Below are 121,896 nucleotides of genomic sequence, written 5' to 3' on the forward strand. Positions count from 1 at the left end.
GCACCCCGAGAAAGCACCCTCCTCTCGTTCTGATGGTCTGTGACAGCACCCCCTTCCACAAGCCGCGTCTGCTTCAGTTCAGAGGTGCGTGAGCCTTGCTGTGAAGAGCACGCTTGACTTTGCGAGTGCCCCGGTCTCCGTGGGGGCCGCTCAGCTGCCCTGCCCTGGAGTGAAGCCAGCCACAGGCGCCAGCTCAATGAATCAGCGTGGATGTGAGCCAGTGCCATTGAATTTGCTGAGACCAACAGGGGCAGGGATTGGGCCTCTGGCTAGAGTTGGATGACAGGTACTTCGGAAGAATGTATTAAAAAAAATTTAATAATAAGGAAAACCTTCCCTAGGGAACTGACTGTGCTGTGTAGCAAAAAGAGGGGAAGGGAGTTCAGGCCCCTGCACCTGGCTCCAGCTCTCAGCCACAGCACACGTGGGCGATCCCCGATGTGCCAGGGCCTCCTTGCTCATCAGAAACCACCTGGACAGCTTAGGCAGCCCTGCGCGTTCGGAGCACAGCTCTCATCTGCTCACGCCCTCTGGGTCTTTCATCCTCACTGCGTATATATCTGAGGTACAGTATGATAATCCAGTCCACGCATAAAACACACAATGATCAATCGGGGTAGGAAGCACTTCCGTCTCCATACACAGATTAAATGTTGGGACTAACGTGACAACTGTGTGCGCTCCTGGGGTTCAAGGTCAGGTTTGAACACATGCAGGCCGTGTGTGCCGATCCAGTCAGGGTAGTTATCATCCAGCTCCTTGCCGCTACTGCCGTGGAGCCTTGGAGCTCCTCTCTGTCTATTCATAAAACACATAACAGGGGATTCTGAATCGGAGTCGCCCCACTGTGGTGGGGGCCCAGGACGACTCCTTCTGTGTTTTGGTGTCTGTCATCCACCCCCTCCATCTCCCTCACCCCGACTCGAGCCACCACGATTCTGCATTCAGGTCAGCATTTTGGTCCTCTGACTTAAGGTCTCATTTCAACAATTTGATCTATTAAGTATAATCTGTAAATTGTGAGGCAGAAGTGATTTTGTGCCCAGATAAACTATTAAATGTATGAAATAAAAGCGCTGTTGTAATCACAGTGTGCGGAACAGTTCTGCTTACACAAATGCATTTTGCAACGATGGTACGACTACCTGTGGGGCTGGCATCACGGCACCGTGGGTTAGGATGCCTGTGACACTGCCATCCCATATGGGCTCTGGTTTGTGTCCCACTTCCTCCGCGTCGATCAGTTCCCTGCTAATGCACCTGGGAAAGCAGCAGAAGGTGGCCCATGATGCTTGGGCCCCTGTGTCCACATGGGAGACCCGGAGGAAGCTCCCGGCTGTGGCCTGGCCCATCCCTGGTTGCGGCCAGCAGGGAAGTAAACAAGTGGGTGGAAGATCTCCCTCTCTCCCTCTCTCTCCCTCTCTCCCTCCTTCCCTCCCTCCAACTCTGCCTTTCAAACAACAAATACATCTTTAAAATTAAAAAAGACTGTACTTCTGCAAGTCAATGTTTATTAAAGTGAAACTTGCCTTGCCTCAGTGTGGGTGCCCATTCTCTCCAAAACTGAAGAGAATTCCCTTCTATTCTAACTAATGCTAACCTCAGCTCTCCAAAATACACTAAGGTGCCTAAAATCATCCAAAAAACTTCTGAATCATGTTCCCACAGTTCTCTGAATCCTAAATACTGATTAACCACCATGGACCGACCATCCAGGAATTAGGTGCAAGACATAGGTTAAGACTACAAATGCTGTCTCAAAATTAATCTGCTTTAAAGAGGGGAGGGGGGCTTGCAGGGCCTGCATTGTAGTGCAGCAGGTTAAGCAGAGCTGGCATCCCATGTGGGCACCAGGCAAGTCTGGTCCAGCTCCCTGCTAATGTGCCTGGGAGAACAGCTGGAGATGGCCCAAGTGTTTGGGTCCCTGTACCCATGTGGGAGACCCAGATGAAGCTCCTGGCTCCTGGCTTCTGCCAGCTGCAGCCATCTGGGGAGTGAATCAGTGGAAAGAAGATCTCTCTGTGTCTCTCCCTCTCTCTCTCTCTCTCTGTAACTCTGCTTTTCAAATAAATAAATAAATTTTTAAAGAAAAAAGACTTCACACACACACACCCCAATACACACGCACGCACACGGGTTTCCTAGGACCAGAGACTCACCCCACAGTACTGCTCTTCATTGAAGATCTGGGGAGGCAAGGGGATCCCATTCTGCGGTTTCTTCTCCCCGGGAACATTCTCTCGCATCCACTTCCTGTTGTCCTCATCTCCAGCTATATCCAGTTCCTTAAAGTCGATCTTATTCGCTTCCAAGAAGCCCACCACCTCCTGCTGCTTCTTCCTGATCTGCTCCAGAGGAGAGAAAGCAGTCACAGACTGTTTTCGCAAAGTGTCCTCCCATGTACGTGCGCCCAGCCCTTTCTCCAGGGCTTGCATACAACACCGATAGTTTTGTTAGGCATTCAGACAAGGAAAACATAAATCACACCTCTTTGTTATCAGTGATCAACAGAACAACCACTTAAATTCTGGCATTTACTATCAATGCTTAATGCATGGTAAAATCAACTGAGTCACTGTGACACAGCAGGTTGAGCTGCCAGCATCCCATAACAGAGTCTCCGTATTCTATTTCCAATCCAGCTTCCTGCTAATGTGTCTGGGAAAGCAGTGGAAGATGGCCCACATGCTTGTGCCTCTGCTACCCATGCTACCCAGATGGAATTCCTGGCTCCTGGCTTCAACATAGCCCAGACTTGGCTGTTGCATTCATTTGGGGAGTGAACCAGCAATGGAAGATTCTCTCTCTCTCTCTCTTTTTTTTTTTTTTTTTTTTTTTTTTTTTGACAGGCAGAGTTAGTGAAAGAGAGAGACAGAGAGAAAGGTCTTCCTTCTGTTGGTTCACCCCCGCAAATGGCCACTATGTCCGGCACTGCGCTGATCCGAAGCCAGGAGCCAGGAGCCAGGTGCTTCCTCCTGGTCTCCCATGGGGTGCAGGGCCCAAGCACTTGGGCCATCCTCCACTGCCTTCCCGGGCCACAGCAGAGAGCTGGACTGGAAGAGGAGCAACCAGGACAGAACCGGTGCCCCGACCAGGACTAGAACCCGGTGTGCCGGTGCCGCAGGTGGAGGATTAGCCTAGTGAGCCGCAGCGCTGGCCGGAAGATTCTCTTTCTCTCTCTCTCTCTCTCTCTCTCTCTCTCTATGGGGGGCCACTGTTGTGGCATAACAGGTAAAGTGGCCGCCTGCAACACTGGCATCCCATATGGGTGTTGGTTCCAGCCTTGCTTCTCCACTTCCCACCCAGCTCCCTGCTAATATGCCTGGGAAAGCAGTGGAAGATGGCCCAAGTGCTTGGGTCCCTACACCCAAGTGGGAGACTGGAAAAAGCTCCTGGCTCCTGGCTTCGGCCTAGTCCAGCCCTGGCCATTGTGACCATTCGAGAGGTGAACAGGCAGATGGAAGATATCTCCCTCTCCCTCTCCCTCTCCCTCTCCCTCTCCCTCTACTTCTCCCTCTCCCTCTCCCTCTACTTCTCCCTCTCCCTCTCCCTGTAACTCTCCCTCTCCCTCTCCCTGTAACTCTGCCTCTCACTGTAACTCTGCCTTTCAAATAAAAACATCTTTTTCAAAAGTAATTAATTTTAATAAGTAAATTTTAATAAACTAAAACAGGATAGAAGAGTTCTGATTAAGAAGAAAAACAATAATTTACCTTGAACTTAAAATACCAAGTATACCCATACTAAAAACACATTTCATTCAAAGTTATGAAAATCGGAGTGTGAGTCCCCAGCTCACGCCTGACGACTCTCCGTGCCAACTGCTGTTCCTCCTTCCCCAGAATCAATTGCAATCACGTCCTCTGTTTGTTCAAGGAAGCCACTCTCGGAACTGTGAGATGCCACCTCTTAGAAACACCGGTGGTCAAGTCACAGCACATCGCGGACCCGCCTTCAAGAATCCCCAGGGAGAAACTCCCCAAAGGTGGAATCAATAAGACAATCAATGAGCAGTTGTTTACAGGCTCTCCCAGCTGACCAGACACTGAGCCAAGAACTTGATGTGAACAGGCTCTCAAACTGCTTAACTGGGTGAGAAAAAAATGAAAAGCAGTCCTTTGTGCGACACAGATCTAGAACGTGGCAGGGGTGATAAAGAAGCAAACACATGGCTACTTTCATGAGTAAGACAGAAATTTTAAATGTTTTTACTCTGACACCAAACTATTGACATTTGAATGGTTTAAAGTCCTTTGAAGCCGGCGCCGTGGCTCAATAGGCTAATCCTCCACCTTGCGGCGCCGGCACACCGGGTTCTAGTCCCGGTCGGGGCGCCGGATTCTGTCCCGGTTGCCCCTCTTCCAGGCCAGCTCTCTGCTGTGGCCAGGGAGTGCAGTGGAGGATGGCCCAGGTGCTTGGGCCCTGCACCCCATGGGAGACCAGGAAAAGCACCTGGATCCTGGCTCCTGCCATCGGATCAGCGCGGTGCGCCGGCTGCAGCGGCGGCCATTGGAGGGTGAACCAACGGCAAAGGAAGACCTTTCTCTCTCTGTCTCTCTCTCTCACTGTCCACTCTGCCTGTCAAAAATAAAAAAAAAAAAATTAAAGTCCTTTGAATAGAATATGGTCCAATAACAAGTCCTTGGAGATGATTTCCAGGGTGCAGGGCCCTGGTCACTTTCCTGTGGCCAGCTGGTAGTACATGAACTGGACTTGGGGCCCACAGTCAATGCTGTACAGGGACATGACAGTCCCAAAGCTCATGTCTAGATTCTATACTTTTTTTAAAGATTTATTTATTTTTATTTTTATTTATTTGAAAGGCAGAGAGAGTTAGAGAGAGGGGGAGAGACAGAGAAAAAAGAGAGATCTTCCATCCTCTGATTCACTCCCCAAATAATCAACACAGCCAGGGCTGAGCCAGGTCAAAGTCAGGAGCCTGGAACGCCATCCGGATCTCCCATGTGGGCACAGGGCCCCAAACACTTGGACCATCTTCCACTGCTTTCCCAGGTGCGTTAGCAGGGAGCTGGACCGGAAGTGGAACAGCTGGGACTTGAACCAGCACCCATATGGGATGCCAGCAACACAGGCAACATAGCACATTGTGTGGCGTGTGTTACCCTCATGCCTAGATTTAAACCCTCCTCTGATCAGATCCAACACACATTGGCCCCCACCCCACAAACAGCCACTGCCTCAGGGGCTATCGCCTCTCAGACCCCACAGCCGAGCAACCTTACTTTCCCCCGTCACACTGTCCCAGCTTCAGTAAAAGTCTTTCCTGCTTTTAAATAGCTGCCTCCTCACCTTCTTAGAACCCTAACAGAAGGACCCTCCCTGGTGACCCTCGGGGCCCCATGAACAAGAACCGTGCTTCCCCAGCGAGGCGCCCTCCTCTGTGGCTTGGCTGCAAGCGCTCCAGGCCCACCGCTCCTTTGCCCAGAGACTGGGCTCCAAATTCCACAGCTTCGCAGCTGGCTTTCTAAGCACCGGGAAATCTCATCAACCCTGATGACAGGACGCTGCACCAATCATTATTTCTAATGAATCGGGGTCTCTACACCCTCTTTCCAGCCTGCCCACGATTATGTGCGACATTTTAGCAATTCCTGATTCCCTAGGACATTTTCAGAGATCATCTTGCTGCTCCCAAGAGTCAACGCGTCCTCTTTGAAAGCAGGTTTGCTTTTGATGAGAAGTTCCCAAGGTAACCCCCTTTATTCTGACCAAATCCCCATGTTTCCCTCCTCTAAAACCCTTCTCAAAGCCACTGTCAGGAGCTCAGATCGGCCCAGGAGGAGCTGGCCCCAGTCCAGGCCACTTCCCCAACTTTGCTTCCATTTCCATTACCCACACCTCAGGGCTTGGGGTGCAATGGCGAAGGATTACATCTTATTTCACAACTTCTGAAGAGAGGAAAATTCTCTCCAAAAGTCCTGAGTGCATTCTTCCATCAGAAGGGACCATCAGTCCTGGTGCCTCATGACAGCAAAAGCACCGGGACAGGGAAGGGGCTGTGGGATGCAGGGACGCTGTGTCACTGCCACTTCCCAGCCCCCACCCCAACACACACCCCGAAGAAAGGGAGAAGAAGAAAAAGGAAGGGTGGGAAGAGGCGGCAGGGAGCCCATGATCCTAACGCTCTGGAGTTGACTCAGGCTCTGCCTCCCGCAGCGTGGGACCTGGGTGGGACCCTGATCAAGGAGCCCCTGCCCCTCACATGCTACAGTTCTTCTCCACGTGGCACGTGGCCTGCTGAGCTGACCCGAGGGGACACAGCCTCAGCTCTCCCTCTGCAACCTCAAGGCTGGGCTACGCAGTACCCGCTCCCCCCTCTCTCTTCCCTGTGCCCCTTCTCCAGCCTTCCGAGTGCCCTGGGACCAGGCCAGCTCCAAGGCTGCACTGCCTGTGCTGGGTGGCGGCTCTGCAGGACCTGGGGGTGGCTGGGTCAGTATCTCTGGAGCCTCGGGGACTTCAGCAGAGCTCCGTTTTCCTATCCTGTCACGTTTGCTCATCAGCAATCACCAAGTGCCGTTCTCTGACCTCTGGTCACCCGGCCAGTGTGAGTGACTCCAACGTGTCGGTGTGATGTGACAGCGGTGCCTCTTGGTGCCACTCGCTTGTCATCTCCCATTCATTGTCTCGTACAGTTGGGAGCCTTTCCAACTGAGGTCACTGTACTGCAGGAGAAAGCACACTGGATTGGAGTCACAAACAACCTGTTTCCATCCTAGCCCAGAAGCAAGGCTCTGCTCTTCAGTTTCCCGATCTGCAACACGGACGTAGCAAAGCCCCTCTTGAGGGGTGACAACTCAGTAAGACTATACATGGAGAAGCTTTCGTACTCTGGGCCCAGAGCTGCACGGTCAGGCCCCCAGCACACTGTTATCCTGGCTGCTCCACTTCCAATCCAGCTCCCTGCTAATGAACTTAGGAAAGCAGAGGACAATGGCCCAAGGTGCTTGGGCCCTGCCACCCATGCGGGACACCCAGATGGAACTCTGGACTAGCCCCAGCCACTGTGGCCATCGGAAATGAAACAATGGATGGAAGCTCTCTGCCGCTCTTTCAAATAAAGATTTTTTTTACGAACAGAAATTCTTCCATGGATGTGGTTTTGAATAGTTCTTATGATACCTAGTGGTTGTGGGCCCAGATCTATTAAATATTAGCTGGTAATTACAACAACTAATTCTAATCAATGTCAGTTAACACTAATAACTATAAAAATTACACTAGTGATACTAACTAGCAGTGGCCAGTAGTTGTAAGATTAACTAAGAATTCTAATACTTTCTGAGGGCTGGGTGAGCACCTGATGTGTGCTGGACACTGCAGCCTGGATGTCATAATTCCTCATGACAACGCCATGAGGCGGGTACTATTCTTATCCTCATTTTACAGACAAGGAAATTGAGGCTTAGCAAGGTGAAATACCTTTCCCAAGGTCGTGCAGCTACAGTGGCCCTGGAACATGCACTTCGGCAACCAGAATTCACGTCGCCTTTCCAGGACCCTGGAATGAAGGGCATCCTTCCAGGTCCTCCGAGGCTCCCAGACTTTGAAAGTGTGGGCCATCCCATAAATGCAAGCAATCTGCACATGTGTTCACTGCCAGAGCCACAAGACACGGAGCCGACAGAGGAGGGGCAGGTGAGGGGTAACGGTTTCGGCAATGAGCATGAACAACAGATTTAGAGTTCATCAATGCCATTTTCCTTTAATTTTTTTAATCTAGATAACTCACAGATGTATTCGCTACAGGTCATCTGAAAGATTTTGCAGTGGTCAAGAGTCATGGAAGATTTTTCAGAGGTGTTTTTTTGTTTTGTTTTGTTTTGTTTTGTTTTGTTTTGTTTTGTTTTTGACAGGCAGAGTGGACAGTGAGAGAGAGACAGAGAGAAAGGTCTTCCTTTTTGCCGTTGGTTCACCCTCCAATGGCCGCCGTGGCCAGCGCACCGTGCTGATCCGAAGCCAGGAGCCAGGTGCTTCGCCTGGTCTCTCATGGGGTGCAGGGCCCAAGGACCTGGGCCATTCTCCACTGCACTCCCGGGCCACAGCAGAGAGCTGGCCTGGAAGAGGGGCAACCGGGACAGAATCCGGCACCCCGACCGGGACTAGAACCTGGTGTGCCGGCGCCGCAAGGTGGAGGATTAGCCTAGTGAGCCACGGCGCCAGCCTAGATTTTTCAGAGTTTTGCATCTGGGATTTTTGCTCGTCTTTTTCTGTTAACCTGTTCCCGGGATCACAAAGACAATCGTGGGTGGCGAGTGCTCCGGGGGGGGGGGGGGACCCTAGAGCTCTTTTCCCTGCTCTCCCTCCCCGCCTCTGAGAACCACGTGAACTTTCAGGCTGGAGAGGCGGCTCTCAGCAGCCAGGGGTACTCCAGCCAGCATCTTGCCTTGGGAGCCCACTTAAAGGCAACGGCGATTCTCAGGAACTCGACATAAAAGGAAACAGCCCCCTTGCCCGTCTCTGGCTCTCAGGATTAGTACAAGTGTTAGCAGGCTTGCTAACTTCTGCCAAATGCTGGCAGAAATGTCAGTCCCAGGTGGACACCACAGGAGCAAAGCTAAAGCCAAAGTCCAAGTCACTTCCTAGGAGGAAGGGCCCTCCGATCTCCCCTGTGACCCAGCACAGGTCTGTGCTGAACAAAAGGCGGCCCAGCATCACAAGGCGGGTGGTCTCAGACCAGACCACCCAGTGTGAGGGAGGTTGGCTTTAAATTCCTATTTTGGGGCTGCCTGAATTCCCAGAGTGCTTAAAAATGTGCTCTGATGGCTGTGACATCATCTTCCTCAAATAATAGAATTACACACGTTAACTTCATACTTTCTGTACAGTCATATCGCATATACAAGTAATTACACCCAGGAATCATCTTAGCAAACGGGTTCATCACGCGTTCTAAACCGCCTTCAGAGTCATTTATTCGCAATTTTAAATTAGTCTAAGTCTTGTAAAATGAATGGCAGAAACCCTCTCCCGAAAAAAAAAAAAAAAAATTCTGTGATTCCATCACATGCAACAACAACAAATCACAAGTTAAAAACTCCAGCGTCAACAAACACGCCTCCTGCCCCCAGCCCCCCTGCACGCCAGCTGTCCGGGTCACACGCTTCACACGCTCTCCCAGCACCACGAAAACAAAGCGAGGGGTGCCCACGCTCACTGCAGGGTGCAGCTGACTGATGGGCGAAAGAGAAACTAAGGCCGAAGCTGCACTGCGCTGCGCCCGCTCCTTCTGCTCCCAGCCCTGGGTCACCCAGAAAGTAGACCAGGAGGGAAGCCCCACGGACACCACCAGACACCTACCGCTATGGACCCAGAAGATGTGGCCACAAACACTTTGATAACCATGTCGATAGCCGGGCGGGAGGCCTGCCCCCAACACACCCCTGTGAGGAAAACGCGTCGCCAGACAAATCCTGACGGGGACAGGCACAGGCCAGTGCCAGGTGCGGGCTGGCGGCTGCCCAGGGCTGCACTGAGGGCCCACCCCTCCCTCCACGACTTAAGAGGCGCTGCCTCCCCGAGGAGCCCAGAGTACCTCAGGCTTCCCCCTCCATTGGCCCCGGGAATATTTTGGGATCTGTCAGGAAAATATTTGATTGGTTGATAAAAGCAGCCTCTGGACCCTTTTCCTTATCACTCCACATGCCCAACAACACTCCCTAAAAGGCCAGGCTGCGCGGCGCGCCAATCAGAGGCCGGGAGCAAAGGGAAACAGGACCAGAAAGGCAGTGGGGGAGGAGCCCCTGGGGGCTGGACGAGCCCAGAGGACAGCCCCTCCGCTGGCCAGGAGTTGGCTGCAGCCACCGTGCTTCAGGCAAGCAAACCAGAAGGGTCGCAACAACCTCCGAAGCCTGTCAGTAACAAGCAGATTCCTTGTTTCAAAATCTACCGGCAATTTTTTTTTTAATTCCGTAAGCACTCATACAATACAAGTCGCCTTAGCAGTGGCCTGTGTCCAGTTTTCACCCTCTGCCACCTGTTGCTGTTAAAGCCCAGAAACTGATACCCCAGTCGAGGCGGGGACCAGCCACCGGCTTGTCAGCCCGGATGACAGCGGCGAGCAATGGCCCCGACTGCATGAAGGACGAAGGACGGCGATGGGAGACAGAATCAGTGAGGTGTTTGTACCGGGCTCTTCCCTGTCTTGTTTATGTAGATCATCAGAACTGTGCTAAAGTGAGAGGAAGATCAATCTGCTGAAGAAGCCCAAATGCCAGCTGCCCAAACTCCTGGGAAGTTTCAGACTCAAGATCCAGGGCATCAGCCACAGTGTGGGTTACACCAAACCCTGGGAGCCGCGCAGTCTTCTTCAGTAACTGAGTGTCCCGGCCACTCATCATGAAGGCAGTGGCACTGCTATCCCGGAGTAGGGAGGAGTACTGACATTTAACGTTCAGCTTCAAGATGCAAAGTTAACTTCCCCAAACTTGGGTCCTTGGTGAAGATGGTTAATGGTTCTCTAAATTTAAGTCACTAGAATTGCAAATTTTATTTTAAACCCCAAAGATTATACATTATTTTTTACTTTCATTTTCTCATGTATTTTCAAACCTTCTATTTTTTCATATGGAAATTGTGTATCTTCCACCTTAAAGAAAGCCTGTCACGGCCGGTGCCGCGGCTCACTAGGCTAATCCTCCACCTTGCGGCGCCGGCACACTGGGTTCTAGTCCCGGTCAGGGCGCCGGATTCTGTCCCGGTTGCCCCTCTTCCAGGCCAGCTCTCTGCTGTGGCCCGGGAGTGCAGTGGAGGATGGCCCAAGTGCTTGGGCCCTGCACCCCTCGGGAGACCAGGAGAAGCACCTGGCTCCTGGCTTCGGATCAGTGCGGTGCGCCGACCGCAGTGGCCATTGGAGGGTGAACCAACGGCAAAGGAAGACCTTTCTCTCTGTCTCTGACTGTCCACTCTGCCTGTAAAAAAAAAAAAAAAAGCCTGTCACATGAGCATGCCTTTTATTCTGCAAATCTCCAGAAAGCAATAAGTTAGGCAATTTCTCAATGATGTTGCAAGTCAGCAACACAACCACAGCTGGATCCTCGTGAGCTCTCCCTGGTCGTACAGGTAGGAGCTGCCTCCAGCGCCGACACCTGCAAAGCCAGGGAGAAACACGTTGCCCTCCTGCTGAGACGCCAGCTGTGCTTCTTGGCCATTACCCACTCGCCAGTCTGCTTGGGAGCTTTGCGCAAACCACCCCAAACCTGGGCTCCAACATGACCCCCGCTCACCCCCGTTCACCTGAAGGTGAACAGGAAGTCACACCCATCACTTGACCCCTTCTCTGTTCCCTCCACACCACATCACACCACTCCACCTCCTGGGCACTGCCCACAAACTGCTAGTGCTTCCTTTTATGTCACTATGAAGTCTTCGTAAGAGTTTACTCTGTTGGAAACAGTTTTGAAAATGTTCACATGTGGAAGGTGGACTCTTGCTGGAAGAGCCTTTTATTACAATAAAAGGGTTGTTACACTGAACCTTCAGGTCACTGCGACGGCAAACCTTCCAAATGAGCCTTAGAGTAACGTCTAGGGAGTCTCTGACATATAAAACCCACTTCAGGCAGGAGCAGCAGAACCCAGTGAAGAAGCAGGCAGTCACTGAACAGCTGTTTGATGTGTTTAAGTCAAACAGCGGCACTTGTTCGCTTGGCCTCCCTTTGATTACAAAAGTAAGAGGTCCTGGCTTCACACTTTGCCAAGATTCTCAGATGATCTCCCCATAAATGATAGATACTAGCTGTTACAGTTTGGTTTACGTAACTTCGTGGGTAACCTACAAAGACAGGCAAGAGGACATGTTTGTTATGTGGAATGCCCCAAGTAATCACCATATGACTACACTGGGTTTCATGAGGGCACTAAATAGGGAGGGAGGGAGGTATAAATGAAGCTGGAAGAACTTTTTCATAATTTCTGTGTAGCGCTGCATGGTAACTTCACCTGGCCACTGTGGCTATTTGTGGGGTAAACCAGCGGATAGACCAATTCTCTCTCTCTCTCTCTAAGACTTACATATTTATTTGAAAGAATTACAGAGAGAGAAGCTGAGACAGGGGAAAGACCTCTTTTTGCTCCTGACCACACTTGGAGGTACTGCTCAGACTCCTCCCTCTCCCCTTATCCTCTCCTTCCCCTTCCCCTCCCCCTCTCAGGCAACCCTTGGGCCCACTCATGGTGAGTATTTCTCCTTGTGGGGCAGCCCACACTTGCATGTGAATGTACGTTCACTCTCACTTTGAAATAAATCTTGTTCTCGCTCACTTATACGCTGTATCATGCCTTCACCTTGAATTCTTATGCCTGTTGGGGGCAAGGAAGGGGAGTGACGGTTCCGGTACACAGGCCCAGATCAGTTCCACCCCACATGTAAAGCTGACTTCCCGTCCTTACACAGCAGGGGCACATTCTCACTGGAAAACCACCCTTGGTCCACCACATCCTGGACGCTGCGGCAGAGCTTTCTCTGTTCTTTCACCTCCTTTCCCCATCCCTATTATACATAAAGTAACTGATGTGTGTGCACAAGGGTATTGTGGGTTTTTTTTTCTAACTAAATGACAAATGGTATATTTTCACTAACATCAAATGGAGAAGGAATGGGTAAAAACACTGGTTCTGTGAAAATATCCCCTTCCTCCATGAGAGGCATGCTCATTCAACCCTCCATATACAAGTTAGTTATTTTACTCTGTTTTAACAACAACCAAAACACACACACACACACACACACACACACACAAATCCTTGCAGACTTTGTTTGATTGGAAAATTTGTTTTTTCATTTATTATTGTAAAAACATGAGCAATTTTTTGCACGTAACTGTTACATGTACAGCAATCTGTAAATTCTCAAAAAAAAAAGAATCCTAGAGAAATTTCCCTTCAGGTTAAGAGTCTTGTTGTTGAAATAAATTTCTTGTTTAAAAAAAAAAAAGAATTTTTCCCTTTGCCATCTTTCCTCTTCCCTTCCCCACTCCAGCACCACCTCCCTCCTACTGTGAAGGTTGAACTGTGTTGTGCAAGTGGGTGCAAGACCCACCCTGGACACACGAGGTGCCACGCCAGGCCCCACAGGATGGTTTTCGAACTTCTTAACACAAAATGTGAGATGGCATTTCTTACGGAGAGGAATCCTTGGCCGATAAACTGGACTGCTCTCTCCAGGGGAAAGCACAAAAAGGGGTGACGGGGGACCCTCCGAAGAAAAGCACCCGCCGTGCAAAGCCAGAGGCCATCACCGACGTGTCAGGCTGATATGACGGCCAGCACAGATCAGAAACCTGGAACTGGAGAGGCTCTGCAAGAACAAGCCATCAGGGCTGCCAGGGAGGGGAAACGGCTGGCAAGCGCCCAGGAAGGCAACAGTGGCTGCCGCCGAGGCTCCTAAGCGCAAGGCCTTAAAGCCTGTTTCTGCTGAGTCGGTGGGAAATATGAATGGGCACATCAGAGTTCAAAATTAAGATCTGACGATTTAGAAAAAGAATAAGGGGGCCGGCACCGCAGCTCAATAGGCTAATCCTCCACCTAGCGGCACCGGCACACCGGGTTCTAGTCCCGGTCAGGGTGCCGGATTCTGTCCCGGTTGCCCCCCTTCCAGGCCAGCTCTCTGCTGTAGCCAGGGAGTGCAGTGGAGGATGGCCCAAGTGCTTGGGCCCTGCACCCGCATGGGAGACCAGGAGAAGTACCTGGCTCCTGCCATCGGAGCAGCGCGGTGTGCCGGCTGCAGCGCGCTGGCCGCGGCGGCCATTGGAGGGTGAACCAACAGCAAAAGGAAGACCTTTCTCTCTGTCTCTCTCTCTCACTGTCCACTCTGCCTGTAAAAAAAAAAAAAAAAGAATAAGGGAGCCAGCACGAGGCTCAGTGGGTTAAGCTGCCACCAGCAATGCCTGCATCCCATGGGGGCGCCAGTTCATGTCCTGGCTGCTCCACTTCCAATCCAGCTCCCTATTAATCCACCAGAGAAGAGCAGTGGGAGATAACCCAAGTGTTTGGGCCGGGCCTAGCCTTGGCTGTTGCAGCCATCTGGGGAGTGAACCAACGGATGGAAGAATCAGCACTCCAGTATGGGATTCTGGCATGTCAAGCAGTGGCTTAACCCACTGTACCACCATGCCAGGCCCTCTCCCAAGAAATTTAAACTGGTGATCATATTTTGCTCTAAGTCACTCTCATTTTGCTAACAATCAATTGTTATATCAGTTCACATATTGAAGCAGGATCTCTTCCTATCATTTTAATTCTGTTAAATCTTTGGCTATAACATCCCCCAAAACAGCTGGGGCATTTTTAAATCCTCATGGTAGCAGAGTCCAGCAATATTGCTGATTCATATGAGATTCTGGGTAGGTCCATTCAAAGGCAAATTGTTCTGGAGATCCTGGGCTCAGAGGCATAAAATACAAGGTATCCTTTACATTTTTTTTAAAGATTTATTTATTTTATTTGAAAGTCAGAGTTACAAAGAGGGAAAGGCAGAGGCATAGGCAGAGAGAGAGAGCTTCCATCCGCTGCCTCACTCCCCAGATGGCCTTGATAACCAGGGCTGGGCCAGGCAGAATCCAGGAGCCAGGAGTTTCATCTGGGTCTCCCATGTGGGTGCAGAGGCCCAAGGACAGGTGCAGAGGCAACATTCCCGACTCCTGTTAATACTGAGGCCAGGCCTCATTCCAAAGGAAAATCGCCCGCTCTGGCTTCCTGGGCCCACAGCCAAACACACTCTGATTCTGTAGAAAAGGCAGCCTACAGCGCCAGCAGGGACTGAGGCAGCGTTCCCTAGGCCTCCGGTGACCAGGGAAACGGGAGCGCATCAGGTCCGGGAATATCGTGCCTCCAACCTCAGGTGGGTTTTCTCCTCTGCCAGGCTTCTGTCACTCAGAAACACCCTAAGAGGGCCAGAGGGATCAATGACTCTGATCTGCAGAGTCCAAGCCTTCATCTGCTATGCCTGCATCCCATACTGGAGTGTGGGTTTGAGTCCTGGTTGTTCCACTTCTGTGACAGTGTCCTGCTAATGCGACTGGGGACGCAGCCGATGATGGTCCAAGTACTTGCGTCCCTGCCACCCACATGGAAGACCTGGTAAGAGTTTTAGGCTCTTTTTTCAGTCATTTGGTGAAGGAACCAGTGGATGTAAGATCTCTCTCTCTCTCTCTCTCTTTCTCTCTCTTTTTCCTCTCTGTAACTCTGCCTTTCAAATAAATAAATCTTTAAAAAATTTTTTTTCTTTTAAAATCTGTTGTTTTGGCAAGTTCACCAAAGAATTGAACTTTGCTTAGTTAATTAATCAACAGCAATTAACAGAAGCTAATAAAGAACAATAACAGCAGCACACTAGGCAGGGCAGACACACACATAAACATGCACATTCGAGTGTTCACATTTAACCCATTTGACCAGAAGTGCACTTCTCCAGGCATGACTCTCCCGCCAAGAATCAAGGCCTTTGTTATCCAGTCCCTCAGCACGTGGAGACGAATGTCCCCCCTGAACAGGATTCTCTTCCCTCAGGGATCAAGCCAGGCTCCCTTGCATGACTCAAAGCAGAGGGACATTTAGAAGGGCGGCTGTGTATAATGGAGGATCATTACAGAGACGTCCTTGTGCCCAGAAGTTTTCAGATGCAAAAGAACTTATGCCAAGGGTTCCGGAAGACCCATGGCTCCCTGTGAGTCACGTCCCTGAGAGAAAACTCCTTAGAGAGCTGTAGGCCTCCGCTCCTGTGGTCAGTCTCCTGCTGCCAGGAAGCAGAGGCCCAGGAGAGCTGCCCAACAGGCAGCCCTATCTCGGGTGCCAAATTGTTGTGGGACTAGCACAATGAGCCCGTCACCTGATGCCTTCTGTAGCCAAACTTGGAGACACCAGCTTTCTGCAGGAGAGAGTCTGTTATTTGCATGGCAAGCAAAGGAGGTAAGAGCTCTCACTCCTAATTACCTTGGCCTGGACCCCAAAGAGAGGCTTTCATGGATACAGAGGCAGAAGCCAGGGACATTCGAGATGAGGGCCTGCACTTTAGGTGACGTCCTTGGTACTTCCTTGTCTTAGCTGTACAGACCCCGGTAGGGTCCAACCTTATGAGTGTTATGAAAAGCTCAGCCCCTGTCCCCAGTACCAAATACAAACAATGAGGAAAAGATTTTGGGGCGAAGGAAAGCAAACGTTTAATCTGCAGACTACTGGTACAGAGGAAATACGGCCGCAACCAGAGACAAACTAAGGAAAGTGGACCCCCGACACTAACCCAGAAAAGTGGCTGCTGCCAACTATCTGGTGAAGCAGCGGTGCATGGTTACCTTGTCTAGGGAGGGAAGATGTCCTAAACTCTGCTTCTGTAACTCCCGTCAGAAATCTGTCCCATAAATTTGCCCAGGTACCACTTTTATAAACATACTGGATCCACTGACCATTGGAAGTGTGGTCCTAAGTCACATAGGCTGCAATGTAAGCCCACCAACACTGTAACGGCTAAGGTATGGTGCTGGTGGACCTATAAATATTGTAAGAAACTCAGGATTGATGCTCAGTTCTCAGGGACTGATTCCCACGGAGCTCACTGGCGTTAATAAACTGCTCTGGATCCTCCACTGTCTCCGGTGCCTGTTTGAATGAAAGGAGTTTTCCCACCCCAGGTTTTTGTAACACCAGGTCTCAAAGACTACCACTCTGCTGGATGAGGGTTCTGGGGGGCATATTAAGGGGCTACAAGGAAGGGAGTGCAGGCACAGCAAAATCACAAAAGAGCAGCAGGCCTATGGTATCAGGCACCAAGGCTTGGTGTCATGGTGGCCCTTGAGGGGCACAGGCAAAGAGATTGGATCTACCCTTGCCAGGTCCTCCCGCTCAGCAAAAGAAGATGAGATAAGAAACAAGGCGATGTGTGCCTGAGGACATGGGCACGCTGGAAGCCAGCAGTCCAGCCCTGAAGCATCAGCTTCCCAGCTTTGCATGTAAGTAATAAAATTGTCTGCTTGTGTTATTGGATAGCTGATTACATGATCATCATAGGATGTACACTTAATAACATATCCTATGTCAGGCAGATAATTACACGAGTGGCTGGGGAAAGGCCAAAGATCTTCCCCCAGGGGCCAGCGCCGCGGCTCACTTGGTTAATCCTCCACCTGCGTTGTGCGCATCCCATATGGGCGCCAGGTTCTAGTCCCAGTTGCTCCTCTTCCAGGCCAGCTCTCTGCTGTGGCCCAGGAGGGCAGTGGAGGATGGCCCAGGTGCTTGGGCTCCTGCACCCACATGGGAGACCAGGAGAAGCACCTGGGTCCTTGTCGCTCCCCCTCTTCGTGGAGGAACGACACAGGACCCTGCGCTGTTCTTTCGTCTGCTCGGCCCTCCCCGGGTTTGCTGCTGGTTCTTCCCGGGTTGGCTACTATCCCTTCCACCTCCGTGGAAGGGCAGTTCCCCCTGCCACATTCCCCACTTCCGCAGGGGAGCGGCACACCGCCGGCCGGCTCTCTCGGGGACTGCACAGGTGTTCGCCCTAGATGTTCCCCTTAGATGTTCCCGGTGCATGCCGTCTCTCTCCTCCTTTATAGTCCTCCTCCGCCAATCCTAACTCGGCTGCCCACACGCCGAGTACGCTGCTCTCCAATCAGGAGCAAGTCCTACAGTTTATTGGTTGAACTGGAGGCAGCTGTGTAAAAGCTGTTTTCTTCTCTCCCAGCGCCATATTGTGGGAGAGCAGATGCATAGAATAAGTCTTAATTCCAGTAACTTAGTCCAGTCCGAACTGCTCCCCACAGGTCCTGGCTTCGGATCAGCGCAGAGCCGGCCATAGTGGCCATTTGGAGGGTGAACTAACGGAAGGAAGACCTTTCTCTCTGTCTCTCTCTCTCTCTCACTATCTATGTCTCTACCTGTCAAATAAAAAACAAACAAAAGCTTCCTCCAAGAGTGAAACCAAGGATCCTGCTCTTGGCCAGGACCCACCCAAGGCCTCCCACTTTGCAATTTAACTTGTGGTTAAAATGTTCTGATAAAATGGGAGCTCAGTCACACCCAAAAAGTCTAATTTATAGCCACATGTGCAGAGAGAACAAAAGTATGCAGCTCCCAGATGTCAATCACAGGTGCCAATCATGAGCACCACAGCCATATCACCAGTGAACACCTGAAGCTTTAGGGATAAAATCCCTGAACCATGAAGAAAGTGTGCCACCCCTCCTGCCAATGGGCCCCTTCCTCTCTTGGAATGTACTTTAATAAACGTTGTTTTATTAACCCTACTTCCAACTCCCTATCAACGAAAAAGAATAGAGGTAAGCCATCAGCCAGAGGTGACACTTCACTGGCAGCCTTGGTGATTTATGTATGCTCTGTCCAGAGTAATGATTTCCTTCTTTAAAGAATTTTTCTCTGAAAACAAAACAAAACAAAACAAAAAACAAACAAACAAACAAAAAAACTTGTGGATCGACCCTAACATGGCTGAAGGATTTCACAGAGGAAGGAAAGGGGGAGGGGAGGTGCCCAAGGGGAGAAAAACAAGTTGCAGGTGGTAACAAGGCTGAGGCATTTGTTTTCCCGTTAGCAGGGGAAGCAAAAGCAGGCCTTGGGGGAGAAGCTGGGCCTTCTCCTTCTGTGGGTTGCTGTTACCTGAACACCAGAAGGGAAATGTTCTCTTAACAACAAACTCACTCTCAATACTGCCCTGGAAGCACCACCTGCCACCAGACTGGCAGGTCTAGGGTGACTTGTCTAAAATCTGGCTACCTGGAGATGCTGTCAGCCTACCACCACCACCAAACACCAGCACCACCCAGCACCCACCTTATACAGATAACTCACCACCTTCTAGAAAAGTATCAGATACCCTCAGTTTTAGGATACTCAGTCAGCAGATGGAGAAAGGGATGGGGAGGGAAGGCTTTGTTCTAACCCATCCCTACCAGAAGTAGATTAAACAGTCTGCCTTAAAAGAAAGTGCCTGTTCCTCTTCCATAAAAACTGAATGCAGAAACTATAAAGGGAAATGTGATAAACCTAACTATACAGAAATACCAAAATGCATTGTAAACAACAATCTGGAGGAAACATTCCCAGCATAAGAGGGTACTTCAAACAGCTGGTGGAAAATGGAATTAAAAGATAAGTTTATGGGTGCAAGAAAAAATTTGAAATCCATGCATACAGGGGGTCTTCCAAAAGTCCATGGAAAACACGTATCATGAAGAAACTACACATAGATCTCAAAATCACAAAATAAGGAGGAGCGGTTGTAGAGAAATAACACTGCAACCAGAGACAAAGGAAGGAAAGCGGGCCCCCGACACTAACCCAGAAAAGTGGCTGCTCCCAGTTACCTGGGGAAGCGGCTGTGCGCAGTCATCTCACCTAGGGAGGGAAGATGTCCTCCTAAGCTCTGCTTCTGTAACTCTGTCCTATAAATCCGCCCCAGGTAGACCCACCGACCATCGGAAGTATGGTCCTAAGTCATGCAGGCTGCAACTTAAACCCACCAATTAAGGTTTGATGCTGACGAACCTATAAACATTGTAATAACCCCAGGGTGTCAGCTATGTCTCAGGAAATGCCTCCCACTGGGCCCACTGGTGTTCATAGACTGCTCTGGCTCCTCCACTGTCTCTGGCATCTGTTCAAACAAGGCAGATTTCCCACTCCGGGGTTCTGTAACATGACCACTAAAGTTGTGAAATCAATCTCAATCATTCTTATAATCAAGTGAATACAGCTAAAGATGCCAATTTTTGACAATAAAACGTGCACAAAAAAGTTAAAGGAAGAAGAAAATCCCCAGCGTGGGAAAGGATTCGAAACATTTGCCCAAAGTCAATTCCCATCCCAATTCAGAAAGCCTCAAGGTGGACACACGCTTCAATCCTGCAACTGCACGTGTTGGCATTTGTTCTGCGGAAACAGGGTGACGTCAAAGATCAGCCTACAAGGATTCCAACATGGCATAGATACAATGGCGGGGAAAACCAAGGAAGTGGAGAAATGGAACCGACACCCTGTGTTTGTCAACTTCCATTTTAAATCTTTGGAGGTCAGCATTGTAGCATGACAGATCAAGCCACCGCCCGCAACACCAGCATCCTGAATGGACCCCTGGACTCCCACGGGAGACCCGGATGAAGCTCCTGCCTCCTGGCTTCAGCCTGGTCCGGCCCTGGCCATTGCGGCCATTTGGGAAGTGAACTAACGGATGGAAGACCTCTCCAAAACTCTTCCTTTTAAAAATTGTCAAATGAATAGGAATTACAGATTACTACAGCTTCAATGGTTTTAGAATTTACATGAGTGAAGTTGAACATCTTTTTATTTGATCATTGTTAAGATTTATTTATTTGAAACTCAGAGTTACACGAGAGAGAAGGGGAGGGCTCTTCCTTCTGCTGGCTCACTCCCCAAGTGGCCACAATGGTCAGAGCTGCGTCGATGGGAGCCAGGAGCTTCACCCGGGCCTCGCACGTGGGTGCAGGGCCCAGGGACTCGGCCATCTTCTACTGCCTTCCCAGGTGCTTTAGCGGGGAGCTGGATCAGACATGGCGCAGCCGGGACTCGAACCAGTGCCCATATGGGATGCCGGCCCATTTTGTTTATCTAGGTAGCCCTTGCCTGTGGAGTTTAGACTTCCTATTTGCTGAGTGCTTTATTTAGTAGAGCCATTAAGCCGTTGCCTATCATGTAAACTCAACACGTTCCCTGGCCCGTGCTCGCGGTCCACCCGCTTCCCACGCACCGTGCCGGCGTCTACACCCGCCTGTCGGCCCTGGCTCCTGAGCGCCCACAGGCGCGGTCACCACAGCCTCACGGGACCGCCCGCACGACGCACGCGCGGCCCCGCGCTCGCGCCCCGCACGACGCACGCGCGCCGCCACGCCCTGCCCGCGAGTGCGCATGCGCCGCATCCCAGGAGGCCCCGCGCGCGCGTTTCCGGGGTGACGCTCGGGATCCCCGAGGCTGCGGGGCTGGCGCTGCTGCGGGAGACGCGCGGAGCAGGTAACCGCCGCCGCCCGCAGCCCCTTGGCCGGCGCAGCCCGGCGCTGGGTCCTGCTCAGTTCCGTCCGCGGTCGCCGGGCCCCCAGCGCCGGCCCCTGCCCGGCGTGGGCCTCGCCAGCCGGCCGCGCCGGGGTCGATGACGTGGGCCCCGGAGCGGATTCCAGAATGGTCTCTCCCAGCCCCTGCGAAAGGGGTTACGTGGATTTTACCTTCCCAGGTGCATGTTTTTAGCACACGCGTGGAGAACGGCAGCTCTTAGGTGGAGTAGGCAAGCTTGTGTTAAGCTCCAAGTCGAACGGTGCCGCCGGTGTCCGTGCCAACCGCCTTGAAACCGCGCGGAACAGAAGAATCCAGAACCTTCCCCCGGCTGGGGGAGAGAGGGGGGCAGTAGTGCAGGAAGTCGAGCCCTGCTCCCCCGCTTTCTCCTTTTTAGAGAAGCACCAGAGGGGGCAGTTGAAATGGGCACAGATGGCCAGGCCTGCGCCGAGGTCCTTGGTCCCCCCACCTTTGTTTGCAGTCTGAGCCCGCATCCCTCCGAGAGGCGGACTTGTCAGGGATCCCAGACTCCCCGTCTCCTTCTGCACCCCACTGCGGCCTGGCGTCCACCCTCATCTCTGGAACAAAACGCCGGTGATCGGACGTCCGCGGGCCGCGCTCGCTTGGGCTCTCGGCAGCACTGGGCGCTGCTGTCCCCATCTCTCTTGCACACCGGCTTGCTTTGGCTTCTGCCAGCAGCAGCACCGCCGCCCTCGCCTGCTTTCCAAGTGCTCTCCCGAGTCGCCTTCCTCTTCAGGCCTCCCTGATGGGGGCACTTCCAGGGCTGGGTGTCTGTTCTCGGTCGGCTGTCCCCTGGGCCCCTCTATTCTGACACGAGGCACAAAGCCGCGTGTGCCCACAGCTCCCAGTGCCGGGTGTCTGCCCCTGACTCCCAGTTCTCCCACCTGGTCTCCTCTCCTGACCCCGCGTCCAGCTAGCGAGCGAGCGGCGTCACTCCTGACGTCACTCAGATACCTCCAAATCAGCGTGCACGAGGCAAGCCATGCCCACCACCCAGCCCCAGCTGGGACATCTCTCACCTAAGGTTAGGATTTCTCCTTGACCGTCTCCCTCACCCCAGCATGCAGTGGATCACCAAGCCCTGGTGCTGTCTCCTGGGCACCTGGCGCATCTCCATGGTCCCTGGTCCCTGTCCCTGTCCCTGGTCCCTGGTCCAAGCCGCTGCCCTCGCTCAGCCTCCAGCACAGCTGCACTGGCTTCCCTGCTTCACCCTCGGCCTTCCTCCTCTGCAGCCGGAACAACCCCGCCAGAAGGCAGAGCGAACTCTGCCCGGCTTCCCCAGCCCTGTCTCTTGCTTCCTGCCAGCTTCCCATTGCCCTTGGGTTAACGATGGAAATAAGTATGCTCCAAGTCCACCCCCACATACCTCCCTACACCCATCTGGGACCTGGCCTCTGTCACTGGGCCTCCCCTGCCCACCAGGCCGCGGCACTCTTCTCTCTGCCTGCAGTGTTCTCCCTCTTCTCATCTGTCTAGTCAGTTCCCTCTGACCCTTTCCATCTCAGCTCATCCTTTTATTAAGAAAGGATGAAAATTCTAGTTAAAAAAAAGATGAGATAAACACTGGATATTAACAAGAAATGTGGCACAGGGGAGCTAAATGTTGGCAGTCCTGAAGTGACCTGGGGCCTTCCCGGGACTGGCACAGCCGCACGTGGCCTTAGCCACCACTTGGTGGAAGCAGAGACACACAGCTGCTTAGCCTGAAGGCGCATCTGTCCAGGGTCAGTCAAATAAATTCAAGCTTTTCATCAAAAATAAATACCCACATAAAAATTATTAAATGGTCAAAACCTACATAGCTAGTCTATGGCCATCCTAATTTTGAACATGACATATTTTCTTATTCTCAAATCTTGAAGTTTCTGGCATACAGAGGAATATTTCAGTTATGAATTTTGATGGCTCAACCAAGGCTTAGAAATCATTGCAAATCAACTAATTTCTTACTTTAATCAATTAAGACCAAACAGCTTATTGGATTGGCAGAGCTGGGAATATAACTCTCATATCTTATCTCACAGTCCTTTTCCTTCCTTGGCGTACTGCTACTCTTTTTTTTTTTTTTTTTTTAAGATTATTTATTTGAAAGAGTTACAGAGAGGCAGAGGAAAAAAGAGAGGTTTTCCATCCTCTGGTTCACTCCCCCAAATAGCTGCAATGGCTGGAACTTGGCCAATCTGAAGCCAGGAGCCAGGAGCTTCTTCTGAGTCTCCCACACAAGTACAGGGGCCCAAGGACTTAGACCATCTTCCACTGCTTTGCCAGGCCATAACAGAGCTGGCTTGGAAGTGGAGCAGCCGGGACTCAAACCCGTGCCCATGTGGGATGCTGGCACTACAGGCAATGGCTTTACCTGCTGTGCCACAGCGCTGACCCCCTGCTACTCTTAATATTTTTCCTCCATCAATATTTAGACTATCCAAACTTCTGAAGCAAAAAATTGGGACACACAGTCTTAAAGGTAGATAAAATGTTTGAAATGGTATTCTTGACAGCTCTAGGAGTTGCTCGTCTTACCTGTAGAAAACCTTGTTACTAAGCAAGGGCAGATCATTTCTATTCATTTAACATTCTGTTTAACCTTGGGTCAAAGAGTTTGTGTTAATGAGCTCAGGCCTTTCATTCTATAGGAAGACACTGAGCTTAGGTCTGGCTGATGTTTCCTCCTGACAGACTTCGGCTGAGCTGCTGGCAAGGTCACAACAATGACACTGCCTTTCTCAGTGCCCAGGGCCACGCGTGAGGGCCACCTGTCCCACCCCCAGCTAACGTGAACTTTGATCACCTGTTCAAGTCGCCTGTTTTCCTGTGTATTTGGTTTGTATTTTGGGAAGTGATGTTCTGATACCACTGCAAATCAATCTCCTTATCAACTCACGTTCACTGACCTTTAGCATCCAGTGGCAACTCTCACCTGTTTGAACCACCTCGATGTAGTTTTTAAACAGGAATTAGCTATTTCTGCCACTCCTGTACATTTATTTTCAGTAGTTGTTTCTATCATAAGAAAGTGCTTTCTCTTCCTTTGTCTTTTATTGATTCATTTATATTAGTATGGGCTCATGGATTCCTGTTTTATTCAGTGGGTTGTAATTCTAAATCCTCATTTATTTGCGAGCTCAAGATATCTTAGATTTGACCAGTGAGTGCTTCCTCAAGCCGACTCCTTGACAGCACCAGGCTTATCTTGTGCTTTGCTCCCTCTATCTGATACACCTCTCATTTCTTTGTTGTGTCTAATGGCATTGACTGGTACCTCCAGGACCATGTTAACAGCTGTGATAATAGGCATCCTTTTCTTAGTCCTTATAGCAGTGTAAATTAATGTTTCACCATTAAGCATAAGGCAAGTGTTTAGTGTAAGATATGTTTTTATAAATAATACTGGGAAAGCATTCATTAAGAGCATTAAGAACACTTGGAGTTGGGTTGACAAGAGTGAGAAGTGGTATGGAGACAAAGCAGTGGATTTGGAGACAGGAATTAACAAAGCACAGAAGCGCCCTGAAAACTGATCAGTATTTATTGAACACTCCTAGGCACTGGAGATTCTGCAGTCGACGATGCAGTCAGAAGTACATACAATTTATTAATTAAATGTGTATTGTTAGATGATGAAATGTGCTAAAGACAAAAAGTAGGGAAGGGAATAGTTGCGTTATCAGCCTTTTGTCATAATCAGATAGTTGAGATATCTAGTTTTGTGACGGAAGATGTTTATTTAACTCATAGTTTTGGAGGTTCAAGTGCAAGATCAGTAGCTCCACTGGTTTGGCTGTGGTGAGAGCAGCAGATGGCAATCACAGAGCACATGGCGGGGAGGCCTCATGTGGTGAGCCAAAAGCAGAGAGAAAGGGTAGGCCCAACTCAGGGTCTCCTAACAAGCCTCTTGTGAAACTCCAGAGATTACATAAGAACTGCCTTCCAAGGGCAGGCCCCCAGGAACCTAAAGCCCCCCTTGTAAAGGTTCTACCACCTCCCAGCAATGGCGCCCTGGGAAACGCGCCTTTAACGTGGGCCTTGAGGGCCACTCACGTTCAGACCGTAGCAGGAATGTAGAGAAAGTTTAAGAAAAAGAGGGAAATTTTGCATGTCATGTTCTTGATTTATCCACAGAATAATTTGGATTGGGAAAGACAGTTGCTACCATTTGAGCTAGATTGTCCTTATGAATTTATTATAACTTCACTAAAGAATGTACACCTTTAAGAATCAGGATTTTTCTGGTTGTAATAATAGCCAAGAATCTGATGATTCATAAGACTGATTGTTCAGCCAAAGGAATACATTTCAGCATTTAATACTAAGTCGGTTGATGTCAGTGCTTCTAAAAATAAGATCCAGTGCCCACCAGTAAGTACCTACCAAAGTCTTCTGTTACTTTTGTCTACAAGCAAGAAACACAAAATCCAAAAACTCCTAATTATTTGTGTTCAACTTTGCACTGGAAAGAAAGAGGAGGCAGGTGAGTCCAGGGTTTTTTGTTCTGCCTAAAAAAGTGTGAAAGGCACTGCTGTGTATGACTCTTCACAGTTTGCTTCAGCATAATTACAACCAAGAACTCCCTAATCAAGAGAGAAAAAGCCTTAATGTGTGACGTATAGAGCAATCTATGACAAAAATGAATGTATAAAAATTAATATTGCTTCAAAACATTCTTATATGTATGAATATGTTTCTTTGTGAGACTGTAACATTTTCCTTTTGTGATATCGTTTTAGGTTTTTTGAGATATTTTCTTTACCAAGCCATGTCCAAAAGTACTACTCTGAAAACCTCATAAATACTTCAGTGTGAAGAACCCTCCGCTTAGAACAAACATTTTGTCTTCAGACATCTTAGGGAAGTTTGGTAAAGAACAGCAGGTACGCAGTTATTCGTGTTCAAACAGTTTAGCGCATGTTTATCTTTTGTCTGCCTGTGGCAAAAGCAAGATGGAAGACAACTGAACGTAGTATTCGAAATGATTCATATGCGCGCTTGATCTTCAACATTCTTACTCCTGATTCTGTAATAACATTAACACAATTTAAAGGTTTCTTGTTCTTACGAGCAGCCATCCCCCTCACCATGGTGCGTTCCGACACAGCATAACATGAACCTGGTTCCATGTTCCCCCTAGAACAGTGTTTGTGATTGTGGGCCGCGTTTCTGGGTCATAACAGCAAAGAAACAGCCATAAAATCTTTGGTGATAGGGACACAAAATTATGCTTCAAGTGAGGTAAGATAGGCTTTCTATTGTAAACCCTGGTTGTTCAAAATGTAGACGCTGCCAGAGGAGCCTGATCTGTACACTGCCAGAGCCAGCGGGCTTATAGCGCTTCAATTACATGCCCAACACCTCGATCAAGAACCTGCGAGAGGCAGACGTGGACATCTTCACTACTCCAGTGCCTGGGAGACAGAGTGGACACTGATTAATTAATCAAGCACATTGGGCGGTTGGCCTAAGAACTGGATTTTTTAGTAATGCACCACATAGTCAGAAATCCATATTTGTGGAACCCGCATGCTTTTTTATTGATAATAGTGAAGCATGGCCCGTTAACACAGGATTACTCTAAAAGTTTCATCAGCTTGATAGTGCAATTACAGGCCTGACACTCATCGCCAATCAGTGTTTAACAGGTAAGTGACAAAACTGGTATTTAACAAGATAAATGCTGCAGAGAGCCACTTGATGTATGCATTCAGGACCCCTCTCATGGCTGGCTGCAGTGGTAGCCAAGAATTATACTTGGTTTTACTTTGGTTTACATTGCTGATAATGCCTCTCAAACTCAGGTTCATGAAAAAGAATGGAGGGGCGGGCATTTGGCACAGCAGTTGGGACACCACTTGGGACCCACATCCTATGCTGCAGTACCTGGCTTCTCTGCTTCCCATCCAGATTCCTAGTAATCCTCACCCAGTTAATGACTCAAGTACTTGGAACCCTGCCATCCACATGTGGGATCTGGATTGAGTTCTGGGATCCTGACTTTGGCCTGGCCTAGCCCTGGGTGTTCGGGCACTTGGGAGTGGACCAACAGATGGAAGATCTCTCTCAGAAGTGAGAATCTTCTAGTTACCTAGTCTTTGAAGTGACACCTGAATCGCACTGCAGTGCAGGGGATTAGACAAGCACTGGAGAACTAGGAAGTGGGGAGCCCTCAGAGCCCTCTTAGAAGCCTCCTCTTAAAGGACTATATTTGCCTCAGAAAGATGAGGCCAGTGTCACTTCCATTGTAATTGTCTTCACCGCCACTGGGGCTCAGTGCTCCGGGGAGGGAGGAGTGATGGGAGGAACCGCTTGGTTCCCCCAGCTGAGTGACTGTCTACAGGTAGCTGATCCTCACCACCCACCAATCAGGAGGATGCTACTTAGGCCTCCTGTTAGAGAATCCAATAGGAAGCCACTGGAGTGAAGAGACTAATGCTCTTGGTCTGTATCTGTGGAAACTGAAACCTAAGTCAGATGCATTTCTTACAAGTTTAGCCAATGAATAACCAACAACTAATCTCTAGTTACATACCTAGGAATTTTTGCCAGAATTGTTAAACTACAGCAACTGCAAAACTAACCAACCAGTTATTTCTTGGCTTCCTCAGTTCCCTTACAAAATCCCTTTCTTGAAACCCCTCTGGCAGAACCCCAAACCTCAAAGCATAGTTGGGTATTAGTGTCACCTGATCCATGAACTGATGTTTGTGCAAACTAATTTTTAATATGCCTTACTTTAATTGTTAAAAATCTCTTGATAACCAGCTAGGAGATGAATTTTAGTCTTCAAGGCAGTGCCTGACCACCCTTTCCTAAACTCAGATCTGAGTGGTTCTTAGGGGAAGATTCAGAAGTAGAACTGATTGGGGATGGTTAAGCATTATTTGTCTACTCTAGTATGTGGTCCCTGCTCATACTGTTCAATGGGATGTCTGCTCCTCAGCCTGGGTAGAGAAAGGGTGTTCCAAGTAGACGTTCCTTGGACTTTTTTTTTTTAACATTTATTTTTATTTATTTGAAAGAGTTACAGAGAGGTAGAGACAGAGGGAGAGAGGTCTTCCATCTGCTGGTTCACTTTCCAGATGGCCACAAGGGACGAAGCTGCGTCAATCCAAAGCCAGAAGCCAGGAGCTTCCTCTGGGTCTCCCACACGGGTGCAAGGGCCCAAGGACTTGGGCCATCTTCTACTGCTTTCCCAGGCCATAGCAGAGAGCTGGATCAGAAGAGGAGCAGCCGGGACTACAACCGGTGCCCACATGGGATGCCAGCACTTCAGGCCAGGGCGTTAACCACTGCGCCACAGTGCTGGCCCCTCCCTAGGACTTTAGTAGATGCCCCAAATGACTTCCCTCATTCTCTCTCACTCTCTCTGTCCCTCCCTCCTCCTTTCTAACTCCTCTTCCTCTCCATTCCCTTTTCCTTTCCCTCTCGCTCTCCCCTCTTTCTTGTCTCCTCTCTTCTCACTGGCCCCAGGACTCACTTCCCTGGGTAGCTGATGGATAGAGGGGAACTTCCTCAAATGATAAAGGGCATCTGTGGCAAAGCTATAGCTGGCATCATACTTAGCAGCAACAGACTGGATTCTTTCTTCTCAAGATCCAGACAAGGAGGGATGTTGGCTCCCACTACCACTTCTGTCATTGTGCTGGAGATTCTGGCCCCAACAATCAGACAAGAAAAGGAGTAAGAGGCTCTGAATCAGGAAGAAAAGAAAAGTTAAACTCTTTATCCACAGGAGACATGATAATCTGATAGACTCTACAGAAAAATCTAGAACTAATGAGTTTAGCAGAGTTGCAGGAAAGGTCATCATTGCAATATTAGTTGTATTTGTATCTTGGAAGCAAACAATTAGAAATAGTAATTAAAAGACATTACCATTAAAAAATATGACATGAGGCAGGCATTTTAGCCTAGCAGTTAAAATGCCTGTGTCCCATCTGAATACCTAGGTTTGATTGTTGGGGTCTTAGCAGTTCTTGGCTGCTAATGTGGACCTGGGAGGCAGTGGGAATGGCTCAAGTAATTGAGTTTTGTCACCCACATGGAAGACGTGGGTTAGTTCCTGGCTCCTGGCTTTAGCCGCCAGCTGTTGGGGGCATTTGTAGAATGAACCAGCAGATGGAAACACACACACACACACACTCTCTCTCTCTTTCTCTCTCTCTCAGTGTACATGTACGTGTGCCTGTCTGTGTCTCTGCCTCTCAAATTAAAACAAAACAAAACAAAAAAAATGTTTAATAACATTCTTAGGAAAAAAATCTTAGAAAAGTTGTAGAACACTTATATACTGAAAACCAAGGAACACATTAGAGAGCACAGAAATAAACCCACACGTGGAATCTGAGTTTTTACAGCGGTATATAGGCGATTCAGTGAAAAAAGTAGTCTTCTCAACTAATAATGCTGGAAGAATTGGATATCCATATACCAAAAAAAGATACTGTAATCCATAAAATTAACTGGAAATGTATAGTAGATTTCAAGTAGAATTTAAAACTTCTAGTGGAAAACAAGGAGAAGATCTTTGTGACTTCAGGTTATGCAAAACTTATTTTTAAAGCAACTTTTTGACTACTATTAGTTTTTCAATTCTTTTTTTGTTTGTTTGTTTTAAAGGCAGATTAACACACAGAGGTTTTCCATCTTCTGGTTCATTTTCCAAATACTTGTAACAGCCAGAAATGGACCAGGCCAAAGCCAGGAGCCCAGAACTCAATCCAGATCTCTGACGTGGGTGGAAGGGGGGACGCAAGCACTAGAGCCATCATCTACTGCCTCCCAGGTGCACTTTAGCAGGAAGTCAGCTTGGAAGCAGAGGAGCCCAGACTTGAACCAGGCACTCGTACATGGCACATGGGCACCCCAAGTTGCTTCTTAACCACTGTGCCAAACACCTATTCTGGAAAAATTTCTTATATATAACCAATAGGATGATCCTTTTTTTTTTGACAGGCAGAGTGGACAGTGAGAGAGAAACTGAGAAAGGTCTTCCTTTTACCATTGGTTCACCCTCCAGTGGCCACTGCAGCCAGTGCACTGCGCTGATCTGAAGCCAGGAGCCAGGTACTTCTCCTGGTCTCCCATGCGGGTGCAGGGCCCAAGCACTTGGGCCATCCTCCACTGCACTCCCTGGCCACAGCAGAGAGCTGGCCTGGAAGAGGGGCAACCAGGACAGAACCGGCACCCCGACCAGGACTAGAACCCAGTGTGCCGGCGCCACAGGCAGAGGATTAGCCTATTGAGCTTCGGCACTGGCCAGGATCATCCTTAAAAGAACAAATTAATGGGGCCGACACTGTGGTGTAGTAGGCTAAGCCTCTACCTGCAGCGCCAGCATCCCCTATGGGCACCAGGTCATGCCCTGGCAGCTCCACTTCTGATCCAGCTCTCTGCTATGGCCTAGGAAAGCAATGGAAGATGGCCCAAGTGGTCAGTAACCTGCACCCGCGTGGGACACCCAGAAGAAGCTCTTGGCTCCTGGCTTCAGATCAGCCCAGCTCCATTGTGGCCATTTGGGGAGTGAACTAGCAGATGGAAGACCTTTCTGTCTCTCCCTCTGTCTGTAACTCTGCTCCTCAATTAAATAAATAAAATCTTTTTAAAAAATTTGATAATTGGGCTTCACCAAAATTAAAAATGCCTGTTCTTCAAAAGAATTTTAGAGAATGAAGATACAGGCTGCAGATGGGGAGAAAATATTTGCAAAACATTTATCTGATAAAGAACTTATAATCAGAATATATGAAGAATACTGAAAACCCAACAGTAAGAAAACAAAGCAACGAGCAGGAATTGTGATACAGTAGTAAAGCCACCACTTGGATGCCCACGTCCCATCTTGGAGTGCCTAGGTTCAGGTCCTCGCTGCTCCTGACTTCAGCTCCCTGCCAGTGAGCACCCTAGGAGGCAGCAGGTGACAGCTCAAGTGCTTTGACACCATGGGGTTCCACACTTCTGGCCCCGCCTTGTCTGTTGCAGGCATTTGGAGAGTGAACCAGTAAGTGGAAAATACCTCTCTCTCCTTCCTTCCCTCTTTTTCTGTCTTCTTCTGTTGCCTATCAAATGACTAAAACTGAAAAAAGAAAACATGCAGTCTTACTTATTTTAAGATTTTTTTATTTGGGGCAGGCACTGTGGCATAGAGTGTTAAGCCTCCACTTGTGATGTCGGCATCCCACATAGGTGCCGGTTCAAGTCCCAGCTGCTCCACTTCCAATCCAGCTCCCTGCTGATGAGCCTGTGAAAGCAGCAGAAGGTGGCCCAGTGCTTGGGTCCCTGCACCCACTTGGGAGCTGCAGGAGAGGCTCCTGGTTCCTGGCTTCTGCCTGGCCCAGCCCCAGCTGTTGCAGCCATTTGGGGAGAGAACCAGCAGACAGAAGATCTGTCTTTCTTGCTCCTTCTTTCTCTGTATCTCTGCCTTTCAAGTAAAATCAGAGCAACAGAGAGAGAGAGAGAAACGGAATCTTCCATCTGCCGGTTCACTCCCAGATGGCCACAGTGCCAAAGCAGGTCTTCCACCCGGGTAGCAGGAGCCCAAGGACTTGGACCATCATCCACTGCCTTCCCAGGTGCATCACAGAGCTGGATTGCAGACAGCAGAATGAAACTGGCATTCTGATATGGGATGACAGCAGCTTAACCCGCTGCACCACAACAGCTGAACCTAATTTTCAGAAAATAGGCCGGGGCCGGGGTTGTGGCATCGCTGGTGAAGCCACCACCTGTGGCCCCAGCAGTTTGTGTCCTGGCTGCTCCACTTCTGATCCAGCTCCCTGCTGATGTGCCTGGGAAGGCAGTAGAGGACGGCCCAGGTGCTTACACCTCTGCACCCACATGGGAAACCTGAAGGAAGCTCCTGGCTCCTGGCTCCAGACAGGCCCTGCTCCGGCCATTGCAGCCATTTGGGGAATGAGCCAGAGGGTGGGAAATTCTGTTTCTCTCTCTCAATCTATTCTCTCTATTCTCTCTCTCTCTCTCTCTCTCTCTCTGTCTCTCTGTAACACTGCCTTTCAAATAAATCTTTTTTAAAAAAAGAATTCTGTCTCTCCCTCTCTCACTGTGTAAAATATTACTACTATTACTAATAAAATAGGCCAAAGTCTTTAACAGAAATTTCACCAGGGGCTGTTCTTGTGACACAGAAGGTTAAGCCGCCACACAATGGTGCCACCCCTAGAGGAGCACTGTTGCCTATCCTAGCTGCTCTGTTTCCAATCCAGCTTCCTGCCAATGTTCCTAGGAAGGCAGCAGAAGATGGCCAAGTACTTGGGGCCCTACTATCCATGTGGGAGACCAGGATGGAGTTCCACCCTCCTGGCATTGTGGCCATTTGGGGAGTGAACCAGTGGTTTGAAGATCTCTGTGTCCCTCCCTATCACTCTGCCTTTCAAATAAATAAATCTTTAAAAAAAAATTTTTCCAGGCCGGCGCCGTGGCTCACTAGGCTAATCCTCTGCCTTGCAGCGCTGGCACACCAGGTTCTAGTCCCAGTCGGGGTGCCAGATTCTGTCCTGGTTGCCCCTCTTCCAGGCCAGCTCTCTGCTATGGCCCGGGAGGGCAGTGGAGGATGGCCGAGGTCCTTGGGCCCTGCACCCCACGGGAGACCAGGAGAAGTACCTGGCTCCTGCCATCAGATCAGCGCGGTACGCCAGCCGCAGCGGCCATTGGAAGGTGAACCAATGGCAAAGGAAGACCTTTCTCTCTCTCTCTCTCTCTCATTGTCCACTCTGCTTGTCAAAAAAAAAAAAATTATGGCTTTTGCATACAGATGCTACTAAGCAATATTTTTAAATGAATGATCCACTGATACACATCATAACATGTGTGAATCTCAAAATAATTACACTGAGTTCAAGAAGCTAAACCAAATAAAAGTACATATAGTATAATTTACATAAAACTCTGGAAAATGCACACAAACCTTTAGTGACAAAAAAAGCATTGGTCACCTGGGAAGAGAGAGGTGCAGGAAGGCAGGATTCAGAGAGGCTGGGGAAGCTCTGAGGGGCACAGGTGTTTGCTCTCTTCCTGTGATGCTATCACACGTATGTGCATATATCTAACTTTAAATATGTGTAGCTTATTAAATCGCATTTATACTTCAATAAAAGGAGTTCTAAAAAACAGAATGGCATCCAAAAGCCTTAGGAATTAGTTTTCTTGTGAAATATATACCTTCAGTAAGCCAAATAAATTTACACATTGGCTATACTAAAAATGACCATTTAAATTTTGGTGAATTACCTACTAAATTCATGTAAGTGTTGATATGATTGTTGCTGGACTGCTTTTTATGAAACCAGTTGGTCCTAGTTTTTGTTAGGACCGTTTGTCAAAGACTATGCTATTTTTATTAAGAACAATTGTCTTTCTATTTGTTAAGACAAAAGCACCTAAAGTTTACCTAAAACTGATTTTTAGTGACATAGTAATTTCTGGCAACTCACTGATCCAGCCTTCCTAGTTGTAAATACATTATTTCCAAATGATATAGTCTCTATGCCAAATAAACTTCTAAATTTAGTAAACAACTAAACAACTTCTAAGTTTAGTAGGTTCACAAAAATTCAGTGTCTTAAGCTAGGGATCGCAATGCTAGTTAGGATTTCTAGGTATTTGTGTTTCTTTAGTGATAGGGTAGATGAATGAAAGCAGCACATGACCTCAAGTTGCTTGTAGGTTTTTTCCTGTGACAGATGAGGTTATTGTGATCAATAACAGAATAACTGCCTCTTACCATATGTTTTAGAAATAGATAAAAGCAAACTGACAGATATCTACTAGCAAATCGATGGCACGCATGAAAACAAACATGCTTACAGTAAGATCACATTTTGCTAGATCCTGAGAAGACGCTCTGTAGCATTCGGTAATATGAATTACTGAGCAGGCTTTCCTGTTGTGCACAGTTTTTCTAATAAGGCACACACTTATTGGAACATTTTTTTAAAGATTTATTTATTTATTTATTTATTTGACAGATAGACTTACAGACAGTGAGAGAGAAAGACAGAGAGAAAGGTGTTCCTTCCGTTGGTTCACTCCCCAAATGGCCACTACGGCCGGTGCGCTGCGCCCATCCGAAGCCAAGAGCCAGGTGCTTCCTCCTGGTCTCCCATGCGGGTGCAGGGCCAAAGCACTTGGGCCTTCCTGGGCCACAGCAGAGAGCTGGACTGGAAGAGGAGTAACCAGGACTAGAACCCGGCGCCCATATGGGAAGCTGGCACCACAGGCGGAGGATTAACCTAGTGCGCCATGGCGCCAGCCCCGGAACATTTTAAATTTTATGTGATTTCAGAATTTTAAAGGAACACAGTTACTAACTCCAACTTTTTTTTTATATTTATTTATTTATTTTAAAGTCAGAGTTACACAGAGAGAGGAGAGGCAGAGAGAGAGAGAGAGAGAGGTCTTCCATCTGATGGTTTACTCCCCAATTGGCCACAACAGCTGGAACTGCGCCGATCAGGAGCCAGGAGCTTCTTCCGGGTCTCCACACGGGTGCAGGGTCCCAAGGACTTAGGCCATTTTCTAGTGCTTTCCCAGGCCATAGCAGAGAGCTGGATTGGAAGTGGAGTAGCCGGGTCTCGAACCAGCGCCCATATGTGATGCCGGCGCTTTAGGCCAGGGTGTTAACCTGCTGCACCACAGCGCTGGCCCCAACTCCAGCTTTAAAAATCTGCAAGTGACAGGTTGTGGTGCAGCAGGTTAGGCTCCTTTATCAAAGTGTCTGGGGTCCCTCCTGCCTCTGCTTCCAGTCCACCTTCCTGCTAATGCACACCCTGCAATGGCTCAAGTGCTTGGGTTCCTGTCACCAGTGTGGGAGACCTGGATGGAGTGCCTGGCTCCTGGCTTCTGCCTGAGCCAGCTATGGCTATTAAGAGCACTTGGGGAATTAACCAGCAGATGGAAGACTGCTCGCTCACTCGCTCTTTCTCTCCCACCCACCTCTTTCTAGGTGGCTCTGCCTTTCAAATAAATAAATTTTTTTTTAATTCTGTAATTTACAGAGACCCACAGGAAATGGTACTTAAGGGGACAGTTCAGCCATCATAGAGGCTTATGGCTCTTGCAAATCCACAGAGCAGGGAGCAATAATACCTTCAAATCCACCACCTTCCTTACAGCTTACGCCATGAGGCCTTCCATTAGGGTGCATTTTCATCTGATTTGGGAGTGAGGTGATTTAGAGAGTCTTGTTTATTAAGTCTTATGTGTCTCTAATGGCTTTCCACTTGAATTGTTTGCTTTTTTCCCCATTTCATAAATTTTTATTAAACTCTGAGACGAGGATGGCTAGCTCTCTAACAAACATGAGCAACTAAAGCTCATTTTAGAAAGGAAAAAAAAAGCTCATGTTAGCTTTTTGTGAGCATATGAATTCAGAGGGAATCCTTTAGAAAAAAACGGAATCATAGGTGGAGGCAGTCACTTTCTGAGCACTCAGCATTCTAACCTGGGAAGCGGAGAGCACCGCTCTGCCATAGCTTTCTGGTCCTCATATCCCCCTTGTTTCTGTGGTGTCACGTACCGAGGGTAGACAGTAACCTGAAAGATTAAGGGATAAGTAGAGCCTAGGATAGAAATAAAACATTGAAAAGCCAAATAGCAAGGAATTCTCTTAGGCTTAATCCAGGTTTTAACAATATTTTAATGTTACCATCATTAGTGGGTTGGGTCAAGTTATCTTTATTTTGGGTCAAGCAGTGTGGTGTAGTGAAAAGAACTTTAAAGGCAAACTGGCCAAGAAACTCATTTCTCCCACTCACTGGCTGTGTGACCTTAGACAACTTACTTAACCTTTCTGAGCCTTAGATCACTCATCTGTAGAACAGTTAATAACACCTGTTTCACAGGAAGGTTGTCATGCCTAAGCAAGCTAATGAAAGTGGAGCTGCTGCTTTGCTTGGCGAACAGATGATGATGGTGAGGGTCGTGGTCATCCATGGCAGCAGTGTGCTAGGCCTGAAGTTACACAGGGACAAGACATTGTCTCTGCATCTGGAGTTTTCAGTCTGTCAGGATTATTCAGACAGTTGTCCCTGATAAAGCAGTTGATGGGGAAACCATGAATCTTGGTTGCATCTCTCACATGAAGACACCAGCAGTGCCCATGACATTCCTTATGTTTGTCCCAGAAATGCTTTTCTTTTTTTATTTATTTATTTTTTGACAGGCAGAGTGGACAGTGAGAGAGAGAAAGGTCTTCCTTTTTTTTTTTTTTTTTCCATTGGTTCACCCTTCAATGGCCGTAAGGCTGGCACGCTGCAGCCGGCGCACCTTGCTGATCCAATGGCAGGAGCCAGGTGCTTCTCCTGGTCTCCCGTGGGGTACAGGGCCCAAGCACTTGGGCCATCCTCCACTGTACTCCCTGGCCACAGCAGAGAGCTGGCCTGGAAGAGGGGCAACCGGGACAGAATACAGCACCCGGACCAGGACTAGAACGTGGTGTGCCGGCGCCGCAAGGCGGAGGATTAGCCTAGTGAGCCTTGGCGCTGGCCCCCAGAAATACTTTTCCAAGAGGGCATACTAGTATTGGTTGAGGCCCCACCATGTGACAGGTATTTTCACAAACACTACCTCATTTCCACTTTTAATTACCCTACAGAATCAATGCTGCTACTCACATTTTACAGATGGCCAAGAGCAGTTAAGTGACACACAGATCTAGATGCAAACCCAAGCCTGCCAACATTCAAACTGCCTGTCACCTTCTACTCCTTTGCACTCTTCCACTATTATAGCTGTTGGCTAATTTGTGGATGCAATGTGAAAAGAAAAAGCTCTCAAATTGAGCCTCTATCTAAAAATGGTGGTGTAGGCCTTCTCCAAGGAGTGTTCTAAGGTGGGAAACAGGAAATGAAGAGGAAATTTTTATAGGGCTTGAGGAGGAGAGATCACTGAAATCTAGCTTGTGTCAGCAGCAGCTGGCCAACAACCAAATTCCTGCACATTATCGACCATTGTTTGGGCAGTTTGTATTTATAATAATGGATGAAGAAGGAGTCGGGCGCTGAATTCATGGGCAAGAGTGGTGGGCACAAGGACCAGCAAAGCTCTGAAGACTGTCATGGGCCTGTCAGTCTCTTGCATCAACATCTGGGATGCTTCTTAGTCCAGATGCAAAGGTTCACAAATAAGGATCCTTGTCTCTGCTACATTGTAGATTGTGTCTGGAAAGAGAAATCCTGATTAAGACTGTGTGCTGTGTGATTATGCTAACAGAGGTCATCATACTCTCCCTTCTGCTAAAAAGAGATCTACCACATCCAACTTGGGTGTTACCCTAGTAAGTTGCCCCAGCCTGGAGCCATGACCAGAGCTCCCTGGCCACACCAAACACAGATCTCTGGGTATTCACTGAAAGAGCAGACACCGCACTAAGCCACAGAGGTCTCGTTCAAAGAGAAAGGCCATCAGAGGAAAAAGTGAATAAATATTATCACAAATGCTTAAAAATAAACACAAAAATTCAAGAAGCAAGAACAAGGAAGACAACACGACTCCATCAGAGGAACACAAAAACACTTCAATATTAGAATGTGAAGATGAGGAGATTGACGAAATGCCTGAAACAGAATTCAAAAGGTTCATCATAGGATTATTCAGAAGGAATAAGAAGCAAATTCATGAATTAAAGAAATCCATACATGAATTAAAAATTCTAGTCCCGGTTGGGGCGCTGGATTCTGTCCCGGTTGCCCCTCTTCCAGGCCAGCTCTCTGCTGTGGCCAGGGAGTGCAGTGGAGGATGGCCCAAGTGCTTGGGCCCTGCACCCCATGGGAGACCAGGATAAGTACCTGGCTCCTGCCATTGGATCAGCAAGGTGCGCCGGCCGCCACGTGCTGGCCACGGTGGCCATTGGAGGGTGAACCAATGGCAAAAGGAAGACCTTTCTCAGTCTCTCTCTCACTGTCCACTCTGCCTGTCAAAAAAAAAGTTTTTTTATTTTGTTATTTTTTAAGTAATTTATTAATACATTAGATTCTCAGGGTCACAGCAAATGCATGATAATGACTCCAACACAGTTCTCATGATTTCTCATGTTAATGTGGTAATACAAAGAGGGCAGATTCAAATTATTTAAATGAAGAATTCAATATGTCAGATAAAAAACACAGTGGAAAATCTGAACAACAGACTTGGTGAGGCAAAAGAAAGAATACCCAGACTAAAAAGAGATACTATCAAACAACACAACATACAGGTCACAGGACTTCCTGAAGGTATGGAAAGAGAGAATGGATTAGAAGGCCTATCCAGTGAAATAATTATAGAAAATGTCCCCAATTTGGAGAAAGCACATGAAGCACACAGAACTCCTTATAGATATAACCAGAAAACAACTTCAACACAACACATTATAGTCAAACTTTCAGTAGTAAAGCATAAAGAAAAGATTCTAAAATGTGCATAAGAGAAATGCTGGATTACTTTCAGAGGATCACCAATTAGACTCACGGCAGACTTATCAGAAACACTACAGGCTAGGAAAGAATGGAGAGACATAGTCCAAGTCTTAAGGGAAAAAAAACTGTTAGAATACTGTACCCTGCAAAGCTCTCCTTTGTGAACAAAGGTGAAATAAAGACATTCCATAAGAAAAAAATTGAAAAAATTTGTCACCACTTGTCTAGCCTTACAAAAGATTCTTAAGGATTTGCTACACACAGAAGCACAAACATTGTCATCATTATGAAAGAATGTGAAGACAGAAAAACTTCCAGTGAAAGTACAAAGGAAATCCAAAGCAAACAATAGAAATATTTATGGGAAAATGGCATGGACAAGTCATTACTTATCAACCTTGAATGTAAATGGCCTAAACTCTAATTAAAAGATAAAGGTTGAGGCCGGCGCTGTTTCATAGTGGGTAAAGCTGCCACCTGCAGTGCCAGCATCCCATATGGGCGCCAGTTCAAGTCCTGGATGCTCCACTTCTGATCCAGCTCTCTGCTATGGCCTGGGAAAGCAGTGGAAGATGGCCCAAGTCCTTCAGCCCCTGCACCCACATGGGAGAAGAGGAAGCGCCAGGCTCCTGATGTGAGATCAGCGCTGCTCCGGCCAAGAACCAGCAGATGGAAAACCTTTCTTTCTCTCTCTCTGCCTCTTCTCTCTTTTTTTTAAAGATTTATTTTATTTATTTGAAAGACGGAGTTACAGAGGGAGGTAGAGACAGAGAGAGGCCTTCCATCCGCTGGTTCACTCCCTAGATGGCCACAACGGCAGAGCTGATTTGTAGTCAGGAGCCAGGAGCTTCTTCTGAGTCTCCCACTTAGGTGCAGGGGCCCAAGGACCTGGGCCATCTTCCACTGCTTTCCCATGCGATAGCAGAGAGCTGGATCAGAAGAGGAGCAGCCGGGATAGAACCAGTGCCCATATGGATTGCAGGCACTTGAGGCCGGGGCTTTAACCCACTGCACCACAGTGCTGGCCCCTCTCTGCCTCTCCTCTCTGTGAGTAACTCTGACTTTCAAATAAATAAATCCTTAAAAAAGTTTTTTAGGCCGGTGCCGCGGCTCATTAGGCTAATCCTCCGCCTTGTGGCGCCGGCACACCGGGTTCTAGTCCCGGTTGGGGCGCTGGATTCTGTCCCGGTTGCCCCTCTTCCAGGCCAGCTCTCTGCTGTGGCCAGGGAGTGCAGTGGAGGATGGCCCAAGTGCTTGGGCCCTGCACCCCATGGGAGACCAGGATAAGTACCTGGCTCCTGCCATTGGATCAGCAAGGTGCGCCGGCCGCCACGTGCTGGCCACGGTGGCCATTGGAGGGTGAACCAATGGCAAAAGGAAGACCTTTCTCAGTCTCTCTCTCACTGTCCACTCTGCCTGTCAAAAAAAAAAAGTTTTTTTATTTTGTTATTTTTTAAGTAATTTATTAATACATTAGATTCTCAGGGTCACAGCAAATGCATGATAATGACTCCAACACAGTTCTCATGATTTCTCATGTTAATGTGGTAATACAAAGAGGGCAGATTCAATGTATTTCATAGGTAGAATTCTAAGAAAATAGTGATATTAAATCATCTTTAAAAATCTATCTTATAGGACTATACAAATAAAGGATATAAATTACAAGATTTTTCATATAGTACTTGTCATATAGTCTTGCTCACAAATAGTGGCAAAATTCTGTCATTATCTATATTGTATAAAAACTGGAAATTTTGCATTGTGTATATCTTTTATTTACAGCATGTGTTTCACATCCTGGGCTTGTAGAATTCTTTAATCAGTGTACACCATACTGTGAAGCAAAGAATATAAGTTCTTGCTGACAAATACTCGTTTGAATACTACTCTGTTATTATTTTCTTACACTCCTTAACTACATTACTTATGAAGATGTTTCCATCAAAAAAAAGCACTTCCTTTAATGATAGTAAATGCATTTTGTTGGGCAATGGCCATCTTGTCAAATAAATATGTAAAAATAAACAAAATACTTATTCTTAATGCTTCCTTAAATAAGGTAATGGTGACTGTTAGTAAACTATATCAGTAATAACTTCATTGAATATTCAACAAGTGTTATGTATCACTCCTTTTACAGTTGAAGCAGTTATCACCTGTCATATTCTAAATATTAATTATAGTAACAAATTATAAAACAACTGGATTCACTAAAAACAAAAGTGTTACTATAAGTTCTAGTCTAAGAGACTGCTATAAAGCTATTATGTTTTAATAGATGAGATCCTCAGCCGGCGCCGCGGCTCACTAGGCTAATCCTCCGCCTAGCGGCGCCGGCACAATGGTTCTAGTCCCAGTCGGGGCGCCGGATTCTGTCCCGGTTGCCCCTCTTCCAGTCCAGCTCTCTGCTGTGGCCAGGGAGTGCAGTGGAGGATGGCCCAAGTACTTGGGCCCTGCACCCCAGGGGAGACCAGGAGAAGCACCTGGCTCCTGCCATCAGATCAGTGTGGTGCGCCGGCCGCAGCGCGCTGGCCGCGGCAGCCATTGGAGGGTGAACCAACGCAAAAAGGAGGACCTTTCTCTCTGTCTCTCTCTCACTGTCCACTCTGCCTGTCAAAAAAAAAAAAAAGGCTGTGCATAAATAATCAATAAAGTGATATGTGTAGCTATGAAAAATGGTAATTTTCCTGTTCTAGAAGCTTTGACAATGCCCTTAAGTAAACAGAGTAGCATTTTGAAAAGTAGATGTGTGAAAACAAGACTATCTTGAAAATGTTCATTCTTCCTCTAGCTTTTCTTCCTTGTACCATTTGAGATTTTGTCTTTTGATAATTTTGATCACACATTCTTCTATTGTACTTCCTTCTGCATTTGACACAAGACAACCCTAACTGGAAAAGACACTGAAGGTACTAAATTTGGAGTTTTTGAGCATGGACTATTTGCATGTGAAAAAGAAAAACACCCATAAAAAGCAAAATTTATGAAATTTTCATAGTGATATTTTAATTATATAATGAGCCATTTTTATACTTATGAAAAGTTTTAAGGCTAGACCAATGGTAAAGATCGATCACTTCCTTTGTGATTATCAAAATTTTGCTGTACTTGCGTCATGTATCTTTTGTGGATTTTTAACTATGTTTTTTAACAAATTCCAGACATGGTTTCACTTTGCACCTACATACTTCAACATTATCTTAGTCATTTTGAAAGTTTTAGACCAGGAATCGGTAAATTACCTTCATGCCATGCCATAACTTTTTATTTGTGGTAATAAAACCAAAAGGAATCTGTGCCCAGGCTTGAACTGCTTCTAAAAGATGTGTTCCTTGAAGTTGGTGGCCACCTTTGTCCACTAATGGATCTGAAAGTTGACATCCTGAGTGTAAACCTCCTCATAGTGTACCCACAACATAACTGTCAACTTCTCCATTTATCTGTCATGAATAAAGTTTATTAGAAGGATGACCCTAATATTGGATGTGAGCTTTAAAAGCCAATTTGCAAGCATTAGAGTTCATTAACAAATGGACAAATTATTCACCATGCATCCTGCGACAACCAGTGGTAACACCCTTGTGGGTGGAGCACTTCAGTTGAGAGCTATAGCTACAAGAGACAACTTGTACTGTCTGGTGACAGCAAGTGGGAAAGTGAAGCAGTGAGCTCCAGGATCAGTGTACTCCAGAAAAAAGAGATCAGAAAGGCATTCTTGGAAATCAGATCAGTGAGGATCAGGAGTTTTTTATCTTTTTAAAATGAGGCTGGGAATTTTCTAAGATGAAAAATCAATAATTTGCATTATTCTTCCTCAGTGTATGATGTTCAAAATCATGTGACTGTTTCTTAAAAATATGCAATGTCCCTCGACCTATGAAATCAAAATATCTAGCATTGTGACCTGATATTCAGCTCCCAACTGATTTCCAGTGGTAGGCAGCCAATTAGTAGTTCCCGTATTTCTCTCTGTAGTGTAAAGTTAGGTTGGCTGCTTTGGAATTGAGGGAAACTTCATAAAGTACAAATTCTTAAACCTCATCTTCAGAAATTCTGAATACTAAAGTCTGGATGAGGTTGAACAATTTCCCAAGTAATCTGATGTCCAGCCAGGTCTGGAAATCCTAAAATTAAATGAGCAATCTCTAAGGGCTTTTTCTAATAGTCAATGATTCTTTGCACTGCAACTGAAAAAGTAGTTTTGCTTTCACCGTGATGTTGTCCTTGATTTGAACTCATTATAGCAGATCTGAAACTACACAGTGATTGCATCTTCCATAAAAGCAAAAGTTAGTAATTGATTACAAGAAAAATCATTTAAATATACCAAGAAATCTAACTGGTATTAAAGAGACTTGGTAGAAAAAAATTATCAAATTATATATTTATTTGAGAAGCAGAATTACAGAGAGAGGGAGAGACAGAGAAGTCTTCCATCTGCTGGTTCACTCCCTAAATGGCTGCAATGGGGCAGCTGGACTGATCTGAAGCCAGGAGCCAGGAGCTTCTTAAGGTCTCCCATGTGGGTGCAGTGGCCCAAGGACCTGGGCCATCTCACATGCTTTCCTAGGCCTTTAGCAGGGAGCTGGATCAGAAGTGGAGCAGCTGGGACTCAAATTAGCACAATATGGGATGCTAGCACTATAAGTGGAGGCTTAACCTACTACACCATAGCACCGGCCCTACAATACCAGATTTCAAGACATACTACAGGGCAGTTATAATCAAACCAGCCTGGTACTGGCAAAATAAGACATATAGACCAGAATAGAAACTCCAGAATCAATCCACACATATGCAACCAACTTTTATCTGTGTCTTTGACAAAGGAGCTAAAATCAGTCCTGGGAGCAAGGACAGTGTCTTCAACAAATGGTGCTGGAAAACTGGATCTCTACATGCAGAAATATGAAACAAGACCCATAGATCTCACCTTACACAAAAAATCCACCCAAAATGGATCAAGGACCTAAATCTATAACCTGATAACCATCAAATTACTAGAGAACACTGGGGAAACTCTACAAGACATTGGCATAGACAGACTTCTTGGAAAAGACCCCAGAAGCACAGGCAATCAAAGCCAAAATTGACGAACAGGATGACATCAAATTGAGATGCTTCTGTACTGCAAAAGAAACACTCAGCAAAATGAAGAGGCAACCGACAGAATGAGAGAAATTATTTGCAAACTACACAACTGATAAAGGATTAATAACCAGAATATGTAAAGAGATCAAGAAACAGTGACAACAAAACAGCCCAGTTAAGAAATGGGCAAGGGACTTAAACAGGTATTTTTCAAAAGAGGAAATCCGAACAGCCAACAGACACATGAAAAAAATGCTCAGGATCACTAGCCCTCCGAGAAATGCAAATCAAAACCATAATGAGGTTTAGCCCTTGTTAGAATGTCTTTCATACAGAAATCAACGAACAACAAACGCTGGTGAGGATGTGGGGAAAAGGGTCCTCTAATCCGCTGTTGGTGGGAATGTAAACTGGGGCAGCCATTGTGGAAGATACCTCAGGAATCTGAAAATAGATCTACTGTATGACCCATCAATCTCACTCCTGGGAATTTACCCAAACAAAATAAAATCAGCATATGAAAGAGTTGACTATGCCATGTTTATTGCAGCTTAATTCACAATAGCTAAGATATAGAATCAACCCAGATGTCCATCAACTGATGACTGGCTAAAGAAAGTATGGTATATATACACTATGGAGCACTACTCAGCGATTAAAAAAAATGAAATCCTGTCTTATGCAACAAAATGGACACAACTGAAAATCATTATACCTAGTGGAAAAAGCCAGTCCCAAAAAGACGGATACCATTTGTTTTCCCTGATCTGTGGTAAGCAATAGAGTACCTGAAATGTAATGTATTGGAGTAAAATTAACATTTTGAGATTTGATGATTGTTTAAGCCCTTGTCTCTACTGTTGAAAAACAGTGTTTTTTTCTTCATACTATTTGTTAAACTCTTTACGTAGTGTAGGGTGAATCTTATGAGTATAAAGTAAACTGAAAATAGATCTTTGTAAAAATTAGAGTGGGAATAGGAGAGAGAGGAGGAAGAAGGATGGGAATGTGGGCAGGAGGGAGAGTAGGGTGTGAAGTATCATTCTGTTCCTAAAACTTCATATATGAAATACATGGAATTTATGTAAATGAAATAAAATGTTTTTAAATTGTGTGCTGTCCTCACCCTTGTGTTGTTTGCAGTTGTGGAGCTTAGTAAGAAAGCATTGTCCCTGGATCTGGAAGGTCACTTAAGCTGCCACCTGAGCCTGTTCCCTCCATGTGGCGAGGAGCAGGTGACATGAAAGCAGTTTGAACAAAGTAAAAGCACTGGTTAAATAATGAGCACAGGCTAATATTACTCATAAGATAATTTGGGCTAAGATTTCTTGTCACGGAGAGATTACAGACTGCCCAGTGTACTTCAGAGAAGACTAGCACATCACACAGCACAGCAAAAAGCAGAAACTGTGCAAAGAAACCTCTCAGGAGAGAGAACATTAGATCCCTGTGGAGAAGGATGTGCTGCTAGCTCGTTTCTCTTTTTGCTTTCTTGATAAAGCAGGGACCTTGAGACTTTAAGACCCTGAGCATAGTTTGTTTTTGTTTTTGTTTTTTTGACAGGCAGAGTGGACAGAGAGACAGAGAGAAAGGTCTTCCTTTTCCGGTGGTTCACCCCCCAGTGGCTGGCGCGCCACGCTGATCCGAAGCCAGGAACCAGGTGCCTCTCCTGGTCTCCCATGCGGGTGCAGGGCCCAAGGACTTGGGCCTTCCTCCACTGCACTCCCGGGCCACAGCAGAGAGCTGGACTGGAAGAGGAGCAACCACGACAGAATCTGGCACCCCGACTGGGACTAGAACCCAGGGTGCTGGCGCCGCAGGCAGAGGATTAGCCTATTGAGCCGCAGCGCCAGCCATAGGGTTTGTTTTGACCTGATGCTGAGGTAGGCTGCTGTGAAAGAGATTCTAGTGATGTTATGCCTTTGTGCAGTAGCTTTATAAAGAAGTGAGGAAGGGGCCGGCACCGCGGCTCACTAGGCTAATCCTCCGCCTTGCGGCGCCGGCACACCGGGTTCTAGTCCCGGTTGGGGTGCCGGATTCTGTCCCGGTTGCCCCTCTTCCAGGCCAGCTCTCTGCTGTGGCCAGGGAGTGCAGTGGAGGATGGCCCAAGTGCTTGGGCCCTGCACCCCATGGGAGACCAGGATAAGCACCTGGCTCCTGCCATCGGATCAGCATGGTGCGCCGGCTGCAGCGCGCCGGCCACTGCGGCCATTGGAGGATGAACCAATGGCAAAAGGAAGACCTTTCTCTCTGTTTCTCTCTCTCACTGTCCACTCTGCCTGTCAAAAATAAAAAAAAATTAAAAAAAAAAAAAGTGAAGAAGGGCCAGCACTGGGGCTTAGCAGGTAAAGCCACCCTCTGCAGTGCTGGCATCCCATATGGTCGCCGGTTCTAGTCCTGGCTGCTCCACTTCCAATCCAGCTCTCTGCTATGGCCTGGGAAAGCAGTAGAAGATGGCCCAAGTCCTTGGGCCCCTGCATCCACGTGGGAGACCTGGAAGAAGCTCCTGGCTCCTGGGTTCGGATTGGTCCAGTTCTGGCCATTGCAGTCATTTGGGGAGTGAACCAGGGGATGGAAGACCTCTCTCTCTGTCTCTCCCTTTCTCTGCCTGTAACTCACCACCCATATGGGATGCCAGTGCCACAGGCAGAGGCTTAACCTATTATGCCACAGCACTGGCCCCAGAATCCAGCATTTCTAAATTCCACAGCTGTCTGGAACTACCTTGGAGCTAGACACATGGTGTGGAACGTTTGGGTTCTGGGGCAGAGTGCGTGCTGTCAGCCTGCATCAGAGGGTGGTCCCAGCTCCCGATGAGAAGCTTCAGCTGGAACCGCAGAGCTCGTGGGGCACAGGTGGGAGTGTGGGTGTGAAGCCAACGGGAAAGTCCCGTCATCCAGCCTGCTGGCACACGGGTTACCTGGTTCAGTCAGTAGTTCAATATGCTGCCTATGCCCAATACCGGGAAATAATCGAAAATAAATAAAATTAAAAACGTGATTTTTTCCCACTGACTGTTAAGATTCTGGGACTAAAAAGCTGAGGAGTCACCTTAGCTCCGTGGACCCCTGAAGCAGCCTCTGAGAGCTGCTCTGGGGGCTCAAACATTCCTGATGTACAAGTGAAAACTGGGCTTAAGTTACTCTAAGTTGCACTTAATTTTTTTTAAATTTGTTTATGTGAAAGAGTTGCACAGAGAGGAGACAGAGAGAGAGATCTTTCATCCGCTGGTTCACTGGCCAAATGGCCGCTACAGCTCGTGCTGGGCCAAGCCGAAGCCAGGATCCTGGAGCTTCCTCTGGGTCTCCTCTATGGGTGCAGGGGTCCAAGGACTTGGGCCATCCTCCACAGCTTTTCTCAGGCCATTTCTATTCAGCTTGATCAGAAGGGGAGCAGCCGGGAGTCAAACTGGCGCCCACATGGGATGCCAGCATCGCAGGTGGCGGCTGAACCCACTACACCACAGCCCCGGCCTCTCAGTTGCACTTAATTTAATCAAACCTACCCTAAGTGAAAAAAAAAAAAAACGGCTCCATGTGGGTCTTGAATTACTTTTTGAGTCAAGGACTTTGTTTACAAGGACTTCCTACTGTGCAATGTCACATGCCCGTGATTAGGAAGTAGGATCACACCATCAGATTTTTCATTTTTAGGTTGTAAACACACATTTCTGTGAAGTCTAACTATTATTATTCAATTCCCAAATAAAGTTTTGATTTTTCAGATTGAATAAGTATATAATAATTAGACAAAAACTTCAATTTGATTCTTCCAAACTGATTATTTATAGAAGTTCGTTTTCAGTGTAGCTGAAAATATGGTCAGTTCCTCTAAGGAAATGTAAATTTTTCATTTGGTGGATTTTCTTCAAATCTCCAATCCCTGGAAGATTTCCCCACGAAGACTGGTTTTTCTGAATCGCTTCTTTTGTCACCAGAGTATATAATCATGGAAGTCAGATTCATACTAAAATAGTTGAAAGTAGGGCTGGTGCTGTGGCAGGTGAAGCCACTGCCTACAGTACCAGCATCCCATATGGGCGCCAGTTCAAGTCCCAGCTGTTCCACTTCCGATGCAGCTCTCTGCTGTGTCCTGGGAAAGCAGTAGAAGATGGCCCAAGTCCTTGGGCCCCTACATCCACGTGAGAGACCCAGAAGAAGCTCCTGGCTCCTGGCTTTAGCCTGGCCCGGCTCCAGCCATTGCAGCCATTTGGGGAGTGAACCAGCAGATGGAAAACCTCTCTCTCTCTGCCTCTGCCTCTAACTTTTCTGTAACTCTGCCTTTCAAGTAAATATAGATCTTTAAAAAAAAAAAAAAAAAACAGCAACCACACTAAAAAAAAATAGTTGAAAGCATAGAAAGGAAGTTCCCTGAATTAAAACTTAAGAACCTTATAATCAGTGGATCAAATTACATCACCGGGACCCACTATCACTTTTAATGTTAGAACAGATATTAGCTCTAGGGAGCCAGTTTTGATACTCAGCTTTCTACTGACTCTGAAGTGTGTGATCTAATCTTTAGCAGGTGTGCCTCTCCACATGTACCTCTGCATTTCACACAGCGGCCACGCTACCCAAGTGCTCTCATTGTCTCCAGTGCTAATCGGGGCCAAAGAACCCAGCAAATAGCCAGCCTTTAAAAATGAGATTGTGGGGCCAGTGCTGTGGCGTAGCCAGTAAAGCCACCGCCTCCAGTGCAGGCATCCCACATGGGTGCCAGTTTGAGTCTTGGCTGCTCCACTTCTGATCCAGCTCTCTGCTATGGCCTGGGAAAGCAGTGGAAGATGGCCCAAGTCCTTGGGCCCCTGCACCCACATGGGAGACCTGGAAGAAGCTCCTGGCTCCTGGCTTCGGATCGGCACAGCTCCAGCCATTGCATCCAATTGAGGAGTGAACCAGCAGATGGAAGACCTCTCTCTCTCTTTCTTTCTCTCTCTGTGTAACTCTGATTTTCAAATAAATAAATAAATCTTTAAAAATAAAAATGAGATTGTGAGACAGCACTGTGCATTGTGATGTACCAGGTTAAGGCGCCTCCTGAGATGCTGCCATTCCACATGGGCACTGGTTCTTCTCCCAGCTGCTCCTCTTCCGATCCAGCTTCCTGCTGATGTGACTGGGAAAGCAGATGAAAATGGCCCAAGTGCTTTGAGCCCCTGCCACCCACTTGGGAGACCTGGAAGAAGCTCCTGGCTCCTGGTTTCTGCCTGTCCCAGCCTTGGCTGTTGCAGCATCTGGGGGGTGAACCAGTGGATGGAAGATATCTCTCTCTCCCTCTCCCTCCCTCTCTCTCTCTCTCTCACCTCTGCCTCTACTTCTCTGTAACTCTTTCAAATAAAAAAATCTTTTTTAAAAAGATTTATTTATTTATTTGAAAGTCAGAGTTACACAGAGAGAAGGAGAGGCAGAGAGAGAGAGGTCTTCCATCTGCTGGGTCACTCCCCAGTTGGCTGCAACAGCTGGAGCTGTGCTGATCCAAAGCCAGGAGCCAGGAGCTTCTTCTGGGTCTCCCAAGCGGATGCAGGGGCCCAAAGACTTGGGCCATCTTCTACTGCTTTCCCAGGCCGTAGCAGAGAGCTGGGTCAGAAGAGGAGCAGTCGGGACTAGAAGCAACACCTATATGGGATGCTGGCACTGCAGATGGCGGCTTTACCCACAACACCACAGCACCAGCCCCAAAATAAATATTTTTTTTTAACTTGTGACTTATTCCCCCTGCACCCATGTGGGAGACCTGGAAGAAGCTACTGACTCCTGGCTTCAGATAGGCCCAGCTCCAGCCGTTGTGGCCATTTGGGGAGTCAACCAGTGGATGGAAAATCTTTCTCGGTCTCTCTATAACTCTACTTCTCAAATAAATAAATAAAATATTTTTTAAAAAGTTGTAACTAATTTCCCCTGTACCCATGTAGATGACCTGGAAGAAGCTTCTGGCTTCTGCCTGGCCCAGCTCTAGCTGTTGTGGTCATTTGGGGAGTGAACCAGCAGGTGGAAGATCTCTCTCTAACTCTGCCTTTCAAATAAATAATTTTTTTTTAAAAATGAGATTGTAATTCACTAATAGATTGTTGTTGTTATCTCATATGGACTTGATCTTAAATTACCTGTGAATATTATGTCACCAAAGTTGGTCTCTGATGTCTTATGTTTTATGCAGAAATAATATAAAAACAAATTCTTCTAGAAAATATTTCAAAATAATGTGTTTTTCTCACACTCCTAGTTAGCCATTTATAGCTAAAGAGAATACAGTAAAGCAGGGGTTATTTTAACGTCAATAGTGATACCTTCAAAACATCCCTTCTTTATCAGGATGTCTGCTGTGTCTCTGGCTGACCCCACAAAGCCAGCTGTCGATGACCACTTCCGCGGCGTGGTGCTGGAGCCCAGCGGGGCCCCTGCGGAGCGCGCGGGCAGCCCTGGCGCCGCGTCGGACCGGAGCGTGGACTACAGCAGGTCGCAGTGCTCCTGCGGCAGCCTGGGCTCCCACTGCGACTACTCCGAGGACTTCCTCTCCGAGTGCTCCGAGGCAGCCAAGAAGAGAAACCATTTAGAGCAGCCTGCGGCCAAAGGAAAGAAGGAGGAGAAGAAGAAGTGCAACGCCTGCAAAAGCTCCCAGCCTCGAGGTAAGCAGCAGGCTTTCCCGTCGAGCCGGCGCGGCCATTCAACGCACTAGTGACGGAGGCGACCGGTTCTGTCTCACTGTCTTTTTCATAACGTGAATGTGCATTCCAGCCAGCTTTGAGAGGAGGAAGTAGGAAGCAGAAATTAAGAACAATTACGAAATAACAGAGATGCTTAAACGGGCTGCCTACCCCTCCTCCCACAGCTGGCTGTGCCGGAGCCTGCTGGTGAGGTTCATTCCGTTTGCAGGTGACAGGTGGCCTTGTTACAGAGCACAGCAGTACCTGGATTTCACTGGCTTCTTGCCTTTCATCGCCACTGAAGAACCCAGGTTTGAACCGGCAATGAAAAGTAAATGCGTGGCTCAGCACCCCAAGAGGATGTCCCCCAAGTGCGGTGAGGCATACTGGCAAAGACGGGCTTTTGAAACAGAGGTGTTCAAGAGGCTGTCAATAATGTCATTTCCCTGTGGGTGCTAACACTGCCCGACTCCATCAACTCCCGTCTGTGCAGACTGGAATGTGCCTTGCGCTACCATCCATCTCCCTGCTGTGCAGACCGTAGTCCCTTCCTCCTACGTGAGGCCATCTTGATCTGACAGCACTTCTGGTGTAGAAACAGCTGTGCTGTTCTCCACGCTGACCATCACAGCATCCCGGGTCAACTGTTGGAAGTGCTTGCGAGCCTACTGTTTGTGGTCCACCCCTGCCACGGTCACAGTTGCGAGCCTACTGTTTGTGGTCCACGCCTGCCACAGTCACAGTTGCGAGCCTACTGTTTGTGGTCCACGTCTGCCACGGTCACAGTCACTCGCATATGTCTCCCCCAGCCCGGGATAACCAGGTGTGTCTGGGGCCCTTTGTGCCACTTCTGGAAAATCTAGAATCTTCAGTTACCCTTTCTTCTAGCGGTAGACTCATGTGAGGCCAGTGTCTGTGAACCTCCTCAAGCTCTATGCATTTTTTGTGTCCACTGAAATTAGGGATTTTGTAGCGGGAAGGAGCCATAGATTTCACCTGGGCCTCCTCCACCCACTGGTGAGGCCCAGGGCAGAGAAGATGAAAAGCCCAGTTCCTTCTCTAACACTGAGACTCCACCAATAAAGAAAGTCTACTCATGGCATTAGGAGGAGGTTATCTCGATGGAACATCATCATGGTTAGGTCCTACAGTTTCCACCATTCCTTACCCACATATGAAATTTATGAGGCTCTGGAAACCAACCGTTGGCTCCAAAACTGATTTGGCAACAAAAACCTGATTTGATCTGTTAGGAGGCTGGACTATATTTTGCCTAGTGTGAATAGTCATATTTTAATTATAAAATATTGTTTGACTAAAGGGTGCTGCCCCAGATCTTACTAGGAGAACTACATGAATCACTACAGATGCATTGACCTAAAAAAAAATAAAACCCAAAAAACTGAACAATTCTGGTCCCAGGAGTTTATGACCTGGGATCATGACTCTATATAGTACACTCTACATTGATCTAAGCTTCTATGGGACGATGGGAGAGGGCAGTTAGCATCTATAAAGGTATTCCTACAAGGAACAAGCTGCTTTTGAGTTCCAAATGTCTTATAATTTTGCTTTTTAAAAGTGATTCCTTATTTATTCTTCAAATATCTACTGAGTCCTTTATGTAACATACCTATTCATAAATTAGGATCAACCTAAATTGATTCACTCACCTCACGGGAGACTATAATTCTGAATTCCATTATCCAGAAGAGTGAAAAATTTCATCTTCAAAGTCCTTTTGTGTATCAATACTCTGAAATTATTTTAAATAATTTTTATGCACCTTTAATTAAAATTTTATATCTATGAGGACCTTTCCCAGTGTATGATAAACTTGAAACAATAATTGTAACTTTAAGCTTTGTCACAGGATGATGAAATATTTTTCCTTGTTTTGTTTTCTTGTTTCTTTTGTTTTCATACAGCTCATGTTTTGCAAGTGTTTGCTGAGGTGATTTAAGCAGCAAGTAATTTGCTCCACCCTAGGGTAATACAATTCTGACCCAAAGCAAAGAGGCTGAATGGTTAGCCAGTGCAGCTCCTTCACAGTGAATGTTCAGTCTCCCGTCAGTGTATCTCTGACGCCCAGGGGCTGGTAACATTGGATTAGGGCTACCTGTGGAGATCCAGCATTCACGAAGGAATAGGAACATCAGAGACTATTTTCAATTCCTATCTTCAAAGCAGATTTTGTGGCAGGAAGCAGTTGCATAGAGCAAGATGGTAAGGATGAAGTGAGGACTTCCGTTGGGTAGGACCTTTGCTCTCATCCAACACTGGAGACGTACTTAAGTCATTGTAAACAGCAAGCATAGTTCTACAGTTTGCTTTTCAAAAATTGTTTCCTTTTGTAGAAAATGTACTTTTAGAATTCTTTCAGTTATGTAGCCTGTTAATTAGAAAATTGTTTCCTTGATATATTTTGTCAATATAATACCAGAATGTGTAGAAATCATTCAAAATCTTGGTATGCAAAAAAAGTTAATCAAATGCTTGGACAACTTTTGTGCTGTAGTCCTTGGTCAGGTATAAGTGGAAAACCTAAGACAGTGTTGAAGAAACACCTCTGTCAGACAAACCTTGGATGCTACTGAGAACAAACAAGGCAACACCCCTCCTTTGAACCCCTACTTTCCCCTAGGTCCTGACGGAAGCAGGTCCATCTCTTTGAAGGTGAAATCGCTGTAGACCCAGCAGAGAAAGAGAAGAGCCTGGTAGAGGGCCACATAAATAAGAATGTGGCTCAGGACTTGCAGAATCAGAGTGAAGGTGTGGGGACCACAGGACAGAGTGGGACCATGAGACAGAAGCAGACAGTGACCAGGAGTGGGAACTGGGGTGAAGCCAGCAGGGGAGAAGGAAACAGCATAGGGCAGAGAGGTGAGGGGAGAACAGGCCTTCCCAAAGGACGGCTGGGGTGGGATGAACCCCCGGAAGGGCCTGGGAGGGAACAGGGCCCGAGCAGGGTGAGTTCACTGGTTGCATGGTTAAATGCAGGCCCACTCTCAGGGATATGGGGTCAAGGACACGATTTAGTCTTAGTAATATGATGTGCGCCTTTTGACTAACCACGGACTTAGCCGTATATGTTTTTGGTGAATTGATTTCAACTGAGAGTGTTTTATCTCAGTAGTATAAAAATTAGGTATCTTAACAGAGGTTTAATTAGTCAGCTGAATCTTATTGTGTGAAATGGAAATCAAATAGTATATCATTCAATTATAAATTATAGCATTCTTAGCACGCATAGGTTAGGATAATGAGATATTCAAGTCATTAAGGATTAAACTCAATTTCAGTTTTCTGTAACTTTTCTAGTTGCACACGTATGTATGATGTATATAGTATGAATCTGTTGTAAGCCACTCAAATGCAAGTGCTATGTTTACCTTTCTGAAGCAAATAACCCGGGCTCATCCTTTCCCACCAACGCCCACGTAAGTAGACAGGAAATCCCATCGCAGGCCTGCCTGGGGAGTAGAATGCGCCCCGGAGGGGTAGTCCACACAGACAAGAACACTTGGGGAAGACCCACTGCTCCTACATCTTCATCACTTATGTGCACCTTGTCGAAACAAGGGGAGAGTGACAGAGAAAAGGGAGAGAAAGAGAGAGAGATCTCCCATCTGCTGGTTCACTCCCCAAATGGATGCAGCGGCCAGGGTTGGTACAGACCAAAGCCAAGAGCCCAGGGCTCCAACTGGGTCTACCACGGTGGTGGCAGGGGTCCAAGTGCTTAGGCCGCCCTCCGCTGCTTTCCAGGCTCATTAGAGGGAGCTGAGCCAGCCAGGACTCAAACGGGGCTCTGGTACGGAATGCCAGCGTTGCTGGCAGCAGCTTCGCTTGCTGCACCCCGTGCCTGACTGAGAGCATCCGCGCTTTCTGTGCATATCTTGAGTCCTGGGACCTTGGCCGGAGTCCCCCCAGCCGTGGCGTTCAGTCCTGAGGGACCCTTTCATGATGCTCCTGCGTGGCATGGAGTGGAACACAAACCCCCACTGCCCATGGAACCTGCCACCTCTCAACCTTCCAGTCCCAGGGAGAGCCCCTCACCTCCAGGGTCAGACCGCCCAAGAGCTGGAAAACAGTACACATTGGGGTTCAAGTTCAGTTACGCTGGCCGTGGTGTGGAACACAGCCCCATTCAGCCCTTTACAAACCAGCCTGACCACCCTGCTCCAGGGAGGGTTTCCCTAGCCAGTGGTCAGAGCGTCCAGCGTCTGACCGCACCACAGCTGACACCTGCTCACCAGCCTCCGGTAGGTGGCCTGGGAGCAGCCTACTGAGCTTCCCATGTGTTCCTGCTCCGGAAAATCTATTCTCAGATACTCAGATGTTCAAGCATAGGTCCTGCTAAATTGTTCCCAGTGGGAAAACGAGTATCTTTGAAGGGCATAGTTGCCAAGATACTCCACCGGTCATTGTTGGGAATACCGATGCTGTGACTGCTATAAATTCTGCATGGCCTATCACAGTCATGATTCAAATATTCCTCCTCAAAGCATGCTTCTTTTTAATGGGCTCGTCGTTTCCATCACAAGTAGAACTGCCTTTCCCACTACTTAGACAAAATATATGTGTCCACATTTGAGCCAAAAGCTCAAGGCCAGGACTCCAGTAACACTGGCCTCTAACACCCTCCTCGCTCCAGAATGAGGACCAGAGTTCTTCATTCTTTAGAATCCAGTTCCAGTGTCTTTTTCTCAGAATAGAGATGTACTGCTACGTGCATATGCACACACATACGCATGCATATACATAGCTCAAATGCACACGCCTACAGGGCAGTAGCATGGGCACACAGACAGCGGGTTCTGCCTCACCAAGACTAGCCACCGGCGCCCACTGACAGTTAACTTCCCAAAGCATCAGTTTGCCCACCTTGAAAACAGGGTAACGGTACAGTATTATTACACAGACACTGATTATACCCCGATTCAATTATAAAAGCCCAGTGATTTTTTTTAGATAATCTTTGATTAAAATGGACCCTTGAGCACATGCCAAGTACTGCACTGTGTGGCCAGCCAAGGAGGAGGAAGCAGGTGCCTGCACTGGATTTGTTGAGGTGGAATATCCGCGTCGATTCCAGTTATGTTCTGAGCAGTTTAATGGCTTTTTCAGTGTCATTCTGAATATGTGACATCTCACATTCGCTCTCACATTACGCTCAGATTACCTCATGACATATTGCCGAGAGGATTAGGTCACATCATCTATATATAGCATTTAGTTCAATGCCTGACACACGCCAAGCACTTAGCAAATGTTAGCTAGTGCAGTATTGTGAGTTTTACCATAGCTTTTATATAGAAGTCTTGATACAGCTTTTAGAGTCAAAGAAAGCTTGGCTTTCAGTGCCTTCAGTGTACCTCATAGCTGTGCAACCTTGGGTAAATGACTAAAATGCTTCAGCTATAAAGTAGAATAAAAATTGTATTAAATTAACTATCCATATATAAAGTACAAAGCCTCAATCATAGGTGTTCATGAAATGCTAGTTCTTTCTTGTTCTGGTTACGCTTATGTTTGTATATATGTGTGCAGGATGGGGCGAGGGCTACGCATATGGGCGTATTTTTGCATTTGTGATATATTGGTAATAAACTGGATTATCTGCTTACACAGGCCAGAAGGAAATCTCAATTGAAAAAAAGCACACCTGGAATGCTTCATTTTTAAATTCTCAAATCAATATGATTACCCAGAGAAGGGATGCTATGGTTCATCGCATATTCTCAGCAAGGATTCATAAGTTCAAGGAACTAAAAAATGAATTAGCTGATGTACATCGTAAATTGGAAGCCATCGTCATAGAGAACCAATTTTTGAAACAACTGCAGCTTAGGCACTTGAAGGCTCTAGGAAAGTATGAGAATTCACAGATCAACCTGCCTCAAATCATGCTTAAACACCAGAATGAAGTGAGGACCTTACGGCGGCTGCTTAGGAAATCCCAGGAAAAGGAGAGAGCCGTGTCTAGGAAGCTGCGAGAGACGCACAGCGAGCTACTGAAGGTGAAGGACGCCCTGCAGGCGCTGCAGAGGCTCAACGAAGACAGAAACCTGGCCGAGAGGGAAGAACTCACGCAGAGGCTGTCGGTTCTCACAGCGAAAATGGAGGCCAATGACAAAAAAATACAGGTCTGTATGTCAGAGGCCAGCCAAGACATTGTAAGATCCCAGAGTGAACACAGGGAGGGTGCACCTTGTGCACAGGCGCCCCTCCACAGCGGAGCGCTGCACACGGCCCGGAGTGGCATGCCACACGGAGCGCTCCTGCTGGCGCCCAGGCGGGGCGGGCAGGGAGAGGCCGGAGGCAAACCCCAGGTTCAGAGCTGCAAATGTTCATTCTGTTCAACCGTTCACCCTAGTGAGCTCGTCTCTCTGCAAATGAGGGGGCTATGTTAAGGAAGTTTGTGCAGGCCCGCAAACTTGCATTGTGTTGTGTGAAACCTTAGAATCCAGCCCTCTGCTCTAAACTGCTTCTTTGAAGGCCATTTCCCTAAACACCTGACCAGTGTCGCCGTCAGTCTGTCTCCTGTCCGGTAGTCTCCTTCAGCAATCTGGCCAGTCACTGCCACAGGCACTTTTAGTTATTTAAGAAATGGGAATTTTGCCAGATAACAATCCTGAAAACAAGGAAGGAAAAGGAATTAAAACAACTAAGAGGTAAATGACAACAGTACGTGGTTGTCCAAAGCCAGGGGATTATACCAGGGATGGTTGCAGGGAAGGCCCTCATCTTGCTGAGAATTCTCCTGCCTGTTGTACGTTGCAGATAGTTTTGGTCTCTGTGGACATAAACATAAACGGGATTCACTTACTGTTTAATTCTTTAATATTTTATGGTAACAGGCAAATATTTCCTATGATCTTGAAATAATATCAAGTTCATGTTATCCACATCTCAATTATTTCTTCTATAAGATGGATACGTAAGAGCCAGAAAATAACAAGCAATGCGATTTGGTCTTTTAATTCATATTAGATCCATCTAGGCGAACGTCTCTATGTAAAACTACATATGTTTTACCTTATCTACATATTTTACATATAAATATTTAGGTAGTTCATGTTTCGGGACCTACAGACAAAACCAAAGTTAACTAATGAACTAGTCAGTGATTCCTGGCCATCAGAGTAGTGGTAGCATGGGAGATTTCTGTTTGGTCATAGTGCTTTTGGTGGAGAGATGTTTTCAGGCCAAAACATGTAGTTTGTTTTAGCTCTAGTATTTTGTGAAGTGGTATTTTTAGTGATTATTTCATCCTTTTAGTGTTTGCCTTCCCCTTTGCCTTACTGGGGAATTATCAATATTAAAGGGAAGGCCCTATTTTATATTAAAAAAAAATTAAGTCCTTCAGGCGAAGCCTTCTGTCAAAATCCAGACCGCAGGGTTCTCAGCCGAGAGAGCAGTTGAGTGTGTGTGTCCAGGGCCGCAGAGTGCAATGGGTGTGGCCGTGGCCGTGGGAGTCCCTGTTGTATCTTTCAGTCCCTGTCGCCTGGGGAATCAGGGTCCCTGATGGCCTGCACAGATGCAGAGCCTTTGGTGGAGGGAGACTTGGGCGGCTTTTAGAGTATCCTATGCAAGGACAGCAAATCAGTTCCATGGGGCAGAACTCATTAGGATCTGTCTTAAAGTATGATGTCGCTTGTATTGATTGATTTTCAGGATCTATTCAAAATTTTTTAGCAAATTCCACAGTACATTAAAAAAATCATGCTTGAAACATGTGGTGTTGAGCAAGGATCTGGGTTCTTTGACTTTTGTAGGGGGCTGTCCTTAGTTCTAACAAATGTCCCCGTTACAAGCCATTCACTAAAACCATATTGAAAATATACACAACTTAATTCGTAATTACTTTGTGTTATAGTTCTTGTTAACACCAAATTGTTACCAAGTAGTTGAACGATATATGCCATTTTCAGAGCTTGGAGAAACAGCTGAGGTTGAACAACAGAGCCTTTAGTCGGCAGTTAGCCACTGAAAACCGGAAGACCTTAACGGCCCAGACAGCCACCAAGAGTCTGGAGATGGAAGTAAAGCGCCTTCAACAAAAGCTCAAGGTATCAGACTGGAGGGAAAGCTGTGAAAGTCTGCATCCCGAAAGATCAGAACTACTTATGCCTACTACATCTTTAAATTACTAACTTAGGGGCCTGCACTGTGGTGCAGCTGGCAAAGGCACTACCTCCAACGCCAGCCTCCCATTTGAGTGCCAGTTTGTGTCCCAGCTGCTCCACTCTGGAGCCAGCTCCCTGCCAAGGGCCTGGGAACAGCAGCAGAGGTGGTGACCCAAGTGTTTGGGCCCCTGCACCAAGTGGAGACCGGGATAGAGTCCCAGGCTCCTAGTTTCTGCCCGGCCCGGCCCTGGCCATTCCTGCTGTTGGAGGAGTGTACCAACAGATGGAGACCTTTCTCTTCTCTCACCCTCTCCCCTTGCAACTCTGACTTTCAAATAAATAAATAACTTTAAGAAATTATTTAACTTGATGAATATGTTTTTCAAATTGGGTTTCTTCCCAACAATCATATGAACAGACAGAGGATGTGCAATTATTAGAATGAGTTAACAGCCTGTGTGTATTTACTATAATTGGAAAAGTAGTGTTTCTGTTATCATTTGTATTTCATAACATTAAGTAATATTACTGCATTTTGTTAGCATTTAACCCATTAAGTCTCAAGTGTTTAATTCTGTGAATATTTCAGTGATATAATATTTATTTCAAAGTCACCATAAATGGTAGATTCATTGCTCAATTAAGACTTTGTAGATGTCCTAGATACAGGATGATGAGACATAAGGGATTCATATAATTCAAAATAAGCTGTGGTTTTTTTTTAAGACTTATTCTATTTATTTGAAAGACAGAGTTACAGAGAGAGGTAGAAACAGAGAGCGGTGTTCTATTCGATGGTTCACTCCCAGTTGGTTGCGCCAATCTGGAGCTGTGCCGATCCTAAGCCAGGAGCCAGGAGCTTCTTCCAGGTCTCCCACGTGGGTACAGGGGCCCAAGAACTTGAGCTATCTTCTACTGCTTTCCCAGGCCATAGCAGAGAGCTGGATCGGAAGTGGAGCAGCTGGGACTAGAACTGGCGCCCACATGGTTTGCCGGCACTGCAGGTCAGGGCTTTAACCCGCCGCACCACAGTGCCGGCCCCTCAGAATAAGGTCTTAAATTTCAAAATTAACTTCTTATAACATACATAATATTTAAGGTAAAATATAATGGCGCATAAATGTTTTAAAGATGTATTCATTTGGAAAGGTAGAGTGACGGAGGAAGACAGAGAGATTTTCCATCTGCTGGTTAACTCCCTAAATGGCCACAGCAGCCAGATCTGGGCCAGGCTGAAGCCAGGAGCCTGGAGCTCCATCCTGTTCTCCCACATGGGTGGCAGAGGCCCAGGTCCTTGGGCAGCTGCTGTGTTCTCAGATGCATTAGCAAGCAGCTGGATTGGAAGTGGAGCAGCTGAGGCCTGCATCAGCATTCCAGTGTGGAATGGCGCTGACACAGCGGGACAACCCACTGCATCCCAGTGGCAGCCCCTGGCCCATAAATTTATTTTAAAGTTTCACTTGCAAATATGTCTGCAAAACTGTCTTTTATAGTGTGTGCACTGCTTTAAAAATAAGAATTTTGTTAATAGTTATCTTTTTAGACTGCTTTTTGCCATCAAGATTTCTAAAATTTCCGACAGTTTGGAGAAACTAGATAAGACCTATTTTAAAGATTTACTTATTTATTTGAAAATCAGAGTTACACTGAGAGAAGGAAAGACAGACAAAGACAGAGACAGGTGTTCCATCCTTCTGGTTCACTCCCCAAATGGCCATAAACACCAGGGCTGGGCCAGGCCAAAGCCAGGAGCTTCTTCCAGGTCTCCCGTGTGGGTGCAAAGGCCCAGGGACTCAGGCCATCTTCCACTGCTTTCCCAGGCACATTAGCAGGGAGCTGGATCTGAAGTAGAGCAGCAGGGACTTGAACTGGTGCCCATATGGGATGCTGGCACTGCAGACAGAGGTTTAACCCGCTGTGCCACAGTGCCAGCCCCTATTCGTATTTGTTTGAAAGGTGGAGTTAGAGAGAGAGACAAAAGAGAGAGAGATCTTCCATCTGCTGCTGCACCCTCCAGATGGCTGCAACATAAAAGATAAAATTTTCCAGGTAATCAAATGTGCCCCTCTAGCAATTTGGTGCAGCAGTTACGTCTGCATCTCCTACCAGAGCTCCTAGGTTCAAGTCCCAGCTCAGCTCTCCATTCCATCTCTTGTTAGCAAGCACCCTGGGGGCAGCAGGCGACAGCTCGGGCAGTTTACTCGAGTCCCTGCCACCCATATGCGCGATCCAGATTGAGTTCCTGACTCCTGGCTTCTGCTGAGTCCAGCCCTGGTTGCTGCTGGCATTTGGGGAGTGGACCAGCAAGTGGGAGATCTGTCTCTTTCAAATAAATGAAAATTACTTTCTAAAAAAACTAAAAGACAATATGCCCCTCTAATATCAAAATCTTTGTCTTAACCCACATAGATGACAAATAATTCTTCAATGCTTTGTACAATAACCTTCTTCTTAAACATTCCATCCAGATTATATGAGGCTGCTTTTAAAAGTTCATGGATAAAAGGAATTAGAAGTTATATTTATTCTGGAGCAAAAAATCTGAAATTCATCCATATGTGGGGCCTTTAGAAGGTTAACAAATATGCATATTATGAAAAAAACTGATTTCCAAAATTTTAGGCCCCAAATAAATTTATCTTTTAATTCCATTATCCATGCACTTTTTAAAGTGCTGTCATACTTGATCCACTTTTGCTGGTGATGAGTTGTCAGCAAGATTCTTGTTCAGGCTACACATTACCACAATGAGAAGGAAAGGGAGACACGTGGCTTCATCCCCACTTCGGGAACCTGAACTCTGGAGAAGAGGAAGGAACGTCCTGTGGAGCCCGAGTCTGTGCCTCTGTAACAGGCCAACGTCATGCCTGCACGGCGCTCAGAGCCTGCACTGTACAATCAGATCTGCAGAAACCCGCTCTCCTCTCCATCTTCCCTACCCGAACCTCTTCCTGCGAGCCCAGGTGGGGCTGCAGTTGCACAGAGAATGGGCGATGTCTTAGTCTAGGTTTTCTGCACCCTCCACTCATCTAAATGCAGCCCCAGCAGCAGTGTCCATGGTGATGGGAATGTCTGTCTGCACTGTCCAATACTGGGGCCACTGGTCACACGCAGGTATCGGGCACTTCATATGCAAGCAGTGGGACCGAGGATGGATTTGAACTGTTGCATCCGCATTCAACTTGCAACGTGGAGCTGGTGGCGACTGCAGTGGCCAGTGCAAAGGAACAGTGAACGTCAGGCCAGGCCCAGGGACAGGAAGGGCGCAGTGAAAGCAGCGTGCTTGCAAGGCTCTTCGCAAGTATTGTCCTCAAGTCAGCCCTGCGGTGCAATGGGCCAAGCCACTGCTCACGACACCAGCATCCCAGATCAGAGCCGAGCCCCAGCTACTTTGCTTGTGCCTGGAAAGACAGTGGAAGATGGCCCAAGTGCTCGGGCCCCTGTCACCACACTGGAGACCAGGATGAGGTTCCTGGCTTCTGGCTTCAGCCTGGCCCAGACTTAGCCTTTGTGGCCATCTGTGGAGTGAACCAGCAGGTAGAAGATCTTTCTATCATTCTGCCTTTCAAATAGCTGCATGAATGAATGAATGAAATCTTTCTAAAAACAGAAATGCTGTCATCACAATAATGTGCCACTGTTAAAAAGGCAGGATTTTCTGATGTCAAGAGTGGTATGCAGTGATACAACCTATTCCTGTTTTTCTAGAATCTAGATTTTATTCACAGGATACTGAGTGCACTTAAACTGTTTTTTTTTTTTTTTTTTTTTTTTTAAGAAATCAATGTCCATGAAAGCAAACATTCATAGAAAAGTTGGTATTGTGTTTCTTTTTAGGAGAAGGATCGTGAGCTTGAAATTAGAAACATCTATACTAATCGAATTCTTAAAAATCTGCTTGATAAAGATGAGTATCCAAAAGGTAGGTTTTAATTACTTTTGCTCAAATTCTGTTTTTAAGTATCTAGTCAGATCTCCCTAATTAGCCAAAACAATGGATCGCTTTTAAAAATCACTTCATTAGAGCCGGCGCCACGGCTCACTAGGCTAATCCTCCACCGTGCAGCACCGGCACACCAGGTTCTAGTCCCGGTCGGGGCGCTGGATTCTGTCCCGGTTGCCCCCCCTCCAGGCCAGCTCTCTGCTGTGGCCAGGGAGTGCAGTGGAGGATGGCCCAGGTGCTTGGGCCCTGCACCCCATGGGAGACCAGGAGAAGCACCTGGCTCCTGCCATTGGATCAGCACGGTGCGCCGGCCGCGGCGGCCATTGGAGGGTGAACCAACGGCAAAAGGAAGACCTTTCTCTCTGTCTCTCTCTCTCACTGTCCACTCTGCCTGGCAAAAAAAAAAAAATCACTTCATTAGGTGCTAAAATATATTTTGCAATTCTACAAGATAAAATAATTAAACTGTGATATGACAGAAATATCCAGAAAAGCATGGAAATGCCTTATTTCCCCATTTTCGCATATTCCCTTATGTCCTTCTCCTGATGGAACAAAGCATAATGTTTCTGCTTGGAACAAAATGCCTGACAAAAATTGAACTTTCCTTTTTCTTTAACCTTCCCAACCCTGCAAAAATTGAGCTAAGTATAAATATTAGCCGATGTGTAGCTTTTGAAAATGAACTTCATGGCGGTATACTTTATCTCAATAAAACGCACCCACTTTCAGTGTGCAGTTCAGTGGGTTTTGACGAGTGTTATGCCCATAAAACCATCACCTCAATCAAGATAGCGCACACTTCCGCCTCCTGTGGGGAGCAACCCGGACTAGACTAAGTTACTGGAATTAAGACTTACTCTATGCATCTGCTCTCCCACAATATGGCGCTGGGAGAGAAGAAAACAGCTTCTGCACAGCTGCCTCCAGTTCAGCCAATAAACTGTAGGACTTGCTCCTGATTGGAGGAGAGCAGCATACTCGGCGTGTGGGCAGCCGAGTTAGGATTGGCAGAGGAGGACTATAAAGGAGGAGAGAGACGGCATGCACCGGGAACATCTAAGGGGAACATCTAAGGGGAACACCTGTGCAGCCCCCGAGAGAGCCGGCCGGCGGTGTGCCGCTCCCCTGCGGAAGTGGGGAATGTGGCCAGGGGGAACCGCCCTTCCACGGAGGTGGAAGGGACGGTAGCCAACCCGGGAAGAACCAGCAGCAAACCTGGGGAGGGCCGAGCAGACAAAAGAACAGCGCAGGGTCCTGTGTCGTTCCTCCACGAAGAGGGGGAGCGACATAATGGTGCCATGACTCGGATAGGAAACCTAGGACGGATATGAAACTTAGGAGGGAAGAAACGGGAAGAAGTGGAAAATATCGGAGAGAGAGACTAGCAAACAGCCTAGGGAAAAGCTGGACGAAAGAGGTGCCGGAAGAAGCTATTGAAAGCCTAGGCATAGATTCAGATACGGACTACAGGGGGAAGCTGGGAGAAATCGCTAAGGTCGAAAGTGAAAGTGAAAGCTAGAACAAACTCGGATGCGGACTGTGGGGAGAGGCCAGGAGAAATGAGGGAGGAGTATTGTTGGAGGAAAGCTTGGGGAAACATACTGGGTAGAGAAAAATGTTAGGGAAATTGAAGCCACGGGGGGCAGGCCAAGGCGGAGACGAAAGCCATTTTGGGATTCTCAAGTTAGCCCGGGAATAGGGGGCGAAAAGTTGAAACCAGAAGCAGAAACGTAAGCCGGATTGGGATCCGTCTGATTAGCCCGGGGAGCAAAGGACGGGAAGCCAGATCGTGGGGCGGAGACGTGAGCTGGGTTGAATTCGCCAGGCTAGCCCGGGGAACTTGGATTGAATGCTAATGGCGGAGACGCAAGCTACGCTGTGTGACTCGCGGAGGCTGCCGCGCGCAGACAGAGCGTGCGGGGCTCAAGTAGATAGGGAACGCGGGGCTAGTGCGTAACCGCGGAGTGTGCGCGCAAAGCCGAGCCGCGCAGATGAGAGAGGCGCGGGCTGAAGCGGCTCAGAGCCGGCGAAGCGCCGAGAAGCAGCCTCGGGGCGGGCGCCGGCAGGGCGAGGCGCCGGGAAGCCGCGGGGATAAGAGAAACAGAAGTTTAGAAGTAAAATGAGAGAAATAGGAATGCTGGAAGATAGAAGTAAAATGGAAGAAATAGGAATGCCCGGAGATAGAGAAATAGAAAGGCCTCCCCTCAACATGGCAATAAGAAAGCTTGGATTCGGTCTGCCTGATTAGGGAGGCGGTGAGCACCTGCGGGCGGCTAGCAGCTTATGCGCTGCAGGTCACCGAAGATAGGCACGAACCAACACTAATAAGTCTCCCCCACAATATGGCAATGAGAAAGCTTGGATTTGGTCTGCCTGATTAAGGCGGTAAGCACCAGCAGGCGGCTCAACCAGAGTATGAGCCGCAGGTCACCGAACACAGGCACGCATCAGCGCCTAAAAACCTCCTCACAACATGGCAAAGAGAGGACCCGGATTCGGTTTGCCTGATTGATAGGACTTGTAAGAACCTGTGGCAACTCTAGCAAGTAGAGCAGAGTGTGTGCCGCGGGACACCGAAGACAGGCGCGTATCAACGCCAAAAAATAAAAAGAAAGGGGGATCTGTGGGGAGCAACCCGGACTAGACTAAGTTACTGGAATTAAGACTTACTCTATGCATCTGCTCTCCCACAATATGGCGCTGGGAGAGAAGAAAACAGCTTCTGCACAGCTGCCTCCAGTTCAGCCAATAAACTGTAGGACTTGCTCCTGATTGGAGGAGAGCAGCATACTCGGCGTGTGGGCAGCCGAGTTAGGATTGGCAGAGGAGGACTATAAAGGAGGAGAGAGACGGCATGCACCGGGAACATCTAAGGGGAACATCTAAGGGGAACACCTGTGCAGCCCCCGAGAGAGCCGGCCGGCGGTGTGCCGCTCCCCTGCGGAAGTGGGGAATGTGGCCAGGGGGAACCGCCCTTCCACGGAGGTGGAAGGGACGGTAGCCAACCCGGGAAGAACCAGCAGCAAACCCGGGGAGGGCCAAGCAGACAAAAGAACAGCGCAGGGTCCTGTGTCGTTCCTCCACGAAGAGGGGGAGCGACAGCCTCCCCAGGGCTCTCATGCCCCATCCCAGCCCCCGGCCGAGGCAACCCCTGATTTCCCTTGTCACGTTCACTTCGTGTGCCCACTGCGAAACTCCCTTCCGGCAGATTCACACCACGTCTACTCTTCTGTGTCTGGCTTCTTTGCCGTAGTGTTTTCAGATTCGCCCGTGTTGATGCTGATGTCATGAGTTTGGATCTTTCTATTGCAAAACGGTGTTTTTCCCTTCAAGACAGTGTGTCCTTGTTTCCCCCCAAGATCTCCTGGAATTGGATCCTGCTCAGCCGAGGCCCAATAGGAACACTCACCTCCATTTTGGTCAGAGAAGTAACTGCATGTTTACTTCCAAAGGCAGCAACCTCCAGTGTCCTTGCCTTCCATTGCTTCCGGCTTATAATGCCGGGTAGCAGCCACCAGAACAAAAGTGAGCCAGCCAAGGGAGGGTTAAGTGACAGAATATTTAAGGAATGTGAAGTCTAGATTCCATGGTCAGGCAGCTGAGCGTGGACAACCTGGCCTCGCACAGGTGCACGTCTAGTTTTGAATCCCATCTGCGAGCGACAGCCTGTCCTCCGACAGCACTCTTACCTCCCCCCATCTGTTCTGAATACGAACGCTGTGATCCCAGGAATAACCCTTTGGCTCAAAAGAAGACAACTCTGTTTGGCGTAGACCCAACCTAGCTTCTAGACTTCTCTTTCTCCCCGAAATAGAGCCCTCACTCTCCTGCGCATTTCTCTCACTGAATAAAATCCTTAAAACTTAAAAAAAAAAAAAAAAAAAAAGACAAAGCAGGAGCAATGGCAGGTCTGAAAAGAAAACTGGCAAATGTTGTACACATACTGAATATTTATGAAATACCTAGGATGCTGTTTTATTACTACATTGCATACTTTAGTGTTGTTACTCTACATTGCTTTCAACTGTAAAACATGTCTCTTACATACAATCCACCTGTTCTGTAGTTTCTTCAACAAAATCAGTACAAGCAGACAAAAAAAGTTTGCCATCTACTAGTGTGAGACACCAGGAAACCCAAAAATCAGCAGATGTCCCATCCCTAACAACCAAGGTATGGCTACTCGGGCAGTGTTTAATTAAATGTCTTAACAAAAATAAGTTAGGCTACGTCACCTATTCTGTATAAAAAGTATTTGTGTCCGTTAGAACAAAATACAGTTTAAAAGTATCTAGACCAGAGCGGGCAGTTGGCCTAGCGGTAAGGCATTCACTTCCCCCATCAGACTAACTGGGCTCCCTTCCAAGTGCCAGCGCTGGACTCCGGCTCCCTGCCAGTGCAGACGGGGGAGGCAGCAGCGGCAGCTTAAGTAGCTGGGTCCTGTTCCTTGCTCCCAGTTTCAACCTGGCCCAGCCCCAACCATTGCATCCATTTTGGGAGTGAACTAGCAGATGGGAGGGAGCACACTTGTGTGTGTCCTCCCCCCCACCCCCTCCTCTTTCTCCCTCCCCCTTCCCCCCCTTGTTCCTTCCCTCCCTCCCTTGTTTCCTCCCTCCCCCTCTCCCCCCTCCTCTTGTTCCCTCCCTCCCTCCTTCCCTCTTCCTCCCTCCCTCTCTCCCTCTCTCTTCCCCTGTTCCCTCCCTCTCTCCCCCTCCTCTCTCTTCCTGCCTCCCCCCTCCCTCTCAAACAATTTTAAAAATTATCTAGACCCTAAAAATGTTTTTGCTGCTTTTCTAAATTATAGGATAAAAAGACAACAAGAAACATTGGCCATAAAGAAAAAACAACTGTAATAAATTATGAAATTTCACACAGTATCAGTAAACTCCTAAACCAAGAAGATTCTAAGAGAAAATACGAAGGTAATATTAAGTCTGCTTTTCTCTTTTGATTAAGTTGTGTCAGTATGTATGAATGTAAAAGCACACATAAAACACAGATATTCTAAAACAATAACGGGGGCGCGATGTCCCCGGTGTGTCGCTTAGGAGACAGCACATCAGCGCTCGTTAGAACACCCGCAGTCCCTTCCGCCGGCTGCTCGCCCTGCCCTGCGCGCAGGAGCCGCGGCCATCTAGAGCTTCATGGCCTCATTCCCTGGTTTGCCCACCGCGCCCTGTGCTCCCGGAGCTGCACTGGTCTGCCTGAGCTGCCACCACAAACCACCAGCAGACACTGATCTCTCAGCCCTGGGCGCCAGGGAGGCCAGGCCCAGGCCTCGCCACTTGGCTTCCGCTGAGCTCTGTTCTGGCTTGCAGCTGGCCACCTTCCCTCTGTCTTCAAGGCCTTCCGGGCGCATGTGGTGGGAAGAGCACCACCACTCTGCTATTCCTTTTTTTAGAAAGCATTTATTTAATAAATCTACATTTCACAGGTACTGATTTAGGACTACAGTGGTTCCTCCTCCCCACATCTGCCCTCCCACCCCACCCCCGTCCGTCCCACCTCCGCTCCCTCCCCCATCCCATTCTTCATTAAGATGTGCGGTGACTGTTCCTCGCCGGAGAATTAGCCAGGCTGCCCGCAGCTTGCCTTGACCGGGGAGGGGAAGTGCGCCACCCGCCACTCAGCCCTCCCCAAACCCGGGGACTGTCAGGCGCGGTGTGGAGCCCAGTGGAAGCAGGTCTCACTGTACTGTAAAAGGGGGGTGTATATACAGCCGAGGTACAGAGCGGATGAGCGGATGAGCGGATGCGGGCAAGGGGTGGGGTGTTGTGATCCACAAGGGTCCTAGCCACTCCTGTTGTACCACCTTGATGATCCCTAGGCAGACGTGCCCTGGGGCTGGGGTGTTTGCCACCAGGGATTTGAAACTTAAAGACGGGTTTTCAAATTCCAGGCAAGTTTCAAATTCAGGAAGTTCCCTCTGGGCCTCTCCGGATTCAGCCTCCCCCACAAAGATTCATTTTTAATTATCTTTATATACAGAAGATCAAGTCTATATCGAGTGAAGATTTCAGCAGTTTGCACGCACACGCACACACAAAGCATAAAGCACCGTCTGAAGACGAGTTCTGCCGTTCATTCTCCTAGGGCACCTTCCAGAGGGTCCCCAGTAGGACCTCACGTAACCTGAACCACTTCCTTAAAGCCCCATCTCAGGTACAGGTCAGGTACGGTACCGGTCAGGACCTCAGCATTTGCAATCGGGGAGGAGAGGACACCAGCTCTGAAGTCCCTCACAGTGGATTCAGACCTGAACAGCTGACCAGCAAGTTCAAACCCGCTGAGCAAAGACCAGCATCCCTGTGAATGCAGACCTCAGGAAGTGCGCTAAGGGCGACTCCAGCGCCAGCTTCCTTGAGTGTGCCAGGGCCCAGGGGCGAAGTCCTGAATTGTCCTGGGACTCAGAGAAGCCATCAGACCCACAACCTGGCAGAGCTCCGCTGAGCGGATCCAGGAGCCGTGGGGGCTGGGGGAGTGGGCGCGACAGAGCGTGCCTCGGGCTCTCGGCTCTCGGCAGCAGGTCCGAGCAGTGTCTCTGCAGGGGAGTGTCCTCCGCCGGCCCAGGCCGCAGGTCTGATGGGGACTTCAATGCCCAGTCAGCCCACGGCCAAGCAGGCCAAGGTTGGCTCACTGGGCACCAGGCAGCCAGAGGTCAAAGGAGCACGGCTCTCGGTCTGTCTCGGTCCAGCGCGCTGCCTCCCTGGGAGCTCCATCGTTTCCTGCGGGGTCCCACAGCGCCCCCTTCTGTTTGCTGAACTATTTCCTCCTCGGCAAATTCCATCAGTCTAGCAGCCATGCCCTCTGCCAGCCTCCTGGGAATGGTGCTCGTAAGCCCTCCACCCGGGAATGCCACCTGACTGCCGCTTTCCTGGACAGAAGATTCGAGGAGGGAGACGATTTTCTTCCAGGCACCTGACGACACCACCCAGTTGTTTTCTCGTTCAGTACCGCTGCGGGAGAGCTGGGCGAGGCCCCGAGGCCCGCAGCGCTCAGGGGCCGCGCATCCCCGGCGCTCCCTCGGCGGGGAAGCCCTAGACAGACTCCGCCGGACACAGCGCCGCAGGACTCACCTGAAGCCGCCCCGAGCCGACGGACGGACGGACAGACGCCCACCACCAGCTGCAGGCTCTCTGCTCACTTCAACTTTCCCACTTAGTTTTTAATTCATTCTGACAGTTCACGTTGTTCCAGAAAGCTTATTCTTTCATTTAACAAAAGCAGCATTTGAGCGGCAGGCACTGTTCTGGACGGTGAACAAATCCATGCTGAGGGCTTGCACTCTGGCGTGAGCACGCATTCCGGCATTTCACACTCAGCCACCCTATTCTGCGTGGTGCCCCAGAATCCCACAGGCTGCACCTGCAGCCCTTCAACCATTATTCTGCTCTGACAGATACTTAGGACATTTGCTGTCCCTAAACCATGCAGCAGTTAGCATCCCTCTGTCTCTGTAGGTTTTTTTCCTTGAAATGAAGTTGTTGGGTCTACGAGTATGTTCACTTAAAATGTTGATAGAACTGCCAGACTGCCGGCCGTCCAAAAAAGCTGTCTCGACTCACACCCCTACCAAGGGGAATCAGGACTTGCCACGCTCTGGGGGACTGTGTGGTGAAGCCGGGGAAGCTCCTGCCCAGGATACGCACATCCTACGTCAGAACCCCTGCTTCAAACCCTGGCATCCCGGTCCAGTCCAGCTGCCTGCTGACACTGCCCGGGAAGCAGCAGATGACCTATACACATGGTTCCTGCCACCCCCAGGGAACACTGGACCAGGTTCCTGCTCTTGTGGGCAGCGGGGGAGTAAACCAGCACATGGGCGCTCTGTCACTCTGCCTTTCAAATAAATCAGTCTTTTTTTATAATTCTAATTTCCCCACATACTCACCAACTCTGGAAATTATTTGCAAATCGGATGGGTGACATGTGTTTTCACTGTTTTCACTGACCCCACATCCAGTCAATGCGGCTGAACACCTATCAATAACCTCATTGGCCTGGCTTCAGAATTCCTGTCTACTTGGGGTGTTCTAGGACAGCGTAGCTTTCAGGCTGGCTTGTATTCTAGTGTGGAATGCATTCTCTTCTCAGTCATTTTAATGTGCTTTTCATAAGGTACGAATAAGTGCGCCTGACATGCCATCTTGGTCAGAAATCCATTCACTTTAAAGACACAGAACTGTTTTTCTATCGTAGATCTACCAAAGAAAGAGGGACATTTGGAACTACAAGCAGCTCTGGAGAATTCTGGAAGACAGAAAAAGGAGGATCAAGAAAAGGAGATCATTTTAATGAAAGACAAGCAAGAACTATCACCCCAAAGAATTCAGCTAATTCATCCCGAAACAGAAGGCAGCCCAGGAGACGCCGCAGTAAAGGAAAACTGTAAACGCAGCGTGCAGGTGCACGACGTGGACGAGGTGCCCGGGGGACACGCGGCCCCCAACGCCAAGGTGCCCTTGAGACACAGAAAGCGTTACTCATTCACCGAAGCGACTGAAAACCTGCATCATGGCCTTCCCACCACGGGCGGGGTGGCCAACTTGGGCGGCATGAGGCGCCACCTCGGCGCGAGCCGATGGCGCAGCCACACGGAGGAGATGAGGCTGGAGCACCCTGGGGGGGGGTATGAGCCCTCCTTCGGCAAGGCTTCCAGAACAAAGGCCAGAGACGCGGCTTTCAGGGACAAGAAAAGCAGTCTCATGGAAGAACTCTTTGGATCGGGCTACATCTTTAAAAGTGACCAGGCGGGCGCTGTTGTCCCGAGCGCAGCTGAGGAGACCCCGAAGAGCAAGAAGATGCCCCAGCCCCCTCCCAGCCAGGCCTCCGCCAACAATGCCTTTGGAGATTCTAGAGTAACGGTGGCGACTTCTGTGACGACTTCTGTGACGTCATCTTCACCTGCAGAGGAGAAAAGAAAGATAATCATTTAAATAGAATCACTATGCTAATACACCCGGTTTGATACACTACTCACGTGCCTCTACGCTTGTGATTTTCAGTGGGAGACGGGGTTGTGTGTGGATGTGCTAGCACTTAAACTGACTTCGGAGAATCAAGGTCTTATTGCTAATCTAGTTCTCAAACCCACTGTAGGTTCCTCACTGGTATTTTACTTTATTGTTTTGGAGAAAGCTGTGGGGCCATCGCCGGGCTCACCCTCAACTTCCGAAGCACCGGTTCCTGCTGATGGACATCAGGGCAGGCCCTGGTCTGCACCTGCCCCTCTCCGGCCTCCTACTTCCAGCGGGCGGTTTTCTCCTCGAGGCCGCTCACTGCTGGGCTGCTGGCAACCACGGCCCGGCTGGCGGCAAAGCCTCGGGTGATGGTTTTCTCTCCAGATGCAGATCCTGACCTCACCCGCTCTCTCACATCTCACTCTGCTGAGCCTCGGCCAGGGCAGAGAATCCAGCGGTCGCATTTCAAATACGAATGTACATCTTTTTTTTTCCTGCAAGTAAGACTGCTTTATTAGTTGGCACTAGTACTCCGTGGATTCCATGGCCAGTACTCAGGTCAGCCCAGACATACACGTCCCGGGACAGGCTTCTGGCCTCTCAGTTAGGACGCCAGTCAGTATGCCCAGCTCCGACACAGAGCACCCGGGTTCAATTCCAAGCTGCAGGTCCTGATTCCAGCCGTGGCTGTGCGGGCGACACACATGGGAGGTCTGGACTGAGTGCCCGGCCCTGGTGGGCATCAGGGGAACGAACTAGCAGATGGGAGTCGGTGTGCTCTCATTCTCAGTTTTAACATTTCTATCAGCAGCAGTTTGCTGTGCCTTGAAAACATTCCCTTGGAAAGATCAGTCACTACCTGAAGCCAAGTGCAGCGACTTCCAAGCTTGGTTTTAGGAACATCATTCCTGGGTATCCTCTAACTTAGCTAAACCTGCTTCTATTGGTGACACCTTCCTCACGTACACCCAAGATTTGGTATTTTTTAAACTGGGATTTATTGCATACTTGTTCCTCGACTGTTTTTCTGTTAATCTTGTTGTGAAAAAAAATAAAAGCATATCAGTGTAGTTAATGTTCACTCGGACTAGCTGCTCAGTCCTAATTAGAGTATTTACTCCATTCGGGATATTTGACATCAGGACCTCAGAAAGGCCGCTGTACTCCCAAACCATCCCCTTTGAGTTTACCTTCATTGAGTTATCAAGGGCAACTTCTTTACAACCCAGACTCTCAGACAATTCGTCAGAAATGCATGCAGGTTGTATGTAATATTAACACACTTTTTAAAATTAAAAGAGCAAAAGTCATGATGCAAAAAGCATTGTATGTAAAACTATGCATAGGATAAGTACTACAGTTGGCTTAAGCGTTGATCTCACAGAGTCAAGGTGGAAAAAGACAAAGGAAGGAAGTCCTAAGGGAAAAGACACAAAAGTTCAGTGACCGAAACCGTGTTTTCTCATCAGATATTCTAACACAGAACAAAAACTTGATCCCAGTCTACCGAAAATCAAGAAGAAGTGAGTAAATCTGTACAATAACGTGCTAAAGCTGACTCAAGAACAAATGTAAAACCCGAGTATGGGGCCAGCACTGTAGCTTAGCGGGCACCCAGATGAGTGCTAGTGAGTCCCAGCTGCTCCACTTCCAATCCAGCTCCCTGCTAATGCACCCAGGAAAACACTGAAAAATGGCCCGAGAGCTTGGGCCCCTGCCACTCATGTGGGAGACACATCCAGCCCCTGGCTTTGGTGTGGTTCAGTCCTGGCTACTGCAGCCATTTGGGGAATGAACCAGCAGGTGGAAGATCTCTCTGTCTCTCCCTCTCTCTATAACTCTGCCTTTCAAATAAATAAATCTTTAAAAATAAAAATCCTCAGCAAACCTAAGATTTGTAAGGAAACTGAAATCAGACATTCAAATTCTTACAACAAAAATAAGAGATAAACCAAGCTCACTTTTACCAGCAAGATCATCAGACATTCAAAGAATAAAAATTCATATTTTGGTCTTTTAGAATTTAAATTCCTTTTTAAAAAATTCTTTTTTAAAAACATTTTCACTGGGCCGGCACCGCGGCTCACTAGGCTAATCCTCCGCCTAGCGGCGCCGGCACACCGGGTTCTAGTCCCGGTCGGGGCGCCGGATTCTGTCCCGGTTGCCCCTCTTCCAGGCCAGCTCTCTGCTGTGGCCTGGGAGTGCAGTGGAGGATGGCCCAAGTGCTTGGGCCCTGCACCCCATGGGAGACCAGGAGAAGCTCCTGGCTCCTGCCATCGGATCAGCGCGGTGCGCTGGCCGCAGCGGCCATTGGAGGATGAACCAATGGCAAAAAGGAAGACCTTTCTCTCTGTCTCTCTCTCTCACTGTCCACTCTGCCTGTAAAAAAAAAAAAAAAAAAAAAAAAAAAAAATTTCACTGGCCGGCGCCGCGGGTCACTAGGCTAATCCTCTGCCAACGGCACTGGCACACCAGGTTCTAGTCCTGGTTGGGGCACCGGTTCTGTCCCAGTTGCTCCTCTCCAAGTCCAGCTCTCTGCTGTGGCCAGGGAGTGCAATGGAGGATGGCCCAAGTGCTTGGGCCCTGCACCCCATGGGAGACCAGGAGGAAGCTCCTGGCTCCTGCCTTCAGATCAGTGCAGCACCAGCCATAGCACCCATTTGGGGGTGAACCAACAGAAGGAAGACCTTTCTGTCTGTCTAACTATGCCTGTCAAAAAAAATTTTTTACTTTTTATTTTTAAAAGAATTTACCATAAAGTTGTGCATATTTACAAGGTACCATGTAATGTTTCATTACAAGTGTATGCTGTATAGTGTCTAATCATAATTCATATTTCAGCCAGCCTGGTCCAGTATGGGAAGGAACACTCTCCAACTTCCTTTTATGAGGCTTGCATAACTTCGATCCCCAAACCAGAGGAGAAAAAAGGCGATTGTGTCCACTACCACTTTTATTCAACATTGTACTGAAGGCTTAGAGCAACTAGGCAAAAATGGAAACAGAAGTCACCCAGAATGGTACAAACTAAAACTATATTAACATGACATAATCTTACATTTAAAAAAATCCTAGGAAATCCACCAAAAAACTACTAGAACCAAAAAACGAGCTCATCAAGGCTGCAAAATATAAAATCGCTATGCAAAATCAACTATTTCTATATACTTACTGAAATGAAGCTTTTAAAAACCCACTTAAAACAGCAATAAAATATGTTCAAATAAACAACAAAAGAAATATAAAATTTATACTCTGAAAACTACTTGACACTGTTGAAATAAATTACAGAAGATCTTACCAGAAAGACATCCCATGTTTATGGATTGGAAGATTCAATATTAAGATGGCAGCACTGCACCAGTCAGCCTACAGAGTCATCACGGTCCTCACCAGAATGCCACCTAAATCCTTTGTAGACATGGACAAGCTAGTTCTAAAATTACGTGGACACGCGAGGGACTAGGACGAGGCATGTGCTGCTCCCACAACGGAGAAGGAAGACTGGGGCTGCATGAGAAAGCTCCTGGAGAATGTACAGGTTCACGAGGCAGCTCGTGTCCAGGAATCCCGACAGGCGGTGACCCGGCACCCAACACTAGAGCTGGGCTCTAGGGAGGCCAAGAGGGGACCTTCAGCACCTTCGCAAACCACAGGGAGCTGGGGCTGGAACTCTGGTTCAATGTTCCTTTGCTGCCCCTTAGGAGCTAGCCCTGGGGCATTATGCTGCTTTCTCAGCCTTATCAGAAAGCGTGTGATGGTACTTACTTTATGGCTGGAGAGGTGGGGTCGGCATCCTTGGGGAGAAAAAGTAAAGGGGGGGGGGGCTCAAGACAGCGTGAGGATGTCCTGCTGCCACGCAGACAAAACGACCTCTGAACAGAACAGTTCCCAATTTCAGAACCTCCCCAAGAGCGATGCTGTGGTCCTGGCACAGGACACACATATAGGTCAATGAAACAGAATTAAGAAATTTTAGAAAAATCTAGAAATAAACTGGTGTGTCTATGGTCGATTCATTTTTGGTAAATTTCCAACACCTTTCAATAAGGAACCATTTTTAACAGATAGTGCTTGGGTAACTAGATTTCCACATACAAAAGAATAATGTTGAAGCAGTACTTAGCAAGTGGTTAGGTTGCCCAAGTCTGGGGCCGGCGCTGTGGCATCGCCAGTAAAGTCACCACCTGCAGTACCACCATCCCATATGGGCGCTGGTTCACTGGGGAGTGAACCAGCAGATGGAAGATCTGTCTCTCTCTTTATAACTCTATCAAGTAAGGAAATCTTTTTTAAAAAAAAATACCTACTTATTTTACATGTATGAGTGATCACCTGTGCCTCAGATTAAATCTGGTCTATGCATCTGATTAAAACACCCTGATTAAATGGGTATATAAAAAAAACTTTAACCCTTACCTCATTCTATATACAAAAATCAATGCAAAATAGATCAAAGATCTATGTGTAAGAGTTAACAATAGGCCGGCGACGCGGCTCACTAGGCTAATCGTCCGCCTGCGGCGCTGGCACTCCAGGTTCTAGTCCTGGTCAGGGCGCCGGATTCTGTCCTGGTTGCCCCTCTTCCAGGCCAGCTCTCTGCTGTGGCCCGGGAGTGCAGTGGAGGATGGCCCAAGTGCTTGGGCCCTGCACCCACATGGGAGACCAGAAGCACCTGGCTCCTGGCTTCAGATCAGCACGATGCGCCAGCCGCAGCACACCGACCGCGGCAGCCATTGGAGGGTAAACCAACGGCAAAGGAAGACCTTTCTCTCTCTGTCTGTCCACTCTGTCAAAAAAAAAAAAAAAAAAAAAGAGTTAACAAAGAGTTAACAATATAAAACTCTTAGAAGAAAGGTAATGGGGCCAGCGCTGTTGCACAGTAGGCGAAGCCAATGCCTGCAGTGCCAGCATCCCATATGGGCAGCCAGTTCGAGTCCCAGCTGTTCTACTTCCAATCCGGCTCTCTGCTATGGGCTGGGAAAGCAGAGGATTATGGCCCAACTCCATGGGCCACTGCACCCACGCAGGAGACCCAGAGGAAGCTCCTGGCTTCGAATCAGCACAGCTTCAGATTGGTGCAGCTCCGGCCACTGTGGCCAGTTGGGGAGGGACCCATGGATGGCAGACTTCTGCCTCTCCTTCTCTCTCTGTGTAACTCTGGCTTTACCCGCTACACCACAGCACCAGCTACCACCACCCCTTTTTTTAAAAAAGATGAACTCTTTTTTTTTTTTTCTGCCTCCCATATCTGAGTGCCAGGGTTTTTTTTTTTTTAAGTTTTTTTTTTTTTTTTTTTTAATTTGACAGGTAGAGTGTCGCTCCCCCTCTTCGCGGAGGAACGACACAGGACCCTGCGCTGTTCTTTTGTCTGCTCGGCCCTCCCCGGGTTTGCTGCTGGTTCTTCCCGGGTTGGCTACCGTCCCTCCACCTCCGTGGAAGGGCGGTTCCCCCTGCCACTTTCCCCACTTCCGCGGGGGAGCGGCACACCGCCGGCCGGCTCTCTCGGGGGCTGCACAGGTGTTCCTTCAGCTAGATGTTCCTGGTGCATGTTGTCTCTCTCCTCCTTTATAGTCCTCTTCCGCCAATCCCAACTCGGCTGCCCACACGCCGAGCACACTGCTCTCCTCCAATCAGGAGCAGCTCCTGCAGCTTGTCAAGTTGGTGAGAGGCAGCTGCGTAGAAGCTGTTTACTCCTCTCCCAGCGCCATATTGTGGGAGAGCAGATGCATAGAATAAGTCTTAATTCCAGTAACTTAGTCTAGTCCGGGTTGCTCCCCACAGTAGAGTTATAGACAGTGAGAGAGAGAGAGAGAGAGAGAGAGAGAGAGAGAGAGAGAGAGAGAAAGGTCTTCCTTCCATTGGTGCTGCACCGATCCAAAGCCAGGAGCCAGGTGCTTCCTCTTGGTCTCCCATGCGGGTGCAGGGCCCAAGCACCTGGGCCATCCTCCACTGCCTTCCCAGGCCACAGCAGAGAGCTGGACTGGAAGAAGAGCAATTGGGACTAGAACCCAGTGCCCATATAGGATGCCGGCACCGCAGGCGGAGGATTAACCAAATGAGCCATGCACTGGCCCCAAAAGATGAACTCTTATAACTGAAAAACAACCCAATCTAAAACTGGGGAAATAGGCCGGCGCCGCAGCTCACTAGGCTAATCCTCTGCCTGCGGTGCCGGCACCCCGGGTTCTAGTCCCGGTTGGGGCTCCGGATTCTGTCCCGGTTGCTCCTCTTCCAGGCCAGCTCTTTGCTGTGGCCGGGGAAGGCAGTGGAGGATGGCCCAAGTGCTTGGACCCTGCACCCCATGGGAGACCAGGAGAAGCACCTGGCTCCTGGCTTCAGATCAGCGTGGTGCACTGGCCGCGGCGGCCATTGGAGGGTGAACCAACAGCAAAGGAAGACCTTCTCTCTGTCTCTCTGTCCACTCTGCCTGTCAAAAAATTAAAAAATAAAATAAATAAAAATGGGGAAATAATCAAAACAGTATTTCTCAAGCACATAAACAAATGGCCAGGAAGCACTTAAAAATCTTCAAAATCATCAGTCGCCAGGGAAGTCCAAATCAAAACCACAGTTAGGTACTGCTTCACACTCGTGTGGACAACCACAACCAGAAAGTCAGGTAACGGAAGTGTTCTCGACAATGGGAGGAGTCAGAACCCTCAGACACTACAAGTGGAAACGTGAAGTGTGAGCCACTCTGGGAACAAAGTGTGAAGCAGCACAGGGGGCTAGGCCTCCACCTGCAGTGCCAGCATCCCATGTGGGCGCTGGGCCCAGTCCGGCTGCCCCACTTCTGATCCAGCTCTCTGCTGTGGTCTGGGATGGTGGTGGAGGATGGCCCAAGTTCTTGGGTCCCTGCACCCATGTGGGAGACCTGAAAGAAGCTCTTGGCTCGGATGGGCCCAGCTCCAGCTGTTGTAGCCATTTGGGGCATGACAGCGGATGGAAGACATCTCTCTCTACCTCTCAAATAAATAAATAAAATCTTTTTTTTAAAGTTAAGCATAGATTCACCCCTTGACTGAGCAATTACACTTCTAGGTCCAAGAGAAGGAAAAACACTTCACACAAACCCTTCACAGGAATACTCACAGGAGCCTGGTCCATGACGGCCAAATGTCCACCAGCTGATGAAAGACAGACAAGAGGGGCCGGCACTGCAGTGCAGCGGGATAACACCCTGGCCTGAAGCACCAGCATCCCATATGGGCACCGGTTCGAGACCCGGCTGCTCCACTTCCAATCCAGCTCTCTGCTGTGGCCTGGGAAAGCAGTGGAAGATGGCCCAAGTCCTTGGGCCCCTGTGTCCACGTGGGAGACCCGGAAGAAGCTCCTGGCTCCTGGCTTCGGGTTGGCAGGCTCCAGCCATTGTGGCCAAATGGGGAGTGAACCATCAGATGGAAGACCTCTCTCTGAGTCTCTCTGAGTCTCCTTCTCTGAGTAACTCTGACTTTCAAATAAATAAACAAGAAGAGTGTATTTATTGGGCCATAAACAGAATGGAGTACTGACACGTGCTATAAAAATGGATGCACCTTGAAAACATTATGGCAGTGGAAGAATCCAGCCACCTTACAGCAGTCCATCTAAATGAAAAGTCCAGAAGAGGCAAATCTACAGACAAAAGCAGCCGGTGGGGAGTGGGAAGACGGCAGAGCTGGAGGCTCCTGTAAGCTCTTTCCCGACCCTGGCAGTGATTACACTGAGTTCTGAAACTCTGTAGACCAGGCTTCTGACGTCCCGGGGAAGACCTGGGAGCTGCTGTCAGTAACTGTCGCTCCCCGTCTTCGTGGAGGAACGACACAGGACCCTGCGCTGTTCTTTCATCTGCTCGGCCCTCCCCGGGTTTGCTGCTGGTTCTTCCTGGGTTGGCTACCATCCCTTCCACCTCCGTGGAAGGGCGGTTCCCCCTGCCACCTTCCCCACTTCCGCGGGGGAGCGGCACACCGCTGGCCGGCTCTCTCGGGGGCTGCACAGGTGTTCCTTCAGATAGATGTTCCTGGTGCATGTTGTCTCTCTCCTCCTTTATAGTCCTCTTCCACCAATCCCAACTCGGCTGCCCACACGCCGAGTACGCTGCTCTCCTCCAATCAGGAGCAGGATCAGCTCCTGGAGGTCATCACTCAAGTTGGCAAGAGGCAGCTGCGTAGAAGCTGTTTTCTCCTCTCCCAGCGCCATATTGTGGGAGAGCAGATGCATAGAATAAGTCTTAATTCCAGTAACTTAGTCCAGTCCAGTTGCCCCCCACAAGTAACCCCACTTCTTCACAGCTGCCCACCTCCCACACCCAGCCCCGTGGTGGGCAGCTATGCCTGTGCTCCTAGAGCACACAGCTTTCAGGAGCCAAGGTGGGCAAAAGGAGCCCATCCTGCTACCGGGGACCCGTGCCCTGACCGCGGACCGCTGCGTCCGAGCACAGAGGTCGGGCAGAGGCAGCTGGCTGTAGCTACTGCGCTCACGTGTTGTAAGCTGCAGTGACTTACAGGGCATCTGAAAAGCCGGTACCCCTTTTCCTCCCCCCCTCAACTGTTTCATGATCTTCCTTTGCGAGCCAAAGGCTGAGCATCCGAAGCACTTCCAGGGACACACACGCGTGTAGCAGCCAAGAGGCCACTCGGGACATCCACGACCCACTGTGCCGCGCCTCCAGCGCCCCAGCTCTGCTGCCGACTCCAGCCTCCTGCTGCTAATGCACACCCGGGGCAGCAGGTGACTGCTCAAGCACTGTCCCCTGCCGCCTCCATGGGAGACCCACGGCTTTGGCCTGGCTCGGCCCCAGCTGTTGCAGACATTTGGAGAGTAAACCAGAAATAGAAGATCAAGGTGCCTGTTTGCCTTTCAAATACTTTTTTTTTTGTAAATTGTAATCACAGCGGGGCAGGTGTGTAGTCCACAGTTAAGACACCACTTAAAACGCCCGTGTTCCCTCCAAGCACCTGAGCCTGACACCCAGCTCTGGCGCCTGACCCCAGACCCTGGGGAGGGAGCAGCAGGGACAGTTCAAGTGCTTGGGTTCCTGCCACCTACACGGGAGACGTGGATTGAGTTTCTGACCCTGCGTTAGCCCTAGTGTTGTGGGTATTTGGGGAGTGAACAAACAGGTGGATTCACATGCCCTCTGTTTCTGTCGCAAGATTTTTTTTTTTTTTTTTTAAGAAAAGTTACTACAAAAACAGGGAAAATCAGAAAGTGTCTGTGCATGCCGGGGAAAGGTGCAGGCTCAGTAAAGAAGTCAGAGGACCTTTGTACACTTGAGGCTGATCCCTAGCACAGAGACATCCTGTAACAACAACCAACACTAAACAAAAAGCAGTCCAAAAAAAAAAAAAAATCCAGCCAACTGGAGAATGCAGAGATTCTGATTTCCAAAAACCACTGCAATGATAGTTTCAGTTATCTAATTTTCAACAAGACATTAAAAAAGAAAAGGAAAACCAGGAAAGATGGGCTACGTGGCCCACACAAAGGGGAAAAATTCCAAATGGGATGCCAGCATCACAGGCGGCAGCTTTAGCCGCTGCACCAAATGCCTCCCCCTCGTGAACACGGATGCAAAAGTCCTCCATAAAATGTGAACCAAATTTAGCAACACATTAACAAGATTATACACCATGACCAGTGTCACTTATTTCTGGAATGCAAGGATGGCTGAACAGGAGTATAAAAATTGATCACGCTGGGTTAAGCCACCGCCTGTGGCATCGGCATTCCACAAGGGCGCCAATTCAAGTCCCAGCTGCTCTACTTCTGATCCAGCTCCCTGCTGATGTGCCTGGGAAAGCAGCAGCAGATGGCCCAAGTGTCCCTGCACTCATGTGGGAGACCCAAAGGAAGCTCCTGGCTCTTGGCTCTTGGCTTTGGCCTGGCCCAGCTCCAGCTGTTGTGGTCATCTGGTGAGTGAACCAGCAGATGGAAGATTTCTCTCTCTCTCCTTCTATTTCCCCCTTTCAAATAAAAAATCTTTTTAAAAAAGCATTAGAAACAAAACCATGCAAGAACAGACACCCTTAAGTCAATAAAAAATTAGCTGACAAATCACTATAACTAAGGAGTGGGGAACCTTTTATCTGCCATGGGCCATTTGGATATTCATAACATCATTCAAGGGCCACACAAACTTATCAACTTAAAAAGTAGCCTGCTATAGATTCACTGAATTCTGAGTCCAGCCTGTGGTTGCCTGGGCAGGGCCAGACCAAATGATTTCACAGGACTTAGAAGGCCCACGGACTGGATGCTACCTACCCACTGTGAGATGTTCCGACAAACAGCAGAAGGAAAAAGAAATCACCACAGTGCGAGACAGCTTAAAGTCTCAGAGTTCTGCGGAACATGAGCCAGCACCCACCCCACACCCCACACCCCACACCGTCCGTGTGTAAGAAAAACCACGGGAGGCCAGAGCCTCCCGGATCAGGGCCAGGAAACCAGTCTGGCCTCGGGAGCACACAACGTCCACAGGCAAATGAGGATGCACTTGCCCATACAAAGATTTCCCTGCTGGATGTACTGTAAGTTATGACAAAATTGAGAAGTGTTTTTTGGAAAGATTTATCCACTCATTTATTTGAAAGGCAGAATAACAGACTGGAAGGGACAGACAGAGAGAATGCGACCTTCCATCCATTTGTTCACTCCCCAGCCAGCCACAGCAAGCCGGGCTGAGCCGGGCTGAGCCAGGAGCCAAGAACTCCATCTGGGTCTTCCAAGTGGGTGGCAGGAGCCCACAAACTTGGGCCACCCTCCTTGGTTTTCTCAGATTCATCCCCAGGGAGCTGTACTGCAAGTGGAACAGTCTGGACTCAAACCAGCACTCGAACTCAGGATGCCAGTGTCAGGCGGCAGTTGAACCCCTGGCACCCCAACATCAGTGCCTGAAGTCAGGTTGAGATGTATTTTAAACCAAGCAGGTGTCTGTGTTCACACAAAGCTGTAAAACACAGCCAAAATCGTTCAACAAAACAAAACCCTCCAGCTATCCGCCAACACCACACACACACATAGGTAGAGAAAGGCAGGGGCACAGCCGCCAGCAGCAGCCACCCCTTGCCCTGTGGACGCCCTCACTTGCCTTTCTATGAATTTGGGTAAAAACAACAGCAGCAAACAAGTAGTGCATTTTTTAAGTTTCATTGTATAGCTGTAAAATGTCATTATGCATAAGTGCACGGGGTATCACTGGGAGACTCTGGGAGATGGCTGACAAAACAGGACATGGAAGACATACTTCTACTGGATCCTTCATGGCGTCTCCTGACGCTTATTACCTACTTGTTTATTGCCTATTAATAAACCAATTCAAAGTCTGAGAAAACACAATGATGTGAGATACCAACTTCCCCCACTGCACGTTCACAATTAATGTGTGCAAAGAGTTAATAGCAGTGAACTCCCAACCTGTCCCCTAACCTCTGAGATTCGTCAAAATCCCTGCAGCTGACAGCTGAAAGCACACATCCTTAGGAGGTGAGGGTCTTGTCAGGGACACGGCACACTGACAAATGACCCAAGGACATCCCTGGCCACCTGCCATTTAAGCCTGCAGCTCACAAAAGTGAGCCAGGCAGGCGCCCTCCATGCTGAAGCCTGGACAGGAGCCCAGGCCCTGCAGCCTCCTTGTGCCGCGTGGTGGTGGTGATGACACACTGGAAGCTGCCGACCAGGTCCTCGAGGCTGCTTGCCATAAACACCACTGTGTCCCTGCTTCTGTGTCCTTTCCTACAGCGAGGTCAGCACGGTGTTGGGGGAACCTGCAGCCTCTTGGGGGTTTAAACCCACTCCAGTGGTCTTTAGTCTGACAGTAAACTCAAGAACCAGAGTACTGCAAACAATCAGCCAAGATAATACTGAACGACTCATCAGATGAGCAGGGCACACGAGGATGCAGCCCCGCGGCAGGGTTCAGCTCCCCAGGCCGTGGTTACTCGTTTGGCTAAGTGTTAAAACCACGCGCCACCTACGAATTGCTCCTAGCAAGTACGTGGCTGTGAGGAAGACGTCAGACAAGCACTTGAAGAGTTTAATTTGCACAAGTGTTTTACAAAGTAGACGTAGCGGAATCCCACTTTGAGCCGGACGGCGCCCACGTTAAGGTAACCAGGCTTCCTGGCAGGTTTCGTGACTATTAGACCATTCTTCAGAGCGTAAGTATTAAATGCTCATAAAACACACTTCACCTGAAACGTTTTCAATACAAACACAATCTGAACACCAAACACATTATGGTCTCATGAATACATTTATAAAACAGTGTAATGAACAAAATCAACAGCTTCAAGAAGAAAACACAAACACCTGGCCAACCAGTGACATGTTAAATGGAAGAAGGAAAAGCAATGTCAGTTAGTGTCATCTTTAAGTTGTACGACATGAGATTAAAAACCAAATTTTCAAGTAGAGACATTAAATTATTTTCTAAATTGAGTTTAAAATACCGCTAAGTCTTCCAAGGTACTCAGGTTGCCAGGAACTTCTGACAACCAGAGTGTGCCAAGAGTACACACCACAAGGAACAGTGTGCAGATGCCCACAGCCTCTCCCATTTCTCACGCGAGTGGGACCGTGTGCGCTGCCTGGGACACACGTCATAAACAGCCTCTCTGGCTCAATGACAAATGTAGAAAAATCGGGATTCTTATAAGAATCTCAAATAAAGTCCAAGAACAAACATAGCCACAAAGGAAACTGAACTGTGCGTCTTTGTCCCTTAAAAAGGAAAGTGTGGATCAGGTATCCAGCCCGACGCGAGGAGAGCCGGCCTGCCGCGTTCATCTTGCTCAGCTGAGAGGGTGAAGCACAATAGCCACCACTTTGTTACAGACCAAAATCCAACAGGTGATTCCAACACCACCTAAAACAAAGAAATTCAGCGTCAGAAAGAATACCACACTCCCTTCCACTCACAGGAGATAAAGTCCTTCACCATGAGACTAAGGGTGTGTCTCCCAGGTTCAAGTTCATAAGGCTCTCTACAGAGTCCAGGGCTGGGCTCCTCGCTAAGCAGAAAGGCCACTGACCCAGACGCTGGGTGAACTCCCCATTCCCTCTCGAGACGCCTGTTCCTGTTCAGACTGTAAGGCTGGTGCAGCAGCTCACTAGGCTAATCCTCCGCCTGCGGCGCCGGCACACCGGGTTCTAGTCCCAGTCGGGGCGCCGGATTCTGTCCTGGTTGCCCCTCTTCCAGGCCAGCTGCTGTGGCGCAGCGGGTTAACACCCTGGCCTGAGGCACCGCAATCCCATATGGGCACCACTGCTCCCTTCCCATCCAGCGCTCTGCTGTGGCCTGGGAAAGCAGAAGATGGCCCCTGCACCCACGTGGGGGACCTGGACCTGCCTTCGGATCAGTGCAGCTCCAGCCATTGCAGCCAACTGGGGAGGGAGCCAGTGGATAGAAGACCTCTCTCTCTCTCTCTCTCTCTCTCTCTCTCTACCTCTCCTCTCTCTGTGTAACTCTGACTTTCAAATAAACAAATAAATCTTTAAAAAAAAAAAAATCCTAACCTTCACAGTGACATATGGGGGTGGGGCCTTCTGGGAGGTGACCGACAGGTCTTAAAGGCAAAGCAGCCATGAATGGGTGTGGTGCTCTCAAAAAAGAGGTCCAGGGGCCGGCGCTGTGGTACAGCAGGTTAATGCCATGACCTGAAGCGCCAGCATCCCATATGGGCGCCGGTTCTAGTCCCAGCTGCTCCACTTCCAATCCAGCTCCCTGCTGCGGCCTGGGAAAGCAGTAGAAGCCCACATGGGAGACCTGGAAGAAGCTCCTGGCTCTGGATCAGCGCAGTTCTGGCCATTGCGGCCCTCTGGGGAGTGAACCAGCAGATGAAAGACCTCTCTCTCTGTCTCTACCTCTCTCTGTGTAACTCTGTCTTTCAAATAAATAAATAAATCTCAAAAAAAAAAAAAAAAAAAAGGCCCAAAGGATGTGCGTTCTCGCCTTCATTCACCATGTGAGGACACAAGACACCCTCGAGAAGCCAGAAAATCTGGTGTTATCGGACGCCAAGTCCGCTCGCACCCTGATCCAGCACTTCCCAGACGCTAGGACCGTGAGAAATGAATCTCTGTCGTTTGTAAGCCAACAGCTTTGGTATTTTGTTATATCCCAAACAGAAGCACATAGGAACAGACTCACAATATAAATTAATCAGGGGCATGAAATGGTATGCACCAGATGACCTTAACTATATAAAAATAAATGGAGGCCGGCGCCATGGCTCAATAAGCTAATCCTCTGCCTTGCGGTGCCGGCACACCAGGTTCTAGTCCCGGTCGGGGTGCCAGATTCTGTCCTGGTTGCCCCTCTTCCAGGCCAGCCCTCTGCTGTGGCCAGGGAGTGCAGTGGAGGATGGCCCAAGTGCTTGGGCCCTGCACCCCATGGGAGACCAGGAAAAAGCACCTGGCTCCTGCCTTCAGATCAGCGCAGTGCACCGGCTGCAGTGCGCCGGCCGTGGCGGCCATTGGAGGGTGAACCAACGGCAAAGGAAGACCTTTCTCTCTGTCTCTCTCTCTCACTGTCCACTCTGCCTGTCAAAAAATAAATAAATAAATAAATGAAAAAAAATGGAGAGTGCTTGAAAAAAAAATCACATTAAGGGATTAGTCCCAGTAACGGGGTTTTTACAAAAATGTGCCTGCATTTCTAATCATTCTACAGAGACATGTACTCCAGTGAGAACTGTCTTCCCAATTAAAGCAGGCCGGCAGCAGCTGCTGCAGAGGCCCTGTAACCTGACCAGGACGTGAGAGAAATAACCTGGGGCCAGCGGGGATGTTTGGAGAAACAGCACAGCAGACTCCAAGCGCAAGCACACCTGGGGCCTCACGCTGACCCTGGACGAGGCAAGTGAGTCCACCAGGCCTCAGCGTCTTCACAGCAAGCCTCAGGAGGCCGGGACTCAGGCCCGCAGCACTGGAGGAGGGGGAGGATGACGTCAGGCCCCCAGCCCTTCACCGCACGCCTCCACGGAAGCCCACCCATGCTCCTCCTCGCTGTTTGCAGAGCAGTCTTACCTGCGACTCTGGAAGGGAAAGCCACCAGGCGGTCTAGCGGGGTGATCCACTTCCTGGGCACAACAGCCACAGGCACAGAGTAATACTTCCAGATGAGCGAGATCATCAGGGCCGCCTGCAAAGACACGTCTGGTGAGGGAGCCGACCTGCCACATCGCGGCAGATACCACAGACAGAAGGGGGAACACAAACAAGGGCTAAACAAACTGCAGACTGATGACCTCTCATGTTATCAGGGCGGCCCTCGCGGCCCACGGGCACAGCCTCGGCTTCCAGTGCTGAAACCACGTAGAGGAGGACGCAGGCACACACTGCCCACGAGGGGCAGCCCTCACGCCAGCCGGCACCTTCCTGCTTCCCCAAGTGCGACTTCAATGGAAAATGGCATTGAATGGGAAGCTTAGGGGGCCAGCACTGTGGCCTAGAGGGTAAAGCTGCAGCCTGCAGTGCCGGCATCCCGTATGGGCACCAGTTCATGTCCTGGCTGCTCCACTTCCAATCCAGCTCCTGGCTTTTCCTTGTGCCTAGGAAAAGCAGCAGCAGATGGGCCAAGCGTTTGGGCCTCTACCACCTACGTGGGAAACCCAGGTGAAGCTGCTGGCTCCTGGCTTCACCCTGGCCCAGCCCTGGCCACTGCAGCCATCTGGGGAGTGGACCAGTGGATGAAAGGTCTAACTCTGACTTCCAAAATAAATAAATCTTTATGTAAATTTACCTTTTATATATGTATGTAAATTTATTTTGGCACAAAAGAATTCCATGCACAGTGTTTTCATAATACATATTTTTATTAACTTTTTGAAGAATCCTCATTTATATGAAGTTCACATCTTTTTTAAAGATTTATTTTATTTATTTGAAAGAGTTACAGAAAGAGGTAGAGACATACAGAGAAAGGGGTCTTCCATCCATTGGTTTACTCCCAAAATGGCTGCAACAGCTAAGCTGATCCAAAGCCAGGAGCCAGGAGCTTCATTTGGGCCTCCCACATGGGTGCAGGGGCCAGCACTTGGGCCATCCTCCACTGCTTTCCCAGGCCATAACAGAGAGCTGGATCAGAAGAGGAGCAGCCAGGACATAAATGGGCACCCATATGGGATGCCGGCACTGCAGGCGGAGGCTTAGCCTACTAAGCCACAGCCCCGCTCCTATATACTCTTTAAATGAGCTGATAACTTAACCAGTCTCCCACTGAGGACCTCCTTAGAGTAGCCACACCACACGTTAAACTCACTGTATTCTCAGCAGGCTCCTTGAGAAACAGTGAATTCTCCCTGCACGTGTGCGTGTCAGCATGCAGAGGTGGGTCCTCCGTAAGTTTGGGGGGGGAGGGGTGCACATGTGTCTGCCTTTTCATCCCTTCCCCAGAAGCATGCCTTCGGTGGCTTTGGATACGCCACTCAAACAGCGACCCTAAAATGAAGGCCACTGTATGTAATCGCTACATCACATCACATGACAGTGCCTCTGGATCAGATAATTAAATGCACCCAAAAGAGGTGGGCATTAGGTGCAGTGGTTAAGATGCTATTGGGACTCCCACATCCCCTATCAGAGTGCCTGGTTTAAGTCCCGGCTCCTCCACTTCCAACCTAGCTCCCTACTAACGCGCACACCGGGAGGTAGCAGGTGATCGCTTGGGTCCCCACATGGGAAAACTGAATTCAGTTTTGGATTCCTGGCTTTGGCCTGCCCAGCCCTGGCCGTTGCAGGCATTTGGGGAATGAATTGGCAGATGGCATCTCTCTCTTTCAAACAAATAAATAAAAATTTTAAGCATATACCTAAAAATCAGGACTTCGGCAAGATTGGCGTAAATCCTTTACCTCGGGAAAGATCACACATGGTACTGAAACTCTGGGGTCACCGAGAACAGCCGCTGAACAGTGGCCGCGGCAGCACCCCCAGCACCTCCAACAGCACCCCCAGCGCCTACAATAGCACCCCCAGCACCTCCAACAGCTCCCCCAGCACCTCCAACAGCTCACCCAGCACCTCCAACAGCACCCCCAGCACCTCCAACAGCTCACCCAGCACCTCCAACAGCACCCCCAGCACCTGCAACAGCTCACCCAGCACCTCCAACAGCACCTCCAACAGCACCCCCAGCACCTCCAACAGCACCCCCAGCACCTGCAACAGCTCCCCCAGCACCTCCAACAGCTCACCCAGCACCTCCAACAGCACCCCCAGCACCTCCAACAGCCCACCCAGCACCTACAACAGCTCACCCAGCACCTCCAACAGCTCACCCAGCACCTCCAACAGCACCCCCAGCACCTACAACAGCTCACCCAGCACCTATAACAGCTCACCCAGCACCTCCAACAGCACCCCCAGCACCTCCAACAGCTCCCCCAGCACCTCCAACAGCACGCAGCGGCAAAAATAGGAAGAGTCCCTGAGAAGAAGCAAAACAAGCAGAAATCCCCAGGCAAGGGAGCTGGGAGCCAACACCAAGGAGAAAGCCGGCTTCCCTCCCTGGAGATAGAATCCTAAGTTTACCAGGGAACAGCGGCCACAGCTACTGACAATCTGAGGAAACACCAGACCCCCTAAGCTCCTCACCGCACGCCCCCAGGCCCATAAGGCTACAATAAAACAAGGGCAATGCGAAAGCCTTCCCAAAAAGTCCTTTAGGCTTCATCGGCCAAAAGGTCCCAATCTTTCTCAACTCCAATCAAGAGAAAGGCGTTCTTTTAGTCTTAAGTCACTAACTCAAAGGGTGTTCAGAGCTGCACGCTGCCCAGGCCACATGACCCAGCGGCTCAAAGTGGAAAAGCCTGAATTCCCAGCCCCAGATTCCCGCCTTTGGAGGCCACAATGGCAGCCACCGCCAGCTCTAACGGCCTGGGGTGACACCATAGCACACTTACTTGCAAAACGTAGAAAGCAACACTTATAACCCATTTTATCTTGGCTAATTGAGCTGTCCGTGCTTTCACTGAAAAGAAAAACAGAACAAAACAATTACATAAGCTCTGAAAAATCAAGACGACACTCAAGTACACAGAAATATTATTTTCCCTTATAAAGTATTTTCTGACTGTAAGTGCAACAGTCGCTCAACACATTTAAGGAACAGGCACTGGTACAGCAGTTAAGATGCTGCTTGGAGCTTGGACTGGGACCCACATCTGTTACCAGCACGCCTGGGTGTGAGCCCCAGCTCCGCTTCCAACCCAGCTTCCTCCTAATGCACACGCGGGGAGGCAGCAGACGACGGTCCTCCAAGCACCTGGGCCCCTGCCACCCACATGGGAAACCCACTTCAGCCTGGTCCCGTCCCAGCTGTTGCAGGCATGTGAACAATGAAACATAGATGGAAGATCTGTCTTGTCTTTGTCTCTCTCTCCCCTTCCCTCTCTCCTTCTTCCTTTTAAATTTAAGTTTTCAGGGCTGGCGCCACGGCGCACTAGGTTCATCCTCCACCTGCGGCGCCAGCATCCCATATGGGCACCAGTTCTAGTCCCGGTTGCTCCTCTTCTAGTCCGGCTCTCTGCTGGGGCCCGGGAGAGCACTGTAGGATGGCCCAAGTGCTTGGGCCTCTGCACCCACGTGGGAGACCAGGATGAGGCACCTGGCTCCTGGCTTCGGATCAGCGTAGCTCTGGCTGTTGCAGTCATTTAGGGAGTGAACCAACGGAAGGAAGACCTTTCTGTCTGTCTCTCTCTCTCTCTCTCACTGTCTAACTCTACCTGTCAAAAATTTTAAAAAATAAGCTTTCAAAAATAAAATATAGGGGCTGGCGCTGTGGCGCAGTAGGTTAATCCTCCGCCTGTAGCACAGGCATCCATATGGGCGCCAGTTCTAGTCCCAACCGCTCCACTTCCAGTCCAGCTCTCTGCTGTGGCCTCGAAGAGCAGTAGAAGATGGCCCAAGTCCTTGGGTCCCTGCACCCGCGTGGGAGACCGGGAAGAAGCACCTGGCTCCTGGATTCAGACTGGTGCAATTCAGGCCACTGCGGTCATTTGGGGGGTGAACTAATGAAAGGAAGAACTTTCTCTCTGTCTCTCCCTCTCACTGTCTGTAACTCTACCTCTCAAATAAAATAAATAAAATCTTAAAAAAATAATAAAATATAAAATAGGATTTTTAAAAGATTTGGGGCTGGTGCTGTGGCGTAGCAGGTAAAGCCACCGCCTACAGTGCCGGCATCCCATATGCGCACCGGTTCGAGTCCCAGCTGCTCTTCTATCCAGCTCTCTGCTATGGCCTGGGAAAGCAGTAGAAAATGGCTCAAGTCCTTGGGCCCTAAGAAGCTCCTGGCTCCTGGCTTTGGATCAGCCCAGCTCCAGCAGTAGCAGCCATTTAGGGAGTGAACCAGCAAATGGAAGAGTTCTTGTTCTTTTTCTCTCTCTCTCTTTCTCTCTTTCTCCCTCCCTGCCTCTGCAACTCTGCCTTTGAAATAAATAATTCTTCTTAAAAAAAAAAAATAAGACACTCATCATTTTGCTACATTATTCAAAACAGAATCCAATTCAGATTGCGCAATGCTTTAATTTTCAAAATGCTTAATATCATTCACCTAATTGGAGAATATTTTTAGGTTGAACGCACTACTGGCCAACAGGACTAAATTTTCTTCCATTTTTGGTCTACACAGCCCGCAGATCCCTCCATGACAGCTCAGCCCCTCTGAGTTTTACTCTCTTCCTCCCTGTGCACACACAGCAGGCTCTGGGCATGCCCTCCCTGCAAACCTGGTTCACCTCAGCGCACTGTAAAGTCCATGTTCACGTGCGGACAGCACTGGGCACTTCCTAGGGTGGACACAACAGCCCCCGGGAGCCTCCTCTCAGAAAGGAGCTGAATGTGAGCCCCCGTAGCAAGCTGGCTCTGAGGAAACCTAAGAGCACACACGAGTCTGTGTTCAGAGAGTGGGGAGAGACTAAAGGTCACTGTCATTGAGTTCCTCCCAGACAACTTCACACAGCAAGAAGCACGCGTCCCACTCATCTGTCCAGAAACCGTCTCTGCTCATCAGTGCGTGGGAGGGTCTCAGGCTACGCCTGGCGCAGTACCGTGCGTCTTGAGTTTATCTGTCATCTTGTTGATCTTCCTCTCCAGCCGGGCGTACCGGGCAAACTCGTCCATCATGTTGACTGTGGACAGCTCCTGCTTCATGTCCTGGATCTCCGCCCTCATCTGCGACTCCTGCTCGGCATCCTTCTGCAGCGCCCTCGACAGCTGGCGGGACGGACAGCGGGGTCAGCTCTCCCCACGGGCACAGGCACCCCGCGGCCCCAACCCAGAAACACAGAGTCTTGGCACTCCACGCCCTGGCCAGCTGCGTGCCTGCCCTGCAGGCCTGAGCATTCCCAGACACTCAGAAAGCTACCTAGGTCCTTGCTCAAACACAGGGAGACTACCCTACTGCCACACGCACAGAATCCAGCCCCAGTCCTGAGCCCCAGTCCTTAACACCCGTGTAAGCTCCACAAGCCCCACGCGTGGCGGACGGACCTGGGGAAACCGTCCCCTGCTCGCGCTGTCGTGAGAGCGCGGAGCATTCTCACGTTCTCTACACCCCCAGCAAGTGCTCTGGACTGAGGCCCTGGCCTTTAGTGGGGAATCACAGGCAGTTCCACGAGGGAACGCATCTGGCACTGTAAGCGGAAACTGCAATTATAAAATGAAAACCAAGCCGATCACCTGTCAGTCAACTGACAGGAAACATGCATTTTCCTCCCTGAATTCCTCAAGAATCAGTCCTAGGTTAGATGGGGCCGAGCAAGGTGGGAGTGCAGGACACCAGCCATAACCCGCGGCCCAGTGCCAGGGCCTTCCCGCAGAGAGGGAGGCTACGGTTATACAAGCCGAGTCACACAGTCCCCAAGAAAGGGCAGCCTGGCACAGGGCCAGAATCTGAGCAGGACGAGCGCGCAGGAGGTGCAGACAGGAGGACGGAACCCAGCCGGGGTGGGCCTGTGCACAGCACGTCCGTGTGGGGCCCACGTTCTAGATCAGAGTGCTGCTTCTGCTCCAGCCCCCTAATGACGACTCAAGCACGTGGGTGCCGGCTGCCCCATGGGGGCCCAAATGGAGTTCCAGCCTCTTTGGCTTCGGTTACAGGCATTTGGGGAGTAAACCAAAAGATGAAAGATCTCTCTCTGTGTCACTCTGCCTTTCAAGCAGATGAAAATAAATAAGTAAACATTAAGTGGGAGAGGGGGACCCAGCCAAACAGTGTCAGAGCCCACGTGGGGGTGAAGCAGGCGTCCACCCCAGGGAAGGGGCTGGCAGGGAGGATGAGAGAACAGGTAAGAGGACTGATGACAAAGGGTAACTCTGAGGAAGGAACCTTGTGGTGTTGGCCCAGAAATGGAACGTGTGAACTCTTGGTGGTCTCAGATGGAGACACGCATAGAGACGTAAACGTATGTAAAGAGGCGCCCGCAGGCCCGCAGAGAGGAACCGTGTGTGCTGGAAGCTCGCCTGCCACACAGTGCCCACCCCCCGTCTCCTGTACACCTGGCGCGTCCGCCTCACACCTGCCAGATCCTTCCTGTAGCCCCGGCAGCTGCAAGCGCAGGGGACGCGATGCCAGAGGCCGCCAAGCGGCACCTGTGCCAGGGTCCACGCGGTCTGGAGGAGGCTGGCACTGGAAGACTAAAAATCCTCAGAGCATGCCTTGGAGACCTGCCCCAGGTGATCGGCAAACAGCCCCTCATCCTGCAAAAGATGCGATGGGGACAAGCAGGGCACCTGAGCAGACCTGACGGCCCGATCCCCACCGACTCGACAGCCGCACTGTACACGGAGCCACGTGTACACATCAGCGTGCCCTGGGCAGGGGCTCAGGCTGACGGCTTCCTCTCAGTAAAGCGGGTTTCTACACTGTATGAAAAGCTCTTCTGCAAGCTTGTGTTTGTTTTGAAACTTTAACAATATCCGTAAGATGGAACAGTGTATCTAAAACACACCGTACACAACAAGTGCACAATAAGTGAGTTCACCTCCCCAGCCACAGGTTCCCTCTGCCTGCCGACAGTCAGGCAGTTCCACCCAAGGCCCAGGAAGCTGAGCCGGCCCGGTCTGCCTGGGCACCGCGGAGGCCACCGCCAGCCCCTGTGCACGGCCTCTACGCAGGGCCGTGGGGAGGCCACCCAGAATGCCTGCACAGCGTCTCGGCTGACGCACAGCTTGTGAGGGCTCCGAGTCAGGAACAGGTTGCCTTTTCTAAGACTGATTCTTTTCTGAAAGGACGAAGTGACAGAATGTGAGAGGGAGAGATGGAGATCTTCTCCCGCGGATTCACTCCCCAAATTTGCCACCACAAGCTGGCTGGGCCAGGTGGAAGCCAGGAGCTAGGAACTCCAGCCTAACCTCCCACATGGGTGCAGGGGCCCAGGCACGTGAGCCATCATCTCCTCCTTCTCAGGCACACAGCAGGGGGCCGAATCGGGAGAGGAACAACCAGAACTCACACGAGCAATCTAAAATGGGATGCTGCCAAAACAGGCGGCGGCTTAACCCGCTGTGCCACAGCACTGGCCCAGCAGTGGGGTCTTCAAGCCCAGCTCTCTGAGGCACACTCTGCCCTGGCCTGACTACCACCCAACACTCCCACTAAAGGAGACATACCCCTGCCTGACCCACCCTGGAGAAGAAGCAGGAGCGGACCAAAGCCTCTTTAAAAATAGCAGAATCAGCTTTCAAGAGCAGGAAACCCAAGGATGGAGTTTAGAATTCGAGCCAAGGAACAGGTGCAGAGTGGGGGAAAGGATTGAGAGAATAATTTTATCACATGCAAATTTACTTCAATAAACATTACTTTAAAATTATTTTAGGGGTCAGTGCTGTGGAGTAGTGGGTAAAGGCGCCGCCTGCAGTGCTGGCATACCATATGGGTGCTGGTTCGAGTCCCGGCTGCTCCGCTTCTGATCCAGCTCTCTGCTATGGCCTGGGAAATCAGTGAAGATGGCCCGAGTCTGTGGGCCCCTGTACCCGTGTGGGAGACCTGGAAGAAGCTCCCGACTCCTGGCTTCGGACTGGCCCAGTTCCAGCTACTGTGGCCATCTGGGGAGTGAACCAGCAAAAGGAAGACCTTTCTCTTTCTCCTATGTAACTCTACCTCTCAAATAAATTAATTTAATTTAATCTTAAAAAAATGTGCAGAAATATCGTTTAGCATTATGAAAATGCACCAATTAATAACTGAAAAGGCAAAAATGGATATTCAGGTGACAAACATCAACATCCAAGACCCACATGTGACTATCAAAATGTTCTATTATGAACTGAATTGTAAGGTCTGAATTTAAATATAGCAATGCAGGGCCAGCGCTGTGGCATAGCGGTAAGGCTGCTGCCTGCAGTGCCGGCATCCCAAATGGGTGCCAGTTCAAGTCCCAGCTGCTCCACTTTGATCCAGCTCTCTGCTGTGGCCTGGGAAAGCAGTGGAAAATGGCCTAAGAGCTTGGGCTCCCACACTCATGTAGGAGACCCAGAGGAAGTTCCTGGCTCCTGGCTTCGGATCAGCCCAGCTATGGCTGTTGCTGTCATCTGGGGAGTGAACCAGCAGATGGATGGCCGACCTCTCTCTCTCCCTCTCCCTCTCTCTCTCTGCCTCTCTGTAACTCTGCCTTTCAAATAAATAATTAAAAAAAAAATTAAATATAGCACTGCAGATTCCTTTTTAGAACAATAATCTCTTGAGTCTTTTTATGTACCCAGAAACTACCTTCCAGGCCATGAAAACCCAGAACTGACAGCCATGGACAGCCTGAGACAGGTCTACCAAAATTCCAAAGCAGCGAAATTCACGCAGGTCTGCCAGGATGGCTCCAAACGTGGAGCACAGCACAGCATCACCCACCCTTGTCTACACCCAGGCCACCTGTGCTTATCACATCCTCACTCCGGGGCCACGCAGAGCTCACTGCCTTGGCCAACCTCGGGGGCCAGACCCACTCAAACATGAATCGGCGGCATACACCGTCCCCCACGGACCGACTCCACCGCCTGGGCAGTGAAGCTCCAGGCCAAGAAAGCCCCAAATGCCATTCTGCCCGGAATGCCCGGCCAGGGCACCCCTGGGACCGGGACGCGGGCACCACAGACACAGGCCCCGGCAGGGCACGCACACTCTTCCTGCTCAGAGGTCTCCCTGCAACAGGATGCCGGACTCTAGGGAGACCCCCAGTGGCAGGTCCTTCCTGTCCACCTTGCGCCTCAATATCATACAGGGTAAGGGGAGTGGTCACATTTTAGAGCACAAAATGAAGAATAACCTTTTAAATCAAATCTAACAATGGTGGTCGGCCCCAAAAACCAAGCTGCAGGGCAGATCCCAGGCCAAGCCCTAGAGCGTCCAAGGGGGTTTGGGAGCAAGGGGCGGCTGGCGCCTGTGCAGTGGGTGTAGCTCGCCGGCCGGGCACTGGTGCCTGCGCACTGCGGCCCCCAGCTCCGTGCTGCTACGCCTCCCACCGTAAGGAGACGCCCTGGGTCACTACAAAGTCAAGTGGGCTCTCTCGTCTGTGTGCCCCACGGCCAGTCAGATAAAAGGGAGGGACTTTAGACGAACTCCAACCCACCAACACTAGGGACCAGTGTCCGCACGCAGCCTCCCGCCCCCCAGTGTGCTGGACCAGGGGCTTTGGACAGCTTGGACTTCCTAGGCCCCGCGGCAGAGGACGCTGGAACGGGCAACCGCAAGTGGAGGGGCTCGGCCCCACGTCCGCAGGCCTGCACTGCCAGCCCGCCTGCCGCTGGCCCTGGGTCTGTCCCTGCGCACCTAGTGACTGCAAGGGGGCAGCACTCAGCCTGCCAGGGCCAGAGTCGCACGCACCACAAACCCAGCCAGCAGGCAAAGCGCGTCTACTTAACCCTTTTCCCTGGCTGAACGACTACGGCGGCTGTACCTGCTGGGACAACTGTATGCTGCCCCTTTGAACAGTGTTCTAACTGGGGAAATGGGCTTTACAGGCGTGACTGGTTCGAGGGTAGAGAAGCTGTGCTACCCGCAGAGGCACACACCTGGACACGGGTCCAAGGACGAGCCCACTGTTCCCACCCCCAAATGATCAACTGCCAGCCTTGAGGACAAAGCTTCAGGCAGGTCTACACTGCCGCAGTGAGCCCGGTGAAAACAGACTTGTGCAGAGCACGGAGTCCAGGATGCTGAGAGCTGTCAGTGTAGCCACTGCCATATCCCAAACGCACTCCCCACCCCGTCAGCTGACAAAACGATGGAAGAATCCAGAGGAGACGGTACCACACACCCTCTCCGGGCAGCTGAGGTTACTCTCGGGCTCCAGCATGAGGTGAACCGGGGTGCAGATGCACAGAAGAATGGAGGGGATGTGACAAGATGCACAGGAGCCTGCACGTGGAAGGGTATTTAGACTTCACACAGAGTTAGTATCCCGGGGCCAGCACGTAGCACAGCAAGTTAGACCACTGCCTGAGGTGCTGACATCCCACGTGAGTGCCAGTTCACGCCCCAGCTGCTCCACTGCCAATCCAGCTGCCAGCTGATGTGCCTGGAGAAGCAGAAGACGGCCCATGTCCTTGGGCCCCTGCACCCATGTGGGAGACCCGGATGCGGCTCCTGGCTCCTGACTTCAGCCTGGCCCTGGCCATTGTGGCCATTTGGGGAATGAATCAGCTGGTGGAAATGGATACCCACCTACCCACCCCCAACACTTTCAAATAAATAAATCTTTAAAAAAAAAAAAGTATTTGTGGGGCTGGTACTGTGGCTGAGTTAAGCCTCCCATGAAGTGCTGGAATCCCATATGGGCACTGGTTAAAGTCCCGGCTGGAATCCAGCTCCTTGCTAATGTGTCTGGGAAAGCAGTGGAAGATGGCCCAAATGCCTGGTCACTGAACCCACATGGGAGACCCGGAAGAAGATCCTGGATCCTGGCTTCGGATCAGCCCAGCTAAGGCAACTGCAGCCATTTGGGAAGTGAACCAGTGAATGGAAGTCTCTGTCCCTCCCTCTCTCCATAACTGGCTCTCAAATAAGTAAATAAATTTTTTTTTTAAATTATTTGCTAAAGCAGCTCACAGAACTCAAGGCAACACAGAGGTTCACTGGTTTACTACGAAGTACACACACAGCTAGAGGTAGAAGGGCAAGGTCTGCAAGTGCCCTGGGCCTGTCTGTCCAGGTTCCTCCTGGCCTCCCCACGCAGCACGCCGTCCTCTGCAGCGTGGCGCAGGACTCCTGAAACGAGGACCCTGCGATCTGCTAGCGGACAACACCAGCCAGGGAGCTTCTTCACGGCCAGCTCCAAGGCAGCGACGGGGGAAGCTGGGAGTGTACTGTAGTTCCTACGATGCACCTTAGGGAAGAGAGATTCTAGTTTCCACGCCTGCCTTGAGGAGAAGCAGCAGGCGAAAGGCAGGCAGGAGAGGGTGAGAGAGAGAGACTGCCTCCTGACGCTGTTCTTGAGCTCCACAGCGGCCCAACATCACAACAAAACAGTCTTTCCCCTTCACTGACCTGAGGCCTTCCTGAAACAGCAGAGGCTACGGGAGTTACGTGCTGGGAACTGCAGACAAAACCAAAATGGGCTGGCGCCGCGGCTCACTAGGCTAATCCTCCGCCTTGCGGCGCCAGCACACCGGGTTCTAGTCCCGGTCGGGGCGCCGGATTCTGTCCCGGTTGCCCCTCTTCCAGGCCAGCCCTCTGCTGTGGCCCAGGAGTGCAGTGGAGGATGGCCCAGGTGCTTGGGCCCTGCACCCCATGGGAGACCAGGAAAAGCACCTGGCTCCTGGCTCCTGCCATTGGATCAGCGCGGTGCGCCGGCCACAGCGCGCCAGCCGCGGCGGCCATTGGAGGGTGAACCAACGGCAAAGGAAGACCTTTCTCTCTGTCTCTCTCTCTCACTCTCCACTCTGTCAAAAAAAAAAAAAAAAAAAAAAAAAAAAAAAAAAAACACACACACAAAATGTGCGGACAAAGCATCATGGAAGGCCGTAAATACGTGAAATACACCCAGCATGGCTAATTAGCGTGGAAATGCAAACCGAAACTTCGGCCAGAGCACTTGGCATCCATTAGGATGGCGATCACGGGGAGGGGACGGGGCACGTTAGCATAGCAGTTAGGATGCCACTTGGGATGCCCACATCCCATAGCATAGTGCCTGGCTTCGGGTCCTGGTTCTGGCTCTCAATTCCAGCTTCCTGCTAATGTGAACCCTGGAAGCAGCAATGACGGCTCAAATACTTGGGTTCCTTCCACCCAGGTGGGAGATCTGGGTGGGGTTTCTGGCACCTGGCTTTGGCTGGACCAGCCCCCACTGTTGCTAGCAGCTGGTAAGTGAACCAGAGGAGGTCGGTCATTCTCTTTCTCTCTCTCTGCATCTCAAATAAATTAAAAAAAAAAAAAAGATTTATTTATTTATTTGAAAGTCAGATTTAGAGAGAGAGAGAGAGAGAGGAGGATGGTGGTCGCCAGAGGCCAGGGGAGGGAGGAAGGGGGAGTTAACATTTAATGGGTGCGGAGTTTCAGCTGCGGAAGGAGAAAACGTTCCAGATGGTGAAGGCGCCACCGCACTGAGTGGTTATGACGTGATGTACATTTTACAACAAAGGAAGAAGCGGAAAGACGGGCAGAGGCCAGCTCCACGAGGGCATCTAAAGCAATGCTAAGGACCTGGGTCGTCACCTTTAGGAATGGGCACGGGGCAGACATTGTGGCACAGGGTTAAGCCGTGCTTGAGAGACCCACATCCAGTAAACACTTTCGGAGTCCTGGCTAGTCCACACTTCCCATGCAGCTTCCTACGGATGCACCCGGGAGGCAGCAGGTGGTGGTCCAAGTGCCCGGGCTCCCACCACCCACCGGGGATTCCCTGATCAAGTTCCTGGCTTCAGACAGGGCCGGTTCTGGCTACTGCAGGCCATTTGGTGAGTGAAACAATGGATGGAATCAATCTCTTTCTCTCTCTTCCTGTCATTCTGCCTCTCAAGTACACAATCAGATAAATAAATAAATGGCAGCATCAGGAAAGATTCTAAGGAGGCACCAGTGTTACCAGAGTTCACGGAGCCGGCGCTGTGGCGTAGCATGTAAAGCCGCCACCTGCAGTGCTGGCATCTCATATGGGCACTGGTTCATAGGCCGGCTGCTCCATTTCCAATCCAGCTCTCTGCTGTGGCCTGGGAAAGCAGTGGAAGATAGCCCAAGCCTTTGGGCCCCCTGCACCCACGTGGGAGACCCAGAAGAAGCTCCTGGCTCCCGGCACAGCTCTGGCCATTGCAGCCACTTGGGGGGTGAACCAGCAGATAGAAGACCTCTCTCTCTCTCTGCCTCTCCTTTTCTCTCTCCAACTCTTTCAAATAAACAAATCTTTAAAAAGAGAGAGCGAGCGAGCGAGCACGAATTCATGGAGCCAGCACTGTGGCACAGCAGGTAAAGCTGCTGCCTGCAGTGCCAGCATCCCATATGGGCGCCAGTTCAAGTCCCGGCTGCTCCACTTCTGATCCAGCTCTCTGCTGTGGCCTGGGAAAGCAGTGGAAGATGGCCTGAGTCCTTGGGCCCTGCACCTTTGTGGGAGTCCCAGAAGATGCTCCAGGCTTCAGGCTCCTGGCTTTGTACTGACCCAGCTCCCGCCACTGCAGCCATTTGGGGAGTGAACCAGCAGATGCACGACCTCTCTCTTTCTCTCTCTACCTTTCTGTAACTCTGCATTTCAAATAAATAAATCGTTAAAAAACAACAACAACAACAAAACAACAAAAAACTAGTCTTATTTAAGAGTCCTGGCTGCTGGCTGGCGCTGCGGCTCAGTAGGCTAATCCTCCACCTTGCGGCGCCGGCACACCGGGTTCTAGTCCCGGTCGGGGCGCCGGATTCTGTCCCGGCTGCCCCTCTTCCAGGCCAGCTCTCTGCTGTGGCCAGGGAGTGCAGTGGAGGATGGCCCAAGTGCTTGGGCCCTGCACTCGCATGGGAGACCAGGAGAAGCACCTGGCTCCTGCCTTCGGATCAGCACTGTGCGCTGGCCGCAGCGGCCATTGGAGGGTGAACCAACGGCAAAGGAAGACCTTTCTCTCTGTCTCTCTCTCTCTCACTGTCCACTCTGCCTGTCAAAAAAAAAAAAAAAAAAAAGAGTCCTGGCTGCTCTGCTTCTGATCCAGGTCCCTGACAATCCACCTGGGGGAGCAGCAGCAGACGGCCTGAGCACTTGGCCCCTGCCACCCACAGGAGACACCTGGATGGAGTTATTGGCTTTAGCCTGACCCACCCCAACTACTGTGGCCATTTGGGGAGTAAACCACCCAGGAAGATCTCTGTCTGTCTCTCCCTGTCACTCTGTCTTCACTGTCACTCATTATTTATTTCAAATAAATAACCTTTTCAAAAAATAAGAGAATTCGCTGCATCACAAGACAACGGTGACAGCAGGGCCCCGGAATACAATTTTGTAGGAAGCACGGGTTCAACCGAGCAGTGGTGGAATAATAAAAGCAGCAGCAAGCCCACCTAGTCTTGACACACCACGGCCACCACGCATGCGCAGAAAACAGGCCCTGCGTCCAGCACAGCGCTGGAACCCAGGCACCCAGGCTCCGAGCGCCCGGCCGCGGCCAGGCCGCCCCAGCGCCCTGCGGTCACACGGAGGGCGCCCCTCGCCGCCCCGCAGCCCCACGGGCGCCCTGAGGAGGAGCCCAGCAAGGACGCCATCCCCACCTCGCCGTCTCCGGGAGCGAGACTCTAAGCACAGACCCAATTCTGCAGGCCAGGGGGCGGCGACCTCACCCGGCGCAGGCAGCGACTCCCGGGCCCGTGGACAGCAGTCATCGCCCAGCCCGGCGGGGGACGTGCTCCCCGCCCTGGAGGGGTCGCTGCACGCCCGCCGCCCACCCCGGGCTCCCGGGGTCCGGCGAGGCCCCGCCCCGCCCCGCCCCCGCCTCGGGGACCCCGAGCGCCGGACCTGAGGGAAAACCCCGCAGCTCGTCCGCGGGAACGACACGCAGCATCTCGCGGGTGACCCGGCCTCGAGGCGGCCCGGGGAGACCCCCGCTACGCCCCCCCTGAGCCGCCGGGCCCGGAGCCGGCGTCTACACCTGCCGCCCACCCGGGGCTCCCGGGGTCCCGCGAGGCCCAGCCCCGCCCCCGCCCCGGGGACCCCGAGCGCCGGACCTGAGGGAAAACCCCGCAGCTCGTCCGCGGGAACGACACGCAGCATCTCGCGGGTGACCCGGCCTCGAGGCGGCCCGGGGAGACCCCCGCTACGCCCCCCCTGCGCCGCCGGGCCCGGAGCCGGCGTCTACACCTGCCGCCCACCCAGGGGCTCCCGGGGTCCGGCGAGGCCCCGCCCCGCCCCTGCCCCGGGGACCCCGAGCGCCGGACCTGAGGGAAACCCCGCAGCTCGTCCGCGGGAACGACACGCAGCATCTCGCGGGTGACCCGGCCTCGAGGCGGCCCGGGGAGACCCCCGCTACGCCCCCCCTGCGCCGCCGGGCCCGGAGCCGGCGTCTACACCTGCCGCCCACCCAGGGGCTCCCGGGGTCCGGCGAGGCCCCGCCCCGCCCCTGCCCCGGGGACCCCGAGCGCCGGACCTGAGGGAAAACCCCGCAGCATCTCGCGGGTGACCCGGCCTCGAGGCGGCCCGGGGAGACCCCCGCTACGCCCCCCCTGAGCCGCCGGGCCCGGAGCCGGCGTCTACACCTGCCGCCCACCCGGGGCTCCCGGGGTCCCGCGAGGCCCAGCCCCGCCCCCGCCCCGGGGACCCCGAGCGCCGGACCTGAGGGAAAACCCCGCAGCTCGTCCGCGGGAACGACACGCAGCATCTCGCTGTGAGCCCGGCCTCGAGGCGGCCCGGGGAGACCCCCGCTACGTCCCCCCTGCGCCGCCGGGCCCGGAGCCGGCGTCCACGCCGGCCGCTGGAAGGCCAGGCAGCCACTTACGAAGGAGGAGAAGGACGGGAGGAGGATCCGAAGGACATTGCACCCGAACACGAAGCTGAGCACCAGCAGCCACGCCCAACGGTCGGCCTCCGCCGCGCTCATGCCTGGCGCTCGCCGCCGCCACAGCCCAGCCGGCACCACGCCGGCGGCCGCGCCTGCGCGCTAAGGCCCGCTGCGGCGCGCGTGCGCACTGCGCCGAGGCGAGCCATTTTTCGCGGTACGCCCGAGTGCAGAGAGCGGTAGATACGGTCCCACCGCTCCCTTGGCCTTCCGGGCTTCCGTAGGCACCTCGTGCCCGCCGACCGCTCGCGCTGATGCAGTGTGGACCTGTTGGTTGTCGTTGTCTGGGAGCTATTTATGTCATTTAATTAATACTTTCCCCAAGTTGACTCACGTTGATTCCTAAATGTAAACTTTAAGTGGAAGACCTCGTAGTAGCAGGTGACTGGAAAAGGCCCTGGCCTAGCCAACTTCGCCACAGCGCTGGTCCCGAAAAATAAGTTTATTGATGGGAAGGCGCTGGTTATCATCTGCCTGTAGTATAATTTTGGACATCAGGCTTTGCAGTTTACACATCTCCACTCACATTCACGCACCGGGGATAAACTGAAAGACATTTAGCCACGGTTGCATTGTGGGAACTAGTTCCTGCCCAAAATGGTGCACGAAGTCGTGGGTCCACAACTTTGTTGCGAGGGAACCTGACGTGCAGGCATTTAATAACAGCGGGACGGATTCTTTCCACGAAAGGGCATCCTGCTAGGAGGTGACCGATGAACCAACCAGAATAAAGCGAAGGACGGGAGCCTGCCTCTGCTCCGGGCCTTCTCCTGCCGCTGCAGACGAGACGGGGTCAAGGGCAGCTGCTCCCGTCCTCCCCCCTTGCCCCAGTCCCTGAGGAAAACCCCACCAAGTCCCACCCACAGACCCCAGGAGGACAGGCCACCTCACTCCGGTTGGTTGGTTGGTTTCTAAATTATTAACTTGAAAGGGAGAGTTACAGAGAGACAGAGAGAGACAGAGAGAGAGAGAGAGAGAAGGAGAGAGAGGGTGAGGGAGGGAGAGGGAGGGAGGGGAGGGGGGGAGAGAGAGAGGGAGAGAGCGAGAGCGAGCCTCCACCTGCTGGTTCACTACAGAGAGAGAGAGAGAGAGAGAGACAGAGAGAGCGCTTCCACCTGCTGGTTCACTACAGAGACAGAGAGAGACAGAGAGAGAGAGAGAGAGCCTCCACCTGCTGGTTCACTCCCCTAATGGCTGCAGTGAACGAGACTGCGCCAGGCCAGAGGCAGGAGCCTGGAATTCCACACGGGAATCAGGGGCCCAAGGACTTGGGCCGTCCTCCACTTCCTGCCCAGGCACATTCGCAGGGAAGCGTGTTGGAAGTGGAGCAGCCAGGACTCGAACCGTGCTCACGTGGAATGCTGGTGTTGAAGAGTTAAAATTGTATATGTGCGGGTGTAAAAAATTAAGCTTAAGCTTACAGGTTTAAACCTTCCTGGTACAGCTGTAAAAATAAGACAGAGTGAAGTAGCACCTTGACAGTAGGGACTCCATTTTGGAGCACTTGAGACTCCATTCTGGGAAAGCACCCCCCCCACCGTGAAACTCTGGTTTGCAACCATGATCTCAAATAGTCGGACAATAGCAGTGCACTACATCACCCTTGGCAGAGCACAAAAACCCCCTAGCATGATTGCTCAAGCTTAAAAGTAGAAAGGTTGCACCTGGGTTACCTGGGCTAATAATAAAGATGTGATTTGTCTGTGTCTTACATTAATGTCAAGTCCTAATTGTAAGATTGTAACTGGTATTGTCAAGATTATGATGAATATTAATTTCACTTAGGTTTTAGGTTATGTTGACCCCAGTAACCATATACTCTCTTTTGATTTTATGTACTCTCTTTTGATTTTAGCAACTGTGTATAGCAACTGTGCATAGCAACCATGTATTCCCCCCTTCCCGGTTTTGCGGTTTTTGCCTTTATAAACCCTAACCTTTGGTTATTCGGGGCTGCTCTGTTCATGTATGATCAGACAGCCCCAGCATGCTGGATAATCAATAAATCTTTAACCCTTTGCTGGTTGCATGAGAGAAAAGTCTCTTGGAGTCGTTCCTCGGGCGGTGGGCTTTTTCAGACTCTAACAGTGTCGCAGGCAACTGGCCCAGGCCCCACCGCGCCGGCCCCAGTGCGAGATTCTGACACTGGGGCGTGTCCAAGACTTCTTAGCAGAGGTGGGAGAGGGCCTTGGGGGCCGGGCCTGCAGACGCAGCCCGATTTGAGTAACTCCGCTCCTCTGTTGCTTCCTTGGGGCAGCCCTCAAAATGAGCACCAGCGCTTGAAGGCGGAATTCTTCTGCTGACATCGCAGTGTGAGTCAGTCCAGTTGTAGTACAGCCTGAGCTAGCAAATGAAGCTCATAACAAACTGTTCATTTCTTCATGTTGCTAGAATCCACTGCCACAGACTTGATGGCCGAACATTACAGAAATGTGTTGTCATACAGGTCTAGAGGTCATGAATCTGAATTGCAACTCAGGAGGCTAAAAGTGAATGTGTGGGGCAGGCTGTGGCTTAATGGGCTGAGCCTCCGCCTGCAGCACCAGAATCCCATATGGGTAACGGTTCGAGTCCCGGTTGCTCCTCTTCCCATCCAGCTCTGTGCTATGGCCTCAGAGAGCAATAGAGGATGACCCAAGTGTTCATGCCCCTGCACCTGTGTGGAAAACCCAGAAGAAACTCTTGGCTCCTGGCTTCAGATTGGCCCAGCTCTGACCACTGCAGCCATCTGGGGAGTCAACCATCAGATAAATGGAAGACCTCTTTCTCTGTCTCTCCCTCCCTCTCTCTTTCAAATGTTTAAAATGTTCATAATGAAGACCTGGGAAAATATTTGATGATAAGCATGTGCCAGTGCTATACTGTTGGTGCTCCATGTAGTTAGGATCGTCCTAATTGGGCTGGCGCTGTGGCATAGTGGGTTAAGCCTCTGGCTGCAGTGCTAGCATCCCATGTGGGCGCTGGTTTGGGTCCTGGCTGCTCCTTTCCTATACAGCTCTCTGCCATGGCCTAGGAAAGCAGTGGAGAATGGACCAAGTGTTTGGGACCCTGCAGCCACATGGGAAGACCAAGAGGAAGCTCCTGGCTCCTGGCTTCGGATCGGCACAGCACTGGCCATTGCAGCCACCTGGGGAGTGAACCAGCAGATGGAAGACCTCTGTATGTCTTTCCCTTTTTGTAATTCTGCCTCTCAAGTAAATAAATAAATCTGACAAAAACATGTGCCTAGCCCTTCCATCCCCGATCTTTTTTTTAATATTTATTTATTTATTTATTTATTTGAAAAAGTTGCACAGAGAGAAGTCTTCCATCCGATGGTTCACTCCCCAATTGGCTGCAAGGCTGGAGCTGCACTGATCCGAAGCCAGGAGCCAGGAGCCAGGAGCTTCTTCTGGGTCTCCCACGCAGGTGCAGGGGCCCAAGGACTTGGGCCATCTTCCAATGCTTTCCCAGGCCACAGCAGAGAGCTGGATTGGAAGTGGAGCAACCGGGTCTCAAACCGGTGCCCATGTGGGATGCTGGCACTTCAGGCCAGGGCGTTAACCCACTGCACCACAGCACCGACCCCATCCTTGATCTTTTAAGACTGTAGCATTGGGGCCAGCACTGTGGTTTAGCAGGTAAAGCGCTACCTGCAACGCTGGCATCCCATGTGGACACCAGTTCAATACCCGGCTACTGCATTTCAGATCCAGCTCCCTGCTAACGTGCCTGGGAAAGCAATGGAAGATAGCCCATGTGTTTGAGCTCCTGCCACCCATATGGGAGACCCAGAAGAAGATCCTGGCTCCTAGCTTCAGTTTGGCCCAGCTCCAGCCATTGCAGCCATTTGGGGAGTGAACCAGCAAATGGAAGACCTCTCTCTCTGTCTGCCCCTCTGTCTCAATAACTTGACTTTCAAATAAAAATAAATTTTAAAAAAAGATTGTAACATCAACAAATGTTCATAAAGTAAAAGTTGGGAAAAACAGTATAGCCATTCCTCAAAAAATCAAAAACAGAATTATCCTATGACCCAACAACCCCACCTCCAGGGATACACTATATGCAAAAGAATTGGAAAAGCAATAATTGAAAGTAGAAATCTAGAGTGTTGCACACCTGTGTTTGTAACAGCATTACTCACCCAGTGCTCAGTGACAGGAGAATGGATGAACAAAATGTGGTCTACCTATTCAGTCTGACAAAGGAAGGAAATTCGAACATATGCTATTGTATGAATGAACCTGGAGGTAAGTAAAATAAACCAGGTACAAATTCACAAATACTGTAGGGTGAGCATTATGGCACAGCAGGTCAAGCCACTACATACATGTTCTGCCAGCATCCCATATGGGAGTGCCATTTGGAGTCTCTGCTGCTCCACTTCCCATCCAGCTTCCCTTCTACCACCTGGAAGGCAGCAGAAGACGGCCCAAGTGCTTGGGCCCCTGCTACCCAAGTGGGAGACCCGGATGAAGCTCCTGGTTCCTGGTTTTGGCCTGGCCCAGCCCGACCTATTATGAACATCTGGGGAGTGAACCAGTAGAGGAAAGATCTCTCTCTCTCCCTCCATCCTCCCCACATCCCCCTACACACTCTTCCTTTATTTAAAGGGGGGGGGCAAATACTATATGATTCTGGTTATGTGAGGTATCTAAAAGAGTCAAACGCGTAGAAACAGAAAGTGGAATTGTGGTTATCAGGAACTGAGGGGCCAGGGGAAAGGGAAGGTGTTTAATTGGTATGGAGCTTCAGTTTTGAAAACACTTGTGCCATCTTCTGTCACTTTCCCAGGCACATTAGCAGGGAGCTGGATCTGAAGTGGAGCAGCCGGGAATTGAACTGGTGTCCACCTGGGATGCTGGCATTGCAGGTAGCGCTTTACCTTCTAAATCACAGCGCCAGCCCCAATGCTACAGTCTTAAAAGATCGAGGAGGGGGCAGGGCTAGGCAATTTTTTATCAGATTTATTATTTGAAAGCTGAAAGAGTTCTGGAAATTAATTGCATAACAATATGAACACACCTAACAACACTGAAATGCACATTTAAAAATAGTATGATGGTAAGTTTTATGTGGTTTCTTACCAGGATCAAATTATTTATTATTTAAATTTATTTATTGAAGAGGCAGAGAGAGAGAGAGGGAGAGAGAGATTTCCCATCTGCTGGTTCACTCCCCAGAGCCCCCCGGTGGCCAGTATTGGGCTAGGCCAAAGCTGGAAGCTAAGAATTCAACCCAGCTGTCACCTCCCAGGATGCACAGTAACAAAAGCTGGAATCAGGAGTGGAACCAAAACTTGAACCCAGGCTCTCTGATGTGGCATGCAGTGTACCACCTGCCATCTTTTATATATATATACATACATACATATATATACATGCATATATATACATAATTTTTAAAGATATATTTATTTACTTGAGAGGTAGTTACAGAGAGAAGAGACAGAGAGAAAGGTCTTCTATCCACTGCTTCACTTTCCTAACTTTTGGAAAAAAGAGGACTCAAAGCCTTCTAAGTGTTAGATACTTTACTAACTGCCGCATCAAGTATGTGGTGAGCCAAGTACCCCCAGTCCTTGTTCTCCTTGGGCTTAACTAAACAAATAACCACAGGTACTATAAATAATTACAGTAGCACAAAGTATTTTTAAATGACACAGGATTTTGTGTAGGTGACTGTGAAGAGGGCTGATGGCGTGGCATAGTGAGTAAAGCCAGTCTGCAACACTGGCGTCCCATCTGGGTGCTAGTTTGAATCCTGGCCAACCTACCTTTTTTTTTTTTTTTTTTTTTTTGTGACAGGCAGAGTGGACAGTGAGAGAGAGAGAGAGAGAGACAGAGAGAAAGGGCTTCCTTTGCCATTGGTTCACCCTCCAATGGCCACCGCAGCCAGTGCGCTGCAGCCGGCGCACCGCGCTGATCCGATGGCAAGAGCCAGGTGCTTACCCTGATCCGATGGCAGGAGCCAGATGCTTACCCTGGTCTCCCATGGAGTGCAGGGCCCAAGGACTTGGGCTATCCTCCACTGCACTCCCTGGCCACAGCAGAGAGCTGGCCTGGAAGAGGGGCAACCGGGACAGAATCCGGCGCCCCGACCAGGACTAGAACCCGGTGTGCCGGCGCCGCTAGGCGGAGGATTAGCCTAGTGAGCCGCGGCGCCGGCCCAATCCACTTTTGATCCCTGTTAATGTGCCTGGGAAAGCAGTGGGAGATGACCCAAGTCCTTGGGCCCTTGCATCCACGTGAGAGACCCAGAAGACGCTCCTGGCTCCTGGCTTCAGGTTGGCCCCACCCTGACCATTTTGGCTGTCTGGGGACTGAATCGAAGATCTAGCTCTGTGTCTCTCCCTGTCTTTCTCTGTAATTCTGCCTTTCAAATAAATAAAGTAAATCTTTTTAAAGATAACATAAAACAAAGGAGGGATGTGCATGAAACAGGATTGTATGTGGATCATGTATGACTTTTTTCAAAAGTGCAGACTGGGACACCATTAAGTACAGAGGGCCTGACCCAATGTGGAGGCTGAGCATGTGAAAGTTAGTAGAGATTTCAGATACTTCACTTTTCATCTCACTCCCATCAAAAACACACTAGATTGTTTAGGGGTCTGTGTTAGAAAATTGTAAAAGAAAAATGCAACCTCTGATCTCTTTGCTCCTAGTAGCACTGGATTCAATAGTGACACCCCAAGGAGGCAAATCCCTTTTCCTTTTAGTTGGCTCAGAGACGAGAGAGCATGCTGCAATGTTCCACACAAGTTTCACCAAGACTCTGAAAGTACTCCAAACAAACACAGAAGCAAAATACACTAACCTGCAAGTCTAAGATCTGTCATCCCACTGAGCCCTATGAAAGGAAAGAGTAACTGGGCTCAGGCAACAAGACAGGTGCGACCTGATCATGAGACGCCCTCACAGATCCTCACATACACAGTTCAGAGTGACGAGCTACTCACTCAGCCGGATCCACTGCAAGGTCATTCTGCAACATGCAAATGTGAGCAATACACTCAGCGGGAAGAGGACGCAAGCTCTTGTGGTGAGAGACCAAGTCACAGAATAAAACTAGGCTGTACCTATGTTCCATGAGCAGAGAAAACATGACTCAACTGTTTTTTCAATTAAACTATGATCTCTCTGAAAGGAGAGGAAAATTAAGTCATTTCACATTTTATATATCACTTAGCCATAACGAAAGGCCACATATTATGGTCCTTCTTTTCCTTAAAGAAGGTAACACAGGGGCTGGAGCCATGGCAAAGTGGGGAAAGCCACCACCTGTGGCACCAGAAAACCAAGTCCTGGCTGCACCACATGGGAGACCCAGAAGAAGCTCCTGGCTCCTAGCTTCAGATTGGCCCAGCTCCAGCCATTCTGGCCAACTGGGGATTAAACTACCAGATAGAAGATATTCTTTCTCTCTCTCTCTCTCTCTCTCTCTCTCTCTCTCTCTCTCTCTCAACTCTTCCTTTCAAATAAATAAATAAATCTTAAAAAAAAAAAGTTACACAAAAATGAATTCTTCATCAATCATGATGCTCCAGAAAAGGATTCAGAGAGCAATCTCTTTAACTTGAAAAATGTAGTAGTAGCATTAAGACAAAATTTAGCCAGGCCAGTAATATGGCACAGTGGGTTAGAGCACAGGCCTGCAGTGCCAGCGTCCCATATGGGCACCAGTTCAGGTCCCAAGTGCTCCACTTCTGATCCATCTCTCTATTATAGCTTGGGAAAGCAGTAGAAGATGGCCTAAGTCCTTGGATCCCACCCACATGGGAGACCTGAAAGAAACTCCTGACTCCTGGCTTCAGATCAGCTCAGCTCTGGCCATTGTGGTCATTTGGGGAGTGAACCAGCAGATGGAAGGCCTTTCTCTCTGGCTCCACCTCTGTCTGTAACTCTGTTTTTCAAATAAGTAAAAAATAAATCTTTTTTTTAAAAAAGACATATTTCTGTGCTTTAAGTTGTTGTCTTGGCCAACACTGCCAGCCACAGATATGGAGCAACATCTAATCACACTTAAGACAACTTCCTCCTCTGGGTGTACACATAGTTTTTTCCCCCAAAGAAACCTTTTTTTTTTTTTTTTTTTTTTTTTTTTTTTTTTTTTTACAGGCAGAGTGGACAGTGAGAGAGAGAGACAGAGAGAAAGGTCTTCCTTTGCCGTTGGTTCACCCTCCAATGGCCGCCGCGGCCGGCCGGCGTGCTGCGGCCGGCGCACCGCGCTGATCCGATGGCAGGAGCCAGGTGCTTTTCCTGGTCTCCCATGGGGTGCAGGGCCCAAGCACCTGGGCCATCCTCCACTGCACTCCCTGGCCACAGCAGAGAGCTGGCCTGGAAGAGAGGCAACCAGGACTAGAACCCAGCACCCATGTGGGATGCCGGAGCGTGGAGGATTAGCCTATTGAGCCACGGCGCCAGCCCTACTTTAACATTTAAGATGGTATTTTTACCACCCAGCTTAAGGGGATTTGGGATCCCATGGCAAGTTTTTAAACTGTATCCTTAGAAGTAAGTCCATAGGAATGGATGCAGAACTATACAGCGTTAGTTACAGACTTCATACACTTCATACTTACAACTCTAGGGACTTACACATAGAGTGTTGCAATGGTTTGGATGTGATTTGTACTCCAAAGATATAAGTGTCAGAACAGGAAGTCCCTGGGCAGGCATTTGGCACAGTGATTAACAGAACCTCATCCAATATGAGTGATTCGAGTTCCAGGTCCTCTGCTTCCAATCTAGTTTCTTACTAATGTGCACCCTGGGAAGCAGCAGGTGATGGCTCAACTACCTGGGTCCCTGATACCCATATAGGAGACCCAGATTGGGTTCCATGCTCTGTCTTCAGCCAGGCTCAGCCCTGGCTGTTGTGGGCATGTGGGGAGTGAACCAGCAGGCAGAAAATCTCTTGTAGGTTCACAGTGTGGCAATGTTAAGAAAAAAAAGTATGGGGCCGGCGCCGTGGCTCACTAGGCTAATCCTCCGCCTAGCGGTGCCGGCACACCGGGTTCTAGTCCCGGTTGGGGCGCCGGATTCTGTCCCGGTTGCCCCTCTTCCAGGCCAGCTCTCTGCTGTGGCCAGGGAGTGCAGTGGAGGATGGCCCAAGTGCTTGGGCCCTGCACCCCATGGGAGACCAGGAAAAGCACCTGGCTCCTGGCTCCTGCCATCGGATCAGCGCGGTGCACCGGCTGCAGCGGCGGCCATTGGAGGGTGAACCAACGGCAAAAGGAAGACCTTTCTCTCTCTGTCCTTCTCTCTCACTGTCCACTCTGCCTGTCAAAAATAAAATAAAAAAAAAAAGAAAAAGAAAAAAAAGTATGCTTTTTAAGAGGTGGGGCTAGAAGGAAGTAATTAGGTTATTGGGGTCACTGCCTGTCCATTGCCTCTGGGAGGAATGATCTAGACCCTGATAGATCTTTGTGAGAGGGTTGTTACCAAAAAGTGAGTGGGGTCCTCCCTGCATTCCAGTTTCCTGACCCCCCCTTCTCAAAGGCACTCTGCCATGATGCTGGCTACCAGGCTGTCACGCAGCCACAGAGCACTCTCAAGACTGTGCTGTCTTGAGTATTAAGTGGCTGGTCTTGGAGGGAGTGAGTCTTCTCTGCAGCTTCAGAAGTGGAGTGATCTGGGAGAAAAGAATCCTTCATGTTCAAATTTGGAAATCCAGACTTGACTTGTGGGGAGAGAAGGATGTGACCAAATTCTTTCCAAAATAACAATCAGAACTATGGACAGCTAGAAGAGAACTCTTGTAAAGATAGAAATCCCAATCATCTTATCTAGTAATAATTAGTTACACAGTCATGCTCCCATAAAGTCAGCAAGCAGGCTAGAAACATACCCCATGTGCTGACTTCTTTGTTGGTCATGTTTGGACTCATGCCTTGTGTTCTGGTGTTTCTGGCCCACTCATCCATCATGGTGATTGCAGACAGCTCCTATGTCAGGCCCTATATTATCACTTCCATTTGCAGCTCCTGCTTCTCATTCTCCTGCAGCAGCCTAGATGTCCACCAGAGTGGTAGACACTAGGCTTTCCTTGCCAATGTTCTCACCATCACCTCCTGTCTTACCACCCCTTTCAGTCACAGGCTGGTCTCACACCCACCCATGTTTCCATCTTCCATCTTCGCTATGAGGACAAACTGGCTCAGAGACCAGGTTTCTTGGGACGAACTATGGTTCAACACAGCACAGTGGGGTCGGGAGTTGCACCCATTTCTCTCCTTCCCTTGCACTGTAACTTCAGTCTACCTTCTGTCCTGGAATTCACTGACACTGCTCCATCAGTCCATGTTGTAGGTGCTTTATAAGTCTTATTTCATCCATACACAAGCTCACATCTCTTCTTCAAACAAATGCCCTTCTGGGATATGCATTTGGTGCAGTAGGTAAGCCACCTGGGATGGCTGCATCTCATATCAGAGTGCCTAGTATCAAGTCCCGGCTCAACTCCCAATTCCAGTTTCCTGCCAATTTGCAGGAGCTGATGACTCAAGTAACTGGGTCCCTGCTACCCATGTGGGGGACCCAGGCTGAGTTCCTGGCTCCTAGCTTTGGCCTGGCCTGGCCTCAGTTGTTGTGGGCATTTGAGGAGTGAATCAGCAGATGGGAGATCCATCTCTCTACCTTTTAAACAACTAAATAAAAAAGGAATGTCCTTCCCCTGAGCTCAGGGCCTGTAGATTTAACTCCCTGCTGGATGTTCCCCCAAGTACTACAAACCCAATGTACCCACACCAAACCCACCTGCTTTCTCTGGAGTGCCTGTACCTCTCTGACTGGCAAACGGTTCCTCCTCCTCGGGTCCTGGTGAACATTGGTGAACATAGCCACATTGATGATCCTCCTTGTCTTTTCCGGAGGAGCCCTCCTTTAGTCCAGGCCTGTGTTTCCTCTACCCCTGGCTCAATTCCAGACATAGGGCTGATTTGATCAAACAATTCCCCTTGAATGTGAACAAATTCTGGCTGAGTAAAAACAATTGCCTGAAGCACTAGGAAAAGGAAATTTTTTTTTGTTTAAATGTTGTAATCAGGATATGATGCCAAGAATTTCATTTCCAGGCTAAGAATGAAGCAAATTTAGGAAAAGGTACAATAGTGACAGATCTTGGGAAACCTGCAATCCATATTGGAACGCATAGGTTCAAATCCTGGCTTCACTCCTGATTGCAGCTTCCCGACAATGTGCACCATGGGAGGCAATAGGTGATGGTTCAAGTAGTTGGGTCCCTGCTACCCATGTGAGAAACTTGGAGTTCTGTTAAAAAGAAGCCAGAACTGTGATAATACTTTAAACTGCTGAATCCAACTATCTGGACCATTCTATTGTGGGAGATGATCCATTTCTTTTCTTTTCTTTTTTTTTTTTTTTGAGATTTATTTATTTGAAGGCAGAGTTACAGAGAGACAGAGGGAGGGAGGGAGGGAGGGAGGGAGGGAGGGAGAGAGAGAGAGAGAGAGAGAGAGAGGTTTTCCATCCACTGGTTCACTTCCCAGATGGCCACAATGGCCAGAGATGAACTGGAAGCCTGGAGCTTCTTCCAGGTCTCCTATGCAGGTGCAGGGGCCCAAGGACTTGGGTCATCTTCTGCTGCTTTCCCAGGTCATAGCAGAGAGCTGGATCAGAAGTGGAGCAGCCAGGACTCAAACTGGCGCCCATATAGGATGTTGGCACTGCAGGTGGCAGCTTTATCAGCTATGCGACATTGCCAGCTCCAAGAGATGATCCATTTTCTTGTTCTTTATGATAATTTGGATGTTTGTTACTCCTACTAACTCTTTTCTCCCTCACATCTGATCCACTGACAAGTCCTGTTAGTTCCCCCCACCACCAAAATATAGTGCCAGTCACACCCCTACCACTCATTTCCATCCCCATGGCCAACATGCTCATCATTCATTGCCTACACTGCCTTAACAGGACCATCTAGTCTCCCAGGCCTCCTCCAATGGGCCAACCTCATGGTTCAGCCTCTCAGGTGGACCTCTACTTAGAGTCTACTTCAATGACATCACTTCCTTCTTTTTCAGCCATTCATTGCTTCTTCATTGCCTTCCACGTGCCAGTCACTGCTCCCTTAGTCATAACACAAGCTGCCCTCGGCCATATTTCAATTCTTCAAACACCAAGGTGGAGCCTAACCTTTGTACCAGCTGCTTCCTCCATCAAGAAGGCTCCTCTTCCTCCTCCTCCTCATCCAAGATCATCTTATCTTTCACTTCTCACCTCTGGGGGTCTGCCCCACTTCCCCCTACTAAGGCAGTCCCTTTCTTTGTGCCTCCAGCACACTCCATAATGTGACATATTTTTTTCCTTCCAGGCACCACTATGTGAAAGGGTCTTATTTACTTGTTTATCATCACACTACTACATAAACCTCATGAGGACGGGCATCTCACTCTTTTTTTAAAAATTATTGAAATATATGATTAGCATATAAAAAGCTGTACATATTTAGTGTAAACATCGCATTGAGTTTGGGGATAATTATGTAATCATGAAACCATTACCACCATCAAGGCCGTAAACATACCCCTCAGCTTCTACAGGGGCATTACCTCCTCTTCATTGTTGTTTTGTTGTAAGAACACTTAACATACTAAGTTCCACTCTTCCTAAGAAACGTTTAAAAATATGTTTTTACTTATTTTCATCCACATGAAAGACAGAGTGAGAGAAAGAGAGAGAGAGAGAGAGAGAGAGAGAGAGAGAGAGAAAGAAGTCTTCCACTGGCTCACTCCCCAGATGGTTGCAACAGCCAGGGCCTGGGCCAAGTCAAAACCAGGAACCTGGAACTCCATCTGGATCTCCCACATGGGTGGCAGGGGCCCACGCCCTTGAACCACCATCTGGGATGCATTGGCTGGAAGCTAGATCTGAAGTGCAGAGCAGCCAGGACTCAAAACAACACTCCCATGTGGCATGCAGCTAACCCAAGCAGTGGTTTAATCTGCTGAGTCACAGTGCCTGCCCCTCTTAGTACACTTTAAATTGACAAAAGAGCTGTGCTAGCTATGCTATGCTGTGCTATACAGTAGATCTCCAGAATGTGTTTATCTTTTATAACTGAAACTTTATACTTTTCAATTATAACCTTCCAATTTTCTCCATTTCATAGCTCCTGGTAACCAGCACTCTACTCTCTGCCTCTATGAGTTTGACTATTTTAAACTCCATGTGTAAATGAAATCAGACAATATTTGTCTTTCTATACGTGGATTATTTCACTTAGCATACTGTCCTCTCGGGGCTAGCACTGTGGCACAAGGAGCTAAACTTCCACCTACAATGCCAGCATGTCATATCAGAGTGCCTGTTTGAGTCTCAGCTGCTCTGCTTCTGATCCAGCTCCCTGCTGGTGCACGTGGGATGCAGCAGATGATGGCCCAAGTAATCAGGTCCCTCTCACCCACATGGGAGACCTGGATGGAGTTCCAGACCTGGCTGTTACAGCCATACAGGGAGTGAAACAGCAGGTGGAAGATCTCTTTCTCTCTCTCTGCCTTTCAAAAAATTAAATTGAATTTAAAACACCCAAACATGCTGTCCTCTGGGTCCATCCATAGTCTCACAAATAGCATGATTTCCTTATTTTTATGGCTGAACAATATATACACATCTCATAATCTCTTTATCTTTTGGTGGAATTTAAGTTCTTCATATATTTTGGCTATTGTGACTAATGCTTCAGTAAACACAGGAGAGCAAGCTTCTCTTGCAGACCCTGATTTCAGTTCCTTTTGACACAGACCCAGAAGCGGTGCTGCTGGATCAGAACCAAGAATGGGGAACATTTATCTTTTTTCCACACCCTCCACAACACTTCTTATTTTTTGTCTTTCTGGTATTAGCCATCCTAACTGAGGTAAGGTGGTGTTTCGTTGTAGTTTGCTAGCACTTTATTGAGGAGTTTTGCTCTATGTTCATCAGGGATACTGAGGAACTGGTTTTTTTCTTGTAGTGGCCATGTCTTGATTTAGTATCAGTATAGTTCTGGCCTCACAAAACGAGCTGGAAAGTGCACCCTCCTTGTCAATTTTTAGGAAAATTTTGAGTAAAATTGGCATTAATTCTCCATTAAATGCTTTATAGAATTAGTCAGTGAATCGATCTGGTCCTGAGCTTTTCTTTGATGGGATTTTTAAAAATTCCTTTATTTATTTTACTGGAGGCAGACAGAGCTAGAGAGACATAGGTGTTCCATCCTCTGGTTCACTCCCTAAATGCCCACAATAGCAAGAGCAGGGACAGGCTGAAGCCAGGAGCCTAGAACTCTGAGTCACTCCTATGAGACCCGCGTATTTGAACCATCACCTGCTACTTCCCAGGGTGCACATTAGCAGAAATCTGCATCAGAAGCAGAGCTGGGACTTGAATCAGGGATGCTGGGATGTGAGCATACCAGGCAGTGAATTAATGGCTATCCCAAATGGCCATCTCTGGAAAGTTTATTACTCTGTCAATCTCCTTACTCATATTGGCCTGTTTAGATTCTCTGTTTATGTTTTGGTGCTAGCTGGTTCAACATGTAGTAATTTATCCATTTCTTCCAGGTTATCTGATTTGTTGGTATATAATTGTTCATACTAGTCTCTTATGACCCTCTATATTTACATGGCATTTGTGATGTCTCCTTTCATTTATGATTTTATTTATCTGAGTCTATTGCCTTTTTCTTAGTCAATTAGCTGGTCTTGTCAATTTTGTTTATATTTCACAAACCAACTTTTAAACAATCTTTTGTATTAGTTTTCTATTTTGTTTATTTCAGCTCTGATCTTTATTTCCTTTCCTTTGCTAATGTGCTCTTAATTTGTTCTCCCTTTTTCTGCTTCCCGAGGCATAAATTTATGTTGTTTATTTAAGGTCTTAATTTTCAATTCCTTAATGTAGGTTTTATGACCATAAATATTCCTTTTTTCAACTTTTATTTAATAAATATAAATTTCCAAAATACAACTTTTAGATTATAGCAGCTTTTCCCCCCATAACCTCCCTCCCACCCACAATCATCCCATCTCCCACTCTCTCTCCCATCCTATTCTTCATCAAGATTTATTTTCAATTATCTTTATATACAGAACATCAACTTAGTATATACTAAGTATCGCTTCTAGGCCTTTTGGCTAAGATCAAGTGTAGTATCTGTTCTTATCAGTATATACTAAGTAAAGATTTCAACAGACTGCACCCACACAGACACACAAAGTATAAAGTACTGTTTGAATAGTAGTTTTAGCATTAATTCGCGTAGTACAACACATTAGGGACAGAGATCCTACATGGGGAGTAGGTGCACAGTGACTCTCGTTGTTGATTTAACAATTGACACTCTCATTTATGACATCAGTAATCACCCGAGGCTCTTGTCATGAGCTGCCAAGGCTACAGAAGCCTCTTGAGTTCACAAACTCTGATCTTATTTAGACAAGGCCATAATCAGAGTGGAAGTTCTCTCCTCCCTTCAGAGAAAGGTACCTCCTTCTTTGATGGCCCATTCTTCCCACTGGGATCTCACTCACAGAGATCTTTCATTTAGGTCATTTTTCTTGCCACAGTGTCTTGGCTTTCCATGCCTGAGAAACTTTCATGGGCTTTTTAGCCAGATCCAAATACCTTAAGGGCTGACTCTGAGGCCAGAGTGCTGTTTAGGACATCTGCCATTCTATGAGTCTGCTGAGTATCCCACTTCTATAAGTATTCCTTTAGAACTGCTATGTACTGCATTCCAAAAGTTTTGGTATGTTGTGTTTTCATTTTCATTTATCTTTTTTTCAATTGAACTTTTGGTTTCTTTTTGGGCCAGTCTGTTCAAGAATGTGTTTCTTAATTTTTAGATATTTGCAAATTTCCCAATTTTGCCTCTAGTTACTGATTTCTAGTTTCATGCCACTGTGTTCATAAAAGACACTTGGAATGATTTCAGTCTTATTAAAGTGGCTTGATTGGTGGCCCAGTATATGATGCATCCTGGAGAATGTTCCATTTACACTTGAGAAGAATGTAAAGGGGACCTCAAAAAGTTAACGGAAAATGCATATTATGAAGAAACTTCATGGCTTTCTTTTTTTTCTTTTTTTTTTTTTTTTGCACCAAAATACACTCATACTCACTTGTTAGGTCAGAGCAAGATCAATTCTGAGGTGCTACAAAGGATATCAGTCTGAAAATACTCCCCATTAAGGCAACATGAATTCTGCTAAAATTAAAGCTACAGCAAGTGCCAAATTTATTGTGAAGTTTCCTCTGAAAAAAGGTGAAATCACTGATATTTATGAAAAGTTTATGAAAACAATGCCCCAAAGAAAAGATCAATTTACAAGTGAATAACTCGTTTTAAGAAGAAACGAGGTGGTGTTGAAGATGAAGCCTGCAGCAGCAGACCATCCACATCGACTTGCAAGGAAAAAAATCATCTCATCCGTGTTAGGGCTAATTGATGTTCCAGCAGAGAAACTAGCCAACATGGTAGGTACCTCAGTTGTTCAGCTTACACAATTCTGACTGAAAAATTAAAATGAAGCAAACTCTGATCGGAGACTGCCAAAATGCTTATGCCCACATCAGAGCTTTCTTTTCTAATTTTATGTACTGATTTGGGAGGCGGGGGGGAGGGGCAGAGGGAAAGAGGGAGAGAGGAGGAGAGAGGGAGAGGAGAAAGAGAGAGAGAAGGAGGAGGAGGAGGAGAGAGGGAGAGGGAGAGAGAGAGAGAGAGAGAGAGAGAGAGAGAGAGTGAGTTTCCATCAACGGGTTCATTTCCCAGGTGCCCACAATAGCCAAGGTTGGGCTGGAGCCAGAGACAGGAGAGCTGGGCATATAATCCAGTTCTACCACGTGTGTGTGTGGCAGGAGCCGTTACCTGAGCTATTGCCACTGCCTCCTACAGTCTGCATTAGCAAGACCCTGGAGTCAGGAGCCAGAGTTGGAAATGGAGCCCAGGTGCTCCGAGGTGAGACATGGGCATCTTGGCCACTCGACTAACTGCCTGCTAAAAGAGAACTTTCTGTGGGAACTTGAAGCAAGCTGGGCCAAGATCCTGAAGCATTCGTTCCAAGAACTGTAACCAGAGATGAACAACCCTTTCAGTACAGTCTTGAACACAAAGCACAATAAGAACAACGGCAGGAAGAGTGGAAAGGGACCAGTCAAGAGCCAAGGTCAAGGCAACAGTTTTTGGGGTGCTCAGTGTATGTTGCTTGTTGACTTTGTGGCGGGTCTAAGAAGGATAACATCTTACTAGCACAGCATTTTCAGTTAGCCAAAGAAGTACGGGAAAACGCCTGAAACTCTTCACCCCAGCAGTAGTCCTGCTCATTTCCATCAACCAAAGGCGATTTTGTTGAGAGTTTCGATGTGAAATCCTCAAGTTTCCACCTTAGGGTTCCTGATCCAGCTCCTTCAGACTTTTTTGTTTCCTGCTCTCAAAACTGCTCACTTCAGCAGCACATCTACTAAAAAATCTTGAAAGAGCACCCATTTTTCTTCAGTTAATAACATAAAAGGCTGTTGAGGTGGATGCATTTCCAAGACCTTTAGTTCTTTAGGAATCGACTGAGTGGCAGGTCTCTTCATTTACAAAAGTGTCTTGAACTTGATAGAGTTCATGTTTTTTCTCATTTAATTTCATGTTCCATGAACTTCTTATTCTTTCCATCCTCCCACAAACATTTTGGATGGAATTTCGTGTATGTCTGTTAGGTCACTGGGTCTACAGTGCTGTACTGTTTGAGGGTGCTGTTTCCTTTACTGATTCTTTGTCTGGATGATCTACTCATTGTTGAAAGTGGGATACCGAAACCCCCTACTCTACTGTGACTGTATTGTGGCCTCTTCCTCCCTTTGGTTAAGATTTCCTTCATGTACTTAGGTGCTCTGATGCTGGGTGCCAAGTTTTTTTTGTTTTTGTTTTTTAAGATTTGCTTACTTATTTGAAAGAGATGGAGAGACAGAGACAGAGAGAGATACAGAGATACTCCATATGCTGGTTTACTCCCCAAGTAGCTGCAATGGCCAGTGCTGAGCCAGACTGAAGCTAGCAACCAGGAACTCCATCAGGGTCTCCCATGTGGATGGCAGAGGTCCAAGAGTGGCAGCTTCACCCACCACCACAACACTGGGCCTGGTGCTCAGTTTTTTTTTTTAAAGATTTATTTTATTTATTTAAGACAGAGTTACAGAGGGTAGAGACAGAGAGAGAGAGGTCTTCCATCCACTGGTTCATTCCACAGATGGCTGCAATGGCCAGAGCTGTGTTGATCCAAAGCCAGGAGCGTCTTCCAGGTCTCCCACACAAGTGCAGGGGCCTGAGGACTTGAACCATCTTCTACTGCTATCCCAGGCCATAGCAGAGAGCTGGATTGGAAGAGGAGCAGCTGGGACTAGAACCAGTGCCCATACGGGATGCCGGTGCTGCAGGCCAGAGCCTTAACCTGCTGTGCCACAGCGCAGGCCCCATGGTGCTCAGTTCTTATATCCTCTTGATTCATTAACGTCTTTGTCATAGAATGACCTTTCTTTCTTAACAGTCTTTGCCTTAAAGTCTATGTTGCCTGACACAAGTATAGCCTTGCTATCTTTTGGTTACTTTTGCATGGAATATCCCTTTCTATCCCTTTACTTTTTGCCTATATTTGCTCTTAAGTCAAAAGAAAGTTTATGGTAGGCAGCATAAGTTGGATCTGTTTTTTCCCGATCTATTCAGTCACTATGTTTTCAGAAAATTTTAAATTTTATTTATTTATTGGAAAGGAAGACAGGTAATCTTTTTTTAAAGATTTATTTATTTATTTGAAAGGCAGGAGAGAGAGACAGAGAGAGAGAGAGAGGAGACAGAGAGAGAGATCTTCCATCCACTGGTTCACTCTCCAAATGGCTTCAATAACCAAAGCTAGGCCAGGATGAAGCCAGGAGCCAGGAGTTTCTTCTGGGTCTCCCATGTCAGTGTAGGGGCCCAAGGATTTGGGCCATTTCCACTGCTTTCTGATCCAAGGGAGTTGGATCAGAAGAGGAGCAGCCAGAACACAAACTGGTGCCCATATGGGATGCCGGCACTGCAGATGTGGTCTAACCCTCTGTGCCACAGCACCAGCCTGATAGAGAAATCTTACATCTGTTGTTTCACTGCCCAAATGCCACAACAGCTGAGGCTTATTTTGAACAAATTTAATCTATTTATATTTAGAGTCACTTTTTGATTCTGTTTTGTAATTCCTTTTTTCCTTTGTTCCTCTCTTGATACTTTGTGACGCTGCAATCTTTGCAGTAATATGCTTTAATGCCTTTATCTTTTGTGCATCTACTGCAGGTTTTTTCTTTGTGATTACTATGAGGTTCACATAACACATCTTACAAGAGGCTAATTCCAAAAGTTCATAGAACAATGGAATTAAAACCCAGGTTTATTTAGGTGCAAAACAATTTTGAAATCCATGCAGTTTTTTTCATAATATGCATTTTCCATGAAGTTTTTGAAGACCCCCCTCATGGTTATATAAGTCTAGGCTTCTCTGTGACAAAAATTATCTGACACGGAGGATCTCTGTGAGACCTCAGAGGAAAGAAAGGGTCTTCAAAGAAGGAGACACTCTTCTCTGAAGAGAGAACATCCACTTTGCTTATGGCCGTGTCCAAATACCAATGGAGTCTGTAGTCACAAAAGGCTTCCATAGCCTTGGCGGCCCACGGCAAGAGCCTCGGATGATCACTGACGTCATAAAAAAGAGTGTTAATTGT

At 49.1% G+C, this 121,896-nt stretch overlaps 3 protein-coding genes and 1 pseudogene across 10 annotated transcripts in view; 2 read left to right on the top strand and 2 right to left on the bottom strand.

Moving 5' to 3' along the window:
• Window positions 1-9,679, bottom strand: part of SH3BGR (SH3 domain binding glutamate rich protein) — a 66,103-nt gene extending 56,424 nt beyond the window's left edge. The window contains exons 1-2 of one of the 2 annotated variants that reach the window (XM_051833564.2): window positions 9,319-9,679; window positions 2,160-2,345 (exon numbers count right to left, since the gene is read on the bottom strand). In XM_051833564.2, the coding sequence (XP_051689524.1) occupies window positions 2,160-2,345; window positions 9,319-9,363 (231 nt within the window). In that variant the 5' untranslated portion in view covers window positions 9,364-9,679. The remainder of the gene's footprint in view (window positions 1-2,159; window positions 2,346-9,318) is intronic. The other variant, XM_070071813.1, reaches the window with a different exon arrangement.
• An 11,176-nt stretch (window positions 9,680-20,855) lies between these two features.
• On the top strand, window positions 20,856-71,236 carry LCA5L (lebercilin LCA5 like). 5 transcript variants are annotated; one of them, XM_051833557.2, is made up of 10 exons: window positions 20,856-20,987; window positions 25,769-25,912; window positions 49,855-50,168; window positions 50,416-50,562; window positions 55,818-56,332; window positions 58,121-58,258; window positions 62,153-62,237; window positions 66,328-66,434; window positions 67,066-67,183; window positions 70,461-71,236. In XM_051833557.2, the coding sequence occupies exons 3-10, from the start codon at window positions 49,856-49,858 to the stop codon at window positions 71,195-71,197; spliced, it is 2,160 nt and encodes a 719-aa protein (XP_051689517.2). In that variant the 5' UTR covers window positions 20,856-20,987; window positions 25,769-25,912; window position 49,855; the 3' UTR covers window positions 71,198-71,236. The 5 variants fall into 5 exon arrangements, with proteins under 5 accessions (XP_051689517.2, XP_051689523.2, XP_051689520.2 ...); XM_051833563.2 differs by lacking the exon at window positions 70,461-71,236 and adding an exon at window positions 67,310-67,696; XM_051833558.2 differs by lacking the exon at window positions 20,856-20,987 and adding an exon at window positions 20,994-21,204.
• Window positions 71,237-83,229: 11,993 nt separating this feature from the next.
• GET1 (guided entry of tail-anchored proteins factor 1) lies at window positions 83,230-102,208 on the bottom strand. 3 transcript variants are annotated; one of them, XM_070071670.1, is made up of 5 exons: window positions 101,131-101,400; window positions 91,317-91,426; window positions 89,113-89,180; window positions 86,237-86,351; window positions 83,230-84,074 (listed from the first exon to the last, which is right to left on the bottom strand). In XM_070071670.1, the coding sequence occupies exons 1-5, from the start codon at window positions 101,383-101,385 to the stop codon at window positions 84,038-84,040; spliced, it is 585 nt and encodes a 194-aa protein (XP_069927771.1). In that variant the 5' UTR covers window positions 101,386-101,400; the 3' UTR covers window positions 83,230-84,037.
• Window positions 102,209-117,270: 15,062 nt separating this feature from the next.
• LOC127487599 (U2 spliceosomal RNA) lies at window positions 117,271-117,360 on the top strand (annotated as a pseudogene).
• Window positions 117,361-121,896: the final 4,536 nt, after the last annotated feature.

Source organism: Oryctolagus cuniculus, chromosome 4 (genome assembly GCF_964237555.1).
Source record: "Oryctolagus cuniculus chromosome 4, mOryCun1.1, whole genome shotgun sequence".
Taxonomy (NCBI): domain Eukaryota; kingdom Metazoa; phylum Chordata; class Mammalia; order Lagomorpha; family Leporidae; genus Oryctolagus; species Oryctolagus cuniculus.

Coding starts and splice junctions, on each gene's coding strand:
- GET1 (XM_070071669.1), bottom strand. CDS start 101,385: ATGCTGCGTGTCGTTCCCGCGGACGAGCTGCGGGGTTTTCCCTCAGGT. Junction 89,181..91,260: donor AGATAAACTCAAGACGCACG/GTACTGCGCCAG, acceptor TTTTCTTTTCAG/TGAAAGCACGGACAGCTCAA. Junction 84,075..86,236: donor TTTCCCTTCCAGAGTCGCAG/GTAAGACTGCTC, acceptor TCTTTGTTTTAG/GTGGTGTTGGAATCACCTGT.
- LCA5L (XM_051833557.2), top strand. CDS start 49,856: ATGTCTGCTGTGTCTCTGGCTGACCCCACAAAGCCAGCTGTCGATGAC. Junction 56,333..58,120: donor CCAATGACAAAAAAATACAG/GTCTGTATGTCA, acceptor TGCCATTTTCAG/AGCTTGGAGAAACAGCTGAG. Junction 66,435..67,065: donor TCCCATCCCTAACAACCAAG/GTATGGCTACTC, acceptor TCTAAATTATAG/GATAAAAAGACAACAAGAAA.